The sequence below is a fragment of the Mytilus edulis genome, chromosome 4 (assembly GCF_963676685.1).
Source record: "Mytilus edulis chromosome 4, xbMytEdul2.2, whole genome shotgun sequence".
NCBI classification, from domain to species: Eukaryota; Metazoa; Mollusca; class Bivalvia; order Mytilida; family Mytilidae; genus Mytilus; species Mytilus edulis.
In genome coordinates, this window is record NC_092347.1 from 93,133,781 (window position 1) to 93,277,959 (window position 144,179).

Below are 144,179 nucleotides of genomic sequence, written 5' to 3' on the forward strand. Positions count from 1 at the left end.
GTATGCAACACACTGCTAATGCAATATCTGAAAAGATAGAAGAAGAAAACATGAGAGATTTACAACGACAAAGGGAGAAAATTAAAAGGATAAAAAAGATACGGGGGGAAAATCCTGATGTTGTTAACATTCAATCTGACTGTGTATACAATAATGCTATTTATTCTGGAATTGGAAAGACCCCTTTTCAACCAGCAACCCAGTGTGTGTATACAGTTGCTGAAAATGAAACTTATAAACATAGCATTATAAATACATTACCAAAGTCTAAACTTTGTTCTAAGAGAAAACATACAGTTAGTACAAATGTAGGCGAACATGCTGGTCCGTGCACGGCAAATATCAACATGCAAGACAGTATAGGAAATGAAGAGCGGTGGGCAAGAGAGTGTTTTGAGGAGCTAAAAGAGGATGGATTAGAAATAAATGAAGTTACAACTGACCCAGACAGCAGTGCGTACAGGGCGGCAGAGTGTTTATATCAGGAGGGACTAACATCAACAACGCCCATCCATTTTCTTGACACTAGACATGTAGCATCTAACCATAGAAAATTTGTAAATAATTTATCCACAGTTTGTGACATCATGCCAGCTCGGTTAAAGGTGCAAAGAACCCGACTACAAAGTTTGTTTGCTTCTGACATGGCAGCCCGCTGTCAGGCAGAGTTCGTACAGGCTAATATTAGATATCACAAATCCCCTGACGTAATGAAATCCAAACTTTCATATGTTTCAGATGCCATAGTGGGCTGTTACTGTGGAGACCACACAGATTGTTCCCTATATTCATTTGTTTGTTCTAAATCTAGAAAATCTCAATCATGGATTGACAAAAGTGCATATTTAAAGAGACATAATTTTGAAATTGAGCTAAATGAAAACAGTGAAAATACTCTGCGCCAATGTGTCAATTACCGTCTGGGTCCAGGCATGCTTGCTAAAACAGCTAAAAGTGCAAATACACAAAAAGTTGAAGCCCTAAATCGATCCATACGTAGCACTGTACCAGTTAATGTTACCTATGCTAGAAACTTTACCGGCCGGGGTACATACGGCATGTCACAAAGTCAATCATGGTACAGGCAATTCTATCGTCATCTTGTGTGAGGCTGCTGGTAGTCCAATACAACCGGGTACAAAAGTGGCAAAATCTCTAAAAAAATTAGAGGACCATAGTGATCAAATGAGAAATTGTAAATACTCTGAAAACAGTATCAATCACAGAAATGCAAGAAAGCATGCTCTGTATGATATACATGCACGGCATCAGGAGGAAAAAGATTATACGAAAAATAAACTTTTACCGGTCACTAAAAACAGTCCTATGTACCCAAAAGACCACTCATATGGCAGACTCCGCAAGTCTACCAGGCTTTCAAATAAATAATATTCACCTTAATCTATAATAAACAATGTGGATAGTGATCCTTTGTACATAAATTTCTCATTCTACACCCCATTCTATCCATATTGAGAGAGTGCGGCTCAAGAATTAAATGTTCCGGCTTAAGACAGATGGGGTTATGGCATATGTGCGAGACATCTAACCGCTCCCCTTGTGAATTTTTATTTGGCATTTCATCCCTCAAAATATGATGTGCATGCATGTAGGAGAGCCTGTGAACCCTTTCTATTTTTTTCCTTCCATCAGGCCACACAACTGACTTCTTCCCATAGACCCCATGCTCTCTACCACCAGTCCACTCAGTACACCCATGCCGACCGCAATTAAAAATAGACTTTTGCATTAAAGATAGTGCTATTTGATTCCAAAAGGCTTCCATTGCATTAATATTTACAGGAAAAGAACTTTGGGGTTCTCAGATGTCCTTGAAAAGGTACAGTGACAGGGTGCAAATTCTCCCTATAGGGGTAAATTCAGTAAAAAATCTTCCATTAACTTCAATGTAAACCTACATGTTCAATTAAATTCATAACTTTTTTACCTTTACAAATTAGGAGCTTTCATATTTCATTCATTAAAGTACAAATATAGCCCCATTTTTTGCAACCATAAAAACATAGGGTCATGCGGCATTTTCGGGCCTTCCACATGGCTTTGTTTACAAACACTGTAGTTTCGCACTTAATTCCTACAATGACTCCATCACTTTTCAATCCTGTTTTAAAAAAAAATAAATGCATTCAGCATTATTTAATTATTTTTTTTAACCTCAGAATTGATCCATCTAATAAAAAAAATATTATTGAAAACTTTATCTACCAATCATTGCAGCACAGGTCTTCAATTCTATACTGAAAGCTCTCCCCTAAATGGGCGGTCCCTGATGACGTATATTTATTTACTGAATTTACCCCTATAAGAGACAATTCTTCTTCAAATCATACTTGTTTTATATTAATCATGTAATTTAGCCTATTCTAAAGTTCCAGATTCAATACAAGATCTGTAGTGGCTAAATTGTCAAAGTTTAAGGAAAATTTGTACTATAGCCCATATTGCGGCCAATGTATATTTTGTACAAAAAGATGTAAATTGAATGTTGTATAAAAAATGATGTAAAATATATTCTTTAATAAATATGAACTGTTTTTTGTGTTTGTTTGAACAAATAGTACCAGTTAATCTTAGAAAGATCTGTCATATTATATTCTGAGGTTAATATCTCCATATATGGAAGTTGTAATGAGTATACCTTGAAAATACCACAAAAAGTTGTTTCCAAGTCTTTTAAATGAGTGTCATACAAAAAAAAAATCAACATTAATATTTCCCTACACTAAATCTGTGTTTTTATATCTTGTATAGATCATTTAAAGTGCACACAGATAAGCTATAGGGTCATTCTCTATCAAAGATGAGAATGTCTTATCATACTGGTAGAGCCAGAGAAAAAACAGACTTTTCTTCAACTGTCACCCATAAAAATTATATCTTAGCAATAAAATTTATCCTGTTTCTGCACTTTCCTTCTTCTTACTTTTGTTAAATGAAATCAGAGAGTGACAAATATTGTTATAAGAATAATTATTTCATAAAAATTTGAATTAAAAAATGGGACGTTATGCTGTACACTTAAAAAAACACAGATTTAAGAAGGGAAATATTCCACATAACAGAGGACTTAAATTGAAAAATTCTAAAATACCTGTATTCCCTGTGATTAAATTTGAAAGACTATCCAAGGATGACTTTGATCTTGTGACAAAATCTGTTAGTATCAAACACTATGCTGAAATTCCTATGCACCCAACATCAGGGCGGCTTCTGCGTCCAAAACAGGCATCCAAGACTGAAGTACAAAAATGTGCAGAAAATGAAAATAAGACTGGGTAAGATCATATATTGCATTACAATTGATAAAGCAACTATTTACAGTATTTACTGGAAAATTTCAAACATCACATTAGAGAAACAAATATTTTATCAACAGTGTATAGATGCAGGGTATGTAATACTGAAAAGTTATACAGAAAATTTTTGAATTGAAGAAACGCATTGAATGATGAAATAAATATATTATTTCTACGTACCAAATAATTATTCGCATGTAAAAATACTTGAAAAGTGCTCATTTACAACATTATCTGCATCACAGCCTTAATAACTCTGCTCTGAAAAATAATGGCTCAAAGGGAGATAATTCTAATTTAAATCTTGATACTACACAATATAAAAAAGACAAATAAGCTATATTTGCTACACAATGATGCAAGACAGGGAGTTAATTAATGTCTTTCATTAATTTTTTACCTTTAGATCTGAACAATATACCAACAGAACAGTTACAATAAGTAAAAACACAGAAATGTGGAATGAGGTGTTTAGGGAACATCAGAATCTATCCCCTCACTGTAAAGGCAACCTTGAATGGGACTTGTCAAAGGAAAAAAAGTGGGGATCAGCTTGGAGAGAGTGTGCAAAATGTACACAATGCGCATACAAATCAAAAATGTTTAACTTGTACGAAGAGGTTGCCAGTGTAAAAAGGGGACGACGCGCAGCAAAAATAAATCTTGGATTACAAGTTGGTCTACACCATACTCCAATTAGTACAGCAAGTTACCGTAAAATCTGTATGGCGTCAAATATTCCTCCTCCATCTGTATCTGGTATGCAACACACTGCTAATGCAATATCTGAAAAGATAGAAGAAGAAAACATGAGAGATTTACAACGACAAAGGGAGAAAATTAAAAGGATAAAAAAGATACGGGGGGAAAATCCTGATGTTGTTAACATTCAATCTGACTGTGTATACAATAATGCTATTTATTCTGGAATTGGAAAGACCCCTTTTCAACCAGCAACCCAGTGTGTGTATACAGTTGCTGAAAATGAAACTTATAAACATAGCATTATAAATACATTACCAAAGTCTAAACTTTGTTCTAAGAGAAAACATACAGTTAGTACAAATGTAGGCGAACATGCTGGTCCGTGCACGGCAAATATCAACATGCAAGACAGTATAGGAAATGAAGAGCGGTGGGCAAGAGAGTGTTTTGAGGAGCTAAAAGAGGATGGATTAGAAATAAATGAAGTTACAACTGACCCAGACAGCAGTGCGTACAGGGCGGCAGAGTGTTTATATCAGGAGGGACTAACATCAACAACGCCCATCCATTTTCTTGACACTAGACATGTAGCATCTAACCATAGAAAATTTGTAAATAATTTATCCACAGTTTGTGACATCATGCCAGCTCGGTTAAAGGTGCAAAGAACCCGACTACAAAGTTTGTTTGCTTCTGACATGGCAGCCCGCTGTCAGGCAGAGTTCGTACAGGCTAATATTAGATATCACAAATCCCCTGACGTAATGAAATCCAAACTTTCATATGTTTCAGATGCCATAGTGGGCTGTTACTGTGGAGACCACACAGATTGTTCCCTATATTCATTTGTTTGTTCTAAATCTAGAAAATCTCAATCATGGATTGACAAAAGTGCATATTTAAAGAGACATAATTTTGAAATTGAGCTAAATGAAAACAGTGAAAATACTCTGCGCCAATGTGTCAATTACCGTCTGGGTCCAGGCATGCTTGCTAAAACAGCTAAAAGTGCAAATACACAAAAAGTTGAAGCCCTAAATCGATCCATACGTAGCACTGTACCAGTTAATGTTACCTATGCTAGAAACTTTACCGGCCGGGTACATACGGCATGTCACAAAGTCAATCATGGTACAGGCAATTCTATCGTCATCTTGTGTGAGGCTGCTGGTAGTCCAATACAACCGGGTACAAAAGTGGCAAAATCTCTAAAAAAATTAGAGGACCATAGTGATCAAATGAGAAATTGTAAATACTCTGAAAACAGTATCAATCACAGAAATGCAAGAAAGCATGCTCTGTATGATATACATGCACGGCATCAGGAGGAAAAAGATTATACGAAAAATAAACTTTTACCGGTCACTAAAAACAGTCCTATGTACCCAAAAGACCACTCATATGGCAGACTCCGCAAGTCTACCAGGCTTTCAAATAAATAATATTCACCTTAATCTATAATAAACAATGTGGATAGTGATCCTTTGTACATAAATTTCTCATTCTACACCCCATTCTATCCATATTGAGAGAGTGCGGCTCAAGAATTAAATGTTCCGGCTTAAGACAGATGGGGTTATGGCATATGTGCGAGACATCTAACCGCTCCCCTTGTGAATTTTTATTTGGCATTTCATCCCTCAAAATATGATGTGCATGCATGTAGGAGAGCCTGTGAACCCTTTCTATTTTTTTCCTTCCATCAGGCCACACAACTGACTTCTTCCCATAGACCCCATGCTCTCTACCACCAGTCCACTCAGTACACCCATGCCGACCGCAATTAAAAATAGACTTTTGCATTAAAGATAGTGCTATTTGATTCCAAAAGGCTTCCATTGCATTAATATTTACAGGAAAAGAACTTTGGGGTTCTCAGATGTCCTTGAAAAGGTACAGTGACAGGGTGCAAATTCTCCCTATAGGGGTAAATTCAGTAAAAAATCTTCCATTAACTTCAATGTAAACCTACATGTTCAATTAAATTCATAACTTTTTTACCTTTACAAATTAGGAGCTTTCATATTTCATTCATTAAAGTACAAATATAGCCCCATTTTTTGCAACCATAAAAACATAGGGTCATGCGGCATTTTCGGGCCTTCCACATGGCTTTGTTTACAAACACTGTAGTTTCGCACTTAATTCCTACAATGACTCCATCACTTTTCAATCCTGTTTTAAAAAAAAATAAATGCATTCAGCATTATTTAATTATTTTTTTTAACCTCAGAATTGATCCATCTAATAAAAAAAATATTATTGAAAACTTTATCTACCAATCATTGCAGCACAGGTCTTCAATTCTATACTGAAAGCTCTCCCTGATGACGTATATTTATTTACTGAATTTACCCCTTCACAGCTCAGGTAAACAGTCCTACATTTTGACTTTTGGTTACATTGAAAAAGACCGATAAAACCGAAGGTCGCATTACTTCTAAATACCGGAAACAATTCCGGTCAGAAATCCGGGTGAAACGGGTAATGTTAGAAATTCCCGGGACACGCCGGGTAAAGAAAAACTCCCGGGTGAGAGGTGAAAATAACGGGTGTCACCCGCAAAAAACGGGTGAGTTGACAGGTATGAATGTATGCTCATTAACAAAATTACTTAGGATCCTCTTTTTTCTATATTTAATTTCCTGTTCTTTACTTATTTTTTTCTCTTCTTTATTTTTATCGCCGGTCCTAAAAATATCTACCACTGATAACACCATTCCGTAAAATTGTCGTTCTCTTGTCCGATATTGTTTATTTGGTGATAAGAAAGGTAGGTGTTTCCTAATAAATTTACTTTACATTTTTGTTCTGTATAGACCTATATATTAATTTTAATAAAAACAAACATAGAATCATTCAGTCAGCGAGAGGCATGTGTTTGATCAGTTATGATGAAATGTCATGTCTGAGTGCCATGTATCGTTAATACATTTCTAGCGGTGCAACTAATCCAATCAAATTAAAATTACAGGTTATCTCCCTTTGGCTGACGATAAGTGTATTTATTATTAATGATCTTTATAGTTATATATTTAAATGAAATGGAATATGATTATAAAATAAAATAAACCGTATAGGAGCTACCATTTGATTTTTATGGGGGGGGGGGGGGGGGGGGGCTTTTTTTTTTTTATAGCTGTAATCTCTGTCCTGCCTTTTTATTTTTCTTTCTGTTTGGTCCTGCCTTTTTTTTTCAGTTTATCCTGACTTTTTCATTTTTTCTTACCTAAATTGTCGTCCTGACTTTTTTTTTGCAAGTGTCTCATCCTGCCTTTTTTTTTTAACTCAAAACTCCTGTCCTGCCTATTTTTTTCAAATTTCATCCTAGCCCCCCCCCCCTAAAAATCAAATGGTAGCTCCCTTAATAGTAACCAGGTATACCCACAGGGCCGGTTTGTTACAATTTGCCGGGTTTACTATCCATACGAACCTCGAGAAAAATCGGGGTTCGTATGGAGAGTAAACCCGGCAAATTGTAACAAACCCCTGTGGGTATGTCCTGAATTGCACATGAATCAGCTTTCTGCATGCCAATTTTCAACATACCTTTAAAGCATTCTAAGAAAAAAACTGACCTTCGAACAGAGGTACTAAAAAATCACCCCTGTATTTTGGAAATCTTAAATAAGTATACTATGAAGCGCATTTATCCTAAATTTTTAATGAAACTCATAGACAAGTAAATTTTGGCTCAAAATGATCTGAATATATTTCTTTTTACCAAAAGTTTCATTTTTGCAAATTTGTTGGTTGGTTCAAGTAAACAAGGACATCAAAAGCACAGCATATCACTATTTTGTGTCAGAGTAGGTCTACTTTTACGTTCTAAATAAGAGAGAGTAATTGGTGGTCTGACACCTTAAACTAATACTTTAACAAATATAATTATATTAAACAGCACATGTTAAATATGCAAGAGTGGCAGTGCCTTGAAAACGATCTTGATATAAAGTATGTTAAAAGCTACTAAATTATGATTATATAAACAATTTAACACATATCTAAAATTATATATATATATAGGTTCGAATCCCGGCGAGGGAAGAACCAAAATTTGCGAAAGCAAATTTACAGATCTAACATTGTTGGGTTGATGTTTAGACGAGTTGTATATATACATTATGTACACAGCCATGTATCCCCATCATTGATGGCGATCCGATGGATACATCTGTTGTAGAGTTGTCACTGACTCAGACGTACTTATAAATATAATTATTTTCTGTGACTGTATATTACATTAATTTGTAGGATCCTTTACTATAGATAATTTAGCTGATCTGTAACAATAACATCTTCATGCCTTATATATCATGTACTGTAGTACGCCGCTAGATTAAAACTGACGAGGAAAGGTAACACACGGCCAGCGAAAGCTCTATTATTGTAGAGCCCAGGTGGTCGTGTGGTCTAGCAGGACGACTGCAGTGCAGGCGATTTGGTGTCACGAAATCACAGTAGCATGGGTTCGACTCCCGGAGTTAGATCTTTAAATTTGCTTTCACAAATTTTTGGTTCTTCCCTCGCCGGGATTCGAACCCATGCTAGCCTACTGTGATATCGTGACACCAAATCGCCTGCACTGCAGCCGTCCCGCTAGACCACACGACATATATATATATATAAGTAAATCATCATTTAATAAAGATTACAGTTTCTTTTTGGTATGCTTAAATGGAATAAATGAGACTGACTTTTCCCACATTTATCATGTTAATCTTGACTTTGAATCTTAGTCCGTTTTCAGCTGAATTTTAAAAAGGCGTGTCTGACCAATTTAACCGGTTTTACTGTCGAGCCTGCGACTTTAGTTGCAGAAAGCTTGACATAGGGATAGGGATCTGGCGGCTACTGCGGTGACGGCGTTAGCTTACTTCTTTTAGAAAAAAAAGCTTAATATTTTAGAAGGTGGAAGGCCTGGATGCTTCATACTTTGCATATGAATGCCTCATGTTACGAAGTTTCCGTCAGTCACATGTCCAATGTCCTTCACCTAATTTTCATGGTTCAGTGACTATACTTGAAAAAAAAGTTAAGATTTTTTGTAATGTTAAATTCTCTCTTATTATGAATAATATGATAACTATATTTGGTATGTACATACCTTGCAAGGTCCTCATACCTGACAGACAGTTTTCATTTGACCTCAACCTCATTTCATGGATCAGTGAACAAGGTTAAGTTTTGGTGGTCAAGTCCATATCTCAGATACTATAAGTCTAGTATATTTGGTGTATGGAAGGTCTGTACATGTCATCTGACCTTGACCTCATTTTTATGGTTCAGTGGTTATAGTTAAGTTTTTTGTGTTTTGGACTGTTTTTCTTATACTTTATGCAATAGGTCTACTTTGTTTGGTGTATGGAATGATTGTAAGGTGTACATGTCTAGCTGGCAGGTGTCATCTGACCTTGGCTTCATTTTCATGGTTCAGTGATCAAAGTTAAGTTTTTGAGTTTTGGTCTTTTTTTTCTAATACTATTTGCAATAGGTCAACTATATTTGATATATTGAAATATTTTATGATCTATATGTCAGTTGCGCAGGTTTTAGTTGACCTTGACCTCATTTTCACAGTTCATTGCTCAGTGTTAAGTTTTTTGTGTTTTGGTCTGTTTTTCTTAAACTATAAGCAATAGGTCAACCATATTTTCATATTATTCATCTGACCTTGACCTCATTACCATGGTTCATTGGTCAATGTTTAGTTTTCTTGGTTAATATTATTATAATAAGTTTATGTGACAGTTGTAATAAAGCTTTCTATTTTGGACTATCAACATATCAAGGATTAGTAAAGAAGTCGAGACATTTCAATGTGTGCACTCTTGCATTTCATTATATTTAAATTTTCATTATATATATGTCGCATACTTCAATTCCGATTCCCAAAAATCTGTGAAATTCCGACATTCGAGTTGGTATGGTCCCCGTCATTACGTTATTTCTCTATTCTGCAACAAACAATTAAACGTATTTTTTTCTTTTTAAAACGTATTCAGATATTGAGCAGAATTTTGGTATTTGAATTGTTGTACGGATCATTGGCAAGTTTAAGTTTCGTTCTGCTCTGCTAATTTTTGCCGAAGTTATTGGTTTTATAGTCACGTTTTTTTTTTATAAATCCGCTGTGTTTTTTTTTGTCTACAGCTTCAGATATTGGGCTGTTTTGGTTGGTATGTGAGTTAACCATAATGAGTTATTAACAGATCAAGTTTATGTATTGTTCCGCTCTGTTAATTTTTGCGAAATTAGGGACTTTGGACTTGAATAGATTGTTGAAAATCACAGTTTTTCGGACTTTTAAGTGTTGTTGAAATTGCAAATTTTTCAGCTTTATGAAACGGGACCGTTCGTGTCGATCCGACACATCTACTTGTTTTTTTTTGGTTTATGTTGATGGTTATTTTGCTACCCATGCTATTTATAAGAAAACGGCGAATTTTGCGAGAGATATTTTTGTATTTGCTCCATTTCGTCGTAAATTTAATTGCAATTGATAAGATGCAAATTTGAAAACTAGAATCGATGTCGTGAAGGTTATTTTTATTGCAACTTCTACTTAAGAAACGCGTGTCGTATACAGTAAACTCGATATTTTATGTATATAGTTCGAATGTTTAGCATCCTTTTGGTTTTCCTGGAAGCTCTATATCTCGTTTTAGTGCATTCAATGGTGCATAGTGATCATCCGATTAACAAAAACTCCCACATTTTTATAGTATCAAGTTACAAAAACATTGTCCTTTTTTTAAATTCGTCATGCGATACATCAGATAAGTGCATCACAAAAGTAAGTTAATTAATTGAACCAATAATGAGTAGTGAAAACAAACATTCTTTTCCTTAGATCGTAAAAGTCACTGATAGCAGATGTCTGTTTTGTTTTATAAACAGTAGATATTGTCTCCAGTTAATAAACACTTCGGAGTAAATTCCACACACATTTATAACATAATTTATTGTGCAAGCTTTCATATATACACTTGTTGATGTAGTTCATAAGTATTTCTCATTTTTATTTAGATTGGAATGTTAGTTTCCCTGTTTGAATGGTTGTACACTAGTCATTTTTGGGCCCTTTATTGCTTGCTGTTTTGTGTGAGCCAAGGCTCCGTGTCGAATGCCGTACTTTGACCTACATGTATAATAGTTTTCTTTTCAAATTGTGACTTTGATTGAGAGTTTACTCATCGGCACCCATACGACATCTTCCAAAATATATTGACAATTATTGGACCAAAGGGTTTACTTTTATAGATTGTTACATGGATGGAGAGTTATCTCATTGGCACTCATACCACATCTTCCTATAACTATGTGAGTTATGGGATAGTTGTACTTAATAATATTCTGAAAATTCAGAAAAGTTCAATGGAAGTGGGGAAAAAAGAAGGGGTGGATCCAGCCATTTTGAAAAGGGAGAGGAGGTACAAACAAAAAGGGGTTCCAATCATCGACCCCTCTTTCCACTTGCTCTGCTAATACATAGTAAATGGATTGCCCGGGTATGCTAGTTATGATGCTGTTAATTTGGTAACAGATTGGTAATTGCTACTGGACAGAAGAAATTCATGACAGCTAAATATTTGTTCTTTTCCTCGCATAATAGGACATCCACTGATTACCCTGCTATTTAATTCCCCCACTTGTTGGTCGAATGTCTGATTATGATTCTGAAATAGTAACTAATATCACTGGTATTAAAGAGATAATAGTAACTGCAATTACGATTATCCCAATATGGCGACGGTAGATATAGGTAAAATCTTTAAACTCATTTTTCTTAAATGTAGCATGCTTTTGTTAATAGTTACTCAGCTGCAAGGTTTATCTATACCATTACATCATATTTGAATCGTAACGGTGCACTGGAATCGTCTGAGCGCTTTGAAAATTGCCGTTGAAAAATTCGGTATGATAATCGTAACTCTATGGTATTTTTCTTCTTTGATAATCGTAATTTTCTTTATCGGATAATAGTAACTGAAACATAATAAATGTGTCTTTCAGCATTTCACTGATGGTATTTTGTGTGTTAAAAATTCAAATGTCAAGTTTAACGATGACATAAACGCATATAAAAATAAATGAAGAAACTTACAGGTTAATATCTAGGACAAATTTACCTATATATATATATATATATATACAGTCATGGGACTAAAGTGAGTTCCCAGTAAAAAAAAGTCCTATCATTTCAACTTGTATATCTATTTATAACTGACAACAATATGCATAACGGTTAACCTTTTAGTTGAAACATATTTTACTTGCAAAAGTAGCAAAAGGGATTGGACACAAGTTATAACAACATTAGAGACGTCCTCTCCCAATATAAATATAAACACAAAGTACATTAGATAATGGCGAAAAAAAAACACAACATAGTAGTAATGCATGTAATACATACTTCAAAAAAAAAATTAGAAATAAAAAGAAAAAAGAAAAAAAAAACCAATATAATAAGGAATAATAATGAAACAACTAGACTGAAGTGAAAGGTTGTAAAGTAGAAATTTAGAATGTTAATTGACTGCTTTAAATCTTTGTGTTATTCTGATATAAGATTGTACGGACTCAAAATGTCTTTGTTTTGCTGAAAAGAAAGGTCACCGTCACCAGCTAAAAGAAGCTCAATGGATATAGCATAACTTTCTAATTTTGAAAACAGTATTTCTCTGGCTTCGTTGTGAAGAGCGCACTGTAAAAAATAGTGTATACTATCCTCAACAGGGTGGCCACAGCTGCATGCGGGACTGGGTTTAATATTAACACGATGTAAATCTGAATTTAAAGAACTGCACATATTTCTCAAACGTGTATGAATGATATTAATTTTCTATCCCCACAACTAAAATAGGAAGGTGGCTGTATCAATTTAGACTTCATCTTTCGTTTAAAAATATTTATGTTTTGGACGTACGTATGTCGGGGGGAAGGCTATTCCATTCAAAAGTAGTGGATGGGAAAAAGGATTTTCTAGTTATGTCTAGTCTATAACCGGGTACTACATAATTATTACTGTTTCGCAAATCGTAGTTAGATACTTGACCAACAAGCGGGGGCATTAAATCACAGAGATAATCAGGGGCAGTCTCATTATGTATAGAATAGAACATATTGAGCATTCTGGATTTTCTTCTGTTCACAAGCAATTGCCAGCCAGTTTCAAAATATATAGCTTCCCGACTAGCAAACACGGGCAACCCAGTTACTAACCTCCCTGCTTCTAACTAAACATGTTCTAAATTGTCGGCTTCTTGTTGAGTACAACCATCCCATAACTCACATGCATATTCCATAACGGGTCTTATAAAAGTTAAATGTATACGAGCAAGATAATTTCTATTCAATACATATTTCAATTTTTTAAGAACATTTAATCTCGTGCTTGCACACTTTAAAATATTTTCTATATGTGTATGGAATTTATCATTGGAATCAAAAGTAATCCCTAAGTGTTTATGACAGGAGACAAATTCTACTAATTGGTTTTGAAATTCTATTTCAATATCAGCTGGGGAAGTATGGCAGGAGAATATCATAGCCTTTGTCTTATTAGGGTTAAAGTTAATAAGCCAATCTTTAGACCATACTGAAATTTGTTCTAAATCGCTGTTTAAGACATCCTCTATAGTGTAAGGGTTATTGCTGGAATAAGAAAGAGATGTATCATCAATAAACAATCGAGTTAGACTTGTCAAATTATCAGCTATGTCATTTACATAAATAAGAAATAGTAGGGGAGCTAATACAGAGCCTTGCGGAACTCCTGCATTAGTATTATCAAAAGGCGAATAGGCATTTGAAACGAAAACGCTTTGTTTTCTATTTGAAATATAACTTTCAAACCATTTATACAGATTTCCATCAATACCATACGCTTTTAGTTTTATTAAGAGGCCACTATGCTATACCCTATCAAAAGCTTTCGAGGTATCACATAATATAAGAGATGTTATACAGCGATCATCAAGTGACATGCATATCCTATAATAAATTTCTATTAGCTGGTGAACCTTTTGATATATACATGTATCTGTTAAAGATACGGAAAATGAAGCAGCTGTCGAGACAGCTATTGTGGTAAGTAGATATTTTGATTTTTTTCAAAGTTTCAATGTTGTGTGCGCGTTTAAGTCCGTTTTTGTTTGTTTTTTTTAGGGGGAGGGGGAGGGGGGATTAGCTATATCCCATATCCCAAAAGTGCAATCCTTTCAATTCATTGCTCAAAATGAAAGTCACGTATACCACATTTTCATATGTCATATATATGTTTTGCTTCCAATATCACGTTTATATTAAAATTCTGCGCGAAATGAACAAAAGTTTCCGTCAATAACTTTATAACTGCATTATCGGATTTAACAGTTGATACCTTTATCGGTAGATATGAGTGTTCATATTTCCCTTTTCCTTATAATTCAATAAATATAGCCGTCCATTTTTTCCCCTTTAATTCCCTTTTTTCTATTGTATACTGATATAATATATGATTTTAAAAATTTACTTCAAATGTTTTGATCAAATACCCATGTATTTTAGGACGTTTCTTCAAACAGTGTGTATGGTAAAGGATCTAAAATAGTTACAGTTTATGGTTACTATTGTTTATTGTTACTTTTGTTTATTGTTACTTTTGTTTATAGTTACTTTTGTTTTTTGTTTTTTTTTAGCCTTACCTATAGTCTTAATACGAAGCACTTGACGGACTGAAAAATACACACACAAATATGTATATTGATAAATTACATCAGAAGGCATAACATGTACATCATCACAGTCGGAACTTGTTTAATTACAAAGATTTTTATAGATTTTACAACACATATTTTGTGCTTCAGAAAAATACATGACAATTAGGTTAGGCTAATTTTTGTTTTCATTTAATAGAAAATAACTTATTGTATGGCAAGTATGCAAATACAAAAATGTTCCTTGTTTAGTACCTTCAATATTTGTCTCTACAATATCTTCCATGCATATGTATGCATCATACTTTTCATATACCGAGTATTTGTGAATTTTTGAATTAGTTTGTTTCTAATATTGCGGAATATGCGTTATTTTATTCTCCACTTTGCAGTCATTCTTAGAATAAGTATTCCTTGTAAGACAATTTAAAGCCACATCAACTTCAATTCTTCATTTTCGGGCTTTTGGCCAAACTATAAGAGAACACAAATCCATGTTTGTCAAAGAACTCCACGTTACTTAATTTCATAATACACAAAAAATCCCAACCTTTCTCTATTCTTATATAGCATTAACTGTTTAAAGGATGTCATATTGTTATAATTCAAAATTAAATTTGTGTTGTCTATAGTTATTTTCTGAGATATCGAAATTTCAGTGACAGTCATGAAGTAGCTAAAATGCCAAAAAAATATGGTATGATTAACAACGAGACAACTTTCCACAAGAGACCAACATGACTCCGATATTAACAAAAATAGGTCACCGTACGGCCTTCAACAATGAGCAAAGACCATACGACATAGACAGCTATAAAAGGCTCCTAAATGACAATGTAAAACACTTTAGACGAGAAAACTAACGGCATTATTTATTAAAAAAACTAAATTTTATGATATACTAGTATGTAGATATAGGAAGATGTGGTGTGAGTGCCAATGAGACATGCAACTCTCTATCCAAATAACAATTTATAAAAAGGTAAACCATTATAGGTCAATGTACGGCCTTCAACACGGAGCCTTGGCTCACATCGAACAACAAGCTATAAAGGGCCCCAAAATTACTAGTGTAAAAAAACAATAGCATAACATCACAACATAGAAAAACACACGTTAAAATATCAATTGGGAGACTTAACTCAATCAAAAAACATAAATTAATACACATATGTAGCTGTTTTCCTAAGAACTGTTAATAATATATGCATAAAAAGAAATGTCATAAGATGTTGGAACGTTTCGTAAATAATTCATCGACATAACTTCATTATATGCTATTAGATATATGTTTTAAGTGTCAATATCAATAAAACACTTTCCAGTTACGATTATCTTTCCATTTTTAAATACCATAATTACGATTATCTTTTTTTCCGAGTTACGATTATCATCCCGAATTTTTCGACGGCAATTTTCAAAGCGCTTAGACTAATCCAGTGCACCTTTACGATTCAAATATGATGTACTGGTATAGTCTCGATTACCCAGACGCATATTTAAATATAGCGTCTGGGGTGATTAACCGGACTGGTCAAATATTCATAGGGGGCGTAACAAATAATTAAATATAGAACATATATATAAATAGCATTTCCGTTATCCCCAATATCATTTTTTTTTAAACAATAGTAAACAGTGTAGTAGTAAATGTACATGTATATGACATTCTTGTAGCTCACTCTATGTTGATCTATGTTGGCCAACTTACTGATGGGAAATTTTAATGCAAACGTAAAGTCAAATAAATAGAACAGCTGAAAAAACATTTCAAACGTCTTCATGTTCTCAGAGTTCTAGTCTGAAACTGAATGATTTATAAATATGTAACAAACTATAAAGATCTAGAGTCAACATTAAGCTTTAATTGGCCGTACTTTATATTCAGATTTCGGATATATTTTTCGTTGATTAAAAGTACTTTATATAAGTTTTACTCCTTTTTTGGTTATGTTTTTATCTAATTTTTTATTGATCATTAACCATACTTTTCTAGTTTTCGGCCGTGGTTTCCCCATTAGCCGGGTACCACAAACGGCGGCACCCAAAAGACTGCCTCGTTATATTCTGAGGCCTAGTTACGGCCCTCTGTAAATATTATAGCACTCCAATCTAATTAAAATATTGATCTCTGATTACGTTATACTACATATGAGATCTAACAACTATCAATATGTAGTTTCACTTCTGACTATTTCACACGTGACTTTTTAAACCAATTAGAATCAACCTTAACAAATCTTTGCAGTCCATTCGATACATAAATGTATAATATGGCTTATCTATATCAAGAGGATATGTCCTGAGAACATCGAAAGATAAAACCCGACAGTTTGTTACTCGCTTCAAAAACAATGTCGATAAATAAATCATTTTTGTAGACATTGACATCGAATTAACATTACAAAATAACATTCAATTGAGATGTTTCTCTAAGTAGGAAGCTTAAACAGACATGAATAATCTTAATTTGTTCCGCTCAGTCCCCCCCTTTTTTCTCTCGATAAAACGAACAGTGGCCAACTTTCAATCGCAGGGTTTTGTTACAATTTACCGAGTTTACGAACCCCGAAAAAACAACAATGTTCCATACTACAAATGAAAGGCAGGCATTGAGTGTGGAGGAAATTATTCCAAGGGGGTGGCGTTTTTTCTCTCCAATTTCTTTAAGAGTTTATATTTGTTTTTTTCTCAAGAACTATGACAACATTTGTTTGAATCCAAAATCAGACAGTATCAACTGTTCAGGGTTTGCTCAGTGCGGCATTTTATTATAGTATAGAATTAAGATGGGCAGTTCAATTGATGCATATGTTTTGTGGTGGAGAATGGAGTTTCTTAAGGGCAAATTATTGTCGCAGGAAAAATGGGACACCAAATTGGCAATATCGCAGACTAGCGTGAAGATTAAGACGCCATAAACCACAAAGACTTTAGGCGTGGTAATAAGTGTGGGCCATTTTCTGCATTAACCGAGTTGTCCAATTTTAAGATACCCTATTAATATATTTGACTGAAATATTTGCATGCAACAGAGCTGTTTTCTGTCATTAACTTGCATACCAGAATGCGGCTTTCAAGCCATACTGAATTCTATATATTTGAAAAACCTAAAGTAACTTTACTTTTAATTGAAACATTTTAAACAAGGCTAAAAGATATATATAAAGTTACAAGTACCTGAAGCGGTGACTTTCGTCTTCCACCTTCCTCAGTGTAATATTGACCAGTGACTATCTCGAAAAGTGCTTATATTAGTGTACATGTATATATATGGTTAATGTTGACGCGCTTTGACTTCATGCACAACTCATGCCATTTGAATATATATGAATGAAATTTAAATAATAATAAAGAATTGCTTTAATTTTCTATTGTACTAATTTAAATTTTCAGTACGTAAAACCAAACATAGCGTACAAAACAAATAAATTGTTTCAAAATATGCAGCGCAAAACTATTTGTCATCAATCGTCAAGAAACATGAATATGATATGAATGTGAAACATATAACACTGAAAACACAAATAACACAATATGTTCAATAATGAAACAAAATAGATACATATATCCGGTGACACACACCCCTATATATAGCTACCTGCAAAAAGTTCCGTCTCGAAACCAATATATCAAACCTATGACACTTTTGAAATTTGGGCAACCTAGATGTGCATGCAGTACACGCCTTTATACCATATAGCAATGACCAAAATTCAGGACACTTCAATAGGATTCAAACAAATAACAACAACAAAAAATATTAAAAAGTCAAATAAAATTAACAAAATTTCCCTCATTACTATGAATTGTTGTTGACAAACGATCAATCCAAATTCTGGCAAATCAAATGTAGGATGTACCTTATCCACTAATCTGTTGCACAAATATCTAAATTTCCCACCCTTACATATAAATATATATCATTTAAATAATAATAAAAAATTAGGTCCGACCCATATATGCATACTTTTTTCAAAATATGCATATGGTCTGAATGTACACGTACGGTCTGTCAGATTATAAGACGTTGGTCAAGTTTATTCTATACCTATACATGTATATCATTAAAAGTATAAACATCACAGTTCAACATAACCGAAATCTTAAATTAATATAAAAAGTTCAATTGAAATTGAAATAAAAAATTAATGTTTTAACTTTTAACTATTTAAAAGTTAATCTCCTGTACAGTATACATGTATATCACGGAAGAAAATAGACATAAATTATATAAATCTGTTCCCAAAAAACTAAAAAATATTATAATAAAAAAGTATTGAAAAGTAAGCAAAGAATGAAAAAGGTAGCTTTGTTACTGTGAGAAAAGTAACTCTGGATGTAGGGTTGCTGATATTATTGGTATGGATGCAATTTTATACAAACTATTATTTGGCATATTGTTAGGTTATGAGTGCAATAGAACTTTTGACATACAAAATTGAAAATGCAATTTGTAAAACAAAAGGAATTTCATTGCATGCTGCTGCAAAACAAGCATGGGATGCAAATGCAAAGGAACAGGCATGAACAAAACATGTAAATGTAAGAAATCTGATGTTCCTTCCGCCAGCAAGTGTCACCAGGGAGGAGAATGCTAAAATAAGATTGAAACAGACAATTAAATACAGAATTATTCAATTTCAATTGATGTAATGTTTTAACTTTATTCCCATATGTTCCAAATACATGTATGGTCAAGCTCGTACTAGACCATATGAGTATACTCGTACTGGACCGTACACGTACAATCCAAATACTTATATGGTCTGGAATATATAAACATAGGTACTTTCTCCTTGTAATGATGTATGAAAGTATAACAATAATTATTTTTAGATCATTTCATTGGATGGACCTATTCTTCAATGTAGTCAATACTCATGTATGATTGGAAATTTTGTTATGTAAGGCCATGTAACTTTGTGTAATTACAAATGACTTAAAAAAAATTAATAATTACATGTTTGGGAACATTCTTTAGATATCATAATATTGGAAAGTTATATATATAACATGTATACATGGGCTTTGCTCATTGTTGAAGGCAGTACTGTGACCTTATTCCTATAGTCATAAGTTGTTAATTTCTGTGTCATTTTGGTCTCTTGTGGAGAGTTGTCTCATTGGCAATCATACCACATTCTTTTTTATATAACATACCTTGATCCTATTGAAGACTAAAACAGACCAGCAGCAATATAACATTTTTATTCCATTCCATACCTCAGGACTATGACGATCCAGCAACTTTCAGCAGCAGTACATGATGTAAATTAACTCATTCAAAATAATTAATTACAATTGCAAACTGTTTATTTAGAAGCAGTTTGACAACTGAATAACCATCTTGAGAATGATTTATGGTCACGTTTATTTTCCATGTTTTCAGCACATCAAACTAATAATAATTTATGACAGAATTCTGTAAAACAAAAAAAGACAGAAAATTTAATTCATTCAATCATTGACATGATTAATGAAATTGACAGTTGATATTGTGATACATAATTTTTGGTATATATATCAAAAATGTATTTGAGAACAAACTTAAGATATAAATGAAATAAATAGACAATAAACTGAAAGTCTATCCAGATACTTTTTTTGTCTTTATCATCATGATCATAAATTCAAAGTATTACATCATACATTATACATACAATATAATAATTACACGTACATGTACCATAGGCTAAGATCTGCATGTTAAAACTCTGGATCTGGTTCACAACCTAGATCTGTAGTGCCATTCTCAGATTCATCTTCAGATGCTTGTAGTGGCCTTTTCTGTGTCACTGTCTGTGTGTTTTAAGAGTTCCCTCCACCGTGTTATTTGTTTGGCCCAGTCACAAATTGAAAGAAACATTGTCAGAATCTAGGGTTTTTCAGACTGGAGTCCAAATTACTGTTTGATCAGACACTAACCTGAAATTAAAGAGTTTTATAATTGGTCTTCATTAATCATTAATGTGTTACATTTATATATGTAAATGTCCCAAAAATAATTTGTTGAAAAGCTGATAATCATCCCAAAATTTGTAATTTATATTGTTGACTTTGTATGACAGACAAAAATTTCTGGCCATAACAAGTTGTACAATAAGCTGTTTATGGTTTTTACCTATGATATTGTTTTCTCAAATAAATATATACATGTAGATCTGACAAAATGTCATGAGGAATCATGGAATATATATGTATCCTTTGCATTTATATAGATTAAAAAGCAGTTTATAATTTCCTAGGCTTTGGAATGAAGTGTGTAAGCTTATAAACAAAGTGCTACAAATGGCGAAGTTAGAAGTCATAAAATTGAGAATGGAAATGGGGAATGTGTCAAAGAGACAACAACCCGACCAATGAAAAAAACAACAGCAGAAGGTCACCAACAGGTCTTCAATGTAGCGGGAAATTCCCGCACCCGGAGGTGTCCTTCAGCTGGCCCCTAAACAAATATATACTAGTTCAGTGATAATGAACGCCATACTAATTTCCAAATTGTACACAAGAAACTAAAAGTAAAATAATACAAGACTAACAAAGGCCAGAGGCTCCTGACTTGGGACAGGCGCAAAAATGCGGCGGGGTTAAACATGTTTGTGAGATCTCAACCCTCCCCCTATACCTCTAACCAATGTAGAAAAGTAAACGCATAACAATACGTGCATTAAAATTCAGTTCAAGAGAAGTCCGAGTCTGATGTCAGAAGATATAACCAAAGAAAATAAACAAAATGACAATAATACATAAATAACAACAGACTACTAGCAGTTAACTGACATGCCAGCTCCAGACTTCAATTAAACTGACTGAAAAATTATGATTTCATCATATGAACATCAGGCACAATCCTTCCCGTTAGGAGTTTAGTATCATACCATCATAACATATATGAGAAGAACATAACCCGTGTCATGCCAACAACTGTTTTTAGAATAAATGTGTTTAATTCCGATGCAAAGACCTTATCAGTGACTCAATATTAACGCCAAAATATGCAATCTTTAATGACTTGACAACAGTATCGTAATTATATCCCTTCTTAATAAGTCTTTTTAAAGGTTTTGTAAGTTTCTGAGGTGAATACTGACACCTTTGTGCTTTATAAAGAATATTTCCATAAAAAATTGGATGTGAAATACCTGAACGTATAAGAAGTCTGCATGTTGAGCTATATTTACGAATGATGTCTTTATACCGATGATAAAATTTAGTAAATGTTTTGACTAGTTTGTGATATCAAAAACCTGGTGTAATAATTTTTCAGTAATACATAAATTTCTCTCGTTAAAATCTAAAACATTGTTACATACACAAGCGAATTGTACAAGTTGAGATACATAAACATCCCTTTATAAGTTTTACTGATGCTATCTGACATCATCAGTTAGTTGACCGTTTTGCAATAACCTTTTCACAGATGATGACCGAAATGTTTGTTCTGTCCTAACTACAACCCTGCTTTTGATGGGGTTTGTATTGCTCGGTATTTAGTTTTTCCATGTTGTGTTTGTGTATTGCTGATTTTTATATTGGTCTTTTTCTTTTTTAGTCATTGTGTTGTTTTTTTTCCATATAGGAGTTTGAAGGTCCATGATGCATCTTGTATCTTTCGTCCCTCTTCATAAGATAAAACTACGGTATATTAATGGGAACACAACACCTCAACCTTTTACAAAATAAATAAAATTTGTAAGTTTACATGTTCATGATGTACAAGTATATGTGCAATAACAAGCCATTAATGGCACACTGACACAACAGTGTTTATCATTCCCTTTGTTTATCTTCTCTGCATCCACCTTTGTTAAATTTACCAACCTTAGTCTTGATTTGAGTTTTCAGAATGGATTATATATATAGTTACGATGTACACATATATATAGAGAGAGATTTTAACTTCTATGTAATTTCAGCTCTTGTGGAGAGTTGTCTCATTGGCAATCATATTTTTATAGCGAGTCACTGAAGCATGTCTGGAGCCCCCTCCCCCATAGTTAAGTCAGCAGGACCTGCACACAAACCTGAATTTAGTTACTAAGCTATTGTGACTAGACGGTGAAAACAAAAAGAGACAATAGTCAAACTACAAACATGCATTGACAGAACAGGCATATTTGAAACTGCTGTTCCTCAATCCAAATCTTAACCAGTCATGCCAGTATATACTAATTTAAAGCACAGAGAAGGAGATATGACACAGGCACTTATTATTTTCAAATAAGCTGTACATAAACTAAATAATTGTAAAATTTAAGTGATTTCTTATATTAGGTTATTTTTTTATTTCGATATTTCCTCTTTTTCTCCTATTAGTTCAACAGAAAAAAAAGGACATTAACAAAAATGTATGCTTCTTCCAGAGGCAGATTTTAGCTTAAATCAACGGTGACCCCATTTTTTTATTTCATTTTTCTTTTAAGTATATGATAAAGTTCATTTATGAAAAAATATAGCGAAATCCTATATTAGAAAAAAAAAATCATTTATACCCAGGAGCCCCCTTAATATAACACATTAAGGTATATAGGAATTTTTTTTTGAGACAAGTGCCTGTGAGATATGAGAAGAAAACTCAACAAAGAGAAAACTGGCACATTGGCATTGGAATAATTCGCACCCCCCCCCCCCCCCCTCCTAATGAAAAGTTCTCTATCCGCCAGTGGTGGTTTTAATTACAGTTTGTGGTAGTAAATTCCATTGAATAATTGTTCACGGGAAGTATGACCATTTGGATGTGTCTGTATGCAGGGTTTCAGCTAGGATTTTGAAACCTTTAGTCACTTTTGCGGAAGACAAAAACTTACCACTTTTAATTCAACTTTGCATTCTGGCAATAAGTCTCCAATGTAACAATAATATGTTTATTATTGTTACATTTCCATGTAACCGTAGCCAGTGCCTGAAGATATTGGCCTGTAGTTTACGGGGTTGTATTTTTCCGCCTTTTTGAAGTCTGGGGCTACATTAGCATGTGTCCACTCCTGTAATAGGTGTTTCTCCAGTTTCAAGTGACTTTTAAAATGTTAATGCGAGATAATTTTGTTCCTTTAATCTGAGACTACTATAACACATGTCTCAACATTATGTGACTGATGTTTTCATGGTTTTGATAAATTTTCATTTCAATTAATAAATAACTTTAATCAAGTACATAGTGAAAACACAATGTAACACCAGCTTTTGTTTCGCATATTTCTGTCATATTTTCACAACTATATGATATAATCTAATAGCGAGAATTAATACACAAACATGATTAGACCACAAAAAGACTTTTTATGGATATATGTGGTATCAGGAGAAATTAAAATTCCAATGTAAACTTTTCAGGTATCCTCATTTCCATTGTGAGGACAAGGATAATAGCACGAAATGTTAGGTTAAAGTATATAAATTTGAATTTAAAGATTGAACTAGAACATTTTTAAAGATAAACTTGTATCACCTGGTGTAAGAAAATGTGTGTCAAAAAACTTATAACTTGTACAAATTATAAATTGTACAAAGTTATATTTTGTACACATCATATATTAAACAAATTTAACATGGGTGCCGAATTGACTACATCAAGTGCCGATTTAACCAGGTGCCAATTTGACTAGGTGCCGATTTGACTATACTGGGTGCCGATTTGACCAGGTGCCGATTTAACCAGGTGCCGATTTGACTAGAATTCATAGTAGTCTCAGCTTTAATAGTTCTTTAAAAACTCTTTCCGTTGCCCGTAGGAAGCATGACTATACAATCTCTGTGCTTCAAAATACCTGCAAACTTTGACTTTGCTCATAATTTAGCCCTTACACTTTGTTCTGAGGCAAAATATCTGTTAATTCGTTTTCCAAATCGTCTTTCATCCTTCGTCGCCATCTTCAAACATTCTTGTGAAGCCCTTTTCATTAGGACGATTTTGATTGGTCAATATAAATACTTTCTCGGGTCAAAAAAAGGTCACAAAAGCGAAACCTCAATTGATAGTTGTTAGATCTCATATGTAGTATAACGTAATCAGAGATCAATATTTTAATTAGATTGATAGCACTCGTCATAGGCAGAACAGTCCCCCCCCCCATTTTTTCGTAGGAAAAATGTGGTTGATTATATAGGGAAACACTGTAGCATGAGTGAGTGTAGTTCTCCTCCCTAATAACAAGTTCTGGATCCGCCACTGTTCGTGTATAGAGGATACCAAGCTCTCTGCACGCTTAAAAATGAGTCCCTTGGTCTACTGGGTGGACCGTTATACTTAAATCTATATTTCTGCTTCAATACAATATACTCTTATTTTTTAGTGAGTCGTAATTTCTCCAACCTGTATCCCGAACGGACTATAAATTAGGACCTCCTGACTTTCATAATTATTGTTAATTTCTTTTCGTCCTGAACATTACCATTATTTACCACAACACGATAAAAAGGTCAACCAAGATCAAACTTTTCTTATATTATTGCACACCTGTATATCTGTATGTCTTTTATCTTCATACCATAAAATACGACCATTCTCCAGCTTCTATTCTCTGTTCTTTGTATTGTATTACATCGTCCTAAACATGTATGAAATATTTGTCACTGGACGTTTAGCAACCAACCATCAGTATATTGTGTCCCCGTTAGTCTCCATTCTTCATTTTTTTATCCATTTATCCATGTTTTTTTCTCATTATTCTCAGTTCCTTTTTTATGTATATATCTGACGCACTTACCTTACAAAAAAGCACACATCAAGTTACGTCTATGTAAAGAAAACATCTCATACATATACTAAGATTGCATATGTAGAAAAACTTCCTTAACAAGTATAACTGGTGTATCAGCGAGATCACACAATGAGCCAACTCAATTTCCATTTATAAAATTAACTGATCTTAAGACTGCAAACGACAGAATAGTCTGAATGTTTCTTAGCTGTTTCACCAATAATTGCCTAATCCTTTTGGGAAGAAAATATTTAGGAACCAAGCTTCACACAAAACCACTTTGCCTGTGTAGCCCGTGTCCATGGAGAAATACAGAACTTAACCAGTCAGTCATGAAATCCAATACTCCTTGAATGCATGTTTAAATCATGTACATGGAAAAGATGGAATGGGATTTATTCCCTACTGCATAGTAACTTGTTAAAAAAAAGATAATAGCTCAAAAGTGTATTCTACTTCTCCAACTCTTATAATTTCCATCATATATAAGCATGCAATAAAGGACAGCTTCACAAGAACAATAACTTCTGCTGTGATCTTTTTATATAAAAATACGGAAATTGGTATGATTGCTCACGAGGCAACAACCCAGCAGAGTTTAAATAACATGGATATACGCAAATGTTATCACTGCATGGCCTTCAATATTAAGAAAAGTCCCTACCATATAGTCAACTATAAAAGGGCCCGACATGAAAATGAGATACAATTCAACCGTAAACAGTGCACTAACTGTGTAATTGTTCATATGATTCTTTTGTTAATACAAATCTAATTTCCCTAACATATCTGACGACAATGAGTTTCTTGATATTTGTTACATTTAATCAATACTAGAACACACCCGTGATATCGCGGGTCCGTGACTGAAGTATATAACTATGCGCAATCCTTATTTTAGTATTAGTATTGTCATCTGATAAAGGCATGCCGATTATAAGATACACAGTATTCTCTGCTTTCAAATCTTTCTGTTTGAACCCATCGAACTGAAACTTATCAATTATTGATAATATTAATTATTTGGAAAACAAAAGGTCCTGGAATGGAGTACTTTTTAATCAACAGCATTGTCCTATATTAGTTATAAATAAAGTTGAATTCTTTGATTCGCTGTTTTACGCCATGACCGCTAACAAATTGAAAACTGTACCTATATGCCTTATTTTAGTCCAGATTTTTAGTATTCGTATTGTTATCTTAGAAAGTCTAACTGATTAAAATACTAAAATAGGTAACAATTTGACAATTAAGTAGTGTCAACCCTGTGATTATGACCCGTGTAATACTTTATAGCATATTAATCCTGAATACACCGTTTGGTGGTGCGCCTGTCAGATGCGGAACGTACAGATAAGGTAATCGGTAACAGGTGAATATACTATTGGTATCGATATCGGACTCAACCCGGAACTTCTTAATTATTGGCAATATTAATTACGTGGAAAACAAAAGGGCCTGGAGTGGTGTAATTTTTAATCTACACCTTTGTACTATATTAGTTATATATAAAGTTGAATTCTTTGATTCGTCGTTTTTACGTGATGACGGCTGACAAATTGGACCTCGTAATTTTAGTATTATAGATACGTCTGTGTATTTTTTTCGCTTTGTGGCGGCTGTCAAAATAATGTATACCCAACATTGTTGGTACTGTGATCTATTTATACTGATTGATGCTTCAGTAATTAAAAAAAAATCTTTCAGTTTGAATCTTGTTTATGTTTATGATGCAATGAAAATCCCGAGTATTACATTTTTTTTTAATTCTTCACATTTTACACATAAAATCTGTGTCCATAAATCATCATTGGTTTGTCTACAAAAGAAAGTAAATATCAAAATCATATCAATTTTTAGTCACCAGCATAGCATATATATGAAAAACAAATTGTTTAAAAAAACATCATAGAAATATATTGTATAAATTCTTGTCCTGGGGCAAGCTGAATCCAGCTTCAGGGTGCAAGATTATTTCGCTGCGTTGAAGACCCGACCCATTGGTGACATTGGGCTGTTTACTGCTCTTTGGTAGGGTTGCCCAGTGTCTTATGACACATTCCCTGTTTGTATTCTTTATCCAAACCATGCATGGATTTTTCTCATTGTTGAAGGCCATATAGTTGCTTATAATTGCTCACATTCAATTCATTTGAACTTTGATGGATAGTTCTCATTGGTACTGATTCATACCGCATCTCCTTATTTGTGTAATATTGAGCTTTTCGCAATTTAATCTTCAATTTTTGTTTTAGTCTACATGATAAACTCTTAATCATGATGAGGTCTACTTTTCGTAATTTATGTCATTGGGTTCACTGGTTGCTGCCTCATTAACACCTCTGTTCGCCGGTTGATGCTGAATATATTGTTTAACTGTCTTGTTTTGCAGAAAATCGAATGTATAATTCATTTTGACCGTTTAGTGTACTATGTAGAAAAATGGCATCTTCTAGCTACACTTTGTTTTTCTTTGAATGTGTACATCATTGTGTATCTCTCCTCTCCCCCCCCCCCTTTTTTTTTACCCATATCAAGATGCAAATCCCCTTATTTAGATAGATACAACGAACTTATCTTGGATGAAGGTGATATTTCGGCGTCATAGCAGTTTTCCATCAAGTGTTTATAAAGTGGCCGATACTACACATCAACCTAAAATGTATTTATAACGTATATGACTGTTCGAGTGGTCCCTGTCAACATAGCAATTGACATTTATTGTATAATTATAAACTCGTTTTCGTTGCACGGACATGCATGAAAGAATATAACTACTCGGTGTATCAGGTTGCATTGCAATTAATGTTACAGTGTGTGTTGTTATAACATATTACCAAGGTTGGATGTGCTGATTTTTCTTTCGCGTCCATGCCCATGTCTGCCATGCTGTATGGTGTTTTCCATGAATTGTATGTCGTCACAAAAATATATAAATAGCATTCAACAACAATCGGTACACTCGGGCTTTGCAATAATATTATCGTAATGTAATTTCTTCCGAAGTCAATAACCAACTTCTTGGTTATTCGTCTTGGACATTATCTCTAACAACAAGTTTAAAAGCCGATACTATTCCGAATGTTATAAATTACCAGTTTTATATCACTTCTCCTCCAGACGCTCTACTTTGAATAATAAAGCGGCTGGATGATCGAGACTAGTACTGGTATAGATAAACCTTGCAGCTGAGTAACTATTGACAAAAGCATGCTACATTTAAGAAAAATGAGTGTAAAGATTTTACCTATATCTACCGTCGCCATATTGGGATAATCGTAATTGCAGTTACTATTATCTCTTTAATACCAGTGAATATGTGACTCATCATAAAGTAGATATAACAAAGATCCTTTTCCCATCTACTAATATTGAAAGGAATATACCCCGACATGCGCACTTCCAAATCTATAAACGTAATTAAACGAAAGACGACAGCTAAATTACTAATACTATCAGCTAATACTACGAACCATTGAAGTTCTATTTTGGTTGTGATGATAGCGAATATACTAAATAATATACATGCACGTTTGAGAATAGACTCTAGTACTCGGTCAAGTAAGACCAACTAAAAAATCAAACATAATGTCGGAGGATTTGAGAAAATGTCAACTGTGAATTCGAAGCGCGTTATTAAATATTTAACTTTATCCCGCGTGCATGTAGCTGCGGACATTCTGTTGAGAAATGTGTTCTCTATTTTTTTTTCGAGTGTACTCACATTAAAGCAAGAAAAGTATTGTGAAGACATGATATATCAATTGAGCTCCTATTGCCTGGTACTGATGACTAAAAAGTTCAGCAAAGTATATTAATATTGATGTTTACTCTACGATCTGAATAACACAAACATGTTTGTTATGCATGTAGTGTTGTTATGTTTTCATCATTTGTGTAAGAAGAAAACGTCAGTAATGTTGTTATAATTTCACAAATAAGATAATGTTAAAGTTAAACGAATAGCTTCATGGTGTTGGCCGTTGCAAAATATGAATGAAGTTAGAAAACAAATCAATGTGTTTTGTGGTATTCATGAATCATCAGAACGACGAACAACACAATAATTGGTATAATGTACAAACGTGTTAAAATCTAGAATGAGGCTAGAAATAAATGCAAACAATAAGACGCGTGACACGAGTCTTCTATAATGATAATGATGGCGTACGGTTTCGACTAGCTACATGTATAATATATAGGGATGGGGTCGATTTAATACTTTAAAATGTCATCGATTACATTACTATGAATGTCACCTACATTTGAACGCAAACACTAACATTAGATTACTTTTCTTTAAGATTTTTTTTAAATATCTTTTATTTATTCCTCATATTAAAAAAAAACCCACTGTTTCTATAAAAGTTAAGCAAGCTAACCAAAAAAAAAAAACCAAAACAACCCAACCCCCCAAAAAAACAAACAAATGATGTAAATTTATGAAGAAGTTTTATTGTCTGTGGGGATATGACACATACATATGTTTTTGCAGGTGTTTTTCACTACATCCATATTTTTGAAAAATTAGTAAGTGAGCTTCAGTATAAAAATAGTAAGTGAGCTTCAGTATAAAAATAGTAAGTGAGCTTCAGTATAAAAATAGTAAGTGAGCTTCAGTATAAAAATTTAATTGCAACATCAATGAATTTATAAGCAGTTGGTCAGAGGACACAATTATTTCGTAGTGCATTTCTTTTAGAACATAAATGAAAATAAAAAAAAACCCACCTGCGCTTTCTCAAAGAAACTTTTACAGTGTGTGGTACTACTTTTGGGACAAATTATATCAAAATTATAGAAAACTTCATCGGCTCTAACTCAAAATATGGACAATTTTATGTTTAGGGCGTCTTGAAATCTTTTGACAGCTTCCGAAGTTTTCAACCTTTTTCAGCTGGACCAAATCACTACTTTCCTTTAAAATTCTGGACCCAAATTTTTTTACAGTGTAATTTCACCCCCTTTCTTGCAAATTGAGGCATTAAACATGGAGAAATAAATTTGGAAGGGGTATAAAAATTAATGGCAAGTAACCCACTGTCAACACTAGGGACTATATTCGTTGAACGAAAACAAGGGACGACAATTGTGGTCTCGGACCAGTTTATTTTCATAATGTTTTATAATTGTTTGAAATAACTATAATTAGAAAGTACATTTTAAATTATTTATGGAAAACAAAACTTTTTTTCTAATTGTGAAAAAGAATAGAATGTCCTTTAATAATTGAGAGGGCTAATTTATGTTGTCTTCAAAGTCCAAATTTGAACTTAATTCCCTTAATGATCTATGCTTTTTAATTTTCTTGAAGTTATGAACAAATATTATGTAAACTGAAATTGGAGTTTATATTAGAAGTATCTCATCAGGGAAAATAAAATGCTTTTAAAGCATACATTTGTATTCTTTTATCATAAGGACTTAAATCTCACAATGAAACAGGTGGAAAGAAAAATTACTGTTGTTTTAGTAAACTGTTTACACATTTCAACTCTTCATGCACACACTTTAACATATAGAATATATTATCAATCATAGTGAATTATAATACTGTTTTTCCCCGTTCATACTTAATATCTTCTTATTCTTATATTGTACACTAAAAACTTTTTCGTGTACAGAATTTATAATCAGCAAGTAATCATGATTACACATGCTTATTGAAAAAAATATCCAACTTCATTATATACACATTAGTTGCTACTCGCACATGGAATTTCTTTCTCAAAACTTTATTTTAATTCGTAATATGAGGCTGTTCCGGAAAACATACGTAAAAACAGAACAGAAATTGACAACCACTTAAAAATAGGATATGATGGAAAGGGCAGAAATGTTTTCTTTCCACAGGTCACCTCAAGTTTTACTTCGGAGACTGCTACACTATCCAAATAAAAAAATAATTTCCCCTCTTCGACCTGTGTTTTTGTACATGTCTTACTTCGACCTGTGTGTTTGTACATGTCTTCTTCATACCATGTTCTGCATTGGAAAAGAATGCCTGCGCCAAGTTAGGAATGTGACAGTTGTTTTCCATTAGTTCGATGTGTTTGAGTTTTTATTTGCCATTTGATGAGGGACTTTACATTTTTAAACGCCCGTTTACGGCACGTATTATGGTAAACCATTGTCCGTCTGTCCGTCATCAACATGTCGGACATTAACTCAAAAACGCTTTAACTAATTTGCATAAAACTTTGGGGAATTGTTTATATCTATTGACGTGAGCTCCCTTTCGTTTTTATATTTTATATTTTACGTTTTCGAGTTATGGTGTTTTATTTATTAAAGAAAGGGGGAATTTTCAAGTTTTGGGACAATAACACAAAAACGCTTTCACCAATTTCAAATAAATGTTGGTGAATTGTTTATATCTATTAACATGAGCTTCCTTTCGTTGTTATAAATTTTAGATTTTATGTTTCCGTGTTATGGGGTTTTACTTATTAAAAAAGGGCATTTTCCAGTTTTCGTACACTAACTCCAAAATGCTTTCACCAATTTCAAGAAATTCTAGTGAATTGTATATTTATTTTTCCTTGGAGTTCGGTATTTTTGTTATTTCACTTTTTGTTTTAGTTAATTCTAACCACCTTTTGAAAATGGTGTTTGTATGTCCGTGAAAGAGATTTGCAGGTCCTTGAAAGAGATTTACAACCTGTACTCCCTCCTTTTACAGAATTGTCAGAAAACATCCACGGCTGGTCACGTATACCGTAGACATACACTTGTCAAAACCTTCTAGAAAATCATCGATTCGATTGATCAAAAATTGTTACATAATAAAAGTTGAGGAGGGGCATCAAAGAGTAACAACATGTACTTCCGGCATTATATAATAACAAACACTCGACTATTTTCTTATCTAAAACGACTAGACAATTCTTAACAAAGATGCATAGAACTATAATGAGACAAATATATATATAGAAGATGTGGTAACAATTCCAATGAGACAACGTGTCACCAAAGACCTAATGACGTAGGCGTTTTGATGTTTTGTAATCTACTACAACACATTGAGGACGATATATTCCATTGGTCAGGAAACTCACAATATCAAACTAAATAAAGGTTCCAACTCTTTCAGGCTTAGTTTATATTTATACAGAATTATGGGCTTTTCTCATTGTTGAAAGCTGTACGGTGACCTATGTTTGTTAATTGCTGTGTCGTTTGGTCTCTTGTAGAGAGTTGTCTCGTTGACAATCATACTACATCTTCTTTTTTATATTGGCTTTTACATTTTTGGATTAGAGCGTTCCTAATGAAGATAAATCAAGTTAAGGATTTCAAACGCACCAAATTTGTAATTTCCATTTTGATCAGATTAAGAGCGATCAATACAACTGTATACGGCAATCGTTTTCTCTGATGTTCCGATTGTGCGTATTCAAAATACCAATATACCTATATATACAGTACGCACACATGTGACTTTCCTTACTGTTACACATTCTGCGTATAGTCACATTATTTTTGTGAAGCTCAGAATGCCGCACCTGACACTGCTTGGGTTTTCTGTGTCTATTTGTTCATTTACAATACTTTTTTTCTGTTTTAGTTGTTTCAAATTTGTATAGTATTCATCTGATTTTTTGTTTTTATTAATAAACAAATGCTTTTGTTAAATTGCTTGTGGGCTCGAATAGTTATACCAAAGCAAATCATTTCAGTTCAGATTCTAAAACGAGAAATGCTTGTGAGGATAGACATATACACTTATTAATACGTATGAATAATTTATGTAAACGGCACTTTTTATAACGCAGTAATAAGATCTTAATGCGGTTAACAAATTTATTTCCTAACAAAACAGTTTATGACATCAAACTCTAATCATAACAAGTCGTCAACCTTAATCTGATACTATTAATTTTTCTATTTCAGATTTAGAGAATGCATAACCTGAAAGTTACAACCGTCACCACAGCTAGTCTTCAGTTAAGAGAATATCCAAAGTTACCCCCGCCTAATGATACTGCGAAGGAAACACTAGTTATTTTTTTCAGTTGGTTGGGCGCATCAGAGAAGGCTATTTCTAAGTATTTTGAACTGTATCATTCATTAGGATATGACATTCTTCATGTCCCAGGGAATGTTAAACATTTTGCGTGGCCACCTACGTCTGTAAGTTTAGCCAGGACAGTACTGGACTACGTATGTACAGAACTATCGCATTACCGCTTTCTTCTTATTCATAGTACATCGATCGGTTCCTATAATTACACATCGTGTCTAATGGAAATGAATAGAAATCCAGTGAAATACTGGAATTTTAATCTACGTTTAGTTGGAAATGTATTTGATAGTATCACATACGGGTCATATGAACGCATGAGAATTGGTGTATCTTATGGCCTTACTAAAAGTTCGTTCATCCGGGTACTTTTACAACAGTTATTTGCCTTGTACTTTATAGTTACAAAATCTACTACGGTTGACTTCTATAAGGAAGGTATGAAAACATTTAACGAAAACCAAGCGGAAGTTCCAAGTATATTTTTTTATTGTAAAAATGATCCTTTATGCGACCATAGCCTGATTGATAATATGGTATCAGACTGGCGCATGAGAATGTCCCCGCCTGTTTTAAGTGTGTGCTGGGATACTTCTGTCCATGCTGGACATCTGTTTAAACAAAAAGACGAATATCTGACTTATCATAAATCATTTATGGAAGCTGTACGCAATTTTCAAACAGAGAAAAGAACCAAAACAAAGAAATTTCATAATAAAGCAAAACTCTGAGATTTTAATTAGTTAATTCCTTACATCAAATCGAACATAATTGCAGTAAAAACATAACGACCTGTTTATTTCAATTTAAACGGAATGAGGCTAAAAAAGAATTCAATTTGAATTTTTTTTCCGAACTGATTAAATCCAAATGTAAAGTATGTCATCAAATTTAAGCTCAAAATGTTTAAGTAGTTTTATTAAATGTTTGATATTATTTTTGCGACAGTTCTCCAAAATTCACAAAAGTAAAACAGAGGAATAACACTTTTGAGAATCTAGAAATAAAGTGCACCAGAACATTTAAAACAAAATCTGTTATATGGCACTTTTTTTGGATTGTTTTTGGGTTTATATAAATATTCATTTCAAAGGTTTATTCCTGCAAAATATTGCATTTCTAGATACTATTTGAACTTAAATGTCAAATTCATTACTGTTATATTGATTTTAGTATGTATTATCACGCATGAGTTACCATCAAATATAAACCAAAATGTTAAATGGAACAACCTTTACTACTACTTCCTGTTTGGCTTTTCTTGTACACAAAATGTACCTTTGAAGGATGTCAGGTTGACCTTTCCTCATTTTATATTGCTAATATTTTATTTAAATGTTAAAAAGGAAATGATCATGCCGGAGATGAATTGTAACTAGCACTATTCTTTCTCTCTTTGGTGTGTCATTCTTGAAAAAAGTCTCAATAACCTTAGGTTTCCAACTAAAACAATTTATCAGAAACAATATAGCTTATAAATACAAATAGTCTTAACTCAGAAACAATTACATGCTGGATGGTCGTATTCCAAAGGCTATACATTTGTTATTTTATAAGACATTAAGACAAACGGGGTACCCTATTAAAGGATAGGTTGCCAAGAAGAATAGTAAAACAACCTTTGTTTCTTAATAACCAAGGTAAAACCACCTATATAAAAAAGAAGATGTGGTATGATTGCCAATGGGATATTTGTTTTTTAATAACCATACTAGATAGAAATCTGTTTTTTAATAACCATACCTGATAGAAAATTGAAAGACCCCATCACCATTCTTATTTCAAAATTGGCTTTGTTAGCTTTTAAAAGAGAGAGAAACCAAAAATTTTATCATTTTCTCTTTGGTTCGTTCCATGTTATTGTGATCCCTCTATTAAAGTTGCGCTGTATCGCCTTGAAAATTTAGGAAGCATACATTAGGTCGATTCTTCCTTTGTCAACATCAACCGCAACAAAAAAAAAAACAATACATCGAAATCTAGATACACATCAACAACAGACAAACGTCCACACAGTTTTCCAAACTCAAAATCATCAAGGAATTACAAATTCAAATTTGATTCTTATATTTCTTTTGATATCTGCTGTTGACGCCATCTTCATATTTGGGCAGAAGTATAACGATTAATTACTAAAGGCAATCTGTGACACACTTCTTAACTTGGAATCTTTCCAAGACTGCTTTTAACTTGATCAAACTTCATGTTTTAGCGGTATACTGATTTATATTTTAGACCGTGATACATGGGTTATTCATTAGTTGTAATTTGAATTTGAACGAACTTTCATGAACAGTTCTTATGCTATGTGCCGATCTAAAGAGCTAAATCTTTCCAACTTCCTTTTACATGATGATAGGATAAATATTAAAAAGATGATAAGTTAGTTTGCCAATGAGACAACTATCCATCAAAGTCTTAATGACGTGGATGTTTGCTCATATAGACCCATTTTGATTTAAAAGACATTGTCCAATGATATGGGAGGATTGAGCGTTTACATTTTCTAGCATCTTGATAACACGTCTAACTCTTCAACATTATGTGTGTGCTTATCTTAATCCAATAGCACGTGATTCAGTGGTTGTAGTGTGTTGCTGTATATTATATTTGGTTTTGTTTATAATTGTTTTGTACATAAATCTGACCGTTGGTTTTCCCATTTGAATTATGATTTGGAGACCTTTTGTATCATACTATATGGTATGTGTTTTGCTCATTATTAAAGGCAGCACGTTGGCATAAAGTTGCTAAATTCTATATCATTTGGTCTTTAAAAGAGAGTTGACTCATTAAGAATCATAACCACATCATCCTAATTTTACATAAACCTGGTAGCAATATTTGTGTATCAGTACAAAGCCAGAAGGATGTAATCCAGGGGTCAGTACAAAGCCAGAAATATGTAATCCAGGGGTTATCGTTGTCAGGACAAAGCCAGAAGGATGTAATCCAGGGTTTATCGTTGTCAGGACAAAGCCAGAAGGATGTAATCCAGGGGTTATCGTTGTCAGGACAAAGCCAGAAGGATGTAATCCAGGAGTCATCGTTGTCAGGACAAAGCCAGAAGGATGTAATCCAGGTGTCATCGTTGTCAGGACAAAGCCAGAAGGATGTAATCCAGGAGTCATCGTTGTCAGGACAAAACCAGAAGGATGTAATCCAGGGGTTAGTACAAAGCCAGAAGGATGTAATCCAGGGGTCATCGTTGGTTGCTGTCTCACCAAGAATGGCTGTTCATTTATTATTATTATGTTATAAATCGGGCAGTAGAATGAAATTCAAAACAGTGTGGCTGTGGCCATTGATTGACACATTAAATTCATCCATTGACTGGGACAATTTAGGTGAACGTTTGTATGTAACGACCACTGCTCACTATGTACTTTTTAAAGACACTTAAACTATGGGGTCACCAAAGGTTCTCAACACCTTAATAAAGTAATTCGAAAAATTAATCAGAAATAACACGATGTTCTGATTGATATCAATTATATAAATCAAAACAAAGGTTATTCCTGATTAATTTTTCGAATTATTTCATAATTAAAGGCGTTAAGAAACCTTTGCTGACCCGACAGTTTAAATGTCTATCGTAGGTACGTCGTGAACAGTGGTCGTTACAGACAAATGTTCACGTAAATTGTCCCAGTCAACGGATGAATTTAATGTGTCAATCAATGGCCACAGCCACACTGTTTTGAATTTCATTCTAAGTATTCTTTTTTTTATTTCTTCCACATTTTGTGTTCTGGTGTGTTTTACAGATTACTATACGGTACAAAAAACTGCCTACACGGCTTCAATAAGTGCAGTCAACCAAATGAATACTATTGCTGTTAAAAGCTTAGCGTTGATTCCACTTTAATCTACATTTCTGCAAAGGTACAAACAGTTCATGATACGTAAACCTAACCCAAAGTTCAGTATAAAACATTATTGTCTTTGAAATCTATAATGTCATTGTATACACAGATATTTAACAATGAAATACCCTTCCAAAGAGAAACCAACATTACTATCATGAAGATAATGAACAGTAGAACGAACAGTTATTCCTAATGTCATTCATTTTGACATGACACCACTTTTGGTATTTAGCTGATTTTTTTCTCCGAAAGACCCAAGATCCATCTCCATCGGAACTACTAGGCCCTCTTGGCCATTCTAGCTCCGCCTATTTTGCGGGAATTTGTATGCTTTTGAGTAATGGTGGAAAACTTACGTACAAGTGTCTAATATTATATCAAAGTCAAAAACAGCTTCGTTTGTTTGAACTTGCCCTAAGTCAGGAACCTGATGTTCAGTATTTGTCGGTTGTTAATGTGGTTTATAAGTGCCTTACGTTTCTCGTTTTTTTTATTTAGATTAGACCGTTAGTTCCCCATTTGAATAGTTTTACACTAATCATTTTTTGGGCCTTTATAGCTTACTGTTCGGTGTGAGCCTAAGCTTCGTGTTGAAGACCGTACTTTGATCTATAATGATTTTTCTTTTACAAATTGTGACTTGGACGAAGAGTTGACTCATTGGCACTCGTATCACATCTTCTAATATGTACTAAATTTATTAATACGAGTAAGTTCAGCAACTTGTTTATTAGAAAAATCGTTATCAAAGATAAAAAGATGACGTCGTGTATATACATTTGTATCTACAGATATAATTTACAATTTATATAGAAAGAGAAGATGTGGTATGATTGTCAATGGATCAAATAATACAGAAATAAACAACTATATGTCACTGTACGGCCTTTAACAATGATCAAAACCCATACCACTGTAATACATTATTAACTTATGTTGTGTAATGTGAAGCTTTAACATGTGCAATACATTTCTTTACCGAAGCACTGACTACAGAACTGTTGATACCCGCAGAATAACTAGTTTGCAAAATGTGACGGTACATCATAGTTTATGTCCCGTAATTACCACTGTACAACGTGACGGTTATGTTGTCCATTACTGATCCAAATAAGTACACCACTTGTCTAGCTAATGACCGGCATAGTATATCAACCAGATGGCTCAGGGTAGGCACTGTATATTTAAAATACGACTATGCCAACCAGTTAATAAAACAAGGTTGTACACTCCAATGGTATTCCGTTGTTTCTCTTAACTTCTTCGAGGAGAACTATTTATCAAAGTAGATATAGGAAGATGTGGTGTGAGTGCCAATGAGACAACTCTCCATACAAATAACAATTTAAAAAGTAAACCATTATAGGTTAAAGTACGGCCTTCAACACGTTTGTATCTACGATGCAGAATAATAGTCCCCAAACAAGAAAATGCGATTTATTTAAGATTAACAAAGATGTACAGCAACAGATAATTCATATTTGTATTGGAAGCATACTATTATAATTTCGTTAATTAAAAGTTAGAATCTAAATGTACATAGATGAATAAGAGTTTATTCAAGTGTAACCTGTATTTAGGTAAAAACTTTGTCCTGCAAAGATATATAGTTTAAAATTCATAAAGCTGTTCTATGGGTGTTGGCACGTGCCATTTTCTTTTATTCAATGAGTAACTAGATTGTTATTAAAAACTTGTCTCAATATTTGAAATCCTTGAGCATTAAAAATAATTTTCCTTTTGTTTAATGAAGGTCGTTGGCCTAAGAGATGATCAATAATAAACAGTGCTTTTTGTTTTTTTTTCTTGTTTGCTTTTTTCATGACGTCTGTATTAAATATTGATGATTTTTAAATTAAAATAGTGTAAATTGGTAAGCTGATAAGTAAGAGATTAAATAAATAAAATAATACAATTTGTCCGAAATAAAAACTTCCACTTATTAAAAAAAAAAAAATGCTTGTTGAAACAAAACTAACTACTCATACAGTATCAAGTTATTTTAGCACATCAGTCTTTTCAAGTTTGCCGTATCTCATTTCCAAAGCACATTCGGGAATTTTTCTTTTCAATGGTACCAATTTGCAGACACGATTGGTCAAGTTTTCAAAATAAGGTCATACATGTTTCGTTTTCAAAATTGAAGGTCTATCAAGTAATACAAAGAATTAATTCAAACTAAAAAAGTTAAACTTTAAATTTTTTCTGAATACATAGGAAGGAACTTGTTTATGTGTATAGAAAAGCTTTTACTTGAGATTATTCAATTGCTTTATTTCTCAACTCAACAAAGAGTCAATTAAAAGTATTTTTCTATGTAATGGTTGCTTTTGATGCTAAACTAGAAATTCGAATTGGGGGGAGTAGAGAGAATTGCAGACTGTTTCGCAATTACAACATTGCGATGTTTAGAGTAAAAAATACGTAAATTGAAGTAAAAGTGAAACAATAGCAAATTAAATAATGGTTAACCGACTCTCTGATTAAGATGTTCTGTGGCGTTTTCTATAGAAAGTTATCCAATATTTGAGCACAGGAAATGTCATACTAACAGTTATCAACCACATATAATAATTCAATAGACTAATGTATTCTAAAATTCAATATAATAAGAATCAAAAACTGAATGATTATGAAAGGAAAAGTCCATCATCTATATATTTCGTATTTGAAACTCATTTGTTCATTCCCGCTGTTATTTTTTAATTTCATTGACTACCCCCGCCTTCGAAAGTATAGTTTTTGTATTTTTTCAATCTGCATATTTCTGTCTTCTAAATATATACCTTACTATTTTAGCCTCAACAGAAAACAATAAAATTAATTTCTTTTGGAAGAATAATCATATTTTTTCTTATTCCCGTTGAACAGATTGAAACAGAAAGGACACTACAACCGCTAGTTTCCGGACATTTGTATAATTTGTGCCGGAGACAAATGTTCCTCTACTTTACATGTACATCCCGATTTTACCCGCATATAATCAACTCTAAAAGGTTCAGTCACATTAAAATCTTTCACAATGGCGTACATGTATGTGTAGTTCTGTACACACTTTGATATATAGAGAGGGTCTATAAAACGACAAGGCCTGTCAGCCACTGCTGGATGACAAATCGTTTCGTAAAATCTTTGAACAGCATTAACATCCCTATAAAGTTCTAGCAATTTTCCTTCTCTGGATAACCCGCCACGAGGTGCTATCCTTCGCTTCACAGTTGGACAACAAGGTGACAAATGTGTATGCGTTTCTAAAGAATCATAAGCTCGTTTTTCTATATCTTCAAATTGTCTGAAAAGATAAAAAGATTAAAATTAAAAACTAGAAAAGTAATAATGTAAAACTAACGTTGTTATGTTGATTTCCTTGAGGTCTAAGAGAAATTAGAAATTAAAGCATACCCATTGTTGACGTTATTTTTTTTTTTTTTTTTAGATAGAAACAGTTTAAAGATACGAATAGTACATTTGTTATGCTTTTCTGGGTTTGCAAACTAATTTCACTTCAAGGAAAGTAATAGTCTTGTCTTTCCGCCTACATAGTTGAACTATTGCAAAAGACAATTTAGCTTAGTTATCAATACCAAGATGTTCCAACTTAAATATGCATAGCCAATATATGCCCTCAATTTTAGAATTCATACATTTTTTCATTATATTAATAAGGTTTGTGGCTTGAATTCATAAAACCGAAAGAGCACAATTATAAATATTTTCCACAATACATGTAGTCATTTAAATGAAATATTTAACGTAAAAAGTAAAATATCAAGAATACCTTACTCTGAGGAATATTATATTCGGAAAGTCTCTTATCAAACGGCTAAAACAGAACCTCGAACACATCAGATTGAGACAAATGGAAAACACCAGTCATATTCCTGACTTGGTACAGGCATTTCTTTATATAGAAAATGGTGGATTAAACCTGGTTTTATAGCTAGCGAAACCTCTAACATTGACAGTCGTATACAGTTCTATTCTAATTTTCTTAAATATAGGGATAAAGTCCACCTTAACGGACTTTTACAAATTCCAACGATACTAGTCACTATAATTCTGTTTATACCATGACATTTTAATATCTCTTGGTTTAATTTAGTACAGAGCGACTTTCCATTCCTGTTGTAGATTTTCATCTCCTTAATATTACCATGATTAAGTTCCATTAGCGCCATTTCCATGTTTCTTTGAAATTCGTGCGTTTTCAGTGACAATTATATTACGATAAACGGTAAATTTAAATTGCTTATTTTTTACTAAAGTTGTTCTGATGTCATTGATTTCAAACGATGTCAATAAAGAGTATATTCAAATGTAACACAACGGTTGTGTTTTGCATTAATTCTAACGTTTCGTTTGACTATTCAAGTAAGATCAATTAGAGAAAAATATATGATGGTCAACAGCGTATTTGAGATTTTCTCCTTTAAGTATATGAAGCCATAAGATAAAGATGGTAACACGTGTTTCGTCCGCTTACTTCAGACCTTTTTGTTTTGCATTGTTTTAATCTAAGTTTTTCCCTTCTACTTAGACTGTCAATCGTCCATTTTTATAACTGAATTATAGTTATAAATCATATAAATAAACTCAATTCGCAATTATATAGTTTATTAATTGGGTGTTTATACATGTACTGTGTAGTTAAATGTATTCTAAAAACTTAATCCATAATGCACGTCGAACAAAAAGTTGCTTTGTTGTTCTGTTAACAATTGCTGCTTATTAACTATAATTACATTTTGTTAGGGTCTTTTGACTTGTATTAATCATCATATATACATATTGAGTATCATATAAAATGCGTCATTAAGTGCGAATCAGATAATAATGTACGACCTGTATTTCCCTATTATAATGAAGCGTGTACAGTCGATTGTATGTTAGGCTATATAACTTGTAGATCTAAGGATCAAACAGACATGACAAATTCCCTTATGTCCTCCAACGCAAAATATAAATCTCGTTCAAAGCCATTTCGTCAACACAAAATGATGACTTTATTTCAATGCATTGAGTCAACTTTAACTTGATTCTAAATATAATAAATGAAAGAGAGAAAAACATTATTACAGGACATAGAAATCAAATGATATGAAACATTATTACAGGACATAGAAATCAAATGATATGAAACATTACTACATCATTTCGTGGAAAGCATTGTCTACGTATCGTGCAAAAACATAAAATCTAACCACAACGCACCTGAGAGATATGTTAGACAAACATTCAAATAAGTAGGTGCATTTTGTAAATTAGTTTGTTTTCCCTCTTATTTGTATCGTGTAATTTCCTAATTTGATTTCTAAAAGTATCTAGCTTAGAATATTAGAAATAGTTAAAACACATCTATGAATATCTGTATATATAAATAAAATTAAATTTCAAAATGCTCGTAAAGTCCTTAATTCTCTACATTTTTCTCGAACCGGTTTCACATCTTTGTGATAATCATGGATGAATGCAACTAACGGTAACGTAACGTCACGATAATATATATATATATGGTAAAAACTAATACCAGTTAGTATTTGTAATGGTACAAGTAAAAAGGAATCGACGTAGCATACAAAAGTCTATGTAATAAAGCAAAAAAATGTACAAATTAATGAATTTATATAAATACATACATCGTCAGGTATAGTGGTCACAGAAAGGAATCGAAGTTAGATATTTTCTTTGAGAATTTACATCAGCAACAAAGATTAGAAAAATCATCAAAAAGTAAAATAACAAGAATACCGAACTCCGATCAAAGATACCAGGCTTATAACTTGGTACGACAAACAAAAGTTTCCATTTCATAAGACGCATCAATGGTGCTCGAATAGATAATTCAAAATCAAACACGAAGCTGAAGAACATAGCAAGTAAAACATTATGAAGCAATTTCTGACTGCAAATACTTGATGTTTCGAAAAACGATTTTGTACAGAAAATGATCATGTCGATTATATGTCATGTCAACACATAGTGCTGACTACTGGATTGGTAAATCCTTAAGAATGAAACGTTTACAAATAATGTCGTTGACCCAGTGGTTGTAAACACCAACCATAGATAACAACATTGCTAGCCAGAAATCGGAAACGACATTAACACTTTTATAGTTTTCTGTTCCAAACTTTTAGTCTCGAACGAACCTATTTGAGAAAATTTTTGCCAACCCTGAATTTTATCGAAATACAACAAAATAATTATTTTGTAAACAATAGAGAAACAAGGCTTTTATTGTTTTTTGTACAATGTGCTCCCTGTTGAAAGTTCTTTTAAGTAACTAAAGATGTCATTCATAACTGCAAGATAAATAAAGGCAACAGTAGTATACCGCTGTTCAAAACTCGTAAATCTATGGACAAAAAACTAAATTGGGGTAACAAACTAAAACTGAGGGAAACGCATTAAATATAAGAGGAGAACAACGAGACAACATTAAAATGTAACAAACACAGAAACGGACTAAGCATTATACAAAATCCGTTAAGAATAATAAATATAACATCAAAACCAAATACATGAATTTGGGATAGAAAAGTACCGTGACACGTCTTATAGTAATGTGAATTCACACTCAAATATAAGAGAAAACAAACGGCACAACGGAAACACAACGTTAAAATGTTACACACACAGAAACGAACTATAATGTAACAATGACCATTTTCCTGAATTGGTACAGGACATTTTTAAAGATAAAAATGGTGCGTTGAACCTGGTTTTGTGGCATGCCAAACCTCGCACTTTAATGGCAATGTTAAATATAACATTGAAATGACAACATAATATTACAGGACTACAATACAAATAAATAGGAGAACGTATTAGACAAAGAAACTCATGATTAATAGATAACAAAAGGCTTAAGGTTTAAAATTCAATACGCCAAAAACGCGCCTCGTCCACACAAGACTCACCAGTGACGCCCAGATATAAAAGATCGAAAGATAAAAAAAGTACAAAGTTGTACACTGAAGATCAAAAGTTGAAAAAGGATGTGTCAAATACGGCTAAGTTTTTATGCTTGGGATAAGAACATCCTTATTATTTAGAACAATTTATGCTATGCAAACAGTAAATTTTATCAAATGAATATAAAAGATATACATAATGAAACTGAAGTATTAACTAATTACAGAAAAGAAAACCCGAATACATAATGCAAAGACCAACACAGAAAAATAGACATACCCGACTTAGTCCAGGCCTCAACGCAAAAAAACATAAAAATGACGTCACATACGAATGGTGAAAAGGCATAAAAATTACGTCACATGAATTTCTGAAACATCACAAAAATGACGTCACATTTGAAAAACTATATCTCAAAAGTAAGATAGAATTAGGATTGATTTAAGATATATGTCAAGTTTGTTTTGAATCCAACTTCAAACGTAAATCATCGTAGATTACGTTGAACAAAATCAAATCTAATAAATGAAGGCCGTGATTAATTTTCTTTACCATAACACATGAATATAATAGAAAAGACGTCAACAAATTTGACAAAATCCGACGAGAACCACAAATACAACATCAAACTAAACACACGAATTTGGGATAGACAAGTACCGTAACACGTCTTATAGTTATGCGAATTCACACTCAGCAAAGCAGTCACAATCGGGAATAAGTCACGTTCGGTAATTAAAAGATAAGACGACGTAATGACAAACCACAATCTACCATGTGGTAAAAATGTCCTTAGCTAGTTTGGTCAAAGACACATCGCATGGATCAACTAATTCGTGATGGTGTCCATTAAATTTACGGAGTGTCAATTTTAATATGTTCTCCTCATAACTTTGTTAAAGCAGTTTCTGTGTCAAGATAAAACGGTACAATACTATTGATAATGCACATAAAAAAAACCCCCCAAAAAACACAGCATATAATCCAATGGTTTTGTTTCATTTAAGGTGGTACCTAACACTACAGGGAGATAACTCTGTAAAGTCAGTTAAACGTTTTAATTACGTTGTGTTGTAAAAGAAATATTAAGCTTCTCAATGATCAAAATTGGTGTTTGTCAAACTGCTATATAACCAGTGTAATTTTTCTGACATAACGCTTGGTTCAAAATTTTTGAAGTTTTTATATTTTTATTAAAGGGTCAAAGTGTAAATACTTTGACCAAATTTTATGAAAATTAAACGAGCCAAATTAATTTTAGTGAAAGTGTTGGGTACCACCTTAAAGGCATTTTGTTTTAAATATTTGATTCTAACAAATACAAAAAATACAGACTTTTCTTTCATTTTGTTTACTACCACTTATCAGAGGTGATTTTTATATTGTGTTTTGGGATGTTGAGTATATAAGTCTGTTTTAATGTTTTCAAAATTTAATCTCCAATATTGAATGAAAGAAATTCTCTAAAACCTTTTTCAACATTATGTAAATATTATTTGGTCGTCATCAGGGCAAGTGGAACATTTAAAACTAACGGTTTTCATGACATAATAAATTGTATTCGATTCCCTAGTTAGTGCAAATGCAACAGATTGTAGAAAAGTAAAAGAACGTGGTATTTATACTTTATGTGTTATTCTTTTGTGTCTGAAGACTTTTTCTAATTGATTTAGTTTACTGTGTTAGATTAAAATAAAGAGAGTATTAAGCCTACATTTTTTAAATGTCTCCGACGAAAAATTTAAAACAATGTCCACATGTAAATGGCAAACATCTATCGCAATTTTATTTCTGAAGTGAGATAATGTTAAACAACCTGTTAAGCGTGGCTTTGTTGGCGTCACAAAATACCATGAGGAAAAAGATAGACTTAAGATACCAAAGGGACATTCAAACTTATTTTTGGAAAAAACAAACTGACAATGTCACCACAAAAAACGAAAAACTATCTATCTTTATGAATCTGATGAATGCTAAAGATATTTCATTGGTATTGTTCAGGAGCTGGTTAGACGATTACTGAATATCTGCTGATTATCTTCAAAACTATTCCATTTAAACAGAAGGAACCATATTTCAATTGATTCTGAATCGTACATTCATCTTTGTTTAATGGAATGTTTTAAAAGTATTAAGAAATAAACGCTTCAAGTCTTTTCCCTTTTTTTTTGCCATGAAGTTGTTAGTTATTTTTCGATATATGAGATGTCTCTTTGGTATCTGTTGCCTCTCTGTTGATTTAATAACTTATACATGAGTACATTTGATAGTTTGTATTATTTTTTAACCTCATAGTTCCAATTTTAAATTGTTCATGTCCAAATTGGTTAATTTTCTCAGTTCCGAGCTGGAACTACAAAATGTCATTTAGGAACGCGGAAATATTACTTGGACTTAGGTATGTTAACTTAGGGATGTGATAAGTGTCAACGTGGTAAAAACAAACGTAATGCTTGAAGATTGTACCGTAAAATGTTAACTTGGAATTGATAATAGTCAACTTGGAATGGAAATTATTCAACTTGGAATTGATATTATTTAACTTCGAATGGACAATAGTCAACTTAAAACTGAGAAATGTCAACATGTTGGTGAGAAATTCGAAACTAAAAAAATGTTTAAATGAAACTGACAGTTCCAAACTAGAATGTTTCTACTAGTTTCTTACAAACGACATGTCAATGACTTATATTGTTTAAGATTCCGTAAACAAGGAAAGGCGATTGAATGGTTCATAACTTGTATATAATCTACTTCCCTGTTGAAAGTTCAAATAGGAAATCAAGAATAAGATTTTTATTTGTCCCATCCCCGTACTTTTTCCTTTCAGGAAGTTATTTGAACTTTTGATTCTTTATGCCTCCTCCGAGTTCCGTACATCTATTATCATCTTCTTCATATGTAACTGATTGAATTAAAAGCATTTTTTTTTTTTGAAATGTTTAGTATTTTTTACATGGTTTGAAATACACACAAGGAAATCTTACATGATACAATAAAAAATTCCCACTATATTAAGTCCTAGGTTGTAAGACTATTTTTAAATGTTTATTTTTTTACATGGTTTGAAATACGTATAAGCAATTCTTACATGATACAATAAAAAATTCCCACTATATTAAGTCTGTAAGAAGGATAGGTACTTAATATTGAATCGATGCCTTCTTTTACTTTATAACACTATTATTCAAATGATTGGATTCCTGTTTGTTTCCTACGGTTTTGGCATGGCTTGAACGTTTATGTAATGATAGAGTTAAAATAGAATTGTTTAGTACGCACTTAAGACAAAAATGATAATCTGATTGAATTAAATAACAATAAATTTCCCTTCATCATTGCTATATCCAACAATGGGATTAACATTAATAACTTTCATAACATGATATTTGTCAACTCAATATGTGTACATCTTATCTTGAAATGGTCGTTCTTTTATACGTTAATTGTAATCGCGATTATTTTCGATTTTTTTTAGTTTATAAATATTTTATCTGTATTTGATACTCCCTAATTTTGAAGAAAGGGTTGTAGGGTTTAAGTAATATAAACAGTTTACCAAACTTTGAATTTTTGAAATATTAAGGCTGTTCTACCTCATCAATAGATTACCTTGGACGTATTTCGAAAACTTTTAGGAATTTTTGGAAGTCAATGCTCTTCAACTTTGGTCTTTTTATCTTTTTTTGATCGAGCGTCACTGATAAGTCTTTTGTAGTCGAAACGCGCGATTGGCACAAATACACAATTTCAATCCTGGTATCTATGATGAGTTTAATTATTGTCATCGAAAATCATGCCATAACTCTTTCCTTTTATACTATATGTAAATTAAGATGGTTCCTTTCTGTCAATAAATATCACAAAGTGAATTGTTTGAAAGAATGAAGTATCTGGTAAGAGAAAAATCTTCCATGCTAAAATTTATACGTTAAGCTAGGAATAGAGAACATTTTGAAACACAATGAACACAAAAGTTGATGATATATTGAAATGTTAAGTTGAAAGGAGGAAAATGAAAAATTTTGTTTTCACGTGCCCATTATCATCTTCATTTTGCATTTTTGAATGATAAATATGTGTGTAAACATGAGAAAAATTCTTTAAAAAACCAAGACTTATAATATTTAATGTCAGACGGCTTCACACGACTCATTAGTGACACTCGAATAAAACTGGAAATAAATAAACGTAACTGACGGAAAGGATACTAAAACCATATAGAAAAAGCAGCTTTTTCTATCTTTTAAAGTGAATATGTGCTAGCTTTGGATCTGTAAATAAGATAGAATTACTGTTTGAGGTAAAGGCATGATGTTTTCGTGGCAATTTTCTTTGTCCTTGACCACATCTTTATTTTATGAATGATTTCAGCTTAACAAAATATAATGAATCATATTTTTTTGTAATTATGTTATTTTTTCATTCCAAAGACTGCGGGGAAGAAGATAATGTTTAAAACCAGCCTTTTCCATTGACATTTCGGAGTAGTTCCACAGAGAACAGAATGAAATTATCAATGATATTAGCTCCCAACTTTCAAACTCATTACAGATAAATATATAAAAAATAATTACAAATATCAGCAAGATACATAACCATAAAAGACTTATGAAAAATTATGATACTACAAATGCTATTATTAAAGTGTGGGAGATAAAGTTAGGAAATCTTGCTAGTTGGTAATGTTTAAAATTACATTGGGCCGCAAATAGAAGTGCATATTTGAAATAAAGAATTTTTTTTTATATTTTCTCCAGTTAATTTTTGATGAACTCCTTTAAAGCTGAGAAATACTGCAAACGACTACTTCATTGTACTAATCAGAACTGAAATATTTGTCATATACATAAATAAAGGCAACAGTAGTATACCGATGTTCAAACTCATAAATTCATAAAACAACATATAAAAATTGAGTTGTGGAAACTTCATTTTTTAAGCAAATGAATGGATGACTCGACGCTTTATCAATTTAAGATGCTCTTTTAAAATAATAATAAAAAAAAGACCTAGGAAAGTTACACAAAAATTTGCGAAAAATTAAAACTTCATTTAGAATCTTCGCGAGTAAACTGTAATATAATCCATAAGTAGACGAACAACAAAGGCAACACTTTATAAATCACACACACAGCACACCTTGTTTCAAGATTAAAGCATTTGCATTTTGTACGCTAAACATTACAAGGAGGGAATACGATATATACATGATATATTGGTATTACAAATCCATTTGTAAAAAATACGATACACGCAGTTGTAATTAAAATACATACCTTTCTTCCCAAAGTATTGCTCGTAATAAGTTATTGTGTCTATCAATGTCTGTTCTTGAATCTATTCTTGCACGACTCATAAGGGGGGATGTCAAAAGAATAATCTACAATCAATATAGAAATATTTGAAATTCATTATATATTTTGGAAAGAAAAACAAACTAAATAACAAGGGACTCTTCATTTGCATTTATATGAATGAAATGCTAAACTAATTTCACGCTAAGATTTGAAATGATCTTGCAATATTGATATAAAAAAGAAGATGTGGTATGATTGCCAATGAGACAACTGTCCACAAGAGACCAACATGACACAGACATTAACAACTATAGGTCACCTATATATATATTGATGTCTATATATAAGGCAACATTATTTTAAGCGATCGTGTGTATTGCGCAATGACGGTTTGTTATTTAACAGACAGCCTTCAATATTTATACATGTCAGTTGGGTAGGCAATGAGCCTTGAATATAATGGTATAATAGACATTGACTGTGGTAAACAAAAACAAAATAGGAGGATTTAGAAACATCTTGGATTTTGCCTTTGTGGAAATATTTATTATTTGATGCATTGTTTCAATCAAGGACATTAATGTAACTCCGTCAAATAAAAAAAAAATATTTGAACTTATTCATACCAATGACCTCTGTTAATTGTTAAAACCCTTTTTTGGTGTGAATTTATATCCACATTTGTTAGCCTTTAATTGTATTGTTGTAAAACCCATTGCTACAAAAGATGAAAAAAGCCACATAAAGTGAATTGAATTGCCGTCATTCGTCTGTGATTTAAATTATTTGTAATTGATAATTAAACTGAGGGAGTTATTGAATCACTAAGTGAAATCCTATAGTGTCTGCTGTTTAAGAATGCTCAAAGAGGAACATGGATGTTATTCAACACTAATTAAACAATAAAACAAAATAAAGAAAAAATATCTATGGATTCAGTTTCTAGAGAAAGAGTTTATAAGTCACAACAAAACAAAATTGAAATATATGTCAACACAACTAAACAATTTAACGTGAGACATATTATTGGATTGAAAACGACACATTGACAGTTATGTTACAGAAACATTTACCATGTCATTGTCTGTCTATCAGTAGAAAACACTTACATGGATGTAGAATTTAAGACTCTACTTTTGTTATTTGGTATATACTGTATAGAGGTATCTTGTATTATTCGCCAAAAATTAAATTATCCTTGTCGCATTATAATGAAAGTGATCAATGCTCTCATTCTGAACATTTCAACTTTAAGATATGATCTTTTAACAATAAACCAGAGCTTAACAAAACCAGACTTACATTGTCCATTCCTAAAAAAAAACCCATTTTTGACAAAAAAGTTGGAAGATAAAAAATCAAAGGTTACATCTCACTACCAACCTTAATGGTTCTATATCAGTTAACTTTCTTTATTTTATTCGACCGAATTCTAAAAATTAAGCTTGTTTGTTTTCACTTGCATGTAAACTCTAGCGGTCGGTGCTAAATTGAATACAGTCAATAGACTAGTTGTATATACGTTAACAATTTTCTACAATTCAATATGAAAGGAACTTTTAACTTGTCTGAATACTCCTTGGCCACATCCGAATTTTAATCGTCCAAATATGTAATGCCCAGAACAAGTCTGAACTGGACATGACGTATTTTTGATGAATTTTAGATCATATCTACTTAATACAGCCAAAACGGTCATTCATCAAAATTCGGATTATAGTTGAGAACAAACTTTCATAATTATATTTCCCTGAATGATTGAGTACAAGCCGACCCGTACAAACAGTGGTCTGTTTAGGCTTTATAAGGACTCATGCATTGAAATGATTTTTGATTCGATATTAAATGCCTATATGTATAAAAATATAAATATGTGGTATATGTGCCAAAGATACAACTCTCTTCAACATTCCAAATGACATAGAAATGATCAATTATAAATCAAGGTTCGACCTTCAACAATGAACTAATTCATACCAAATACTCAGCTATAAAATTTCCCGAAATGACAAATATGAAACAATTCGAAATAGTTAACTAACGGCCTGATTTATGTACAAAATAAATAGCAAAGAAAAAATATGATATAAATAACAAAATTACAGGCAAACAGAATATTGCGGGGTTGAACTAGTTTGAAGGCACAAACCCTCTCCTAACCTGTAATATTGGTTTAACAGTCCTGCATAAGAACAAAGTATATTAATCAGTTGAAAAAGCTTAACTCATCAGATCGATACAAAACAGAAAAACATGTTTAAAAAAAAAAACCAAACACAGACCGGACGTGGCTATATGCATGTTCAGTGTATATTTACTTGTTTGTGTTAATATGTCTTTTGATTGAGTTAAGCCATTTCAACTGGTATTTAAAAGTGTGTCTTTCTATGTTGTGATATCACACTATTGTTTCAGGTAAACGTGGGAATGTTGGTACACTAAAACCCGTTGTATTTATTTGCACCTGTCCTGTGTCAGGAACCTGATGTTGAGTGGCTATCGTTTGCTGATTTGGTTCATAAGTATTTACCGTTTTCTCGTTTATTGTATAGATAAGACCGTTGGTTTCCCGTTAGAATGGTTTTACACTAGTCATGTTGGGGCACTTTATAGCTTGCTGTTCGGTGTGCGCCAAGACTCCGGTTTGAAGACCGTACTGTGATCTAAACTGGTTTACTTTTAGAAATTTTGACTTGAATGGAGAGTTGTCTCATTGGCACTTATTACGCATTTTCCTATATCTATGTTTTACGACAACAGAAACTTACCTTGTCGAAACACGTTGTTTCGCTTTTTGTGCGAGTCCTTCAGTTTGAATTAGAAATTCTTACTTGATTTATGAGTTTAAGCATGTAATTGGAAAAATGTCCTTAGCAAGGCATGAATAATAACAGTTGTATTTTGTTGATTGATAACATTTAATTTTGATCTTTTTTACCCTGACATTCTATAATTTTTTCATACTTTTTTGTCAATGTTCAAGTCCAATTTATGTTTTAAGAAGACACAAATGGAGTGTACAAACATGAACAGTGATAATCTCAAGAACTCAAACGGTTTATACACGATTTTGATTCGCAAAGATGATAGTCTGTGATCATCTGACTTTAGCAGTAGGAACATCAAAGTTTATTACAAACATCTAAACATCAGGATAGCTTAGATAAATAAAGTCAATGCCCTTTATTTCCACTGATAAATTTAAAAATATTGTTTTACCTTTAATGGTACATAAACAAAACCAGATGGCTTTTTCTAAAAAGAATGCGATATTGCGTCTTTGCTTATTCTGGATTTTACCTTGTACAACAGTATAACAAAAACGAATCTCAGATTTCATTTTAAAAAGAATCATGTAACAAATAATGTGTTGAAATAATTTAATTTTCAAATTGAAAATCTATATTGAATTATATTAGAAAACTGTGTTGAAATAAATTGATTTTAAAAATGAAGCCTTGAAAATTCCAATCCAAAAATAACTGATTGTATTCTATAATATTATAAGCAAAAATAAAGAAAAAATCAATGACATGTTTTTAGAAAACAATTATTTTGGGAAAGTTTAAAGTCTTTCTTTTAAAGAGAGAACACACACAAATAGTTATCAACAGTACCAGGATTATAATTTTATACGCCAGACGCGCGTTTCTTCTACATAAGACTCATCAGTGAGGCTCAGATCAAAATAAGGAACATGATCTTTCATGCATGCGAAGCTGTTTCATTACTGCTACAGGTTAGAGCGTGTTAAGAGTCAGCAAAAAGTAAAATCACAAAAATACTGAACTTCGAGGAACTTTCAAAACGGAAAGTCCCTAATCACATGGCAAAATCAAATGTTAAAACTCATCAAACGAAGGGACAACAACTGTCATATTCCGGACTTGGTACAGGCATTTTAAAATGAAGAAGATGGTGGATTGAACCTAGTCTTAAAGCGCCTAACCTCTCACTTGTACGACAGTCGCATCAAAGTGGTTTTCATTTGTAACTTACTTGGTTGTTTTCAGTACAAATAAAGACATCAGTTGTTTTCAATGTTTTACATTTTTTTCACGCCATGCCGTTTATAGCTGACTATCAATACACCTTTTTGCTCATAGTTGAAGGCCAAACAGAACCCTATACATGTAGTTGTTAACACTTTCGTGCTTTGGTCTTATTTTGATAGTCGTATGCTAGGCAATACAAATATCACATGTCTTTATTTTTTATTTACAACTGTCTTGTATCTGGCATCGTGTATCCGTATAGGGATTGATTACTAGCACTATGTCGTCTAGATATTTGATAGTAGATATCGTTCTCATTCAATATCCTGTGTCCTCATTCATATAACTATTTTATATTATACGTCACGCTGGGTGACATGACGAAGAAAAAAGAGGATTGGATTGTCGCTACGACAATTAGGACATATCCGTGGTCAACTTACACTTCTTATACATAACGGTCATCCAAAAAATGATTGCTTTATCAAAAGGATTCCTTCAACCTCGAGCACTATAAATAAATCATGACAGCATGCAATGGAATATCGTAGGTATACGATCTATATACAGGCGCTTCTTGATAGTTGCTGAATTTAATTTGAAAGTTCATAATAGGAAAACATCTATATTCGACATCGTGATATTTCATGTTGACAGTTTATTAATACACCCAACCGTACCGACCAAAATATATAATTGTTTACGAAATCATGTAATAATGCATTAGCAAAAGTCTATGATCCGTTGAAAGCAGGAAGTATTGACGCCACAGATACAGAACCACATGATTGCGCAATCATATAACAATATCATATGCTCTTTTAAATTTTCAACGTGTGGTGACAACATGGTACAATTTGTACTTGAAATAACAGATGTCAAATAGGCAATACAGTCTGTTTCGGATGTTTCTAAAAATTGTGTTTACTACGATTGAACAATATTCGTCGTCATCTGTAGAACAGAATGAACGTAAATTAATTTTAACCAACTCGTGATCAGTACGTTCATAAAGGCAACAGTAGTATACCGGAGTTCAATAGAGACGTTACTTTCGACGCTTGGAACCGTCGATTTGATAGCTTTCGTGTAAGCAGATACCATCGTGCAAGGTAATCATGATCGGAAATATAAGCTCCTGAATATCACAGCATCTGGGAGATATGTTAAAAAATCAAAGGATACGAAATTTCCCTCCATGAGACAAAATCTGTATATGCATAGCAAAAACATAAAAGACAAAAAAAAAAAAAAAAAAAAAAAAATAACCCACAAGAAAAATAGGAAACTCAATATACTCGATTTGCTAGTAAGTTCCTTCGTAGAAAGGAAAAGTTCACAATTGAAAGACTAAAACTATCTGTTGTCGTAGAGTTTTGATCTAAACGGACCATCGTTGTCATTTTATCACACTATGATAAAGGGGTTATGTTAGATTTTGAGTGATTATATGTTCTTTGGTTATAGAGAGTACTTCCAAACTAGTTTACAGTTCGTGTTTAATTACTGTTGTAAATAAAATATAATAGCAGGGATACTTAGTGCAATGCTGTACACTTAGTAAATTTTTAACAGCAATAGAATGCAATAAAGTATATAAGTCACGTAAAAAAAAGAAGAAAAAAAAAGAAGAAACTTACCCATACAAATGTGAGTATGTGCATAGTTCAATCATTGGCGATGTTAAGGAATGTCCTATCTTCTAGAAACCTGAAAAAAAGGATGCAAAATATCACATTTAGGTATAAAACGATAATTCGAATTATGCGAGTACTCCCATGTACATTATAATAAAGTGTCATTGAATAAACCAAAGTTTATCTCAAATATCAACAATTTAAAAATATGCTGATATTCGAGTATAATGCGGGGGTCACACATTATCGATTAGGGTTTCTGTATAGGTTTAGATAACGCTACAACAATCTGGAGTTTTCTATAAATGTCGTAACGCAGTGTATGGTCTAGATTTGTCGGAGAGGTCAGTAAACCACTTAAAAATTGAGGTGTGTCTCGTACGTAACATTAGGGAGGCTTTCGTCAATCGTGACTGTACTATGTCGATTCACTGTCTGATATCTATCTAACTTTATTTAATTTTGAGAATCAGGAGGCTGTCGGGATATATTTGGTCATTTTTATTTTGAAAAAGATACGAATCAAATCAGAACCAGAGTAAGAATGGAATAATCATAACCTTTCTGAACAATATCTGATGGTTTTTATGATTATATAAAGGTTTAACAAATTTCCAGTCACAAATCACAAAATCTTGATCCGATTTTTCACAAATTGTTAACTTAAATGTTCAAATCATTGACGGTTGTAAAATGACACATGCTTGACCCATATGTCTTAATTTGAAATTGCATGTAGTGTAACAGCTTCAATATCTTCCATGCATATAACCTAATTACATATGAGACATGCATTGTTCAGATGCGCATCCAATGTGAGACAATGTGTCCCGACAGGGTACATTACATAGATATAGAGAAATATATTGGTACCGTCAATATTTTCAATTTACTGAAAATCGAAGTAATGAGACATAATTTTTTTCTTTTTAAACGTCTAATCAAATTACATGGATTGTAAGTTTTCATATTGAAGGTCAGTGGTTCTCTCAGGGCCTTGCGGTTTCCTCCATCATAAACATGGACACCACAAAATATTTTAAAGTGCTAAAAGTGGCATTAAACACTAACCAATCCATAAATTATGAATGTTATTCATTTCATAAAATAAAGGGTATCTATATAATGTCTGTTTACTATTTACTTATATTCTCTCAATTTTTGTCCCAGTACATGCACTTTTTCGAAATAAAACAGTTAAGGATTGATTTTACCAAACTCACCAGCAGAACGTGAAATGCTAAAGGCTGCCCATTGACAAATTATCAACAGTATGTATGTGGTGTCAGTGGTATGAGAAAATTTGATTATAAAGAAAATATCTCGAAATGGTTAATAAAATAATCAAGAATTCAAATGTGGAAAACTAATTAAGGAGTGACCATGCACATACATGCTCATATTGTCACTTAGCGCATGGTATATTTTTCTTGGTCGATTTCAATATGTTTCGATATTAAAAGTTTTGAATTATTGTTCTATGTATATTGTGTATTGTAATGTTGATAAAGTAGAAATTACAATTAAAAGAACTTTCCATTTAGGTCTTCATCCCAATCCTAATAAATTTAAAAATCTATACACCCAGATAGCCGAACATACGCCCATTTTTCTGTAAGGGTTAACCTGTCTAGGTGATCTGACTTCTATTCAATCTTTTGCACATAAAACAATACATGACAGAAATAAACTGTAATAATGGTTACGTAATCATCAAAGATATCATACAAACAAGCAAATACAGCACTTGAGTAGTCAAAAATGAAATTGAGTTTTTTTTAATTCTTTTCGTTTAAAATAGTAACGCATTTAATGAGATACTATGAACTCTAAAATTGATAAAATAAAATAAACAAATGAATAAAGATCTTGTAAGGAACAAGAAAATTATGATTTTGATATACCTTTGTGCATGCGAAAAGCCGTATATTTGAAAATATTTTTTCCAATTTGTTTTCATCTCAATGTAGCTTCATAAAATATATCAAGATTACATACCGGTTTTACAGGCCGGAGATTCAATTTCTAAGAACATGTGTTCTTACTTTCTTTTCGCGTAACACAATTGAAAAACAAGTGATTGTAACCAGCATAATAATATTATTTACATTATGCATGTAATTGAAGCTTAACTAGAATGAAATTCAAAACAGTGTGGCTGTGGCCATTGATTGACACATTAAATTCATCCATTGACTGGGAAAATTTACATGAACGTTTGTCTGTAACGACCACTGTTCACGACGTACCAACTATAGACATTTAAACTGTGGGGTCACCAAAGGTTTCTTAACGCCTTTAATTATAAAATAATTCGAAAAATTAATCAGGAATAACCTTTATGTTTTGATTTATATAATTGATATAAATCAAAACATCGTGTTATTTCTGATTAATTTTTCGAATTCTTTTATTAAGGTGTTGAGAACCTTTAGTGACCCCATAGTTTAAGTTTCTTTAAAAAGTACATAGTGAGCAGTGGTCGTTACATACAAACGTTCACCTAAATTGTCCTAGTCAATGGATGAATTTTAATGTGTCAAGCAATGGCCACAGCCACACTGTTTTGAATTTCATTCTATCTTATTTCTTTTATAGTTGCATTTTAACTCCTTTTCAACAAGAATTGGAGCATATGTGAATCTCATTGTAATGCCAGTTTTCCGATGAAAAGACACCCGTTCGATCGATTTTTCCAATTAAATTTAAAGTGTGTTGACTTGTACATAAAGTCATCATAGATACTAGGATTGCAATTTTATAATTGCACCAGATACGCGTTTTGTCTTTAAATTACTCATCAGTGACGCTCGAATGAAAAATAAGGTACGAAGTTAAAGAGCAGCGAGGACGAACAATTCCTCCATGATTTTCTAAATACAGCTAAGATAATCTTTTATTGAGGTAGAAAAAGCCTTAGTATTTCAAACATGCCAAGTTTTGTAAACAGTTAATCTATAATTACGACCATATCAATGATTGTCAGACGACACCATAAATCTTAAACAAAAGTCATAGTAGACTATGAATAATGTCATTTATATAATAAATGTCTTTTTACACGATAAAACTAAATGTATAATTGAGTCAAACGTATTAGTCTTTGTTGAATTATAAAAGATATAAGGTTGGAGTGCATGAAATAAGGGTTAGACATAATCATAGAAAATGTATAGTCATCTTAAGTGTGATTGCTACTTACCTAATAATCCTCACTTCTATCCAATCGTAATTCCTAAATATTTTTAGTAAGACGGAAATGATGGACATATGACGATGTGTTTTGTTTTTTGAAATTTAAATTTAAAAATAGAGTATTATCAATAAGAATGTTAAAAACTGAATCAGATGTATGCATTAACTTATAACATTCACAAAATGTTGAAGGGAAATGAAAATTTAGGTGGCAACATGAAATTTATAAAGCACTTGACGTCATCTTTTTGTTGAATGTGTTATGAACCCTTTGCCTTGTAATTTTGGCGATTGAATTGTCGTTTTCCATTAAACTCATGGTTTATGATCCCTAACCATTCTTTGGCATTTTGTAGTAACATATAAGCGACTTACGATTAATAACTTATAATCCTCATAACAATGCTATGATTTTCTTATTATCATTACCATATTTAAACTTACAAGGCAAATATTCTAAAACGTAATGAACTGATCGAAAGGATGCTATTTAAATATTCAATAAGAATATATATGTAAAAATTTATTTTCCAAATAATAATGAAAAAAAATAAAATCAACGGGAATCGTTGTATATTGTTTCTACCAAATAACAGACATTCGTGTTCAATTAAACAAATATATGAACTTCAGAAAATAAGAAGTACTTTTTGAAAGCGAATATAAGCCAACATTTTGTCTGCTTTTTCACTCATAAAGCCATTAAAAGATTTTCGAGAAGTATGTATAAATATCACTTACCTTTTTATAATTAAAATACATTCTTTGAAACAAGTAAGTGTAAGTTCCGTAAATATTTTGAGTTGAAAATTTTCTTAAAGAATTTCTTGTTCCTGATCCGTTGCTTCATATATACAATGCATGAGCGGGATTCAGTTCCGGTATACATGTAATGCGTTGGCGATACTTTTACGGTTTCATACCTTCGAAGCGGTCTTTGTATTCTTTCATTTGTTTGATTCGCAAATGAGAAAATGTTTCTCTTGTGGGTTTAATATTGCACGGATATTGATATAAAAGGTGATAAAATTAGCTCCCAATATATTTACAGGTTGTAATATAATACTCGTATACAGAATCGATTGGGACTAATGATATATCATAATTGAGACATGGTATATATTTTAATCATAAAGTTATAACTCAGTTAGTGAATTGCTAATATATAAAGAACCATTGTAAGCTTAATTTTCTGCAGGTATTCAAAGGCTTTTATGTTTTGATTACACTGAAAGGGTATTGCCTTTCTTGTCATTACATTGTATAGTGAAACAAGAAAATACAATAAAGTACGATACATATAAAAATAAAATGACAATTATACGCAATTTGATATATACTCGGATATATATATACAATATCTTTGTTTTAAAAATTGCCTATCATTGAAACTGTAAAAAATGCATGTAATTTAAGAAAGGACAGATAACAAAGATATAAAAAAAAATGCAGAATGATCACTAGGTACACATACCTACGAGTTACTTTATTACTACATTTTTTAACAGATGTGTTTGTTGCATGCTGCGGTCTCATATTCATTGTTATTATCTTTCTTTGTAGTTTACCATGCATATAAGTAGCATAATTGAATTTTACTCCGCACTGGTGATACACTTTGGACCATTTTGAATTTGCAATAAGGTGGCATGAGCATTACAGGGCTAAATGTTCAAAACTAACTGTTATATCAACATGTAGAATAGTAATACAATCAATACATGTACAATTAATTTTCATATTTACGAGTAAGAATTTTATACCATGAGTAAGTGCACCATATCATTACTTTTTGATAACATAAAAAACATTTGAATACTGTTAACATAAAAAAGAAGATATGGTATGATTGCCATTAAAACAAATATCTACAAGAGACCAGAATGACACAGAAATTAACAAGTATACGGTCACCGTACGGCTTTCAACAATGAGCAAAGCCAATACCGCATAGTCTGCTATAAAATGCCCTGAAATGACAATGTTAACATGGACTGTATGCAATTTCGATCGTATACAATAGACGCATGTAGCCATGAATATTCCACGATTCATCAATATAATGATATGATACGTTCTATATTTAGAAATGAAGGTTGTAATTTGTCTTCTTATAGTGACATATAGTGTATCAGTTCCAATATAAATATAACCTCGATATGACCGAAAAGTTATTCAAAGTTCAATAACAGACAATAGTAATGTCATTTGAAACTTCCTTAAGTATTTCTGTTTTTCATTTGCGGAGTATATGCATATGAAATATATACAAGAAAGTTTTTTTTTTATAGAAATGAAAAAGGCAAAAGATGACAATATTTTCATGGAAAACAAAATGACATAAGTTTGAATTGTAATTAAGAATAAGAAATGTCAAATGTGGACATATGATACCCATTCAATTGCTCATAAAAGGAACAAACTCGTTGATAAGTCTAATTTAAGTACGACTGAAAGGCAATATTTTAACGGAAGCACTTGTCTTCATCAATATTAAGCAACTAAGAAGTATGTCTAAAGTGAAGTTAGATGGAATTTTACAAATATTTGTCTTTTGGTTTGTGTAGACTGTCTTATTGGCAATCATACCACCTCACCTTAATATTAAAAAATTCGTAAATATAGCTCAAAATGCAGACTTCTTATACGGTCAGGTATTTCACATCCAATTTTTTATGGAAATATTCTTTATAAAGCACAAAGGTGTCAGTATTCACCTCAAAAACTAACAAAACCTTTGAAAAGACTTATTAAGAAGGGATATAGTTACGATACTGTTGTCAGGTCATTAAAGATATTTTGGCGTTAATATTGATTCACTTATAGGGTCTTTGCATCGGAACTAAACACATTTATTCAAAAACCAGTTGTTGGCATGACACGGGTTATGTTCTTCTCATATATGTTATGATGGTATGATACTAAACCCCTAACGGGAAGGATTGTGCCTGATGTTCATATGATGAAATCATAATCTTTCAGTCAGTTTAATTAAAGTCTGGAGCTGGCATGTCAGTTAACTGCTAGATGACTGTTATTTATGTATCATTGTCATTTTGTTTATTTTCTTTGGTTACATCTTATGACATCAGACTCGGACATCTCTTGGACTGAATTTTAATGTGCGTATTGTTATGCGTTTACTTTTCTACATTGGCTAGAGGTATAGGGGGAGGGTTGAGATCTCACAAACATGTTTAACCCCGCCGCATTTTTGCGCCTGTCCCAAGTCAGGAGCCTCTGGCCTTTGTTAGTCTTGTATTATTTTAATTTTAGTTTCTTGTGTACAATTTGGAAATTAGTATGGTGTTCATTATCACTGAACTAGTATATATTTGTTTAGGGGCCAGCTGAAGGACGCCTCCGGGTGCGGAAATTTCTCGCTACATTGAAGACCTGTTGGTGACCTTCTGCTGTTGTTTTTTTCTATGGTCGGGTTGTTGTCTCTTTGGCACATTCCCCATTTCCATTCTCAATTTTATGGTGTATAAGCTCTCGTTACTAAATATCATAAAATCGTAAAAGACGCTCTGTTTATTTGCAGAAAAAAGAAATTCACAAAAAAATTAAAACGACAAAACTTCGTAATACAACGATGATTTATTGTTCGATTTCAAGATGTTTATGACGTCACAAGAAATTTAAAACAAACGTTTCTAAGGTGTACTCATTTTATAACCAGAACTTAAATTAATTTGATAGCATTCACATGATTTGCCATTTTAAGGGGTAAAATAAGTCATATCTTAACTTTCTGCGGAACCCTTTTGTATCCCACAAATAGTACCACAACCGGTATATATGAATGAAAATTAATATCTCCTTCAGAACATACAGAAAAAACTTTGACAAATCAACGTATCTATATTTATTCATAGCCTAAGTAAACAGTGACACAATGTTTTGACAACATAATTATCATGCATCATTAATATTAAGTAGATGTGTAACGACTTTCAATTAAAATTAATTGTAATTATAAGATCATCATATTGAGCAAATAGTAAACTAAGAAGAAATCGGATTATTAATGACAAAACAATTATAAAAACACGGCCGAAGTAATAATAGTTTAACTTTAAAAGTCTCATCAACATTCTCCGCATTGATTAAGGGTAATTAGCTCAGACTCTTCCATCTCCGTAAGGAGATATTTCTAGGAGGTCTCTAAGATAAACACAAGTTCATGTTAATAGTATATTATCTAGTAACGAGGAAGACCAAAAACTGTTTATAATACAAGATGTCTGGTTACTGCTACAGACTTTTTAAGTTCCATAAAATGTCGAGTAATACATAAATTCGTATAATTGAAACAGGACAATTGAAACTGGAAACAGGCATGCTTGAGTATTAAAGACACAACCTAATTGTCAAAAGGATTAAAGATATTTATTTATTCTGTTTACAAATTCGCTTTTTAAGATTATCCAAGGATTTCGTATGTAGAGATAAACCGTGATTTTGAATCTTCAACGATGAACACATTGTCTATGGTCATGTATGCAGACTTTTTGCAAACTCACGAAATCATATATTAACGAAAATACAGTTCTACCCGAATTCACAAAAATTATTAATGTAACACGGCTAGTGTCTTACGGGTTTCTGGGACTGAAGACCTTTCCAAAGCACTAAGTTCAATATGAGCCATTGGTGTTGTAAGCATTATTAGCAATGGTGTTACCTGCTTTTTAGACATATCTTTTGAGTGCTCCTTGACACTTTCTTACATATTTACTCATTGATAATTAGTACTTTCGTGTTTTTATATATTAATTGTTAATGAAAAAGTGCAAATACAATTAAAATTTCTGTAATGCTATTGATTAAGCGTTCAGTTTTCAGCTATACCAGTAAATATTTATACTATGTTTGATAGAAAACTTAAATGTAAGAAAGATGCTTGATTATTAGGAATAATATCATCTTTAGACGAAATGTGCGTTTGGCGTACATAAATTTAATCCTGGCACAGTCCTGTACTTAGTCAGGAAAATGGCAGTTGTTATCTTATTGTTTGTTTCTGTGTGTGTTGCATTGTCATTTTGTTTTTTTGTTACACTTCAGTGTTTCTGTTGTTTCTGTTGTTTCGTTGTTTTCTTCTTTTAGTTGGCGTGTTTACCTTAATTTTAGTTTGTAACCCGGATTTTTATTTCTCTCAATCGATGTATGACTGTGCAGCGGTATACTACTGTTGCATTTATATATGATGAGTTTATTTAGAAGAGATACTGCATGTACATAGTGTAACTATCAATATGCAAAATCAAAACCATTTATTCTTCTGATATCCTGCATGGTTTTGCTTACAAGTCTGGCTGCTCTTTAAACTTATCTGTCTTAACGATTTCACCTTTCGTTAGTAATAACTAGTAACACTTGCAACATAAATTTCGAACTGAAACGATTATCTGTAGCTGGTAAACCTACTGTTAAATTAATTGTTTGATAGGGTTCGTGCTACTTATTCTTCAGTTTTCTGTATTTAGATTTGTCTTTGCGTTGCCTTTTTTTAATCATGGTTTCGTCTTTACGTATCATATTTATGACTTTTTCCCTTGTTGCATTCTTCACGTCATTCCGTCATTTTCAGAGTGTTCAGTAGTCGTTATTACTTGTGTTGATAAATATTGCCCGAAAAGAAACTAAACAGTTCCGCAGTATTCATTGTTATTACTCTATATACAATTCATCCGAAGAAAGTCGATTGCAAAATGTTTAATAATCTTAACAATTATGTTCAGAGATTTCAGATTTGGTTAAAATCACATTGTGCTATTCAAAACGCATTCAACTTTGCAATTTAACAAGCTTTATTTCTCGACAAATTTTATTTTTTAAGATTCCTTTTTATAAGCTTACGTTCTTTTTTAACAATCGAAAGATAATCTGAACTCTATAAATCTAAGATGATACTCAAGTCCTACGTTTGATTTTGACCGTGTTTACAACTTCTCTTTTTTGAATTGACCTAGTGGTCATTTTTACTTTTTCATTATGTTATTAATAGGTAGGTATAATACTTGAATAATGGTAGTATATCTGTTAAATGCATTACGTTTTTTTTTTATATAGTAGATGTGTTTCCCTCTGATTTAGTTTGTAACCCTGGTTTATATTCTCTCAATCGATTTATGACTTTGGAATAGCGTCATACTACTGTTGCATTTAATTCACTAAGACAAATTAAAACAAATCACAATTATATTGTTCAAGTCACAAAACATTTCCATCTCGAGATGGTTTGCCGTTATGGAATATCCGTTTCACAGATGATATATGATATGTTCCAAGATTTCGTTTTAATTTCCAGGATGTACAATGTTCTCTAGGACACAATATAAATTATATATCTGTGTGTTTGTTTTATTTAACGTCCACGATTTTATCTAATGACAAAAGGACAACATGGTGAATATTTTTTTTAATACAAAATGTGCTTTTTTTGCTGAGTTTATTAACTGTCCTTGGAAACCTTCAGTACATATTTTCCATTCGGTACTTATCCAGATGCAACGTACGGAATGTTAAAAGCTATGTGCAAGTAACGTGAGGCTATTTCGGTCATGTCTATTTGAATAATAAAATTCAAATCAGTTAATATCATGTGGGTTTCATTGTACTAAATTCAAAGACAGGACTTCTATACTTTTCGGAAATGTTGTTTAAAGTTAGTTACTTGGTGAATGAAAATGTCACAGGTCAATAAAAATATCCGCAGGAAAACGTCTACCATCATTTAAAAGGTCATCAAACATATTATTGAAGTTTAATTGAAATAATTTAACCACCCTATAATACAGGTTATTTATACATTAAACCATATACATGATAGTTCTTAAGATAAATGAGTTTTATTTGTGGGTTTTCACTTCAGACATACGCTCCGTTACCCCAATGAATAATTAATTATCAAAGTACATTTTTAAAACTACATTTGTATAATACTGACCATTCATGAAAATAAACACTTAATATGTTGCCATTAACGATCACATTTCGAGATGTGAAGGCGTTCAGTTAAAAAAAAAACATAAATAAAAAGGGAAACAAGAACATTGATCTAAACGACTTAAATATTTAGGATTATTTTATGTATCTCGGATTACAAACATGACCTCTAAAGTCAATTCATCTTTACGACTGGTTTACTTTTTATAGAACTAAAAGTAAAGGATAAACAAAGCTTTAACTCAATAAATGATTCCAAGTTCAATAAGATTTTAAACAAAAAATTCTGTCTTCAAATAAAGATCTAAAAAATTATAATTGTAAACATTTGAATTCTTGAATTGATTGATGAGGATATCTCATTTGAAATCTGTTTGAAGACGATAATGTTAGGCTTGTCTTTTGATCTAAAGCTGATCTTTTATATATCAGTTTTTGTCACCAGAACAATATCTGGCGTAAGTGTTATATTTAAGGCCTTTTTTTATCACAAAACTTTACTTTCATCGAATTCACGGAGTGAAACATATTCATATTAAGGTTAAGTGATACAATCTTATTCCAGTCTCACCTCTTTAACATGATAACTATGAATCAATACTGTAAGTCCCCGAAGGTTTCATCAGCTCAGTAGGTGTGGTATCGGTACTGACTTATAACAAAATGTGCATATAAATTCTCATTGACGAATTAGAAATAACTAGGATTCTAACTCACTTAGGCAAAGGTAACCGAAAAAAAGATTTGTCGTTTTTCCAAGCGCCTTTTTATCCAATAACCTTAATCGTGTTTATCTAGTTAAAATCACTTTGATTTCACTTTTTTTGTGTATGAGCCTATCAGAAAAGCGCTTCATACGAAATAAATTGATACTGTTGTTAATTCGAAAAAAAACTACAACAAAAACAAGCCCGCAATACATTAGCTATCAATAAATCAAATGCTGGCAGGAAACCTGCGCATTTGAATTCTATTAATATGATGTGAAGAATAAATTACACTATCTTTTTTCAACCGAATATTCCCCATCGATATGGTTATAAAATATTTATCGATACCGCCTACGTTACCACATGTAAAACTTTTATTACAGATGTTAAATATTTATATGTAATGATCTTTTACAGCCAACAACTGCATTAACATTTTGCGGGCTCCCTTTTTTCTCTCACCTTTTCCGTAAAGTAAGGTTATTTAGGATAACTTAAATTATTATAGTTTTAGTTGACACACTGTCAACCGACTCTTATCAATTTGTGCTATACAATACTGATATGATAAAACCGTTGTTGACATAAAGCACAGAAAAGGATATTTTGCAATTCTATTTCTACTTCATTTCTGAAAAATGAAAAAAAAAATAAATTTCTTTCAGTTAACTCAAAATAATTAAATTAACTCAAAAAATAAAAAAAACACTTTAGAGACGTATGGGTCCAAAGAAATTTTCTGAATTCAACTTCAAGAGAACACTGATAGCCGAATATGAACAATCCGACATATTTAAGAATCGAATGAGTTGGAGAAATATATAACCAAAAAGGTGCTAAACAATAAAAACCAAATCCATTTTAGGTTACTTAGCCAGAGAGTTGAAACTTTAGTGTCTTAATAATTTGTAAATTTATAAGTAGACTTAAATTGTGTTTTATCTTTTAGAAATATGTTTTTTTAGACACCTTTTGATAATTTGATATATCATGGGATAGAAGATACATAGTGTATCTTAATTTCACTTTAAATAAAATGCAAATTATATTGATTTTGATCATGTAAAAATGTGACAGAATTCTAATCGAATAATTGTTTATATTATTTGCATAAAATTGAAAACGGTTTTCTTGCATACATTTTAGGGTTCGTGTTGTTTTTTCTTTAGTTTTCTATGTTGTGTCATGTGTACTATTGTTTGTCTGTTTGTCTTTTTCATTTTTAGCCATGGCGTTGTCAGTTTATTTTCGATTTATGAGTTTGACTGTCCCTCTTTGATAATAACATAACTTTTATCAAAAGGCAAGAAGTTTATTTTCAATTTAAAACGAGAACAGCTTACCATTTCCATGTATACAAAATATGTAATAAAATTGTGGCAATTTAACTTTTAATAAGAACCAATTGAAATTAAAGATGATACCTTTCAAGTTATCTGCTTACTTTTCCGAAGCACCTGAGTTCAATCATCCATAGTTTATCATGGGGTTCGTGTTTCTTAGTCAATAGCAATATATCTATATTATGGCTTATATACTATTGTTTGTCTGTTTGTCTATTGGTAAATTCCTTTTGTTAACCTTGGCGTTGTGAGATTGCTTACGACTTTTGAGTTTAAATTTTGCCGCTCTTTTATAGTAAATAATCAAAATAAGGGATAACAATTAATCCAAGGTTCAAGGAGTACATGAAGTCTTTTTCTGGCTAGAGATTTTATGCAATCCCTTTATGTTTTTCGGAATTAGGTTAAACATCCATGCACTTTTACACTTCCACCATGTACTTAAACTAATATACACCTGGCAAAACGTATTGCAATATATTTTACCAGGTGTATGTATCAGTCCTTAATATGTACTTTGAAGGAGACTTGTCTCATTGTCACTAATGACAATATCATCTTACATTAATATCATAATGCGTTTTTTGTCGTTGATACAGCTGTGCTTGCAATTATATTACAAAATAGGGGCTAAAGATACCAGAGGGACAGTCAAACTCATAGATCGAAAATAAACTGACGACGCCATGGCTTAAAAAGAACAAGACAAACAGACAAATATTAGTACACAAGACACAACATAGATAACCTGAGACTAAACAACACACACCCCACCAAAACATCGGGGGATCTCAGGTGCTACGGAAGGATAAGTAGACCCTGCTCCACATGTGGCACCCGTCGTGTTGCTCATGAGATTACAAACCCGGTAGATAGTCTAATTTGGTAAGTCACATTCTTGAAAAGGGAACAGGATTTTAGTTACGACATAAGGAACAAATGGATATTCTATAACGGCCAACCATCTCGTGATGGAATTGTTTTGTGGCTTGTAAGTATATAATGTTTGTACTTCGAGTGCATAAAAACTTATTATTCCTGTCATTTTTCTCCATTTGGAATACAGGATATTATCCCTTTTGCTATGACATTGCTATCTTGCTTCCGGTATAAAAAATTGGAGACTTTTTTTTACCGTATTTTTATCTTGAACAAAGCTAATCGGAAGCATAAAGTAAATAATAGCTTATAAAATTACACCTAGCAGACAAACTATGTATTCTATAACATAAAAAGAATCAGCATTCCAGGTATGAAGCCATGAATGTGTGCATTATTAGAAATGTATTTTCTGAACCAGGAAATACATTCAACAAGGATGAGTCTTATGACATTTACTCCTTATATCTATAGTTCTACATACGAACCATTGACTGAATCTCAAGATAAAACAATAAAACTATGAAAGGGAATTGTATTGAAAAGGTAAAGGTTAGATTTACTGTTCTTTGTATATCACGGTAATTGAAAAGTAAAATATATCGTAAACATACCAATAGAAATGGCCGTTTCAGGGGGGGGGGGATCTTTCACAAGATTAACTGATTATACAAATGTCCAAATGCACGCATTTGAAAGGAGTTTCTTGAATTACTTTCAAATGTATCAAAAAAGACATTTATGTAAACGAAAGTTTTATATATCAACTTAGAACTACGATATATTAACGTTTGTGTTTACATATATCTATAAAAAAAAACATGTTTTTTTATGATTGTTTATGCAGCAATTCCATCAATATCAGGAAATTTACAACTTAAGTATTAGAAAAAGAATGTTTGATCAATATTGGTAACAAAGCAATAAATCTAATTCATATACTCCCCCGCTAATGAACTGTTAAACTAGTCACTGATAATAAATAATTAATTGCCTATATTTTAATTACCTTTATTGGTATTGTGCATTTGTAAGAGTTTTTTCCACTATTGCTAACAAAGAGGCTTTTGAGGGTATCTGTTAATACATAATGACAGAATGACGATGTAGGCGAGGTAAAGTATTAAAAGCAGCACACTGTGTTTATTTCGGCTGAAATTTGTCATAAACTGGCATGCTGTGTTCCGAACAATACTTGAATCAAATTTAATCATCAAATGAATATTGCAATTGATGAATGGAAGCGAAAATATAGTAATAATTTACAGCAGACATGAATATTAATAATTCAGTTATATCTTTTTGAGGTTTTTTAAACGTACGTAATACATCATATATTTTGATACATAACCTGAATAAATCAGGCCCTCAACGTGAGCGATATCTCCCAATGGCGATGATGAAACCATCGTAAATTAGTGGAAAATAACGACTTCGGATTAGTTTACAAAATGCAAATCTGAACTCTTTTCAATTCTTGGGTTTTATCCAAAAGGAGCCCCGCACAAGTGATTATATTATTTCTTAATCTTAACATAGAACAACTTCTAAGATAAATTCTGATTGCATTAATTAATGTCATATGCAATTTCAAAGATTAATTAATTCTTAAATAGAGGAGAAATGAAACAAAGGGCAAATGTTGACAAAAATTAGATACAGACGAATATATATTTTTATATATACATGTGTTTGTGTGCTCCTGATATGAGATTCAGTATCAGATTTACGAATAATTTCTTTCATCTATGTCTACAAAGAAATTGAATCTTGCGCTTATTATGCAAAAAATAATGACAGCATCACAAAGGGGTCTCGGTCTAACTAAAAGTTTACATACTAGCCATGCATCTGGGGTTGAAGTCATAAAACTTTGCTCAGTGCTTGGAGCACAAAAATCGTGCTCGAAACATGAAATCCAAAATTTTGATTGGTCGCTTTCTTGTTTCGAGTACAAAAAACCGACTCGAAAGTTTTATGACCGCAAGGACTGTAATTAGTTTTTTTTTCGAAAGTCGAAAACATCGATGGTGTGGAAATTGACGGAGGTAATATCTCAATGGTGGTACCTTACTGTTCAGTTTTTTTAAAGCTGTTCAGATCAAATTAACAGTACAGTTCAACATTGGGCTACTATAAAGAAAGACCGAAACATTTTCCACATTTTATTTCATCAGAAAGAATAGACAAGGTACAAATATCATGTTACAGAAAGCGATTAATCATTCTTAAAAAAAACCTCTTATTAAATAAAATGTCTATGTATCTGAAATCTTCTAGATTTTGTATTATTACTATTATTCACAATAAATTTTGTTAACGTTTTCAACAATCAATTGACATTCCTACCTTCGTGTTCTCTATGTATACAAGTTGAATTTACACGAGGTATTCGGGACGAACAAAAATAGTTTATAGTATCATTGAGCTTACACTTAAAGTTCACTATACAGATGATGTCATATTTGACTTAATAATTCAACGTTAAGTGACATTATGTTAAGCGCATCTTTCCCAACGACATTTAAATATAAGAAACCATATCATTGAAAAATCCGATGACGCGAGAACGATAAAAAAGTTACTCTTCAAATGATAAAGGTGACACAATCAATAGTTTGTTTTTCCACATAACACTGGCAACTCTTCTGACTTAAAGTAATTGTAAAACATGAACCGTTTTTTAAGAAATGTTCTAATTCACTATTTTATTTTAAACATGCAAATACATTCATAATGGATCATATTCATATGTTGAACGAAAGAATTCGTAAAAACCTTTGTGTACTAAAATTTAAAAACAAATGTTTTAAAATATTTGCTGCATATTTAAAAAAATAAATAGGGAAAATAAAAATATACATACAGAAACCGAATATCTTTCAAGTAAAGAAAGCATCGGGTTTATATGAACCATGGAACGGTGTGCAGTTGATATGGATATGTTCTATTTGCCTTCAAAAGAATCCCATGCGAATTCCTAATGTATATCACTGGATTTTTACATGCCGTAAGCAATATATTGGATGGCGCTAGTATACCAACAACTTATAACTCGCACAAGGCACCAATTAGCACCATCAATATATTGTAATGCTTGTGTTTCCATTTAAAAATTTTACGTCAACATACAGACAGTCGTTATTCCAAAGGGTACTTACTGTGAATCCCTTCTGATCGATTTGTTTTTGTACTCGTACGAAGCAGAATTCATTCAGAACCTTCTTATAGACAAAGAGAACAAGCACCTTGCAAATTCCTTTATTTCACTTTCAGATATATTGATGATGTCCTATCGCTGAATAACTCATATTTCAGTCAGTCCCTGCATCTGATATATCCACATGAATTTGAAATTAAGAATTATTCTCATAGGAGAAGGACTACTTTATACCTTGATCTCTTCCTCAAAATTGATACAGATGGATGTCTTCGCATACAAATCTATGACACAAGGGATGATTTCAACTTTCCAATTATCAATTTCCCATTTTTCTGCAGTTACGTAGCCTCCGTCGTATGGTGTGTACATATTTCAATTGATATGTTATGCTCGTGCATTTTCACATTATACTGACTCAATATACAGGAGTTTGCTCCTTACGCAGAAACTGCTCCAGTAGTTATGAGAAGGAAAGATTACAAATGACACTCCATAAATGTTAATAGACACCATAAAAACTGAGTAATGCCATTTTAGCCACATCTTAGATTGTGGTTTTACATTTTTGTCGTATTTCTGCCGAAAGTACTAAAAACGTGACCTTTTCTCAAATATGACTGTTATACCGAAAGTACTATTCGCACATCCAACACTCATGTGTTTTATCTGAAATGTTTTTGTCATCGTAACCGTTGAAAATGTGTTATGTCGTATCGTTTGTTTAACTAGGAAAATGGCTTTTAATACCATCATTGTCATATTTCCGAGTAAAACTGTTATATTGAATGTGAATGTGCATTGATAGTGTCGTGTCTCAGTGTTTTGTACATCCAACATTCATGGATTCATTTTGATGATTCTGTTCAGGTTTCTGTTGATAATCTGTTGTGTCTTATCGTTTGTATTTCCAAGAAATTATCATATTGCCTTACCGTGTCAGGAATTGTTTTTTGGACCAATATTGTAAAAAAGAAATTGTATGAAGTTCGACATTGCGTAAACACGTCACTATTTTTGATATCCTTTGGTGTTGTTTGTTTAAAGAATTATCATGATGTTGTTCTGCGGTTTGCATGTTGTGTCGACTATAATGTTCTTTCGTTTCTTTGTGCTGTATTTCTGTCATGAAGTGTTTAAGTGAAATTATATTTTAATATTGCCATTAGAAGCGGGACCTTTGTCATCCTATTAAACCAGATTCAACCCAACGTGTTTTCTGAAAAAATGTCTAGTACAAAATTATAATTATGGCAGTCGTTGCTAAGTGTTTTGGCGTTGGTTTTGTCGCACTTCGGTGTTCCTGTTGTTCCTATGTTTTCCTTTTAAAGTTGATGTATTTATCTCGATTTTGGTTTGTAACTCGGATTTGTTTTTTTCTTTATCGATTTTTAATCACGGGTATACTACTGTTGTCACCATTTCATTGAATTTTGAAATAGGTACCGATATCTGTTTCAGATGTTTTATGTGTTTTTTGTTCGAAAATAAATGTAAAAACGGTTAGTAACAAAGCTTTATAACGAAATACGACAAGCTGTTTATCGTTATTTTACTTATGAAGACTTGTTAATTTCATTGACAACAGGCACATGTGCCCTTAGTTTCTAGCGATAATTTTTCATATCACTCTACTGTGCCGAGAAAGGAAACAATCAGTCAATAAGATCAAAGGAAAATTTCGTAAACAGCGATAATGTAAATTATTAATTGATATAATTACATTGGTTGCAATGAATAACCGTGATTTCCCAATGAGCTAAATTCACATGTGAAATAAATCTGACAATTGCATTTATCTGACGTCATATAACAGTGGGTATTATAAAGACGTTGTCAATGAAGTTCCATCAAAGCAATTTAGAATGCGTAGAAAAAGGTATGGTGTCTATTATGTTTTACTTCATTTCAAGATGAATGCCTATGATTAATTTACCTAAAGAATAAATTATCCAAGAATTAAAATATCAACTATATTTCTGTATTATTGAATATGTTATTCTATCACGATCAAACAAACCCTTACACGAATACATAATCATGTGTAATACTGGTGACATCTCCCTGCTGATACATGCTGCTTATAAAAGCTCAACATAGCAAAGTTGTCACGATCTTTGAGTTAACCTCTTTCTAAAGTTTTGTTATTATCATTATTATTATAACAAGACATTTTGATAGCGCATTATATAACACTACAATTACTCTAAGCGATTTACATGTAAAAACAAACATACACAAGTTCGTACATACACGAAACTACAAAATTAAAAATAGACCAAAAAATATTTAAAAGCATACAACATGAAATCAACTATAAAAATTAAGACTCTAAAAACTTCCTCAACTTGGTTAAAACTGAATAAAAAAACCCATAATTCTGTATACAGTATGTGTATAAGATAGCATTCAAAAATATTGCATACAGCTGTGGAATGTTAACAACTCTAACCTAACAATTTCAAAATTGTCAATCATCACAATTTTGAAGCTTTATAACAACACTTTTTTCAATGCTTATTACTACTATCCTTATGTTAAAATGGAAAATCGACTGTATCGTCTCATTTTTACATACCTTTTCGTCAAAATGGGAAAAAAGATGATATAATTAAATGCTCCACGTTTTGATCGACTTCATTTTAGCTTTGTGAATCGATATTTCAACAGACAGTTGGTTTTCGAAAGGGTTAGTGTTGAGGCTAAAGTCATATAAAACTTTCTTAGTTACGAACAAACATATATTGATGATGATCTGGCACGTAATATCACTATTTATGATGAGTGAATATAAAGCTGATGTCTTATATCTCTGTAAATTAGGAATTAAGGAAACTATCGAAAGTCGATTGTCTGCTTCATATCTTGTTCCTTCCCTCTATATTGAGACAGGTAAACGTCTACAAACTAAGATTTATGACAAACATGATGTTTGTGGTTAGACTTTTGCAGATTATACGCACACATAGTTCCGGTATCTATGAGGAGTTAAACTAATTCGTTATGCTCATAGATATAAGAAAATGTGGTATAAAGCCAAATGAGACAATTTTCAATCCAAGTCATATTTGTAAAATAAATACCATTATAGGTCAAAGTACGGTCTTCAACACAGAGTATCTCACAAAACAGTAACCTATAAAGGGCCCCAAATGACTTTCATAAACTCATTCAAACGGAGAAACCAATGGTTATATCTATATATAAACGAGAAACGAGAAACTTGCATGTTCACACTTTGCGAATTCCGAGATTTACACAGTAATAAACTACTGTCCTGAAATATTTTTCGGCCAAGTTGAAAACAGAAAATATTTGTATTTTACTCTTACCTTATACTGATAATCACTTTAATCCACCATTTTCTACATTTGAAAATGCCTGTACCAAGTCAGGAATATGACAGTTCTTGTCCATTCGTTTTTGATGCGTTTGTTATTTGATTTTGCCATGTGATTATGGACTTTCCGAATTATTTTCCTCTAAGTTCAGTATTTTTATGATTTTACTTTTCCGGTATAAGATATTTTACGCCTCACTTAATTTTAGCTGTAAGGATTATAATATGGAATGTTTTTTTTTCATATTTTGAGACAGTTTAAAGTATATCCTTTATTTGTTAAGATTCAAAATATTTAACGGCCTTGCTATGTTTAATATTCAAATAATTTGATTTTGTCATTGCCGACGATCAATCATTTGAACGCAAACTATATAAAACAATTAAAATGGTACAATGTCTGACTTTTTTGCCCAGCTGCTTGATATTTGTTAGATAAAGTGAATTGCATTAGTCTAGACTCAGTACTTATGTGATAACTCAGAAATATCATCAATATTTGCAAAACGTGAGTTGAGATTGAGAAAAAAATAAATTGAAAATCACCCCTTTTAACCAACAAGATATTCGTATAACAAAACAATTGTTTGGGCTATTCCCTCTAAGAAGTAAAAATGTGTAATCAAAACTTTCATGTTTATAGACAAAAACTCAAACTTAACCTTCTGTGAAGTCAGTACATTTTAATAGCATTACATTTTACTCAGTAAAATGATTTATTTTCTGAAATATTTGCTTGAGTTTTCCGAAGAACCTCAGCTTTGTATTCCACTGTTTATGCGTCCACCACTATTGACTAAATTTCAATATTTAATCTTGTAGAAGCGCTATCCCTTTGCGCATATTGAATTACAATTTATGACTGATTGGTACTTAACAAATTAAATAATTATTTGAATTCATGAAACGTAGTTATATACATGTCACATATACGGCACTTACAATAAATATACACAAGAGATTTTCCTAAATGATGTCTGGAACAAATCTGCTATATATGGACTGAATTCGTCTTATTTCAATCTATGTTTGGGCAAGGTTCATACATATAAACAAACTATCTGTTTTAGGAATGCTGTTTTGGTCCAATGAGTTAATCTAGAGTAAGGGTTCAGAATTACAATTGTGGGTCGATACTGGAATCTCAAGACAAGATACATTTGGCAAATTGGTATCGACCTATACTGCATGTATTCAACCCACGGAACTGAATATAAATATACCTCATAAGATTAACCGAACCTGTTTTTTCTTGATTGGATTATTTCTGTTTTTGACAAAAGAAACACTGAACTAAATTTTATTACAAAAGAGACGATATTTCGTTTCATGGTGTAAATTGTCCTTTGTAAGACGTTTTTTTTTGCTTTCAGCAATTTCTTATGTTGGGATTCGTATTGCGCAGTCTTGTTCCGTTATTTATGTTTTGTTATGTTTACTTATGGTTGTTTTCTTGTTTCTTGTTTTGCTTTGTCGATTAATTTTTGAACCATTAGTTTAAATGTCCCCTTGACATCTTTTAAATTTCTTTATTGCATGCCTAATGTATTTCGTTGTGCCCGTGTAAGTAGCAACTTCATTGACTTTAATTACAAAATAAGTGTTTTAATTGTAAGTTTTTTAGCTTTGGATTTTATTACCACTGTACTATTGACTTAAAACAACTTTTTCTAAGTTCTAGTTTTTAAGTTTAGTTTTACTTACAGAAACTTATTACCAACGATATCAAATTCGTATTATGTGGTCTTGTCGTTGTGGGATTTACATACCGTAAGTTGAGCTATAATATTTGTGAACGTATAGGTCCTTAAAACAAACTACTTCTTAGAGGTTACTTCAAGTTTTAATATGTCCTATCGGTATACGTACTAACTATTGTTTTATTATAATTCGTTTTATACCACTGATTGGTCTTGTGAACAAACGAAACACGCACCTGGCGTACCAGATGTTATGCATGTATCTGTGATAAATATTTTTAACGCTTTGTTCGCTAAGATGTAATTTTCCATTGTAAAAAACGTTATATAATACTAGCCACAGTTGTGATTCGCACTAGTTTTAAGTTACCATAAGTACTCTCAGATTGGTGTGTCTTTTGTTATGTTTTGTGTTTTGTTGTTTGTGTTTACGGTAACCATAATGTGAATCCACATCTTTCCATCTGATTTATATTGACCGTTTCTTTACTGTCATAGCTTGGGTGGTTAAAAGCTAACAATACGATAAACTTCACCAAGTTCTGTTTGAATTGTCCAAATTAAGAAGAAAGTTATAATCATGTAGTGTTCAAATCAAATTGATTAAGAATATTCAAACCAAGGAAACAATTACAAAAACATGAGGAAATTGCATCAACTCTGAAAGGATCGAGTCAAGACAAACAAAAAAGTATTTTTCGAATAATTACACTTTATGTTAAAATGCTGTATTTTGATTCGATACGAGAAATGTTATTTTTGACAAATGTGGTATACATTTAGATTTTATTTTCTCTATCAGTGTATTTCTCATTAGAGAAATCCATGCGCCGGGGAATTTGCTAGCAAATACAACAGGTGATTGGAAATACCTAGTCTAAAATTAAGAGAATTTCCGAAAACCTCCAGATTTGCATTTAAAAACAAGTACAAGTAACATATTTTTTCCAAATTCACAAAAATCACCAAATATATAAAACTAATCGCTTTGTCGATCATTACGGAACATCGTCAAGGTTCCCGTTACATTTTTTCGTCACAAAGGAAAATGTCTGACCTTACGATCGATTCTTGATAGTTGTATGACGTCAATATTTCAAGCGTCACAAATGTTTGAGTCGCTGAATTCTAAATCGCGAGAAGGTCTATAAAAACATGCTACTTAACTATTTACAGTTTAGTTAAAGAACAGCATTTTGTGACAGTGAGGAACAGCCGATAACCTTTTAACATACTGCATGTGGAAGATGATAACAATCAAAAACATGTTATAAAGATGGATACAGAGAGCATTTATTGGAATTTGAACAGTTATATCATGGTTGCTACGGCTCTGGAAATTTGTGAAAATTCAACCGGTAATTTTGCAAATGCCTCTTGAAAGAAAAAGAAAATTATATAAAAATCCGTTCAAATGGTAGACGTAAAGATTAGCATTTTAAAGCACATTTTCAAGTGTTATTTTGATTATACTTTCTCGTTACATTTTTAATTCACATAAATCAAAAACGAAATACATATTTTAATTTAACCAAGTCTGTAGCTTCAAAACTACACAAATATATTTAATTACAAAAGTCAATAGTCAATATGATATTACTTCTATGTTATAATTGAATAGTAATTTTTCCACTAAGAAATACCTGTACCAAATCAGGAATATGATAGTTGTTATCCATTCGTTTGCCATTTGATTAGAGACATCATTTTGAATTTTCCACAAAATTCGGTATTTTTGTGATTTTTTTTTTTTAATGTTTGATGATTAACACATGCAAAGTAAATGGTTATCTGAATCTTTTAAGCAGTTATTGACCATGTTTAAGCTTCTTTGTTAAGATAGTGTTCATATAGTGGTATTGTTTCAGCTATATTGTATTCAAATATCTTTCCTTTGTATTGATCTAATTCATTTTCCTTTTTGTGTTCATCTTTATTGCTAGCATTTTTTTTTAAGTGCCGATTTTTAAAATGAAAAGAGAAGACCGACTCTGAACGATATACATGTATATCTAACGCTGCAACATGAGCAACACGTACCCGACAAATGACCTGATTGACCGCATGTATTCTGGAAAGAATCAGCTCATCAGTTTTAAACACAAACGAGGAATAGTTCAATACTAATAAAAACATGCAATTTAGATTGACAAAATGCCTAAGTAAACTGAACTTTGTAGCTAAAATAAGGATGATCCGATTTCCAATTTCAATATAAGCTACCTTTTTTAACTAACAGTTGATAATCCATTTATGACCTTTAAAATATTTAACGAAGACATTCTATATAAACATCATACCGAAATGCTCAAATACGATACACACAAGGGACATTCCTTATGGTCCGAGATCACCATTGTCGTCCCTTGATTTTCGTTGTCCACAAATATAGTCCCTAGTGTTGAGGGTTGGTTACTTGCCATTAATTTTTATACCCCTTCCAAATTTATTTCTCCATGTTCAATGCCTCAAATTGCAAGGAGGGGGATGAAATTACACTGTAAAAAAATTTGGGTCCAGAATTTTAAAGGAAAGTAGTGATTTGGTCCAGCTGAAAAAGGTTGAAAATGAGCACTTCGGAAGCTGTCAAAAGATTTCAAGACGCCCTAAACATAAAATTGTCCATATTTTGAGTTAGAGGCGATGAAGTTTTCTATAAATTTGATATAATTTGTCCCAAAAGTAGTACAACACACTGTAAAAGTTTCTTTGAGAAAGCGCAGGTGGGATTTTTTTTATTTTCATTTATGTTCTAAAAGAAATGCACTACGAATTAATTGTGTTCTCGGACCTAAGAGGTGAAATCTGTAAATATAGAATTTGTACTCTGGCAACTTCCCTTAATGATTTGATGGTGTCAACTTGTCAAATAGCATGAAACTAAAGGATTTAAACTTTTATTTTATAGAATTTCTGCAAAAACGACCAATTTTGGCATTTTATTGTCAAAATAGGCATTTTATAACTTTTTCAATATTGATGCATAAATGGCATCCTGACTTTCTATCTGACAGGTTTTAATGTGTCAATATTTGTGTTTCTATGCCTTTATCTGCTTCTTTTACTTATTTATGAACTCTGAATCTACAGAAAAGAAATTTATCTCAGATAAAATGTGCAAAATGTGTTGTATAAATGACCCTTGTCTAACGCCTTGTTCGGATGCAGTCAATAGTGGGGAACTTGGTATATAAAATTTGATGTCCATATTAGAGACCTCACTAAATTTGTATCAAATGCACTTTACAATGTCTATTGTACCTGTTTCATTTCACATAATATATTTCTTTTCTTCTGTAGGATAGCAAGTGGTTTAAATATAAGCCTGTTGAGAATAAATTGCATGCAAGTTTTTCCCTAAAAAGGCAAAAATCTTTGTTTCAGCCCATACTGCTTGTAAGAAAAGTTAATTGCAAGAGTCTTTTTGTGTTCAAATTTGTTGTATCATGTCACATGAGTATAGAAATGATAAAAAAGACACAAATTTTTATTTCTTATAGCCTCAACATGCACTTTTTAATGTAAATATGTGGCAAGGCCTAAATTGACCCTAAATTTTTTCCAGTCTTACTTGGCCTAAGACCCTTTTAAACTAATATGATATGTTATTTGTAACTTTTCTTTCCATTTAAAGTACTTTAAATACATATGTAAGGATTATTTATAACCAAAAAGCTTCACAAATTTAAAATTGCTGGAAAATATTACATCTTCATGTAAGGCTCCCCTTCATTGAAAAACCTAAATTTTTAGGGGCAGGCTCATATAAATTTGACTTTTGAATAATTATGCCAAGTCTGATAAATCAAATGAGTACTCTATTGCTTTTAGTACATGATAAGTTATATATTAAGGCATTTAAAAAGTATTTTTTTGCAATATTTTAATTTTCAAAGCCCCAAATGTTGATAGTTGAAATTTTTCAATTTTAACGTCAAAATTTTACACGCAAAGATGAGTATAGAACTTAATTTAATGTCTACAATATACATCCTATTGACATGAAACTTTGTAAGCAGTGTTATAATACATTAAACTTTGTTCATACCAAGTTTTTTTTAAGATTTGTCAACTCTTTCTACCCTATTAGGTCCGAGATCACCATTGTCGTCCCTTGATTTTCGTTGTCCACAAATATAGTCCCTAGTGTTGAGGGTTGGTTACTTGCCATTAATTTTTATACCCCTTCCAAATTTATTTCTCCATGTTCAATGCCTCAAATTGCAAGGAGGGGGATGAAATTACACTGTAAAAAAATTTGGGTCCAGAATTTTAAAGGAAAGTAGTGATTTGGTCCAGCTGAAAAAGGTTGAAAATGAGCACTTCGGAAGCTGTCAAAAGATTTCAAGACGCCCTAAACATAAAATTGTCCATATTTTGAGTTAGAGGCGATGAAGTTTTCTATAAATTTGATATAATTTGTCCCAAAAGTAGTACAACACACTGTAAAAGTTTCTTTGAGAAAGCGCAGGTGGGATTTTTTTTATTTTCATTTATGTTCTAAAAGAAATGCACTACGAATTAATTGTGTTCTCGGACCTTATGGGTCTCCTAAATCGATGTTATACATTAATTAAATCTATTATTGGGTATTGCTAACATTTAAGAACGTTAGTTACCCAAAATGGAAGGATTATATTTCTGTTTCTAATATGAAACACGACTAAACTGGTAACATACATTCTATATATAGAATTAGAGAGAAGGTTAGCAATCATCTAAATGAAAATGTCTTCTTCAAGGTCAACATTTATTTTCAATAATAAGCAATAAAAGTTAATTCTTAAAAAAGAAATGTTATTTTTTAATAAATGAAGACGACAGCAAATTACCGACGATCAAATTCCATAAATAGATTAAGGTAGCAAACCTAAAGACGGAAAGAATTTCGTGAATCCTAAAAAAAGTTTTAGCGTCTCTTTCTACACCATGCGAGTCAAAGCTCAGTGAAATTTGATAACAGGGAAAAGGACTGATTTCTTTATCTAACCTTATTCAGCTAATGTTCTTTGGAATAATATAAAGTCGGGATTATCAATCGTTTAGATGAAAAATTCCATACCGTATATATATACAGTAAGTAATAGCAGGCATCAAAATGAAAAAAACGAAGTCAATCTTAACCGGAAAACTGGTTTGTCTGTATAATGTAGAATAGAATAACAGAAAAAAAAAATCGGATATCAATAATCAACGACAACCACTATATAATTCGTTCCTGCCACATGTAGAATGTAACGGTCAACCATTACCCTAATCTTATACAGTAGAGTATAAAATCTTGCACAAACAAATCTAACAATAACGTACCACTGATCATACTACAGCCTGAATGGACAGAGCTAAAGCGTTCTCGTTTATAAAGCTTCATCTGATTTGTTTTTATCAATACATAAAAAATGTGAATGGCAAACTCAAAAGCTCAAACACATGGATAGCAACTGTCATATTCCTGATTTGGTTGCAGATAATGGTTGTCCTATTTACACACTTTCTACGTCCTTTTATTACTAAAACCCCAAGAGTTTTAATTTTGTGCTTACATTGTGTCATTGATCAGATTTATTTGTTCAGTGCATGCTTACTTGTATTTGATAAAATGTCTTCTTGATTGACTTCAGCCATTTCAATTGATATTTTAAAGCGTGTCGATTTAGGTTGTAATGTTACACTACTGTCTCATGTTTGAGTGATTATAAGCGCATGTTAAAACGTTTCAAACCGCTGTATTTTTGTGCAACTGGGCCAGTTATTCAGCGGTTGTCTTTCGTTAGTGTGGATCACAGGTGTCACTAGTTTCTCGTTTTTAATTTTGGATTAGAATCGTCTGTTTTCCTGTTTCATCTGTTTTACATTAATCTTGTTGGGACCCTTTGAAGCTTGCTGTTCGGTGTGAGTCTATCTCTTGTTACAGGTTGTTCTTAGACCTATAATTATTTCCTTTTTATCTTTTTTGACTAAAATGAGAGTTGTCTCATTGACGCTAACGCAATACCTTCATTACTTATAAAGAGATGAAAATATTTATTTCAAAATGTGGATTAGATATTGGCCGCACGTAAAGTTTGTATTGCTCTCTACATGCAAATCTATAGAGAATACTTAAAACAATTGACAAATACAATCTAAACAGCGATATACAGGTTTAGTCTTCTGAGATGTACGCACTAAGATACATACTCTTTACAACTATTTTCAAATTATTACTAACTATTATAGTATGCCGTGTCAATTGCAAACACCGATGAAAAATAGTAAATCCGAGAATCAGATTATATTTTTTTCGGAAATTTAATAAGGAAGGTTACTTTTGGTTTCTGTTTATCTATAAACGGAAACTGAATACAGTTATTGGTCTTCGTCTGTGCTGGACAGTATAGCAGCACTATAAGGTTGAAATTGTACGTAAGCTTAAGAAATTATATTCAATGGTAAAGGATATATTAACCACATAATATAATTAATGAATGTCAACATTAACGCTCAATACTTGGCAAATTCTTTTTGAATAACTGTAAACTAAAACAAAATATCCTTAAGACACGGACATCCGATATCAGCGAAGATGTGTTATCGACGTCACGTATTAGGAAACCCTCATAATTCGTGTACTTTAAAGAGTAAAAATAACTCTTAGAAAAGGCCATTAATGCACTATTCTAATTCTTTCAATACACTCTTGAATGCTCGTCTGGTGCATTGTAATGGATATTGTTAAAAATATTCTAATGTCAGAAAAATAAATCATCCTTTGTTCCAGAATTGTTTTTTTTTATTTTGCATAAAAGGTCGAAATACCAAGAATAAATCTACACTAAATTTCAAATAGAAAAAAAAAAACTACGATCTCACCCGACCTTCATTGGCAGTCTCGAGATGTACATCAGGATATGAGACAGACTTAACTATGTCCATGGTGCCTTCTGTCAAGATCGTCCTTTACATATACATATGTTGTCGCCAAACGTTGTAACACTTAGCAAAACAAAATATCATATACATTTGTACAAGACAAAAATGAATGTTAAGAATAATGCTAGCTTCTGATTTTGTTAACCTCAGTTGATTAAATATTGAATTTTACACGTGTTCTGATTGGCTGAATGATTGTTGTTTATCAGCTCATGAACATAGAAATAATTTTGTATAGTGACCATGACGTCATCAACGTTTTTTGTTCATGATTCATCCCTAAAGAATGAAATTTATATTAATTAAGTTATTGTGTTTCTTTCTATGCGAAATAACACCAATAATGAGATGAACACAATAAAATATTACGCTACGCGGGTAATTCAGTGTTCTCCCCATTTTCAATGATATGTTTTCACAGACATAAACAAATATAACAGTTATCCCTTAACCCTTTAACGTTCCTATCGGTCAATCTGACCGATAAGCCAAATTTTGGAGGAGTAGTTTGCATGAAGGTTGGTACCGTTGAATTTTTTTGACGTACAGATGTGGTTGTGGGCTCAAATTATTGCTCAGAATAACAACAACTTGATTTTTGGGGTCTAAAACTAACACCATGCAATGAATTATGTCAATTTGCCCTACATTGGCAATAATATTTTTAGGAAAACTGTTTTATTTTTACTTTTAAATAGACTATTTTCACAGAATATCATAAGACAACTTGTTGCTGTTTTTTGTTTTAACAAGACAATTTTGTTAACTTTGCCGTGTTCATTTACACGAATACTATTAAAACTGTAATTAAAACCCGTACACATAGAGTATCGACACTGAAACAAACTCAAAATACACGGAAATTTCATGTTTTGTTTTGTCCGTTTTATAGCAAAAGAGATGAAAACATCTAAAATGTCTTGAAAATTGTTAGCAGAGTCGGAATAGCAGTAACAAAACTTTTTTCTTTAATGTCTGATTATGAGGATGTTGAATATCATATGGCTAAAATATAGAAATAGTGACATAATCGATGAAAAAAACGAACATTTCTGAATAACTTTCATATATATTTGTTTGAAAACATAGTAATTTTGAAAACTAGCTTCTTTAGAATAAGAAGTTGGATTATGTTCTCCCAAAAATATGTTCTCCCAAAAATATGTTCTCTTCTTACAGAGAAGTTGACTTATATGCTTCAATTTCATTCGTTTTCCAATGGTTTCGTGGCTCAGTGGTTCGATGAACAATCTGACTCGGGAAAGTTCGCGTATTCAAACATCACTGCCGGAGGGTGAAATCTACCAATCAGGCAGGTTTTACATCTTTCTGTACACATTTTTCACCTATAACATTTCCAAAAGTCTTCATGCATTACTTTTATACTAAAACTATGTTCTATTTTTTCACTTTAATTCAGCATGTCAATTGACTTTTTGAGAGATATCACGTGACAAACGAAAGAATTATTTTCCTTAAATCAAGTTTTCTGGAAACTGTGATCAAGTATCTTTCAGATGAGTCTAAATTGCCCTTTGAGTGTGCTTTTTATCGAAATGTACAATTGACTGAAATTAGATAGCCTTAATTTGGATAGAAAAGGTAAAAAATCCTTGAACGTTGGGGTTCGAGTTGTTTATTCTTTTGTTTTCTATGTTGTGTCGTGTGTGCTGTTGTTTGTTTGTCTTTTTCATTTTTAGCCATGGCGTTGTCAGTTTGTTTTAGATTTATGAGTCTGACTGTCCCTTTGGTATCTTTCGTCCCTCTATTAAAGGGTTAAGATACAAAGGAATATTGTGTCAAAGTTCAGAAATGAAAAATGTATGTTGAAAACTAAACCATTTAAACGCAACACATATATAGTTAATTAAAAGTTAAGCAATGAGATGATTTCATTTTCGTTTATTTGTTTTGTAAATGGTAGGACTCACCTTCTACGTACACAAGACATACCTATGTTGACTTTCATGCCTTCAACTGAACACGTTTCACCCAGAACTGAACTGACAACTTCAACTTAACACTTGTAGGTCTAACTTAATGCTTTTTTTTTTTTTTTTTTTATCTAAATGACTCAAACAAACTTTTTTTTTATATGCATCAAGTGAACGTGCTTCGAAAATTATAATTGTACACTTACACACGTAAACGAATTACTGCATTATCCTATAAGTTGTTAAAACATTAAATAAGATTATGCAGTAATGTGTTTCATGATAGCCAGTGAGACAACGATGAATTTACCAAACGAAAAAAAACCCACCACAATAATTGTTCAACGTGAAGTATAGAGGAGTTATAAAACATAGCTGCATCAAATGCATGCGCTAGTCCATGGTCAGGAACATAGTCAGTGGTGTTCAAGTGTTTATGATTTTGGAATTGTTAGTGTATACTGTTTATCTTTGATAGGTACTGTTTTTTATCCAGAAAATCAATAGACCATAGCTGATATTGATCCTTACTTATTGTTAAAGTTTAATATCAATTAGTGGTAATAAAAACCGTCCATGTCCATTGGTACTGCATTACTGCAAGGTTTTATAAATATGATAGTGTTCAATTGCATCTGGTATTTTGTGGTATTAATATCGTTTCGCTTATTTTAATAAAAAATCGAAAATACGAAAGAAAGTTTTTTTTTTAAAGTATGATATGACCATATCCAATGGAATACGTGAATTAAAATAGAAAAAAAGAAGACAAAAACAACAAATAATATAAAAAAAGTATGTTTTTTTTTTTTTTTTTTTTTTTTTTTTATATCTGATGATATAGCTGAATAAAGGCAACAGTGGTAAAACGTCATACGTTGATTGAGAGAAACAAATTCGGGTTACAAACTAAAACCGAGAGCAAATCAACAATAAGAACTCAGCAATCAAGTATTGTTCAGTTGAGACTGGGTTTGAGCTATGTGATGTGTATTAAACCTGCTTATATAATAAGTCTCTATTGGAACATGATCTAAATCTAAATGTTATCAAGTTGAACACAAAGGGCTGAATGTTTTTTTCCTGTCAAATGTTTTTTAATGCTAGTATATTCTTTTAACTTGTATACAATGATCTTTATTTGGTAATCCCTTTTTATATATATATGTGTGTACATATATTCTGCTGAATATATTTATTTAAGTTATCCCTTTAATAAAAAACACCAAAAAGTTATAACTTTAAAAGTAGTCTTGACTTTGTTTTAACTTTACTGTATTATCTTCAGATATTTTGATTAAAATTTTACTTGTCGAATTGGTATCAATATTATGTAATTGGTCTCAAACTGTTTCTTTTGGCTTCAAATTAATAGCATTAAGTGGACTCATGCAAATGATGATAAAAAGACAACCTTATTTTGACATCTTCTCATTATCATTATTAAGTACGTATTATAGTTGTAAACGAAAAGACATTGCGCTGGAAAATTTCTTTTCTTGAAAATAACATTGTGGGTACAATATTTTCAAAGGTAGAACCTTCGACATGGTTTGAAAATATGTCAAATTTAATATGTTTATGACGCCAATGTGACGTCATATCTGATGATGTTGTACTAGAATTGTCAGATTATTACATCCTATTAAATCATCAATTAAATCATAATGTTGTGACAAGACTGACAGTATCTATTTTGGCAAATTAAGGGGAGATAAACAGTTCATATTTTGTTATTGATATATGATAAATAACATATATTTTTATTGATTATTATTATTAATTTTGTATTTCCAACCGACGTGCACTTACAGACGTTAACTTGTACTATTTATGTATCAATTTTTTTTATTACTATCACTGGGTCGATGCCTCTGCTGGTGGACTATTAGTCCCCGAGGGTATCACCAGCCTAGTAGCCAGTACTTCGGTACTGGCATGAAAATACGGATTTTTTGTGTTATTAAAATTTGCTGTTACAAAATGATAGAAATGATTATAAATTAAGGAATGTATCTCCCTCATGCAAAGCTCTGAATCCTTTCACGGGTTTGGCTATACTTTTTGGACCTTTTGGATTATAGCTCTTCATCTTTTATATAAGCTTTGGATTTCAAATATTTTGGCCACGAGCATCACTGAAGAGACATGTATTGTCGAAATGCGCATCTGGTGCAAAAAAATTGATACCGTTAATTTTATTCCATTAATATATAATATCTAGACCTTGTAGTCAAGTTTCAAATTTAAAGCAAAGCATACAATACCTGGTCTCATTCTTTCTAAATAAAAACAATATTAGTCAATATTATTCTTCTGTGCTGAAAACTTTGTGTTAATTAATGATATTAGCTTTGGGTTTGTCTATTTACAAAAAAATATACGATGAAAAGTTTATAGTATTAAAATATTGCAACTGGTGCTTCATCTCAGGTTAAATACCAGTCTATCCTTTCTAAAAGGTTATTGTTTTGCCACACTGTGTTTTATTTGATAAATTTAGAAAACACAAAATAAAATGCCATTCGCCTTTTAATTTTAATATTGAATATGAAGGTTGTTTTAAAATTGGTTTATACTTACTTCCAAATTCATACTAGACATGAAAAATGCAAAACATAAATGTTTCATCTGCATTGTAAACCTAATAAAATGTATGAACGCGAAGTAGTTGAATAATAAAAAGAAATCTTATAAACAAATAATTATAAATCAAAGTAAATAGCAATGTCAATATATAATATTCCTACCTTTCTTTTTATAATTAAAATCCATTTTCTCCATGACAGTATTACAGGAAATATAGATATAAAATGGAGTGATTGCGTCAAAAAGAGTATGTAAAGCAAATATAGCACGAATTATCAACACCTATAATTGGTCTCAGTGTTAGAAAGATTAGGCTTGGTGATGTGGGTATCACACCCGATCTCTAATGGGTCCTAATTGTTATAATTACGGCCAATATTGATTTTTAATGGTACTTTATTTTATCGCATGCAGTAGATTAACGACAATTTTAAATAACAATTAACAGAAAGCACTACCCAGACGATAAGACGTATTTATTATTTTACTTCCTTTGCGGGTAAAATTTCAGGATATAAATAGAAAACAAGTAATATTAATGAACCGCTCATTTGCAAGTCTTTGTAATATCAAAGCAATTTAAAAATTATTGGCATAAATCATACAGATGTGTGGATAATATTTAAATAAAAGTCTCGTAAAGAAACTATGACTTAAATATTTTACGTCTTTTTTGTCCTAGTTGCCTACATTAAGCGAGAATGACCTCTTTCTCATGATGTTGCAAATTTTCAGAAAATATAATAGAAACATATTTAACATCCAATATATCAAAATGCAAGTGAATGAACAAATATAATAATGGTCTTTTGATTGGCTTTTCATATCACATTATAGCTTCCGTTAATTATAAATATGAAACAAGTGAGATGTGAAACACACATTAATTAGACAGCTATTATGGAACGACAGATAAAAAAAAACTCATCTAAAGGCTAATGTACTGTGTTTATAGTATACTAAGAAAACAACCGATTCTTAAAAAGGGGAACTAGCTACGAGATATGAAAAAAAAGAATATGATTTAGTTTGGTTCATTTACTAATAAAAGTGAAATTATGAAATAAACATTCTTTTTTAACTGCCAATATGGTATACTTTCGCAGAATATCAAAGAATATCGCTGATGAATTATTCACTTGCTAGTGAATAATTCGACCTCAATAAATCCGTATTCACGTGAGCTTAGATTTAACCCATTAGCTTGAAATTGGTTACGCATGCATAAGTTGTGTTCAGCTTTTGTTCTAATTTTGTTCATGTTCATTTTTATATCGGGTTATGTAACTATCGGCATTACTTGGGGGTCATCTCGATAGTTAATTAGAAGGCGTTAAGACTAAAATACATACGAAATTCTGATATGTGTTATCGAGTTCATGCTTTTTTTTTTATTTCAGACTTGGATTTACGTTTCAGTAAACAGCTCGTGTTTCTGTTACGCTATTTGTCTGCTGGCCTTTTTTATTTTACATGTTCGTTCTTATTCTGTGGTTAGCATGTCGAACTGTACCTTTGTATTGTTTATTTGTGAATTTCTCTGTCCCGAATGCTCTTACATTTATTTGTACTGTATTCCTGGCATGCTATGTTTTCATTTTTGTGGTATATTTAATATTGCCATGAAAGCGCGAGGTTTGACTAGCCACTTAACCAGGTTAAACCCACATTTGTTTTAAAGGTCCTTTACCAAGTCAGAAAAATTGCAGTTGTTATTTTAAAGTTCGTTTCTGTGTGTGTTGTATGGTTGTTTTATTTATTTGCACATCAGCTTTTCTATTTTTTCCTCTTATAGTTGATGTGTTTCTCTCGGTTTTAGTTTGTAATCCGGATTTGTTTTCTCTCAATGGATTTATGTCTTTTAAACTGCGGATTTGATGCATATTTTATAAATAAAAAAGTGTTGAGATGAGGGAAAAATAGTAGCTGTTTAACCAAAATACTTAATTAAAGGGACACTAGATGGCAAATTCATACGTAATAATGCCAACAGTAGTTTACCACTGTTCGAAAGTCATAAATCAAATGATAGAAAACGAATCTGGTTTACAAACTGAAACCGAGGGAAAAAAAATCAACTATAAGAGGAAAACAACAAAACAAAAGTAACACTGACATGACTGAGTTGAACAAAAAACAAATGACAATGCAACACACACAGAAACAAACTATAAGATAACACCTGACATTTTCCTGACTTGGTAGAGGACATTGTTAGAAAAAGTGGAGGTTTTGTGGCTAAACTCTTAGTTATATAGAACACGACGCTGCAAAGCAAAAGATTTGATACAAATCGTTAAATGATTTATAAAATCGGCCTGAATTGATATGAAATGATAGCTTCCAAATATTTACGTGATTGAAAAACATGACGTACAATTAGTTAAATAGAAACAACTTACTTATTTAGATTTCGTAAGTTCATCGAAAAATGTCTGTAGGGTTTTTGCTCAACCTTAAGTTTTTACTATAATGATTGTGGAGATCAATTTTCCAGTTCGTGTGTCTCTGTGTTATGTTTTTGCCGAAGTTGGTTTCTGTAATGTTGACATATATTTTTTACAATACCATTTACAGTATTTTCCACGAGAACGCTTACCTAAGCTGTATTGACAAAATCAAATTAAATATGGAATTTTTGATTCCTTAATGCTCTTCAACGTCTTACTTTATTTAGTCGTCGAACTTCGGATTCGAGTTTTATTTGTAATTTTGTTTGTAGAAAAACGCGCCTCAGACATACGCAATCATAAGCCCGTTCCTTTTTAATAATCCTCCTAGTTTTGGCTCCCTTTTCTTTGCCTTATTTTGATTGATTCGCGAATATGTAAAAAAATAATTCAGAGAATAACATATATTATGTACATGTATCGTAGTTTATACTTTGTATCACAATAAATACAATGTTTTGTAGGTGATCATAGTTTTGATCAGTATACGCCTACTGGGAAATTCAAATCTTATACTTTTCAATTTCCTGAATAAAATAGAAATAGAAATAGATTTTCAGAAATGTTATATTTTGTGGATTATGATTTAGAACTCAAATGGTGAAAACTTCAATTTTATAAGATATGTGACCATCTCTAAACTTGATGACAAACTTTAACGTCTTTAAACTTCATTTTGTTTCTCAAATTTACGGATTCATCTTCCAACTTACAAAAGGAAAGGTGATGCTGAGGAGCCTATCAAAATTCACAAGTTCGATAAAACAGACACCTCCATATTTTAAAGCATGGAAACAATTATTTGATAAAAAAAAAAAAAATAACAAAACACAGTAAACTAAAGATTGAGTAAAACAAAATGACAACACAAATATAAAAATAGTAAACCAAAGATTAATCATCACAAGCTCTATCAAGAATCATGAGTTACCTTAGGAAGAAATGCAATAGTTACACATGTAACCCCCATTTTATTGCTTATGCAATGGAAATTTTGGTGATATATGGATTTATTTTTATCTCACAATCGAGGAACGGTATTATGGATACAACTGGTTGTACATATGACTCAGATATTGCAGCATAGACAAAAAGCAAGATGGAGTCTGTTTAAGTAAATTTAACTTATGACATGGATTCACCTGCTTGATTATTTTCAATATGATTAGCCGCAGCAACCATCTATCGAAGAAATCATTATAGGAAATGCAAGCCTTTGGAAAAGTGTATCAACTGAGAGATATATACTCCATACAGACACTAATTACTAGTACAGACACAAATACTTATAATCAAGCAATAGGCATGATGAAACACGATCAAGTTCAAATAAAGAAGTTAAAACAAATTTCATTTCGTATCTGTTTAAAGCTGGCCATACTGTATGGGTGTTTCTCATTGCATTCTTGTACGTTGATAATATGCGATTGTCATTTGAACTCAGATAGATATTTGTGTCATAAACAATATTAACACATCTTATATTATATTCAATAGACAAAGTGATACACAATTGTTAGTATATTTTTTAATATGTCTAAAGCAGATGTTCATGTTCAACAATAAAAGTTCATGTTTTCGATATAACCAACTTATATCAAATAAGGACTGATTAAATTAAAAGATATGATGTGAATTATCCTGTTCTGCATGGTTCACGTAGTTCAGTATGGTATGAAGATGTTGAATATCAAATGGATCCTCTGCTCAATGCTATTTGAAAAGCTAACATTTGAAAATTTGTCATCATGTTTTTAAAAATGTAACATCTGATCGTATGTTCTTTGGAAACATTGATTCTTATGCTCCACAGGTGATTTACACAAATAAAACATTCCTGGATCGACCGGTATATCTTATATGTTTTCGAATAATGTACATTGATGCCTAAATTTGTATTCATTTGGTGCTTACTTCTATCGCTTTCTATCTCAACCGACCCTTATTGTAAATTTCTAGATTATCGACGAGTTTTGATGCAATAATCATTGTTGTTTCCTTTCTAACAAATATGTTTGGATAGTAAAGGTCAATATAGTCTACAAACTTTAAATAATGTAACATATATATTGCGAAAACGGAAGTAAGAGGAAAATGCCAGGTTCTTTAGAAGCTCATATATGGTGTTGTTATTGTAAGAAGATGTGTTGTACAAAGGCGGAAAATTAACTCATCATAGATACCAGGATACTTAAGTTCAAATGAGGCCGTTAGTTTCCTTGTTTGAATTGTTTCACAAATATCATTTCGTATTTGTGTATAGCTGACAATACTGAATGGATGTTTCTCATTGTTATCTTGTGTAGTGATAATATGTAATCGTCATTTGAACTCTGATGGATATTTTTCTCATAAACAATATTAACACATCTAATAGAATATTCAATAGAAACAGTAATAAACAATTTACAGTATATTTTTCAATATGTTCAGAGCAAATGCTTATATACAATCATAATATTTCATGTTTTTGATATAACTAACTTATATCAAATTAGAACTGATCACATTCAAAGATATGCCATGTACTATCATGTTCTGCATCGTCCAGGTCATTCGGTATGGTGTGAAGATGTTGATAATCGAACGGATCTTTAGCAGATATGGGTTTTTTTTAAAGGCTATTATTTAAGAATTTATTTTCATTTTGTTGAAAATGTAATATCTAATCTTGTGTTCTTTGGGAATAATTAATCTTATCCACCAAAGCTGATTTACACTATGTGTACTATTGTTTTTCTGTTTGTCTTTTTCATTTTTAGCCATGGTGTTGTCAGTTTGTTTTAGATTTATGAGTTTGACTGTCCCTTTGGTATCATTCGTCCCTCTTTTACACAAATTACAATTTCAAGGATCGACAGTATATTTCAAAATATTGTCCCCTTTCTATTTCCAAACAATGTGCAATTTTAAAATGATTAAAACTGTTTGCTGCTTTGTTTCAAAATACATTTTATTTTTATTTTTAAAAAGACTATTTTAATTGATAGTATATAAATAAAGGAACTAAAATATCAGAAAAAAATGTAGAGTACGTGTGCTTTTTTTCGAGATTTAAGCCCGATTCTGCCATTTGGTTGATCTCGATTCCTAGATACACGGATAGTGCATAACTTTAAAGACTATGTAATCCATTATGGTGTATATATGTCATCGAGACAACAAACTATAATCGATAATCTAACATTTGATAAATGTTTTGTAGATAAAAAAAAAACAGTAATCTTAAAAATTAAAATGAAATGAGAACTGATATGAGTTTTAGAAGAAATAAATCTTTCAGTTGTTGAACAATCTATCTTCTGAAAATTATTTTTTGCTAAAATTATGACCTATTATTGCTACATTTATATTGACCTATCTATACTTTCTGCATCAGAAATAACCAGGATGTATTCATTTATACATATATATTGTTCATTTTTACATCTAAATTTTCCTTTGAACTTCAATTGAGATTTAAGTCTTTTTCTTTAAACCAACTCTGACTTTGAAGAGATAACATGTCAGGAATATATATACATAATTTTACGCGCCATAAAAATACGTGTCATGCAACTTTGATAATAAAATGGAGAAACGTATCCTGACAGCGAATGACAACAGATGAGGATAAGCGGGAATATTGGACTTTGCTTATAACATTTCTTACGTAGGAGTGTAATAACTGAAGGACAATGATAAGTGTTTGACATTCTCTGATAAACTTGATGTATTGATATTTGTTTTTTTTTAAATTTCTGAATGAAATGTTAATTGATAAATTCAGACATTGAAATATGATAAAAGCAATTCAAAATAAAATTCATACGATAGACACACTGAACGACTTATTTGATTTCATGGGGGTGGTTAATGAATTTGACTACCGGTGAGGGTTTCACGGGGTGGTTAATGAACGTGACTACACATGAGGGTTTCACGGGGGTGGTAAATGAACTTGACTACCGATGAGGTCTCACACGGTAGGTTGTTAATTACAAAGCCATCTGGTTTTAATATTAATATTTTAAAGGGAAAAATCACTGTTTCTCAAAGTTAAACCTTTTCGGAAAATTTGTCATTTTGTATCAAGATTTAATTCAATGCAACTTTTATTCGTAGAAGTAATAAACGCATTAAAAATATTTCATTCCGATTTAAATAACAACTTGCACACTCTGGATTCGATATAAATACATTGGACTACCCTGACTTACAATAAGTTAGCTCCAAACACGTTCTGTTGGCATATGATAGTCGATTGCACTCATACGAAGCTTAAATTATGAACACTTTTCAAAACCAATGAAAAAATACTTAACACATGTCTCATTTCTTTTTCAAGCAACCACCTTTAATTGGACGCTAAGGTCGAATTTAATTGTGGACAGAACTTCTTTTAATCTAACTTCCCCTTGTGTTGATCTGAGTAGGGCTTTGCAAAAATTTCAATATTTCGATAGTTCTAGAGCCAAAACTGTTATCTATGATAATTCAAATTACCAACTGTATAATTACCGTTACAGTTCTATCCTTATCCCGTTTGCTTACAAGTTTAGGTTGAATAATTGATAGCGTAACTCTTGTCCGTTTCAGTTAAAAACAATGATTATTGTTTTTCAGTTAAATACATAAACCATGGAACAAGCATAAAGACTACGTCATGGCTGTGTGTAGCATAAACATTAAAATTGACCCGACAGTGAATTTCTAGATGTGAGTCATGATATGCTGGATTACTGAATTTGTGATATATACTGTAGTTTAACATCCATAGAGTAAATAAGATCAAAATAGTCACAGAACATGAAACCACGACAGGTCATCGTCTAACATCTTATACCGGAACGTGAAATTAAATAACAACAGAAAAGTGAACGGAAACGGGAAATGAGTCAAAGCGACTCAATCCCGACCAAAAAGCAAAATTTGCAAGAAACCCGGAGGCGGCCTTTTGCTGGACCATAAGCAATAGCGTATTCTAATTCAGCAAAATGGACGCCACACTGAACTCCGAAACAATCAAATGAATAATTCAAATAAAAGCTTCGCTTCTTGCCTTTCTCACTTGAAAGCGTTTGTAAGAAGTCACAACTATGTTTGTATAAAAAACAAACCTGAATTAATTTTAGCATATGTTTTTTAAATTTTTTTAACTTATAATTTGCTTCTTTCTGACACAAAATTTCATTAAACTTCGTTTAAAATTCTGTCTTTTTACGAAATATTTTGATTATAATGATTATTTAACGGAAAATATATGTTTTGGTGAAAAGGATACCTTTGCAGTTATTGAGGGACTTATGTGTGCTACCTACTTTTTCCCCTGAAAGAAAATAACATTCTAATCATTGTGTGCTATGTTTATTATGTATTCATATATTCAAGATTCAGTATTGAAAGTAAGTTTTTGTTTATTGTTTTGCCTTCCTTTGGATAGAATGTACATACAGGACTTTGTTGATTGGAGATGAGAAAAGAACCCAAATTCATGTAATACAATGTTGCAGTCTTCTGAGTGTTTGGGTGTTAATATTGTCTAAATGGTGTATACTACACGTGTTCTTTTCTTCAAATAATTCCCATATGGTATGAAATGGTGAAGCATTTGTTTTCTTTATGGTACGAAATGGTTTCTTTTGGTACGATATGATTGTGTTTATGGTACGAAATGGGAATGTTTGGTTCGAAGTGGCAATGATTTAAAATGGTTATAGTAAAAAAATGACTGGATACCGTCATACATGATTAAATAAAGACAACAGTAGTATACCGCTGTTCGAAATTTATAAATTGATTGAGAAAAAAGCAAATCTGGGTTACAAACTAAATTTGAGGGAGACACATCAAATATAAGAGAAGAACAACGACACAATAGAATCACTTAAATGCAACACACACAAAAACGAACTATAATATAACAATAACCATTTCCCTGTCTTGGTACATTTTCCGGACTTGGTTAATCCTGCTTTTACTGCTCAAAATGTAAGTGTAAAAAAAATGGACTGATATGTATCATTGGTGAAGAGAATGTGCTTTGAAAAAAGCATATACTAATGACATAAAACGTGTAATTTATCGAATGCGTCTGACCACCGTATTTTTACTTGCGATGAACAACACGAACGATGCTATGATTGAACCAGAATTTATCTGGAGAGCCTGAATTTATTCCCAGATTTAGAGGGGCTAGTATTGAACAATCTGTATTTTTCTTTGTAGCCTGACTCACATGTTGTGTGTCACTTCGTTGTTTTTTTTAAATTTTGACCATAGTCTTACCTGTTTTGATTAAAACTTTTTGATTTCTACCTTTGTATCTTTTCTTTTACATTTTGGATCTAGTATACTGAAGGAAGATCAAGTACTTAATTTTGTACAAACAATTCTTTTTTCTCCATTAATTTATGACTATTGAACAACGATATACTACACTGTTGTCTTTTTAACTTTTATTGGAGTTTCGGTACGTAATGCAGACACGATCTCCTCCTTGGTATGAGTATTTGGAGTATACTGGTCGTTTCCAAGTGAACTGTATTTTATTTAAGCTTAAGATGCATGTAAAAAAATGTATGTTTTTTATGAAGGTGGGAGCGTATTTGTTGTTGGGATTCTTTTTTTTTTAAAATAAATCTAAATTGAGTGTTCATAGAGTTATTTAGTGGTTTCGTCTGATTTGTAGAAACGATCTGTTATCCTTAATGCAGTATGCATGTATACCAGCACAATCTTTTATATTGTATTAGCATGTGTTTTCAGTTGTGTTTCCTATTTATGTAATTACAATTTAGGTATTTCGATCCTTCAGCTAATAGTTATCGCAACAAATCGTTATTGATAATGGTATAGACAATTGTCTTATCGTGGTCTGCCGGTGGAATAGAAATTGGGAGATTTTGCAGTTGCAATGACATGACTAAATTCAGCATTGACGCCGTCAATTGTGAGATCATGTCACTGTAAGAAAGTAAGTTATATGTTTATTACAGTGATTTGTAAATATGTTTAAAAAATATTACACAATTACAAAATTTTTGTAGTCAATGGTCCACCCGTACATATAAGTCATATATTTAACAAATTAAGTAAGCTTATACAGTATCACGGACTAGTTGTTACTATCATACTCTCAATTAATTCAAATTAAAATACAATTTCAAATATTTAGATTAAATATTTAAATAATCTAAATAGTGTGGATTCTACAGAAAAAAGTAAAATAACAAAAACTCCAAGATAGATTAATTAGGAAAATCCCTTGTCAAATAGCGAAAGCATCAGCTCAAACATATCAAATACATATAATTTTGTGACACAATCCTGCTTGGAACCTGGTTATTTTTTTGTAGACAATAGTGGATAAAACCTGCTTTAGTAGCTAGCTTAACCTCACATTTGCATGACAGTAGCATAAAATTACATTATACTGATAACAATGTGTGAACAAAACAAACAGGCACAGTTAGTAAAAATGCAAAAATAAGGTCACAGCAGTAAAATTTGTGTTATAATCTTAATTGATATAAAAACAAACAAATACATAACAAAGAAAAACAAAATGACATAAATACATGGAACATAAGCAAACATCATGGACACATCTTCTGATATCTATAGATACCTAAGACGTATTGGCACATGTTTTTTTTTTGAATTTAGGTCATTTATGCTTTTCAATTGTACTTGTTTAGGACTTTTGTGCGTCACTGATGACTCTTATTTAGACGGAACGCGCGTCAGGCGTTTCAAATAATAAACCTTGTACATTTAATAACTATAGTCAATATTGAATGCTAGTTTGGTGAAACATTGTACGACTGCTGTAAAATCGAATTTGTTTATTCCAGTATATCATTATATTGATATAACGCCAATAGTGAGTCAGAAGCCAACTTATATCTCCGGGTATAACGGGTACAAATCTGTGTACTCCTAAATTGTAGCGATAAGCTCTGCTCTGAATATTGTCTATTAAGCTTTGCTCTGAATATTGTCTATTAAGCTTTGCTCTGAATATTGTCTATTAAGCTTTGCTCTGAATATTGTCTTATGCCGGATATTTTCCGCATCCCTATACTCCATACTATGATCAAGTATAGGAACAATACATGAGTAAACAATGTTTCATATGATTTTTATTCAAAGTTAATAATATTATGGCTAAAAAGAAAAAAACTGGCGTTGTAGTTAAGCTTGCCTTATTCCTACCAACGGTGAAATTAAACTTTGGACTTTCGTTTGTTAAAATGAATAAAAGTGTTGTTTTTTTTGTAGTTGGACAATTTGTATTATTAACTTCATCAATGGTGGAAATGTTTGTGATACGCCCGTATTGTTACATAACAGAAAATTATGATCATTGCACATAATATATTAATTGTACAAATCCAGTTGTTGATTTACACAGTTTCATAAGATGACGTATGCCAATTAATGGAACGTTATAAACATTGAATATACTAGCTTAATTGATGAAATCCGGTTCTTCATTAATATAGGTTAAACACATGACGTATCTGTGATGTAAAGCCTCGATTTGCATACAACCATTATTGAAGGTAAACATGTGAAGATATTTCTGAAAGAAAAACCCCTCTATCGACTTATCCTAGGCATGTTTTAAAAGAATTTAAAATAAAGATATGTACGAAGTCTGTCGTCTAGGTGCACACTCAAAAGTGCACAATATTGAGACTTTTCAACTAGAAAACTTAAAAAACTTAATGGAATTATATCTTTTGTTTGTTTGTTGACGGTGTCGTTGGCAGAAACTCACATCTATTTTTTGTGGAATTACCTACTACATCCAACAATATGTTCAATTGACATATTTGAACTAAAGTTTCATTGTACGTTCAAAGGAATATCATTCTAACTAACTTATGTGGGTAAAGTGCTACAATTTCCAAAAGGGCTTTTTATACTAAATAAAAGAAAGTAAAAAGGAAAACATAAAACATGAAACATGCATGACATGATATATCGATTTCCCCTGCATTATGTATGTTTGACCACACTTTTACACTTTGTAGTTTACATTTTCAATCAGTGGTTTTAAATTTGAAAGAACGAAATCTTATGTTCAATTAGGTTACACGTTTCCTTTTTCCACAATTATAGTTGTTTGTGAATATGGTATGTTTTTAAAAACTTAATCTTTTTACCTACTTTACCCAATAACATTGACATTACACGATTCGGTATGATCAACTGTATATGTTTCTTTTTTTGTTAAAGGCAAGTCTAATAATGTTTATTTTTGGAAGCTATGTTTTTCTTCTCGTTTACCTCCAATTTTTAATAATGTTACCTAGGGACAATGATTTGCTAGATAGTGATTATGTAGTTTTGGTAGACTCTTTCTCGATGGTGGTAAAACAAACATTGACAAGACATCCTTTTCAGTACATCTTATACGCAACATGCCTTTATAAACTAGTATGATACAATAATGTAAGGTTGCACACAAAAGCTATGTCTGTTAATATATGTGAAAAAACTCATCATAGATAACAGGAACAACATTTTACATATACGCCAGACGCGCGTTTCGTCTACAACAAACTCATCAGTGACGCTCGAATAAAAACATGTTAAAAAGGCCAATAAAGTACGAAGTTGAAGAGCATTGAGGACCGAAAATTCCTAAAAGTTTTGCCAAATACAGCTAAGGTTTTCTATTCCTGAGGTAGAAAAGCCTTAGTATTTCAAAAGTTCAAAGTTTTGTTAACAGTTGAAACGGGAGAACGTTATTGAACGAAACTTCATAGAAAAAAACAAGCATACACGACACACGATGAATGCCTTAGACTTACTTAACATGATTAAGTAACAGACGTATATTACATTTATACATGTCGAGATTTTGTGGTAAACGGGCGATAATCCTTTTGAACTATCATGTTTCATCGCATCTACCTTTGTAAATGCACTTATACAAGTCTCGATTGTCGATGATTCAACCTTTACACACATATATATATATAGGAAGATGTGGTATGAGTGCCAATGAGACAACTCTTAATCCAAATAAAAATTTATAAAGGTAAACCATTCTAGGTCAATGTACGGCCTTCAACACGGAGTCTTGTCTCACACCGAACAATAAGCTATAAAGGGCCCTAACAATACTAGTGTAAAACCATTCAAACGGGAAAACCAACAGTCTAATCTATATAAAAAACGAGAAACACGTATAAATTACATAAACAAACGACAACTACTGTACATCAGATTCCTGACTTTGAACATTAGCTTTTATGCGGTTCGATTGTTGAGTTTTCCATATACTTAGTTCGGTTATTTAAGGGATCCTTAAATCTGATGTATGAACCCTGCACATGTCGAAATGTCGTAATTGACAAGGACTGTCACTTTAACTGTTTAATATCAATGCTTTTGTTCGATTACTCATGGACCCTTCTCAATTAAAACGAGTCATAATAAATAGTTAGGAAGCAAAACAAGTACAAAGTTGAAAAACATTGAAGAAACACTTTGTATTTTAAGCGTGTCTAACACGTTCATATAATAAAGTGTTTCTTCAATGCTTTTCAACTTTGTACTTGTTTTGCTTCATAACTATTTACATCTGAGCGTCACTGATGAGTCTTATGAAGACGAAACGCGCGTTTGACGTATAAAATTATAATCCAACTACTAGTATTACGTATTGGTCAATATGTTTAAAACATTAAAATTTTTTAGAAGCACCATGCAATTAACAAACAACTGCAAAAGAAAGGCAAAAGATACCTTAGAGATATTCAAACTCATAAGACGAAAATAAACTGTCACCAACATGGCTGAAAAAGAAAATCCCAACAGACAAAAAACTTTTATAAAATACAGCATAGAAATCTAAAGACTAAGCAACACGAATGTATGTGATCTCATGTCCTCCGAAAGGTAAATAGATTCTGCTCCAAATGTAGCACCCGTAGTGTTGGTCGTGTAAGTAAAATATAGGTGATAAGTCTAATTTGATTTTTCACATTCGGGAATATGGAACGAAATTAGCTAGGACAATTGAAAAATATATATCAGCACTTTTTTAAACTTCCAGGTGTGCAGCAACTATCTATCAAGGAAATCATTATATGAAATATAAGTCCGGGGATATTGTATCAACTGGGGGATATATACCCAATATGCAGGCTGCGCTGGAATGTTGCTACAAAGAATAACATTTGCATTTGGTATTTCTTTGCAAATCTAGACTTGTTTAATGTTATTTCCGACCTACACTGAACGTGAGTTAAACACTTATTAATAAGTTGAATAAGAGTTGTCGATCTTTGTGCGTTACACTGTCACTAAATAGAAGTTCATTCATAATATAAGTTCCAAATGGGAAAAAAAGATTGAGGAATAATATTTCCAATGCAATAAGTATTGAAATATATGTTCCTAACGAAATAAATGAGGTAGAATATGTTATCTATCAGAAAAGATATCATGCCATTTTTATAAAAAGGTATCAAATGAAACTTCTAATAGTCAGAATAAGTATACTTTGACAACACTGCATTTAATTAAATAATTAGTATAGTGTAGTCCGGTATTTTTGTTATGGTGCATGTAAAAAATGTCTGGTCAAATATGTTGTCCGGGTATATACTTTTCCCCCTGAAAGATAATAACATTCTAATCATTGTGTGCTATGTTTATCATGTATTCATATATTCAACATTCAGTATTGAAAGTAAGTGTTTGTTTATTGTTTTGCCTTCCTTTGGATAGAATGTACATACAGGACTTTCTTGATTGGAGATGAGAAAAGAACCCGAATTCATGTAATACAATGAAGCAGTCTTCTGAGTGTTTGGGTGTTAATATTGTTTAAATGGTGTATACTACACATGTTCTTTTCTTCAAATAATTACCATATGGTATGAAATGGTGAAACATTTGTTTTCTTTATGGTACGAAATGGTTTCTTTTAGTACGATATTATTGTGTTTATGGAACGAAGGGTATTGTTTGGTTCGAAGTGGCAATGATTTAAAATAGTTATAGTAAAAAAATGACTGGATACCGTCACACATGATTAAATAAAGACAAAAGTAGTATACCGCTGTTCGAAATGTATAAATTGATTGAGAAAAAAGCAAATCTGGGTTACAAACTAAATTTGAGGGAAACACATCAAATATAAGAGGAGAACAACGACACAATAGAATCACTTAAATGCAACACACATAAAAACGAACTATAATATAGCAATAACCATTTCCATGTCTTGGTACATTTTCCGGACTTGGTTAATCCTGCTTTTACTGCTCAAAATGTAAGTGTAAAAAAATTGGACTGATATGTATCATTGGTGAAGAGGATGTGCTTTGAAAAAAGCATATACAAATGACATAAAACGTGTAATTTATCGAATGCGTCTGATCACCGTATTTTTACTTACGATGAACAACACGAACGATGCTATGATTGAACCAGAACTTATCTGGAGAGCCTCAATTCATTCCCAGATATAGAGGGGCTAGTATTGAACAATCTGTATTTTGCTTTGTAGCCTGACTCACATGTTTTTAAATTTTGGCCATAGTCTTAACTGTTTTGATTAAAACGTTTTGATTTCTACCTTGGTATCTTTTCTTATACATTTTGGATCTAGTATACTGAAGGAAGATCAAGTACTTAATTTTGTACAACCGATTCGTTTGCTCTCCATTAATTTATGACTATTGAACAGCGATATACTATACTGTTGTCTTTTAAACTTTTATTGAAGTTTCGGTACGTAATGCAGAGACGATCTCCTCTTTGGTATGAGTTTTTGGAGTATACTGGGTGTTTCCAAATGAACTGTAATTTATTTAAGCTTAAGATACAGGTAAAAAAATGTATGTGTTTTATTATGGTGGGAGCGTATTTGTTGTTGGAATTTTTTTTTAAAAATAAATGTAAATTGAGTTTTCATTGAGTTATTTAGTGGTTTCGTCTGATTTGTAGCAACGATCTGTTATCCTTAATACAGTATGCATGTATACCAGCACAATTTTTTATATTGTATAAGCATATGATTTCAGTTGTGTTTACTATTTATGTACTTACAATTTAGGTATTTCGATCCTTCAGCTAATAGTTTTCGCAACAAATCGTTATTGATAATGGTATAGACAATTGTCTTATCGTGGTCTGCCGGTGGAATAGAAATTAGGAGATTTTGCAGTTGCAATGACTAGGTTCAGCATTGACGCTGTCAATTGTGATATCATGTCACTGTAAGGAAGTAAGTTATATGTTTATTACAGTGATTTGTAAATATGTTTAAAAAAATATTACCCAATTACAAAATTTTTGTAGTCAATGGTCCACCCGTACATATAAGTCATATATTTAACAAATTAAGTAAGCTTATACAGTATCACGAACTAGCTGTTACTACCATACTCTCAATTAATTCAAATTAAAATACAATTTCAATTATCTAGATTAAATAATTAAATAATCTAAATGGTGTGGATTCTACAGAAAAAAGTAAAATAACAAAAACTCCAAGATAGATTAATTAGGAAAATCCCTTGTCAAATAGCGAAAGCATCAGCTCAAACATCTCAAATACATATAAACTTGTGACACAATCCTGCTTGGAACCTGGTTATTGTTTTGTAGACAATAGTGGATAAAACATGCTTTAGTAGCTAGCTTAATCTCTCATTTGCATGACAGTAGCATAAAATTACATTATACTGATAACAATGTGTGAACAAAACAAACAGGCACAGTTAGTAAAAATGCAAAAATAAGGTCACAGCAGTCAAAATTGTGTTATAATCTTAATTGATATAAAAACAAACAAATACATAACAAAGAAAAACAAAATGACATAAATACATGGAACATAAGCAAACATCATGGATACATCTTCTGATATATATAGATACCTAAGACGTATTGGCACATGTTTGTTTTTGAATTTGGGTCATTTATGCTTTTCAATTGTACTTGTTTAGGATTCTAACTTTTGTGCGTCACTGATGACTCTTATGTAGACGGAACGCGCGTCAGGGGTTTCAAATAATAAACCTTGTACATTTAATAACTATAGTCAATATTGAATGCTAGTTAGGTGAAACATTGTACGACTGCTGTAAAATCGAATTTGTTTATTCCAGTATATCATTATATTGATATAACGCCAATAGTGAGTCAGAAGCCTACTTATATCTCCGGGTATAGCGGGTACAAATCTGTGTACTCCTAAATTGTAGCGATAAGCTCTGCTCTGAATATTGTCTATTAAGCTTTGCTCTGAATATTGTCTTATGCCGGATATTTTCCGCATCCCTATACACCATACTATGATCAAGTATAGGAACAATACATGAGTAAACAATGTTTCATATGATTTTTATTCAAAGTCGTTAATATTATGGCTAAAAAGAAAAACTGGCGTTGTAGTTAAGCTTGCCTTATTCCTACCAACGGTGAAATTAAACTTTGGACTTTCGTTTGTTAAAATGAATAAAAGTGTCGTTTTTTTTGTAGTTGGACAATTTGTATTATAAACTTCATCGATGGTGGAAATGTTTGTGATACGCCCGTATTGTTACATAACAGAAAATTATGACCATTGCACATACTATATTAATTGTACAAATCAAGTTGTTGATTTACACAGTTTCATAAGATGACGTATGCCAATTAATGGAACGTTATAAACATTGAATATACTAGCTTAATTGATGAAATCCGGTTCTTCATTAATATAGGTTAAACACATGACGTATGTGTGATGTAAAGCCTCGATTTGCATACAACCATTATTGAAGGTAAACATGTGAAGATATTTCTGAAAGAAAAACCCCTTTATCGACTTATCCTAGGCATGTTTTAAAAGAATTTAAAATGAAGATATGTACGAAGTCTGTCGTCTAGGTGCACACTCAAAAGTGCACAATATTGAGACTTTTCAACTAGAAAACGTAAAAAACTTAATGGAATTATATCTTTTGTTTGTTTGTTGACGGTGTCGTTGGCAGAAACTCACATCTATTTTTTGTGGAATTACCTACTACATCCAACAATCTGTTCAATTGACATATTTGACCTACAGTTTCATGGTAGGTTCAAAGGAATATCATTCTAACTAATTTATTTGGGTAAAGTGCTACAATTTCCAAAAGGGCTTTTTTATACTAAATAAAAGAAAGTAAAAAGGAAAACATAAAACATGAAACATGCATGACATGATATATCGATTTCCCCGGCATTATGTATGTTTGACCACACTTTTACACTTTGTAGTTTACATTTTCAATCAGTGGTTTTAAATTTGAAAGAACGAATCTTATGTTCAATTAAGTTACACGTTTCCTTTTTCCACAATTATAGTTGTTTGTAAATATGGTCTGTTTTTAAAAACTTAATCTTTACATCTACTTTACACAATACCATTGACATTACACGATTAGGTATGATCAACTGTATATGTTTCTTTTTTTGTTAAAAGCAAGTCTAATAATGTTTATTTTTGGAAGCTATGTTTTTCTTCTCGTTTACCTCCAATTTTTAATAATGTTACCTAGGGACAATGATTTGCTAGATAGTGATTAGGTAGTTTTGGTAGACTCTTTCTCGATGGTGGTAAAACAAACATTGACAAGACATTCTTTTCAGTACATCTTATACGCAACATGCCTTTATAAACTAGTATGATACAATAATGTAAGGCTGCACACAAAAGCTACGTCTGTTAATATATGTGAAAAAAACTCATCATAGATAACAGGATCAAAATTTTACATATACGATAGATGCGCGTTTCGTCTACAACAAACTCATCAGTGACGCACGAATAAAAAAATGTTAAAAAGGCCAAATAAAGTACGAAGTTGAAAAGCATTGAGGACCGAAAATTCCTAAATGTTTTGCCAAATACAGCTAAGGTATTTAGGCGAGTGATATGAGAGCCAAATTTACATTTTTAATGCACCTACCTAACACACGGCTAAATTATATATCATTAGAAAGCTAAGAATGTGTACTTTCTAAATATCCCGGTCGTCAAAAGAAATTATGGTGCATTTTGTTTTAAATCGAGGTCAAAGGTCATGGGTGCAATTTCAATTCACGGATACTTCCAGTTTTAAAATCGAGTCAAAACAAATGCAAAAACGAAACAATTTTATAGGAATGCTGTATTACTGTTGGGAAAATATATTTCTATCATAATATTAATTAATTTTGGTTGATTTTAACGGTAACACATGTTACATAACGTTTTCTCTCGGAGTCTTTGAAATTCAACCATTTAAGTCACACAAATGTATCTGTAGTCGCCATTGCATTATCTAAATCTTATAATACCTCCATATCATTTGATTGCACGTATTTACAAACATATTTCTGCAAATTTGATATAAATAATCCGAAACAAAATATTTGAAACAAGAGGAAAATATAATATATGACGTATTTTTAATTGTTTAGAAAAGTCCCATGATGAGCTGTTCATTAAAATTGAGGAAGCGTATGGTCTCCTGTTAGTTTGAAAGCCTGCCAACCGCTTCAAGATCAGACAACCATAGAGCAGATTTTCTTTTATTATTGTAGTGCAATATGTTGATATATAAAAAAGAAGATGTGGTATGATTTCCAATGAGACAACTATCCACAAAAGACCAAAATGACACAGACATTAACAACTCATACATCACTAAATCAGATATGATAAGAGTACTAACAAACATAACTAAAATGAGTAAAGTGCTACTAGTATATTTATATCAACAAATTGATAGTTTTAATATAAAACATCACAAGGAAAATATGATCACTTATTGTACGTCAAACTGTGTTTGATTTTACTTCAGTCGGTCGCCGTGTATCTTCAGATATATAATTAATCAAACAACACTTGACAAAGTAGTTTGTACTCTTTTTAAATTACGCTAGTGATGACGTTCGGCTACTTTGGCACTAATTATTACTTTTTTTTAATCTTGTTTCACCGCTTCAAACGGAGGACAAGGCTATCCTAATATTGAACCTTTTATTTGGCTTTCTGATGTTAAAATCCCGTTAGCGTATAACCTAAATGATCGAAACGTTGGACCAATGGGATGTTGGACCATTTAGGTGTCGGAATATTGCGATATCGGAATATTATAGCTTCATTTAAACTTGTAATCTCATCATTCTAATCGGTCAACATATCCATACAAAGACAATTTCCTTGGCATGGGCATATATCAGTACAGTAGAGGTTTTGCTCAAAGCGGACACAAGATCTACTATATACAGATTGAATTAAAAATTTGGAATGGACATGAGGGATTTGTCAAAGAGACACCAACGCGCTTAAAAGCAGGCAACGGCCAAAAACCACCAATGGGTCGTCAATGCAGCAAGAAACTCCAAATCTGGAGTCGTTCTTCAGCTGGCCCCTACACAAAAATGTACTAGTTTGAAATGATAATGGACGTCATACTAAGCTTCGAAATATACTCAAGAAGTTAAAATAAAAGTTATACAAAACTAAGAAAGGCCAGAGGCTCCTGACTTGGGACAGGTGAAAAATTGCGGCGGGGTTAAATATGTTTTTGGAAATCTCAACCCTCCCCCTATACCTATACCAATGCGTGAACAGATCAAATCTTGTAGACAGTTGAATGACATCATACCGGACCGATGTTGCCTTTTAGCCAACCAAAGTCATACGGAGATCTGTTATTGTTTCTGTAGTTAGGTCGACATTGTCTTGGATAAAATTTTAACCCCCAGAAGAAAAATAATGCCATGTAGAATGGATGCCCTATTTTTATTGTTTCTAATCTCCTGATCAGTCAAATTTGTTGATAGTTATCAAAGGTGTGTCCATAAATACGGTGCATTTGCAGTGATAAACTTAAATGAAAAAGAGTAAAAAAAATATTTATAGATAATATACATATACTAAAGCCATACGTCTAAGAACTTTGTCAATAGGAATATCGTACGCTTTATTAACTGCCGCAGATTTGTCATCATCTAAAAGCTAAAGACAATACAGAAATGTTTTTAAAGCAGATGGCATAATTTCAATTGAATAATCCAGTGAAATGTTTTAGATAATGGATAAGGTGATTGGATTACAACTCTACCCTACATCTGCTTCCGTAAAATACTAGTAGCTGCATAAAGTGCTTGCAACCAGTTTCGCAGTCACTGCTCAGATCTTTAATTTTGACAGACCGTATATCACAGTCATTTTAAACGGGTAATTTTCCGTCATTACGGCATAAGACAAAATTATAGAGCTACTGTATACAATATTGGATGCACCTTGGCCTTGTTGAAGCTGTATACATGTAACTATAAATTGACCATGGTTTTTTAGTTTTTGTTGAAGCTGATCATATGTTGTGTAGTTTTCTCGGCGGCGATCCTCGGGCAGAAATTAAGCCCGGTTCACTGATCAAGTAATTAAAGTTGTTAACCAGAATACTTCCTTGTGTACTGGCACGTCATCTTTAATCGTCGAAATGTTAGTAAAAGCTGTTTTATGTTCAGAACTAAATGGCTCTTTAATTTCTGATTTCAAATTTTGTAGCAAATATTTAGCGATGCAAGCTCGATGGTATAAAGATTTAATAGTAAAATTATCATGAGTTATTTTGTAAATCAGATCATTGTAGGAGATATATGTAGTAACACTCAAAACAGCTTGAGTTTGTTCCTCAGAGGATACCTTATGAAGTTGTGTAACTTGCTTATAGGCTTTACACATTTGCATAATATACAAATGAGTTGTAGATCTACTGTCCTCGTTGATATATGAGAAGAGACTGGTCGGTAAAATTGGTACATGTAGTACAAAGTCTTTGTACAGACAAAACAGAAGATGATAGGTTGTGCTTACTTTTGAAATATTTATAGCAACTCTTATGATATTTTGTATTTTCAAATGGGATGTTTTCATTTTTTTCATATTCATCGACCAGTCTTCTGTAAACTTTATCTTTTAGTTTTCCCACTGCGGCAATACAACTGTATCTTCATTTAAGTGTTTAACTACATAGTTGCTATGTAGTAAATACATGACAGACTATGCATCTGTGTCAATAAATGGATATTTTTTTTTGCTTTTTAGCAAAGGAAGGGTTTCATTGTGAACTGGACTGTGAAAATTTGACACGACTCGGAAGATGTTCTACAATTTTCCGATACGATTCCTTATTTAGAAAGTGGTGAATACTACAGAACTCAAAAACTATGTTTTACTTTGATTTGATCTTTATTTCGGACGATTTTGTATCTATTTAAGCTACACTAAAGTTAAAGATAGAAATAGAGCCGTTTAAATATGATTTATCGTACTCTAAAAGCACTATTAAGTACACGGAAATCGACTAATATATTCAGTAAAAAACGATAACGAAATAGATAAGGGATTCCGGAAATTATAGTGATTTTACCCAACATCATAAAAATACAGAAATTCGTGATTTTAAGAAATGTTGAGATAAAGTCTTGATCTTGAATGAAAAAACGATAACTGACGAGTAATTTGGTGTGTTCTAAAACGGATAGAGAGCATAAACATTTAATAAAAATTTAATTGTAGATCCGAAAAGGTCGGGATTATGAAAATTTTGGTACAAAATGTCAAATATTTAGAAGGAATGCAAAAGCATGCGGAGTTACAGTTATAAATATTGTTTTTCATTATTTTAAGTATCTAATTCACTTAATTATTATGTCTAAAAGAAGAGATACGACTTATTTCCTTTGCTTGAAAAACATGTCGTAATTTTATAATTTTCAACTAATTTCTGAAATAAACGTCAATTTTACAAAAACTGCACCGTACGATTTTGTGACGACCGGGCAAAAATCAAAGTTTAATCATTATTCTTTCATTTAAAAAAAAAATTAGCCGTGTGTTAGGTGGGTGCATTAAAGTCCTTAACTAGACGTCTTTTTCAAATATTTCACTCGCCTAATTCTATTCCTGAGGTAGAAAAGCCTTAGTATTTCAAAAATTCTAAGAATTGTTAACAGTTGAAACGGGAGAACGTTATTGAACGAAACTTCATAGAGAAAACCAAGCATACACGACACACGATGAATGCCTTAGGCTTACTTAACATGATTAAGTACCAGACGTATATTACATTTATACATATAATGTTATAGTAATGTCGAGATTTTGTGGTAAACGGGCGATAATCCTTTTGAACTATCATGTTTCATCGCATCTACCTTTGTAAATGCACTTAAACAAGTCTCGATTGTCGATGATTCAACCTTATATAATTAACACATATATATAGGAAGATGTGGTATGAGTGCCAATGAGACAACTCTTAATCCAAATAAAAATTTATAAAAGTAAACCATTATAGGTCAATGTACGGCCTTCAACACGGAGCCTTGTCTCACACCGAACAATAAGCTATAAAGGGCCCTAACATTACTAGTGTAAAACCATTCAAACGGGAAAACCAACGGTCTAGTCTATATAAAAAACGAGAAACGAGAAACACGTATAAATTACATAAACAAACGACAACTACTGTACATCAGATTCCTGACTTTGAACATTAGCTTTAATGCGGTTCGGTTGTTGAGTTTTCCATGTACTTATTTCGGTTATTTAAGGGATCCTCAAATCTGATGTTGCGAGTATGAACCCTGCACATAGCGAAATGTCTTTATTGACAAGGACAGTCACTTTAACTGTTTAATATCAATGCTTTTGTTCGATTACTCATGGACCCTTCTCAATTAAAACGAGTCATAATATATAGTTATGAAGCAAAACAAGTACAAAGTTGAAAAGCATTGAAGAAACACTTTGTATTTTAAGCGTGTCTAACACGTTCATATAATAAACAAAGTGTTTCTTCAATGCTTTTCAACTTTGTACTTGTTTTACTTCACAACTATTTACATCTGAGCGTCACTGATGAGTCTTATGAAGACGAAACGCGCGTTTGACGTATTAAATTATAATCCAACTATTACGTATTGGTCAAGATGTTTAAAACATTTAAAATCTTTAGAAGCACCATGCAATTAATAAACAACTGCAAAAGAAAGGCAAAAGATACCTTAGGGATATTCAAACTCATAAGACGAAAATAAACTGTCACCAACATGGCTGAAAAAGAAAATCCCAACAGACAAAAAACATTTATAAAATACAGCATAGAAATCTAAAGACTAAGCAACACGAATGTATGTGATCTTATGTCCTCTGAAAGGTAAGTAGATTCTGCTCCAAATGTAGCACCCGTAGTGTTGGTCGTGTAAGTAAAATATAGACGATTAGTCTAATTTGATTTTTCACATTCGGGAATATGGAACGAAATTAGCTAGGACAATTGAAAAATATATATCAGCATTTTTTTAAACTTCCAGGTGTGCAGCAACTATCTATCAAGGAAATCATTATATGAAATATAAGTCCGGGGATATTGTATCAACTGGGGGATATCTACCCAATATGCAGGCTGCGCTGGAATGTTGCTACAAAGAATAACATTTGCATTTGGTATTTCTTTGCAAATCTAGACTTGCTAAATGTTATTCCCGACCTACACTGAACGTGAGTTAAACACTTATTAATAAGTTGAACAAGAGTTGTCGATCTTTGTGCGTTACACTGTCACTAAATAGAAGTTCATTCATAATATAAGTTCCAAATGGGAAAAAAATATTGAGGAATAATATTTCCACTGCAATAAGTATTAAAATATATGTTCCTGACGAAATAAATGAGGTAGAATATGTTATCTAACAGAAAAGATATCATGCCATTTTTATATCAAATGAAACTTCTAATAGTCAGAATAAGTATACTTTGACAACACTGCATTTAATTAAATAATTAGTATAGTGTAGTCCGGTGCATGTAAAAAATGTCTGGTCAAATATGTTGTCCGGGTATATACTTACGTTTTTACTTTTCATGTTATATGCCAGGTGTTTCATTATTTCCGACACACTGTTATAGAAGCTGGTACTTTTTTCCCACTTCAAGCTATAACACACATGTTTTCATCTCTATTTAAAACAATGTTTTATAAATATTTCAAATTATCCTAAGATGCTATTTCATAACTAAATCAATCTATAATGTTTTAATCATCTATAAAATACATGTTTGAAACATAAGTATACATAACAACTTAGGGCTAAGTTCAGATTTATCTCTTACTCATTGTAAGTACATTAGTTGATCATTTGGTATCTGTGTGTGGATATTTTCTATTACGGTTGTGAGTCAAATATAGTGAGTGTATACATGTATATTAGTTGTAAGTGTCTCAATATATGAACTCAGTGGGATAAATGTTTAAAAATACATCAGAGACGCTATGAACAATGGATGAAACTAAATATATCAAATTGATAATCGAAACTCATAAGTCGAAAAGATACCAACAAAATTTGAAAAAAAACACACATTGAAAGAACAGTTGACACAGTATAAAAAAATACATAGAACATTTTTTGTTAACGTTACATTTCGTGACGTTACAAACTATTAATCGGGGGATTATGATGATATAAATGATGAAGTCCATTTCATTGATTAAATGTTAGTATGCATGTAAACATATTTACGTGCTTATATGAATAGATGGATGTCTGTTTAATACTTGCATTGAAGACACAATTAATGTATCCGTACGTGTATAATTAACAGGACAGTTTAAAGAAAAAGAACAAAAATACCGAATTCAAAAGAAAATTCAAAACGGGGGGACATTAAACCATTGGCAAAATAAAACGTTCAAACTCATCAAACGAATGGATAACAACTGTCATATTCCTGACTTGGTAGAGGCATTTCGTTATGAAGACCACGATGGATTCAGTCTGGTTTTCACTTGTATGACAGTCGCATAAAATGCCATTATTTTAACAACAATGGGTGACCAAAACAGACTAAATAGGTAAAATGTCAAAATGTCAAAATCGGGTTACAGGAGGATCTGCTTACCCTTCCGAAGCACCGGAGATCACCCCTAGTTTTTGGTGGGATTCGTGTTGTTTATTCTTTTGTTTTCTGTGTTGTTTCATGTGTAATATTGTTTGTCTGTTTGTTCTTTTCATTTTTAGCCATGGCGTTGTCAGTTTATTTTCGATTTATAAGTTTTACTGCCCCACTTGTATCTTTCGTCCCTCTTTTACAAACGTCAACAGTGTGTTATAATATTTATAAATATAAAAACAAACAAATATGTCGACAAAGATAACCAAAATGGCATATACAAAAAGCACTATGGTAAACACAAAACACAAGAATACAAAAAAATAATCATTTAACAATAACTCAATTATGGCATGTATAAGAACAGAGATATGCCAAGATAATATTAACCAAAAATGGATCAAACATTCAAGGTTAATCATTTACAAAGACAAACAAAAGAACACTATAACTTTAACAAAACATATTAAATCCCACCTGTCAAAAGTCAGGAGCATGTGGCATTCATAGGTATTGTTTCATTTTTAATTTAATTTCATTTATATAAAGTCAGAGTTTAGTATAACGTCCATTATCACTTAACTAGTACACATTTTTGTTTAAGGGCCGGATGCAGCACGCCGACGGTCTCAATATTTTCTCGCTGTGTTGAAGGCCGATTGATGGCCTTCGGCAGTTTTCTCGTTGACGCATTTCCCATTTCAATTCTCAATTCTTACTATAACACGTAATTAAACTGATAAAAACGTTAGTACCAATTACTGATACATCAATACCATCTGGGTTTATTTGTCAACTTTAATATTTACCCACATTGTATTGGTACATTACGATGAAAACTGATAACTTCAAAATAAAAATCGTCTCATTTGTCATAGTTTCTGGTACTGAGATTGCCATTGAAATTACCATGTATGTCAAATTCGAGGTATTACAATGTAGTCTAAAAAAGAGGCGAAGAAAGCCGTGTATGTTGTTTCCTTAATGTCTTGTTCTGGGGGATATATTAATGGATCCATATAAAATAAAGGATAATTAATGGAAAAACATGATCAATATACCGGTACCTAAATGTGAAACCAAATGAACAGCCTTCTTTAATCTTTACGCTTTGGTGGGAATTCTGACTATTTGAAAATAAAAAATCGACATGAGTTCCCATAGTAATGCCTACAATTTGTTAAAAATGTCTACCTCCAAATAAGTCATCAATAAGAAATTCCAGCATACTGATCACTTGTACCTCTGTGTGGATAATTTACCTTTTTGTTCATTATTAACAAAATATACAGTATGATATCTAAAAGTAATAAATTTATAGCGAATGATAAAAAGTAAAATCACAAAAATACTGAACTTAGAGGAAAATCTAATCGGAAAGTCCATAATCGCATGGCAAAATTCAAATAACAAATAACATCAAAAACGAATGGACAAGAACAATTTCTATGTTGTAAAGCATTGTGGACTATCTCTTTTGACGATTTTCAAGTTTCACATGGGAATGGTGGTATACTGGATTGAACAATAAGGAACCAATAAAAGAAAAAGATCAAGATTTAAAATCAATCAGAAGTTCTTAGAAGTGTTTTAGAATCAACTTTTCGTGTGAGATTTAACCCTCTTTTAAGGAAATCATTATAGGAAATACAAGCTCGGGAATATTGACAAATTGAAAGATATATAGTCCGTATGCACGCACTGTTGGAATGTGCTACAAAGAAATAGAAAGTTCTATGAATGTCTTAGGAATAAATCAGGTAATCCCACATACAAAGACATACCATTTGACAAAGAACACTACACTGAACAACAAATCGGAGGACTTACCTTGTTTGTTTTGGATACCTAGGCTTCACAAAATTCCGTACAAACAACGGTACATTGCCAACTAATCTGCATGTTCCACTAAAGAATTGTCCATTAGATTGACTAAAAGTCTGTCCGCAAAAAGAGGGTCTTCAGAAATACTGTGAAACTGTTTACTCGAGTAGTGGTATTAACCATATGTGGATTACTAAAAACTAGAAATTAAAGAAACAACAGACACGGCCCCTTCCGTCTCTGTTTTAGACTTATATCTCGAATTTGACACACACAGTCATCTCAGTACCAGGATCTTTGACAAGAATTCCGGTAAAAGGGAAGTGGGGGTCCCTTCGGTTCCTATATTCCGAAGTTCCATATATTAAAGTGCCGCTGTAATGAGTCTGTTTTTGAGATGTCAAATATGTTATTGGTTGTCAAACTTTAACATAAGATTTTTCTGAATTGAATGGTGGTAGATTCGAGAAAACAATAAAATTATGTTGTAAATAGAATATATTTTGGTGGATATTTCGAAATTAAACAAAAATCCAACTATTGTCGGATTGTAGGGAGTACACATGCACACAGGGAAAATGTCCGAATTTTTTTTAGTATAAAATGGTCCAAACAAAATTTCGCCTCACTACGTTCCACATAATTTCAACCCTGGCTACGCCACTGGCTGTAGTTTCTTATCGACAACATATTTGTTGAATTTGGAGGTAGACTTTTTCAAAAAATTGTCGATATTCCGAAACGAAAGAACTGTGCGTCTCTTTTTGCCGACCTTTTTATTTTCATATGAATCGGAGTTCAAACACAAGAAGATCAAAGAAGCCAGATTATTTAATTTCACTTTCAGATATATTGATGATGTTCTTTCCATTAGCAATCATTGCGTTCCAATAATATATCCCCAAAAACTAGAAATTAAAGAAACAACAGTCACGGCTTCTCCCGCCTCATTTTTAGACTTATATCTCGAATTTGACATATTTTAAACAAGTCATTAGTCACAGTCACAGTCATCTCAGTACCAGAATCTTTGACAAACGAGACGATTTTAATTTTGAAATTATAAATTTCTCCCACTTATCAATTTACCAACTTCACCTGCATATGGTCTGTTTCTGAAATTAATTCTAACATGACTTTTGATTTTTTTAAACCTGCAAACCATTCCCCATGTGAAATTATAATTGTTTTGAATATACATTGAGCGACATGTGACGTTTACATTTTCTGACGTCAAACAATGAATGTGTTTTTTAAATTGATAGATGCGTTTGTGATTTTTTGTAAATGTTTGTTTGTTTCCAGATTATAACACAGTGATGACTGCTGTTATCATATTTTAACTATTTTACCGATTATGTCTGTTTTGTTCACGCATCGTTGTGAAAATAACGGAATTTGATGCGACTGTCATACAAGTGAGAGGTTTAACCCTTTAAAACCAGGTTCAATCCACCATTTTTTACATTTAAAAATGCCTGTACCAAGTCAGGAATATGACAGTTGTTGTCCATCAGTTTGATGTGTTTTATCATTTGATTTTTACCATTAGATTAGGGTCTTTCTGTTATAAATTTTCCGCGGAGTTCAGTATTTTTGTAATTATACTTTTTTTTCATAATAAGGAAGCTGAAATCATCTTTTTCGTCGTGTCGTGCAGTTTTGATTTCAACTGACCTTCATTGTCGACGCAAGTCAAGATATGAGTACGATGGGGTAGATGCGGTAAACACAGTCATCAAATTTTGAATTATTTAGTTAGAGAAAATATCTATATAGCGGAAAGTAAAGTTAAATGATACTACTAACTTCTTTTTTGTTTTCTTAAGAGGTTCCTGCACGAAGTCAGCATTATACGAATAAAGGAACAAGTTGGCAAGAAGAGTCTTAACATGAGACGGATGAATCGGACATGTTAGCGGGACACCAACCCTCCACTTACCAGGGACAGTGGTATAACAGTACAACATAAGAACGAACTATAAAAATCATTGAAAAAGGCTTAACTCATCAGATGGACAAACATACAACAACAAGATCTAGATGACACGGTGATCACTTGTGTCAATTCTGAAGTTACTTATTCCAACTCCATTCGTGGCAGATGTCTTAGATCCGACCTTAAGTTACCACGACGTGCCTAGCCGCTAGATAAACATAAGCAGAACAGAAAGAGGTATAAGAACTGATTTCGCACACTTTCGAACACACTCGTCCACAAATACGCTCTAATGAAAAAGATTTTAATCAATATGCTTGAGTTATTAGTTTAATCGCTGTAAACATGCATGATACTAAATTATCCATTAAGCAACATTTATATGGAATAATACTATACCAATCAGCCTAACTGCCCTATTTTGAAATATCCAACCTTAAGTTACCACGACGTGCCTAGCCGCTAGTTAAACATAAGCAGAACAGAAAGAGGTATAAGAACTGATTTCGCACACCATCGAACACACTCGTCCACAAATATGCTCTAATGAAAAAAGATTTTAATCAATATGCTTGATTTATTGGTTTAATCGCTGTAAACATGCATGATACTAAATTATCCATAAAGCAACATTTATATGGAATAATACTATACCAATCAGCCTAACTGCCCTATTTTGAAAGATCCGACCTTAAGTTACCACGACGTGCCTAGCCGCTAATTAAACATAAGCAGAACAGAAAGAGGTATAAGAACTGATTTCGCACACTTTCGAACACACTCGTCCACAAATACGCTCTAATGAAAAAGATTTTAATCAATATGCTTGACTTATTGGTTTAATCGCTGTAAACATGCATGATACTAAATTATCCATTAAGCAAAATTTATATGGAATGATACTTTACCAATCAGCCTAACTGCCCTATTTTGAAAGATCAGACCTTAAGTTACCACGACGTGCCTAGCCGCTAGTTAAACATAAGCAGAACAGAAAGAGGTATAAGAACTGATTTCGCACACTTTCGAACACACTCGTCCACAAATACGCTCTAATGAAAAAGATTTTAATCAATATGCTTGATTTATTGGTTTAATCGCTGTAAACATGCATGATACTAAATTATCCATTAAGCAACATTTATATGGAATAATACTATACCAATCAGCCTAACTGCCCTATTTTACAAATCCTCTTTTCATGACTTGTTGACATCAACAATTTATTCAATAATTCCTATTAATAGACTTCCAATACATTATATCTCAATCTCATTGAAAGCAGTTCACAAATATAAAGCCAACGTGACGAATTATAAATAAATTATTATTGCTAATCGAATTAAATAGATAAAGGATAAGTTGTTATCATCAGAGTAAATAGAAAGTATTAGTCATTTTAGTTAATATAATATGTTGCTAATTAGGAGCATGGAAGTATTAGTATAATACTTATATAATATTTCTATGTTAAATGTAGGAGGCATACGTACATCATGTACTGAATTTAGATCATGATAAACAGATGGTACATGTTCGAACAAGTGTAGCCTCCGTAACCAGCTAATAATTCACCGAAAGGAATAGCTACAGCAAACAATAGTTACAGTTATTACAACAAATCGTAGCAGCACCAAAATATATATAAAAAACTTATATTTTGTGCTCCAGTTTCAGATATATGCAGTTCTTAAAATTTGTCAATTAAATGAGAAGGTGTGGTAAACAAAACTCCAATATCACAAACTGATAACATTAACGTATTTAAAAAAACATGAAGACAACAGGCTCAATAATTTCGTGCGTCTAGAATTACCTTGATCAGCAACGCTCAAAGTCGAATATTTGAAAGCCAAGGATGAATTTTATATCAAATCATAATGTAGTGATTTGAAAGCATATTATTTTTTAAAAGTGAACAAACAATAAATAAGAATGATGTTGCCATCTACGATATTGACTGTTTGCTTAAAAATTCAACCGCCATACGGGAAAGATTGAAAAGCTTTAATATTCTTGCTAATTTGGATAAATCTTTTAGAATCGCATACCAAATTTCAAACATAAATTATTAATCTTAAATTTAACGAAAAATTAATATTTGTGCCTAGACATATAGTATGCAAAACCAGTTTTTGTTTGATTATGTTTCTATTGTTCAATTACTAAATCTCGGTTGTGTTGGCGGAACGTAATAGTTTGATCTTTATCTCATCACACATCGTCCTTTTGGTCATTAGCGATTCCAATGGTCAATTGTTTGTAAGTATTGGCCTATTTGAAGCAAATTAATTTCTTCCTTTTTTTCTCTCAAATCATTTACCTGAAATATGTCTTTGTCTTTTTGTTTTAGAGACTATTAATGTAAATTAAGAAACACCTTACAACTTTATTTGCTGACGCGCTTTTTGATCTTATCTTTCATAAATAACACTAACAGCCAAATGATTAAAAACCAATTATAACATAAAACCAGGTTTAATCTACAATTGTTTATGTACGAAAATGCCTCTACCAAGTCAGGAATATTACAGTTGTTGTTCATGTGTTTGATGTGTTTGCGCTTTTGAATTTTCATTTCATTTGGGACTTTTCGTTTTGAATTTTCTTTTGGGTTCAGAATAATCTGTGATTTTACCATAAGCTATGAATATTGAAACACATGAAAAGCATAAATACCAAAATGGAACTAAATAATAGTGAAATCCATTAAATATCAACTTGCCTAAAGAAGTTGGACGTTTAGTTTTATAATTATCTATAAACAGGTATGTTATAAATCATATAATCCAGAAAAGATAACTACTGAGATGAAGTGACAACCGGCGACCGTCTTATAGCTGTTTCAGCAGTGAAATAATTCATATGTACATTTGTGGAGACAAATTTCCAGATTTCAAAACTGTAAATTTTTTTGTGGCTTTTATATATTTATACATGTATATATCCATTTTTTCATTGTGGTTGCATTAACAAAAATATAATTTGTGTTGAAAGCCGTAATTACGTCTATAAATGATATATATTTATACATTGTGACTTGGATAGAAGTTGTCTAATTGGCACTCATTGTTGTATTGTTGCATCAGGTAGGTACCATTAGAGTGATCTAATTAAATGTCAGTAAAGATAGACAGATAATTCAATAAAATATTTTGGAAGGATCACAACTTAAGTTAAGAATTTTAAGTTATTGTAAAGGTATCAATCTTCCTTTACGAAATTACAAGTGAAACATATGAAATAATATCATTTGATCAATTATGTGTATCCGAGGCGTTTTTTTCGGATTTATCTCCAATAAGAACGCTTAAAATCAAATATTTGAAAGCAGAGGAAAAATAATAGTACAAACATTTGAAGAACTATCGTGGACCAATAAAAGAAAATATAATAATCCCTATAAGGTCAAGTTTACTCGTCAAGAGCTCATCTGCACATTCTGCTGATTTTCACTAGTTTATAATGTTAAGTAAATAAGTAAATTATAGTTAAATCATGAATTGCTAATGACAAACAGATCGAAAAAGAGTCAACCAGTATAATTATGCAAAGACAAAATTTCAAATCTAAAATTATTATGTTTTATCCACAAAGCCCTTTAAAACAAATTACCCGAAAGGTCTGTGAATTAATTTTCTAATTTTTTTTTTATAAAAGAATGCATTTGAAACAAAACTTGTATAAAATAAGAAATATGGGGGAAACAATAAACTGCCTGAGAAGCTCGATGAAAAGAAAACTATTATGTGTGGAGAACGCGACCAAAACAATAAATCATAAACAAACGACATCTGTCTTCAACAATAAACAGATGATTAAAACAATATGTCAAGGTATAAATCATGGTCTTTAAAATAACATTTGATTAGGTTTGTTACATGTATTGTTACTTTTCGTTTTATAATTTTGATGATGACCTTGCTTATGGTTACATTTGAGCTGCGTCGGAAAGAAATCGACCTTATGCAGCTGCGTCGGGTAGGAATCGACCTTATGCCAGTGTACGTTTACATGTACATCTATACGACTTTGAACGATTTTGGTACATTTAAAGACGACATTAAAAGTTGAATATTGGTCGGTTTCGAAGTGTTCTTATAAAAAATCAGTTTTTGCAAAGAGTGACTGACTTCGCCATGAGATTTTTGTCAACATAAAAGAGGTTAATAGATGTGTTGATTTTAATTTAGATAAGGTCGATTTCTATATTATATAGTTCCCAAATATTATAGAAATGAGTCTTAAATGTTATGTTTTAAATTATCTGCTTAAAACTTACATGTATTTAAATAAGCGAAAAAATTGGACATATTGATTATTTACTGAAAAAGTAACAATTTTAATGAGTAAGAAGAGTAAACTTGTTCTATATTATATTATATTATATTATATTATGAGTTATAATGTATAAACAGACGGTACCAAACGGGACAATAAAATCAATTGGACGAAGAATAACCGACAACATCATGACAAAGCAAAAAAACTTTAAAAAAAAAAACGAAGAAGGACGAAAGACAGACAACAGTCTACACAACTCGATATGGATAACTAGATTAGGAACACACACCTCACCATATACTTGAAAGGTTTTAAATAGGGAATTTTGATTGGAGTGGGTGAAAATCTGCAAACTTAACAAAAGAAGCATAGTGTTGTGTTCAATTCAGATTAATAAAAAAATAGATATATAGTAAAGGTATTGATGACGACATGTTTGAATTAACTACACAATTAATATTTCGTTATTGATGTAATTAAATATGTTTGTGATTAGTTATGAAAGGTACCAGGATTATAATTAAGTACGCTAGACGCCCGTTTCGTCTACACAAGACTCATCAGTGACGCTCATATCAAAATATGTATAAACACAAAAAAGAACAAAGTTGAAGAGCATTGATGATACAAAAATCAGAATAGGAATGGACCAAAAACTAAGACAATCGATTTGTGTTAAATATTAAGTAAGGGATATAAGCCTCTAACTTACTTAAAACATTGTTTCACACGTCGAAAAAGGAAAAAGAAAAGAAAAAGAAAGCAAAGATTTATTTTCATCAAGTATGAAAATTGTTTTGTAAATGAACTGTCATTACATTAAAATAAATCCTTCATGTTGACCCCTTTAAACAGTAGCTCAACCTAAAATAAATAGACAAAAAGAAAGTACAGCCACAGGTAAACAACATGTATTGCTACATTGAGAATAGGACACAGGGTATGTGTATCATGATGTTTGCGTGCGCAAGGACTTCTCATAGTTTCCGCTCATAGTTTCGTGAATACCTTTACTGTCTCAAAATGAATATAGTGTTGAAAGTATATTCTAAATGCAAAAACCAGAGAAAGAGATGTTTTTATTACTTATTATTTTGTTGTTTCAAACTTTGGATATAAATCAAATGTGTATTCAGAATCTATGCAGATACATTATTTCAGTGTGGATTACAAATAGGATATAGTCAGAGCAGCTAATAAGTTTTATATATATTATATATCAAAATATAGTCCTCTCCTTTTAGTTTCTTGTTTCTTCGCGGGTTTTTCTAGGTGAATGAGAAAAAAAATATAGAATAGCATATGAAGACAGGTTCTTCTTGAACCATATCGAATGCATCGCAGTTGATTTTATTTCAAATATATAATTAATATGAACAAATGAAGAAATAACAACGTGCAATTAGTTATATTCTTTTGTTGGAATTTTCAAGAGACTCTTTTAATGTTTACCCAAACGGTACCACCTAAATACCTCCCCCTTTTCTGTTGTTTCTTTCTTTTTGCAAGTTCATGTCGCTCTTTTTTTCGTTTATTTGTGTATTGAGTCCGTTGTGATTTCTAAATGTTACCGAAACGTAATTTTGTCTCGATTTTTTTTGAAAATAAATTTTATAAAACTATCACAGCGAACAAAGTGCGAATCGGACACGAGATTCGTTTGTTTCACAGATAACATGCAGTAATGTCTTCCTTTATTCTGCTTCCCATATTCATCGTCCTTCATATGCGAAGTATTGAATTATGTTCATATTTGAGCAATAATATCAGACTTAAAAAACAACAACTTGTAAATCAACGCCGAAACCTGAAAATTATGTTCATGAAGGAAGTTATAAATTCGCACTTTGTACACAGGATAAGGTTTAGGTTGTGCATGTCCCTTGTATTGCGGCATGATCTATCAAACTTAAGAAGCATTACTTTATTGCTGTTTTTCATTTTAGTTCTAGTTGGAAATGATGTTAGAAAGAATAAGAGCAACAGCAGAGGTCAATTTTGATAACCAAAAGACAACAACAAGACTTACAACGAGCATAATCAACTTATCGAATTAGCGCTAAAAGAGACTATCAAAAACATGAGAAAAAGTGCTGTGATATACGTATTGGTAGTGTTAAAAAATAATTTGAAAGTGATTTTCTCCTCAGACAAACCGTTTTGATGAGTGACAAAATTATTGTACTGGAAGGTGACTAATAAAATTATTTTTTTAATTGTCATATGTTCTCATGTTGTAATTTTGTTTACATGATGAAAACAATTGGGGTAATTAACAGTTTTTTTTATTTCAGCGATTGAACTATCATTTACCTGTACGAATCAGTTATGCTACCTTTAGCTGTCCAATATTTTTAAGAAAGAGGAGGTAACATAATGGTTTCTTACAGGTAAATGATAGTCTAATCACTGAAATAAAGAACGGTTTAAACAATAGAATGACGTCACAACAATGTTTTATGATGCTAGCGCAATAGGTATTTTTGATGCATTCGACACTACTTTTGCATTCAATATGTATCGAGCGTCTGTAAGTATATTAAATATATATCTGCTAGAAATCGAGCATTTACTTTTAATTCACATTGAACTTATTTACAAGCTCGTATCCGATGGTGGTCATCAAAGTATTTAATCAAAGCAATGGCATCAAAGCTTTCAGAATGTAGAAAACTATTTTGTTCATAATGTATATTATCCATTGGAATAGAGCGTGTCGTCTATATCGTTGACATGTTAGACATAAATTACAAAATGGTTACCCAACTCATTACAGAATAGGATTTTTATTTATATTTCTTTATATTAATGATCTATATCCTATTTGAGAGTTGTTTGATATTGGCAATTTGACATTGACAATCAATCAGCGATAAAGCGTGTAGAATTGGCATAAAAGTAGCTGCAATAAAGCTGTTAAAATGGATAGTATGGTCTAAATTGGAATACACGTGGAACTATGTATTCGGTTTATTACATAAAAAAAAAAAAATAGAAAAAGAAGTATTGACTTTAAAGTGTATTTTAGAGGATGTTTTCAATCATTAAAAAATAAATAAAAAAAATATTATTGAATATGCTTCAATTAGACAAGAAATTAATTCTTGAGACAAAACAAACTTTTGTTTAAAAAGGTTAACAGAAAGTGCAATCTTCTAGAATAACCAAAGATCTATGGTATCCTTCAAATCCACAAGATTAATAAACTTGATTCGTGCCTACATTAATCAGATAAATACCAAGATAGACAATATGTGCACTTATAATTGGGTTGACTTTTTTCATCTCACGATTAACTTTTGAAGAATAAATAGAATGTTTATAGTAATGCTGTTTTAGTCTGAAACCAACATTTTCAGTATTCCATGTTTTACATTAATGTCTTTGAGCATCATAAAATGCTGCTCACAAGGAAGCTATTAAACCAAGAGTTCTAAATGGTGAAGTTTAAATCATCCCTTCGTAAATTTTACGGACGCCATCACGAGTTGGTTGACCGTTATGGAATAACCGTTTCACAAATGATATCGGATATGTTCCTTGCGTCGTAACTACAATCCCCTTCCCTTTCATGAATGTGACCTACCGAATTAGACCATTTACCGGATTTGTTATCACATAAGCAACACGACGGGTGCCGTATGTGGAGCAGGATTTGCTTACCCTTCCGGAGCACCTGAGATCACCCCCAGGTTTTTGGTGGGGTTCGTGTTGTTTATTCTTTAGTTTTCTATGTTGTGTCATTGTGCTGATGTTTGTTTGTCTTTTTCATTTTTAGCCATGGCATTGTCAGTTTGTTTTAGATTTATGAGTTTGACTGTCCCTTTGGTATCTTTCGTCCCTCTTTTACGCTTAGAGCAGGATCTACATAGTCTAACAATTGAGATAAAACGGTTTTAGCAGGTTTCGTGTTGCTCAGTGTTTTATGAATTGTTGTTGTCTGTTTGATTTTCTTTTTTTCCCATTGCGCATGTGTTTGTAGTGGATATGCGAGTATGAATTTTCCTTTGTGATTGTTTACTGTAATTTTCACAGTTATGTATCAAAATCATCGAATAGTAATTGGTATAGCCTCATATATTAGAATTATAATATGATCGCATATTTTCAAGGTCACGTACTTGCCGAAGAATAAAAAGTGGAATATACATTTATGAGTTCAATTGAAAAAGAGGGACGAAAGATACCAGAGGGACAGTCAAACTCATAAATCGATGATTTCATCTTCACCATTTGGAACTCTTGGTTTAATAGCTTCCTTGTGAGAAGCAACCCTCTATCAAGAAAAGTATATGAATATGTATATGTATATATCAAATTGGTCTTTTAATCGACTGAAATTTTCATGCTACCAGGCCTCTCGTGTCTGATTTGCAGCATTTTATCTACACGAAAATTTTCTTTATTTAAAAAAAAACAATTTAAATGAATGACCACTGTGGGCTTTAAAACCTTTTATGCAACAGGCGTAGGAGAAAAACATTTATACTTCTTAAGTTTGATTATCACATTTAGGAAATGTCAGAAAACTTAAACTCAAGTAAAAATGCCGTCTCAAACTTACATTAAGAGTAGAATTCCAGTTTAAATTCACCGTAATGCTATGAATTAAGAATATAGATATTTGGAGTACTAAAACATCACCCATGAGTTGTTGATTTTACGGTACATGTTTATACATGTTTCTGGAATGTTTTTATTTATAATATGCTTATTTCTTTCAATTTCTGGTATATTATATTTCACTTGCAGCCTATTATCTCTAAATCTTTTAAAATATTTCTCTTTATTTTGATGAAATATATATATTACCTAGTAAGTGCTCGAATATCTATCGGTTCCACCATCTAGGATATAGCTGATTGTTCAGTTGTCAAGATTATACAAAGCAAGAAAAATCCTCTCACTTTCGATACAATATATATCGAAAAATATTGTTTTCGGATTAATGTAAGAACATAAGAAGGACGAATGCACTGAAAGAAGTCTGAAATTTAAGTGAAAACTACTTAATAAAAAAAATGATGTTTGTTTAAAAATACATCAATATTATTAAACATGGAGTACTTAGTCTACAATTTAAGTTTTAATAAGGTCCGATTTAAGTGTCATAAGGATGATTTCTGATGCTTTTGACAAACAAATATAGGATAGGTGATCAAACTGAAGAAAAAAAAATACAGTTTAACAAACGAAAATGAAAGTGAAATAAGACAATGATTATTTTTTAAATTATAACGGAAACTGTATTCAATAACACGGTTTATATAACGTAGTAAAATTAGTATTCAGAATTAATAGGGAAAAGCGTAAAAACTGTTTTGGTGTTACAAAAATTTAACGCCAAGGTCCGTGTGACATAAAAATATCAAACTTTTTTTTTTGCTAAAACATTGTTGTATAAAGTCATAAAAGCTATTGCAACACATGTTTTGATGTTTACAAACTATATATACCTATAATATGTTACTCTGTTTATATACATCAATGAACCCGCATCACATACACACAAGTTTAATCAACATTCTTTTATACTAAATGTTTTACAAAATCTTGCATTAGTGTACGCGTCATACATATAATAGAAGGTCATGACAAAACTGACAGAAGTAGTCATACTATTAAAAATGTTTCCAAATAGAAAAAAAAAAAAAATGAAAGTAACATAACCGATCCTGGCATTCGGTTATATATATTTTTTTTGTGTCATAAAGAAGGTGGTTTGGCTAGTCATTCACAAGGTTCAACCAACCATTTTTTTTTTAACTTTTCTGTATCAAGTCAGAGATATGGCAAATGTTATCAAATAGTTCGTTTCTACGTAACTTGGCTTTTGTTTTTGTTTGCACTTCGCTGTCTCTGTTATTCCTTTGTTTTCGTCTTATAGCTGATGTGTTTCATTCGGGATTAGTTTGTAACCCAGATTTAATCAACTAATCATTCAACCATACTCTTTCGTGAATATTCTTTTATTTATTAGTACTGTATTCCGTTCTCTTAAAGTTGTCATTTAAACGGTATTTTTTTTTTACATTTCAATAGAAGCGGAAGGTTTTGCTAGTCATAAAACACGGTTCAACTCACTATTTTAATTCTTAAAATGTCCTGTACCAATTCAGAAATATGGTATATAGTTATTATGACATAGTCCGTTTCAATATATGCAGGCGTTTGTTTTTTTTAAGCAGTTCAGTGTTTCTGTTGTTCTGTTTTTCAACTTATAGTTGAAGTGTTTAAGATTTGATTTGTGACCAAGATTTGATAAATCGATTTATAACTATTTAACAGCAGTATCTTTGATGATAAAATTGAGAATGGAAATGGGGAATGTGTCAAAGGGACAACAACCCGACCATAGAACAGACAACAACAGAAGGTCACCAACAGGTCTTCAATGCAGCGAGAAATTCCCGTACCCGGAGGCGTCCTTTAGCTGGCCCCTAAAAAAAATATATATATATTAGTTCAGTGATAATGAACGCAATGCTAAACTTTAAATTGTACACAAGAAACTAAAATTAATAATAAGAAGACTAGCTAAGACCAGAGGCTCCTGACTTGGGACAGGCGCAAAAATGCGGCGGGGTTAAACATGTTTATGAGATCCAAACCCTCCACCTATACCTCTAACCAATGTAGAAAAGTAAACGCATAACAATACGCACATTAAAATTCAGTTCATTAAAAGTCCGAGTCTGATGTCAGAAGATGTAACCAAAGAAAATAAACAAAATGGCAATAATACATAAATAACATAAGACTACTAGCAGTTAACTGACATGCCAGCTCCAGACTTCAATTAAACTGATTGAAAGATTATGTCTTCATCATATGAATATCAGACACAATCCTTCCCGTTAGGGGTTTAGTATCATACCATCATAACATATATGAGAAGAACATAATCCGTGTCATGCCAACAACTGGTTTTTAAATAAATGTGTTTAGTTCCGATGCAAAGACCCTATAGGAGAATTAATATTAACGCAAAAATATGCAATCTTGAATGACCTGACAACAGTATCGTAACTATATCCCTTCTTAATAAGTCTATTTAAAGGTTTTGTTAGTTTTTGAGGTAAATACTGACATTTTTGTGCTTTATAAAGAATACTTCCATAAAAAAATGGATGTGAAATACATGAACGTATAAGAAGTCTGCATGATTAGCTTTATTTACGAATGATTTCCAGTTACCGATGATAAAATTAGTAAATGTTTTGACTAGTTTGTGATATCGAAAACTTGGTGTAATAATTGTTTAGTAATACATACATGTCTCTCGTTAAAATCTAAAACATTATTACATACACGAGCGAATCGTACAATTTAAAATATATAAACACCGTAAGATAGTGACAAGGGAACGTCACCATCTTAAAACGGATAATTAACGATAGGAAATGAAAAATCATCTCTTTTATCATAAATTTTAGTATTATGGTTTTCGTTAATGATATAGATATCAAGAACGAGGAATGGGCAGTGGTCATTGTTAGTATATTTATTTAAAGTAAGTTCAACAGGATACATTTCGTTAGTATACATACCGAAGTTGTCATTAATGCGCATCTTCGCTAGCCAAGGGTTACGATCCACTCCCGCTCTCTTCACCCTTGGCGGATTGAGATAATATTTCGGAGACACAAGGTAAGGATTTTTATTGGTTGCAGTAGAAACCCGCTGCATCCAATCAAAAAGCGCCTATAACATGATCACGTGTAAATGTAGAAAGTGTTTGTGAACAATTGCCACGTGTTTATTGTGCAACAAGTCGTTACATCACTAAACCTACGACTATATTTAGTGACAACTTGAATGTTTTAATCAACTAATAGAAGTTCCTGTGTATGTTTTATGCAGAAATGCATGAATGTTGACGTATATTTTCGTTTCCGGCTTTACCAAGTGGGTAGAATCTAGACGCTACCGTGTTTTTACCTCCAAATTGAAGAGTTCAAGTACTACCATTGGTCAAGAATAATGTATTCGGAATCGGCGTGACTTTAATCTTCCGATAGATGGCGCAACACGGATATCACAAATGTTGGCTCAATCTGCCAAGGGTGAAGAGAGCGGGAGTGGATCGTAACCCTTGGCTAGCGAAGATGTTAATGCGAGTCATCCGATTATCTAAAAGTATTATTAAATTTGTGTATCTGATGTTAAATCGATTTATGACTATTTAACTGCAGTATCTATGATGAGTTTGTATACTACTTTTGCCTTCATGCTATCAAACAATTTATTCCTCAAGCAGTAATATATCTATTTACCTTTTGATTTATTAAGAACAAAGCAAAATGCTGATCTGGAAAGAGTAAACAGTTACATTGAATTTGTTCAACGAAACCTAAAAACATTAGTATTAACTTTAATTAAGACAATTTGACTTCATGGGCAATTATCGCGTTATCTTTATTAAAATGATTGTTGCCGTAAGATAGCATTTCCAATTTACCAAATAGGAAAAACAGATATACATATTTAACAAAAAATATTAATAAACTATTTATAATTCTCATTTATATTTGAAGATCAAATATAAAATATAGCTTGTGTATACACCTCTTATATCATGCTCATGCCTTTGGTAAAGTAATCAACATTTAAAGCTTATTTTCAATTGGTAAAAACAATGGGATATTCTTTTTTGTTTATCTGTTAACGTATTATTTAAAAAAAACTTAGACAGCTTTTATAAAAACAATAGAAATAAGTTTTCGAGAGATAATGTTAAGTCGTATACAAATTTCTGGTAACATTCTAATCAAGAAGGATGTGTTCTATTTCTGTTTCTATATAACACATTAGTCTGTATTATTCCTATTAAGAATACACATAAGTTTCTATTTTGTAGCAGGAAATACTAGTTGAGAAAAATATATCACGTCCCCCCAATCGACGCATGAAAGGAAGTACGCTGCACATTCTCGAATATTCTATTTAAATAAAGTTTTATGAAACAGATAATCTCCTATAATTATACCCTTCTTTTTGGTGTGCTTAATTTAATAGTTTTCTTATAAAAGGAGTTGTGAAAGTAGACTTAATAGAATAAAAAAGACTAAAGTTGTTCCAATCTGGCCAAGAGGTTATTATATGTCAGAGTAGGCTATTTTTGAAAACATAAAAGAAGACCAACGCCAGGTTGAGTTAATAGCTCGCACCGATCATTTGAACGTTGATTTTTATTTTTTTTACGTTGGCGTGCGGTATATGCCTAAACTATAATAATAGTCGTCAATACTAATGAATCATTAGACAAAAATGGGACGATAACGCAGAGGGCAATTATAGAAAACTGATGAAAAAAAAAGAACAGGGAAGAGAAAAAATATTATTACATGACCAAAGAAACAGGTAAAATTTTATTTCGTTAGAATTGTTACCCCATTAAATGCATGTTTTGTTCAAATCACAAACAGGTCGCATGCACAGAGAAGGCACTTTCATTTGAGCTTTCCGATTTAAATTGCGACATTTCGAATCATAAATAAAAGTTGTTTTATTACATAATGACATTGACCTAAAGTTGTGAACAGAAGTTTTCACCTAAGTAAAAGTGAATAAAACACTATCAAAATGGTTTTGGAATCACGACAAAAAAGTAAAGACATTAAAAAACACAATTTAAACCATAGTGTTAGAACAAATCTTACAGAATTAGCCAGTCACTAAGGCAGATTTAAATGGAGGTCCAGTGTCACATTGCTATTTCGGTCGATCAATTTCATTGGTAAAATATCAAAATACCTTATATTTTTTTGATGAGTTATAAAAAAAGAAAGAAACACGTATATAATTTAGACGTGGTAGAAGCAACTAACATTTGACAAATTATGCTAGCGCGGTACGGACGATGGATTATATATGGTATTTAAGGAGGAAACAGAATAAATATGTTGTAAATTACGTTAAAATCAAGTAGTCTCTGAAAATACATAATTTAGAAAAAATCTAAATGATATTTGGATTTCTTCATGTTTTGTTTTACTGCTGCTCATTTATGTCTTTAAATAAAATTAAGAATGGAAATGAGGAATGTGTCAAAGAGACAACAACCCGACCAAGGAGCCGGAAAACAGCCGAAACCACAAAATGGGTCTACAATACAGAGAGGAAATCCCGCATCCGGAGGCGTGCTTCAACTGGCCCCAAAACATAAATGTATTAGTTCAGTGATAATGGACGTCATACTAAACTAAAACTATATATGAAAGAAACTAAAACTATCAATCATACAAGACAAACACAGACCAACGGCTCCTGATTTGGGACATGCGCAAAAAGGGGTGTGTGGGTTAAACATGTTTTGTGAGATCGCAACCCTCTCCCTATACCTCTAGACAATGCCAAAAAACTAACAAAAAGCAATACGTACAGTAAAACTCAGTTTAACTTAGTGCGAGTCCGATGTAAGAATAGAACAAAAGAAACGAAACAAGATGACAATGATACATAAATTAACAAAGGAATTCTAACAGTTACGGACATGCCAGCTCAAGTCCTCAATCAAACTGATTGAAAGATTATGTCTTTAACATATGAATTTCAAGGAAAATCCCTCCCATTAGTGTTTAAGTATCATACCATCATAACAAATATTAGAAGAACATAACACATATCATGCCAACAACTGGTTTTAGAATAAATGTGTTTATTTACAATGCAAAGACCCTATAAGTGAATCAATAATAAAGCCAAAATAAGCCATCTTTAATGACCTTACAATAGTTTCGTTACTATGTCCCTTTTAAATAAGTTTTGCTTAAATGTTTTGTTAGCTTTTTAGGTGAAATTTGTGTGCTTTTAAAAAGATATTGCCATAAAAGATTGGATGTGAATACCTGGACGTATAAAATGTCTGCATGTTGATTTATATTTACGAACCATGTCATTCAACAGATAATAAAATTAAGTAAATAGTTTGACTAGTTTGTGATATCAAAACCCCTGGTGTAATAATCTTTCAGTATACATAGATTTCTGTCGCTAAACTCTAATACGTTGTTACCTACACGAGCGTTTTAATTACAAAAACGCACGTGCGTTTAATTAAATTTCTACGTTTTAATACATACACACACAACCGTTTTAAATAAACTTCTACAGTGTTAACATATGGAAAAAAAGAATCATTTACAAGCAATGAAAAAATAAATACCAACACTCAATGAACACGACTAAATGTGTTCAAGTCTATAACACATCAGTACTCTGCATGAGTAAAAAACGCCAATAATTAATACTGAATGAGGTTGCATGTTTGTGTTTCATATCAATCAATATCGCTCTCTATCTTCAATATTTCTTGTAAACTGCTTTAAAAAACAATATGATTTCCGTCTGTCGTTTCCGTCGTAACCATCAGTTTCAGATTTTATGCGTACTATTTACTGCCACTTGACTCTTTGATGACTAAATCCATACAACTATCATATATATATCGTATAAAAATGTAAGATTCGGTGGAATTTGTTTTCGGTTAATTCTTTCAAGCTAGGAAAATATGTTAACCCGCTTTTTTATGTTTTATATGTATCATTCATCTCTGGTATGCTCTGTTTTATCGCTTTCATAACGTTTAAAAGCACAAATTACGACTTACGTAATCAAGTATTTTATAAAACGCTTCCTAAAACTCCTCTTTAAATTGGTGACGTCTTAAAAGCAAAAGGCATATAGACGAAATGATGTAATCTAAAAGAAAACTATAAGATTGAACTTTAAAATAAGTATAAAATACAGCGAAAAATAAATAATTTGAATTATTACGTTGTTTTAAAACACTGATTCACAGGTGAACATCACGTCATATGAATGATAGATTTTATCTGATCAATTCAAAATTATTATGTGGGTGTTTTCACATTCTCATTATCACCGCCTTCAAAACAAAAGAGTGTGTAGTAATATAATACTATCAGTATATTCCGTTATCTATCTACGTAAATGACCACTGGTACATCTAATTCTGATGATATCCAAGGGTCACACACTCAGTCAGAATCATGTTTAGCCAACTAAGAGGTCTATCTAACACATATCAAAATTTGTATGATTGTCAACGAGTGAAATGGTGCATTCAAATCATTCATGAAGCTTATCAACCAAGGTGGTCCCTTGATAGTGGTTGGGTTGTCATACGTACGTCAGTCTGAACATCCCTCAATTATTTCAACTTTTTTTTGCCTCAACCAATTGTTATGCACTTATACACAATGCTCATTACTACAAAACATATATTTACTTTAATGGCGTCATTTTGATTTGACTACTTTAGAGTTATGCCCTTCCAAATGGAAACCTTGTTGAACTTTTCGTTTCCGTTCTCTATCGTAAGTAGGCCTCAACCAAATGTTATGAAACTTGTGCACAATGCTTATTACATCAAAATTCAGATCAAGTTCTCATTTGGGTATCGTTTTGTTTAATAATTTATCACGTTATTTACATGCGGGGGCATGGACACATTCTCCATTTATTCTTAACTAGGTCTTTCCACTTCTCTGTTGAATAACATATTGTAGATGTTCTGATACTGATGAATTTTGTCTACTTTCGCTACTTTTGATTTTGTTTTGTTAGATGTTGCTTAGATAATTAGCATATGATATCGAACAGATTATAAGCGTTTGAAACTCACAGCGTTTAACCAAACACATTTCTTTAAGAGTTATTTCCCCGACCACTGTTTTACTTGCTATCTTTACGCCTTTGCAACAGATCAAGAAATTGACAAAAATATTTTCCAAATTGCTCGTTATATCTCTGGATGTCGACATGTTTTTCCCCGACTCGATCTGGGGACCCAATACGAGAGTTACTACTCCATATGTATACAAATAATTGATATGCTTATATTACTTATAAAACATACTTGATATACACACAAGGTCCTCCAAAAAGAAAATGAGGTCAATGTAAAACGTCTAGGTCATGTTAATAACTTTGATTTTGGCTAAGGATACTAGCTTTTTATCAGAAATCGTATTAGATATCAAAAACATATTTCTACAAAATTGCAAGTCGCAACACTTATACTTTTAAAAGGCACGTTGACATTTAATATACGTGTTCTCCTTATTTATATTTACAATTAGATTTCTAGTGATATAACTCATAAACCATAGAAGAGATCAAGAATTTTTTATTTGAAGTCTTTGCTTTATGGCCTTGAAATTTAAGGTAAGGTCAAATGTAAATTTGACGTTTTGGATTTTGATCTTTGGTATAAATTATTATTTATACATGATAAAGCTAGGGGGTATTTTGCATTAGATTGGTATATTAACTTTAATAGGTCAGCATGAAGTGGTCTTTTATAGACGAAAAGTAGTCAATTCCTCTCCTTCATGTCAATCAAAGGTATATAACAATCATATATTCTTTGAGAAATCAGTGTGACTGAAGCTATTACCTGAGACAGGTAGGACAATAATTAGAGCGAAAGTAGCAAAATGATCTCAGACATATTTCGGAAAAACTTAAATAAAAACCGTATATTGATTTCAGTATGAAAAAAAAACCAAACAAATCGTATCTTTGAGTAAACCGGCGCTAGTTTCTTATTTAGTATATAGAAATTTCATGTGGAAAGACCACCAATTGTTCTCTGAACATTTTGATTTTGATTTTAATTGTTATTATGATAGATCGTTTTAGAATTTTAGTTCAGTGATGAATTATTGTATTTACATATATATGTAGGACTCTAAAGTGCGATGGTACTCTAAAGTGTGGTGGCCACGCTAAAGTGCGATGGTCTACGCTAAAGTACGATGGTGTCGCACGCTAAAGTGCGATGGTTGTTTGTTCGCTAAAGTACGATGGTATATCACGCTAAAGTGCGATGTACCAAAGGGTAAGGTTCGAGGGCTTTATAAAACAAAAACGTTAAAAAACACTCAATGCAACAATAGCCCTTTTGTATTATATCTAGTATTAGAAGGTTTACATTGTATACCATAGATTTGAAAGGCAGTATAATATAACAGTAGCCTTAAGTGAATAATTCTCAAAGACCGAACACGTAATAATTGCTGAAAAGGTAATTTAGGTGTCACAGAATACTATATATTTCTTGTAAATGATTTTTTGAAAACTCGTGCGTATCAAATATTGGTATAATTGGTGTAGCTTGCCGTACACAGTCTATCGCTTATGGGTACATCTCCCCTTACAATCGTCCTTTTTAAGTTAAAAGATACAAAATTCGATTATTGTCGGATTATGTAACATTAATTTGTTAAATTTAAATTAGAAACGCGATGTTTTCCGAGCTTAATTTTCTTCTTTTTTGTAGCAACTACACATCCATGTTATATTTTCAGGCAATGTACAAACTAATGTTTTAGGCGATTAGTTATAACTTACGTATGAAAATATGTACCTTTATATTGTACACGTTACTTTTCAATAAAAGTGACATTTTAAAGGGAACCGCAAAATAAACTGCAACATAAACAATGATTCAAATGTATCCGTTCGTTTCCAATAAAAGCAGGATACAGGATATATATGCGAATACTACTTGTATCTATTAGGCCTATAGTAAAACGATCGGCTGCAGCAGGTTACAAGTTCTTTTTTCAGCTACGAAATAAAACACATTTTCTCTAGCCGACAAAGCACGGTTAGATTTAAATTATCTAAGTTATTCACATTTGGTTCAACAGTTTTTAATCAAATATTTGTAATTTGTCTACCGGCGTGTTAATTTTTGGTTTGTATAAACGACTGTTTATAACGTCTACACTTTCGCGAACCATCGGACTTTAGCGTATGGAAGAATCGCACTTTAGCGTAGACCATCGCACTTTAGCGTGACCATCGTACTTTAGCGTCCCCATCGCACTTTAGAGTCCTACATATATATAGATAGTTAAAATAAACAAAACTTGCTTTTCAGTTCTTTTAAAGTAAAACTATATTTTCTTCAAATAGTGTGTTACACCGACAGATACGATAATAACAAGTTTGACGATCGGGCTAGAACTATCAAAGTTAACCTTTATCTATGAGGTTCATTGATCCTAAAATGTCCAACATTCAACTGTACACATACACGTACGATTCTTAGAAATATTGTCCCGCAATAGGTTAAAACAACATAATTCAGTTAGAAACTAGTTTACCAAACAACACTTGCATCAAATGAACATTAACGTTTTATATCAGCTGTTTACTGTTTATTCAACATACATAGTTAACAATGCTACCATTTCGTGTGGAAGATCGAGCCACACCTCCGATTGTTCGTTTTTCACGTTCAATCCTAATGTGATAATTATATTAAAACCACATCAATTACAAACAATCAATATTTGTAGTACTCATAATATTTACTGTAAATGTGTCCATGAGATGACAAGAACTAAAAGAGGCGGTAGCTACCCAAGGGCAAATCAAAATTAAAAGTCAGCGAGAAATCAGCAAAACACTTGGAACACCAGGTATTTTGCTGCTATATCGTTGAATCGACATCAATTTGAAAACAATATGGCATATGGTAGATGGAACATTATAATATGGCATATATTAGATAGAAAATTAGGAAATAAAACATGCATAATTTTGTACACATTTTTTTTTGTATTTGTCATCGTGACAAAATTCGAATAAAACAAATATGTATATTGCTTCTGTGTTTTTGACCTATCGTTTGAATCGGTGAACATCCTGAATTGATTTTGACATTCAACAGATATTCTACCTAATCATTTATAACCAATCCTTAAAAGCCCTATTCATTACAGATCCATAATAAATAAAAGTTCTAAACATAATTGAATGAAGTGCTATATTAATATATGATGTTTGACATTTCACAATAAATATAAACATCTGATAAGTTGTTGATATTTATGACCTAGTATGTTAAGTTCAGTAACTGATGCTGACCTTATATTTTTCCCAAATTAACACGACAATTAATCATTAAAATAACGAAAATTCATTCATGCAGTTCACACCACGATTCTCGCCAGTATTTCTTAATACCAAAATTTACCTCTGCTTTCTTTATTCCTTGGATAAAACTTTTGAAATGGGAGGATGTAGAACTTTCTATAGAATTATATCTGAAACGAGAGTTGCTACTCCTTATATATACAAATAGTTGATATGCTTATATTACTTATAAACATAATTGATATACACCAAGGGTCCTCCAAACAGAAAATGAGGCCAATGTGAAACGTCTAAGTCATGTTTATAACTTTGATTTTGGCTAAAGATAGCTTTTCATCAGAAATCGATTTGATATCAAAAACATATTTTTACAAAATTGTTAGTAAGAAGTCGCAACACTTATACTTTTCAAAGGCACGTTGACATATTTCAGAAAAACTTAAATGAAAACCGTATATTTTTTTAATCAGTTTGAAGAAACATACCAATCGTATCTTTGAGTAAATCGGGGCTAGTTTCTTATGTAATATATAGAAAATTCATATGGAAAGACCTTCAATTGTTCTCTGAACATTTTGATTTTAATACTTATTATGATTGATCTTTTTAGAATTTTAGTATATATAGATAGTTAAAAGAAACAAAACTTGCTTTTCAGTTCTTTTAAAGTAAAGCTCTATTTTTTTCAAATATTGTGATACACCGGCAGATACGATAATAACATTTTGACGATCGGGCTAGAACTATCAAAGTTAACCTTTACCTATGAGGTTCATTGATTCAAAAATGTCCAACATTCAACTGTACACATACACATACGATTTATAGAAATATTGTCCCGTAATAGGTAAAAACAACATAATTCAGCTAGATACTAGTTTACCAAACAACACTTGCATCAAATGAACATTAACTTTTTATATCAGCTGTTTACTGTTTATTCAACATACATAGTTAACAAAAATGAATGCTACCATTTCGTGTGGAAGATCGAGCCACACCTCCTATTGTTCGTTTTTCACGTTCAATCCTAATGTGATAATTATATGAAAACTGCATCAATTACAAACAATCAATATTGTATATATAATACTTGTATAACTCATAATATTTACTGTAAATGTGTCCATGAATTGAAAAGAGCGGTAGATACCAAAGGGCAAATCAAAATTAAAAGTCAACACGAAACCATCAAAACACTTGGAACACCAGGTTTTTGCTTCTATATCGTTGAATCCACGTCTATTTAAAAATAATATGGCATAAAGTAGTTAGAAAATTATAATATGGCTTATAGTAAATAGAAAATTATAATATGGCATATAATAGATAGAAAGTTATAATATGGCATATAGTAGATAGAAAATTATAATTTGGCATATAGTAGATAGTAAATTGGGAAAATAAAGGACGCCACCGGGTGCGGGAGTTTTTTGCTGCAATGAGGACCTATTGGTGACCTTCTGCTGTTGTTTTTTCTATGGTTGGGTTGTTGTCTGTTTGACACATTCTTCATTTCAATTTTCAATTTTATGCATAGTTTTGTATTTGTCGTCGTGACAAGATTTGAATACAACACTTATATATATTGCTTCTGTGTTCCGACCTATCGGTGGAATCGGTAAACATCCTGAATTGATTTTGACATTCGACAGGTATTCCAACTAAATATTAATAACCAATCCTTAAAAGCCCTATTTATTACGCATCCATAATAAATAAAAGTTCTTAACATAATTGAATGAAGTGCTATATTAATATATGATATTTGACATTTCACAATATATATCAACATCTAATAAGTTGTTGATATTTATGACCTCATACCTTAAGTTCAGTAAATGATGTTGACCTTATCATATATAATGTTTTCTCAAATTAACACGACAATCAAGCATTGGAATATCGAAACTTCATTCATAGGTGTCACACCACGATTCACGCTAGTCCTTTTTAATATCAATATTTATCTTACCTCCTTTACATTTCTAAGAATTTGATCGGCTAAAAGCGACCTCGTGGAGACCGTGTATATTCAATATTAGGTTAGTAGGGAGGCGGGGCTTATTTCAATACACGGTTAGTAGTTGATTTACGACTTAGACACTGTTTGATTATTTAAAAGTATTGAAAGTTCTGTTTAATATTGTTATATCAAGTTTGTTGATAATAGATATTTATCGTTTAGATTAGTTTTGTTTTAGTGCCACATCACTTATAGTTTTCTATCTTCTTTATTAGTGCATACCAATTGAAGAAGGTTCTTAAATTGAACACTTGAACATTTTAATACAGAAATAAGATGATGTGTTATGATAGCAAATAAGACAACTTTAGTCTAATTTTAACAAATAAAGATAGTCGGTAAGATAAATTCGTTACATAGTGTGCTAGTGATCTAATATGATATAAACAGGGAAAGTAAATTCCATATGGGGTTCGAGCATCGCTCTCACCCCATATGGAATTTACTGACCCTGTATATATCATATTAGGTCACTAACACACTATGTAACTAGTATATCCTCTGCTTCCTTTGTTCCTTGTATAAAACTTATGAATGAGAGGATGTAGTACTTACTATGGAATTATATTTGAAACAAAAATAAATGGAATTTTCTCGCTTTTCTGAACTACCGGATATATTTTTCTATTTGAACTTAACACGAAAAAACAAACATAAACTTTATAAAAATATAAAAAATTAAAACACTGGCTTCCGTATATGGTGAAATAAATTTTGAATAATGTGTTGCAAATATATCAAACAATTAGCATTGGTGCTTGTATTAACTCAAATAAAACACTATATTTGCAGTATTCACAACAGCTATTCAATTATAGAATAACAGAGAAACATTTCCATTTAACTTTACATATCATAACTGAGAACTTTAAAAAATATCGCTTTTAAGTAGAAAAACACACCCACACTTCCTCCTTTGTAAAATCAGACTCGTATGAATAAAAAACAAAAATTAAAACTCTGGCTTCCGTATATTGTGAAACAGATTTTGAATAATGTGTTGCAAATATAACAATCAATTAGCATTGGTGCTTGTATCAGCTCAAGTAAAACACTATATTTGCAGTATTCACAACAGCTATTCAATTATAGAATAACAGAGAAACATTTCCATTAAACTTTACATATCATAATTAGAAAACAATTCTCAGCTATAGCTTTTACAGAATCATTATTCAATATACATATTTTACAATATTATACTATATATTTATAATATACAAGTAAGAAGTTTAGCTACCTCTAAAACCAGGTTTAATACGCCATTGTCGACATGAGATAATGCCTGTACCATGTCAGGAATATGACATTTGTTATCCATTCGTTTGATTTGTTTGAGCTTTTGATTTTGCCATTGGACAAGGGAATTTCCTTTTTGAATTTTCCTTGGAGTTCAGTATTTTTGTGATTTAACTTGTTTTTTATTCTGTAAGATAATTGTCATTTTTTTAAACACTTCAATCTTCCTTTGATATTTATATGTATACTATATATAGTCGCATATGTAACACTCGCTATGATCTTTCTTTAGTTTCAATATTATTCATTATAAGAATATCAACTTCAATTGATACCTTGTCCTTTGATTTTCAGCCTATGAATATAGTTTTGGTCAATTCATTTTCAAACTTCAGGAAATGGATTTAAATAAGAGCATTTTTTTTTCTATTTTTTTTTAATAAGACGTAAATAGTTTCTATTCAGCATCATATAAAAAACAGAGCACATATAAACACACAATTCAAAATATATAAAGAATTTTGAGAAAAATATATTCAGAGAAAGATAATGACGATCGAAATCAATGATAGAAAAACATAGTTACGAAATGATTTATATAATTTTGTTACGCAGTCATGACATTGAATTATGAATTTTAAGATGCCCTAAAACGTTAACAGTTCATTCTAGATAATACGGTTAGAACAATACATGATAAAACATTTAATGTACAAAATGTGGAAGTAAATAAAATATACCAATAGATAAGAAAAGTGGCAATAAAATCTATTTACGTAAATTGTGAACAAAGATAATGACCTTATCGTCTACCTTTATCAAGGTAAACTGCTTTCTGTACATTATTTAATTTTCGACACTTCTTTTGGTAAAGGATTAACTCAACAATGTGTTTAAACGGCAGAAGGTTTTAGCATTTTATGTATAAAGGAAAGCATTTAACGCGCTGTAACACATCGGGTAAAGATAATCGCCTGAACTACATCAAAAGCGATATACACTTCGTAGAACGTGTGAGCGTCTTATGATTTGCAAGCATCACAAGCCTTGCACAACCAGGTTTAATCCACCATTTTCTACATTTGAAAATGCCTGTACCAAGTCAGGAATATGACAGTTCTTGTCCATTCGTTTTCAATGCGTTTTGTTATTTGATTTTGCCATGTGATTATGGACTTTCCGAATTGATTTTCCTCTTAGTTCAGTATTTTTGTGATTTTACTTTTCACACATTCAATATATCACACAAGAGAATAAAAAGCAATCAATAGAATTACAGATTAAACAGCTATCCTGGTATCTCATAACTGAGAACTTAAAAAAATATCGCTTTTAAGTAGAAAAACACACCCACACTTCGAATATTTTAGATATACTTTATCCGTCGTATCCTTATTTGCAAAGTTTCCAGATAGGAAAGATACCTAAAATATAGTAAGTTTTTTAATGGAAATCTATATACAGTAACGTGTACTTTAAAGATAATGTTCGTTTGTAAAATCAGACTCGTATGAATAAAGAAACAAGTCGACAAGAAGAGGAGCACATTAAGAATCCATTGTTCATTGCCAATCAAGTAGTCCACTCGTTACAAATATGAAATATGTAAAAATAAAAGTACTACATCCCTCCTTAATACAACATATTTGTATTAACATTTGTAATGAATTTATATGAAACAAAGGCGGGTCTATTATTTAATTAACTTAAATTTTGGAACAGGGAATACTTGTATAAAGGGTCAACAAATATGTTTCTATAACTATAATGCTATACAAGAGCAAGATGAAAGAGACTAATAATTTATGAACTTTAACAGGTTTCGGAATTTTCAAGTATCCACATCTGATTCAAACTGCCTAGAGTATGTAGTTTCAAACTAGTTGTGACAGCCGTCTTGGTTATTGATTACAATGGTTTAAATAAATTTAGAACAATGTTTCTTGGATCATTTAGAAGACCAAGAAATCTGACGTTTTTTTGTCATGACACTTATGTATTTATGTTTCAAGTACTGTTGGAGGAAGATCCAGTTTTTGATTCAAAAGAAACATAGAACAGACCTATGATTATTCAGGATTTTCTAATTCGTTAGGGTCGTGCAGGTTAAAATATGTTTCCAAGTGACATGAAAATACCAATTTCCTTCATTATGCAATTTTGGTAATGTGATTTAAGGACACAAACTATGTTGTTTGAGTCTTTGATTGCCAGAAAAATAACATTATTGGCATGGAGGTAGTATAGGTGTTTATGAAACATTTGGATCTTCTTTAATCGATATAGCGTGTGCATTCATAGGTCTATTCTGATAATTTGTACCATGAACCCAACAGTTTTAAATCATCCAAAAAGAGTAGCTGCGTCTTTGTTTCACGTTTAGTCTTTGTATGACTATCTTTTCTATCTTAATACTTATTATTCAAAATTGTTTTTTTTTAAGAAACGTGATTACATATTGAATTACATAGAACAATCTATCAAATTAAATAAATTTGATATCAGGCATAGAAATAAATTTTGTATAGATTTTGTTATTGTTGTGTGTTTTTCATCTTGCGTTTAAACCTTCTGAAGTCCATTGGAAATATCAATCCTTATTTTATAAATGCATGTGTAAACTTTACAGTCATCGTCATTTATTGGAAATTTATATTGTCTTTGATTGCCTTTAAGCTAAAAGTTCACAAACCTTTTAGGTAATTCATATTTTTTTCATTAGTATCAACATATCTACAAACGCCTTCTCGTGACCTTTTCATTGAATCTGCATTCACATGACAGATGTTCATCCAAAGCAGGAACCGTTTATTTATCATATCAAATCAAGCGGTTTTGTTCATATTAAACTTCTTTTATCTTGTTTTTTTTATATTTCATTATCATTAACAAAAGGTCCGCAGTAACTCAGGAGACCATCAAACAAGATCAATGGAAAAACACTCACCATAGTATACAAGAACAAAAATACGAAAACGATACAAAACACTATAATTAAAGTCTGCGAAACACGACAACCGGACAAGCTTATCACATGATGTGCCACTTGAATATTTGGATCGGAGTTCTATTGATGCGGGTTAAAAAAGAAATTCACTTTCGACAAAGGATTCATCAGAGGCTATTTTATTTATCACTAAAAGCTGAAACACTCATGATTAGGATCAAGTAAACTGTTGGACGCTGATTTGATGTCAATGTGTAATCACCATATGATGTGAAAAGATAATTACCTATCACATCTCTATTAATCGTCTATATCTAGAAACTGTATTGGAAATCGTAATATAAGATATCTATCTGATGAGATTTTGTCATATATCTTCAATTAACTGGCATAACATATCGTTTTCACGGTTAATGTTTAATGTCAATCAAGCAGCTGCTACATGATTTGACCAATAAGGCTATACATAAGCCTTATACGGGAAATAAAAATAAGTAGCGAATCAATGCATGTCATAGTATAAGAATATAAATATGGTTTAACATACATGATATTTCATTTGAACGATTTCCATTATTACCTCAAGTATATTAATAAAACTTAAGTGGTAATAATTATTTCTAAAAGTAAAATTAGCATGCATCAAATTTAAAGCTTAAAGTTTTAAATCAAATAACAAGAAAACTCGTTTCTGTTGGAATGTTACTCAATAATTATACCTATTGAAGAATATTATTCGGTGCTA

The 144,179-nt window shown here is 31.8% G+C and overlaps 3 protein-coding genes across 5 annotated transcripts in view; 2 read left to right on the plus strand and 1 right to left on the minus strand.

Annotated features, from left to right (window-relative positions):
• Positions 1-6,745: 6,745 nt before the first annotated feature.
• On the plus strand, positions 6,746-34,187 carry LOC139521074 (transmembrane protein 53-like). Of its 2 annotated transcripts, none has more exons than XM_071314329.1 (2): positions 6,746-6,795; positions 33,319-34,187. In XM_071314329.1, the coding sequence occupies exon 2, from the start codon at positions 33,328-33,330 to the stop codon at positions 34,177-34,179; it is 852 nt and encodes a 283-aa protein (XP_071170430.1). In that variant the 5' UTR covers positions 6,746-6,795; positions 33,319-33,327; the 3' UTR covers positions 34,180-34,187. The 2 variants fall into 2 exon arrangements, with proteins under 2 accessions (XP_071170430.1, XP_071170431.1); XM_071314330.1 differs by lacking the exon at positions 6,746-6,795 and adding an exon at positions 14,572-14,598.
• Positions 34,188-38,738: 4,551 nt separating this feature from the next.
• Positions 38,739-88,156, minus strand: LOC139521075 (uncharacterized). 2 transcript variants are annotated; one of them, XM_071314333.1, is made up of 4 exons: positions 88,042-88,156; positions 55,168-55,237; positions 49,512-49,615; positions 38,739-40,609 (listed from the first exon to the last, which is right to left on the minus strand). In XM_071314333.1, exons 2-4 carry the CDS (start codon positions 55,189-55,191, stop codon positions 40,216-40,218), a joined length of 522 nt encoding a protein of 173 aa, XP_071170434.1. In that variant the 5' UTR covers positions 55,192-55,237; positions 88,042-88,156; the 3' UTR covers positions 38,739-40,215. The 2 variants fall into 2 exon arrangements, with proteins under 2 accessions (XP_071170434.1, XP_071170433.1); XM_071314332.1 differs by lacking the exon at positions 88,042-88,156 and adding an exon at positions 59,101-59,338.
• Positions 88,157-143,992: 55,836 nt separating this feature from the next.
• The window catches only part of LOC139521086 (gonadotropin-releasing hormone receptor-like), a 21,804-nt gene continuing 21,617 nt past the window's right edge, over positions 143,993-144,179 (plus strand). Inside the window, exon 1 of the mRNA XM_071314353.1 lies at positions 143,993-144,179. This exon is cut by the window's right edge and continues 506 nt beyond it. Within this exon, the coding sequence (XP_071170454.1) occupies position 144,179 (1 nt within the window). The 5' untranslated portion in view covers positions 143,993-144,178.

What these genes read in the sequence shown, in the direction of transcription:
- LOC139521075 (XM_071314333.1), bottom strand. Translation starts at nt 55,191, where the DNA reads ATGCACATACTCACATTTGTATGG. An exon ending in ACATACTCACATTTGTATGG is followed by an intron (nt 49,616 to 55,167) that starts GTAAGTTTCTTC and finishes TATTGATTGTAG; the next exon opens with ATTATTCTTTTGACATCCCC. An exon ending in GCAATACTTTGGGAAGAAAG is followed by an intron (nt 40,610 to 49,511) that starts GTATGTATTTTA and finishes TTATCTTTTCAG; the next exon opens with ACAATTTGAAGATATAGAAA.
- LOC139521074 (XM_071314329.1), top strand. Translation starts at nt 33,328, where the DNA reads ATGCATAACCTGAAAGTTACAACCGTCACCACAGCTAGTCTTCAGTTA.